The 144,179-nt window shown below is 32.6% G+C and overlaps 2 protein-coding genes across 6 annotated transcripts; one reads left to right on the forward strand and one right to left on the reverse strand.

Annotated features, from left to right (window-relative positions):
* Positions 1-4,453: 4,453 nt before the first annotated feature.
* Positions 4,454-63,399, reverse strand: LOC143064410 (uncharacterized). Of its 5 annotated transcripts, XM_076237219.1 has the most exons (13): positions 63,320-63,399; positions 60,469-60,559; positions 40,975-41,037; positions 40,172-40,247; positions 34,596-34,772; positions 28,565-28,613; positions 22,675-22,837; positions 17,576-17,596; positions 14,424-14,593; positions 12,159-12,282; positions 11,154-11,317; positions 10,292-10,787; positions 4,454-8,951 (listed from the first exon to the last, which is right to left on the reverse strand). In XM_076237219.1, the coding sequence occupies exons 7-13, from the start codon at positions 22,751-22,753 to the stop codon at positions 8,566-8,568; spliced, it is 1,440 nt and encodes a 479-aa protein (XP_076093334.1). In that variant the 5' UTR covers positions 22,754-22,837; positions 28,565-28,613; positions 34,596-34,772; positions 40,172-40,247; positions 40,975-41,037; positions 60,469-60,559; positions 63,320-63,399; the 3' UTR covers positions 4,454-8,565. The 5 variants fall into 5 exon arrangements, with proteins under 5 accessions (XP_076093334.1, XP_076093338.1, XP_076093335.1 ...); XM_076237223.1 differs by lacking the exon at positions 17,576-17,596; XM_076237220.1 differs by lacking the exons at positions 40,172-40,247; positions 40,975-41,037; positions 60,469-60,559; positions 63,320-63,399 and adding an exon at positions 38,654-38,672 and having other exon boundaries at positions 34,596-34,670.
* Positions 63,400-96,694: 33,295 nt separating this feature from the next.
* On the forward strand, positions 96,695-125,552 carry LOC143064413 (electrogenic sodium bicarbonate cotransporter 1-like). The gene is made up of 21 exons (XM_076237227.1): positions 96,695-96,789; positions 100,191-100,250; positions 102,515-102,604; positions 112,878-113,043; positions 113,615-113,775; positions 114,210-114,368; positions 114,685-114,818; positions 115,110-115,355; positions 116,181-116,327; positions 116,820-116,926; positions 117,139-117,313; positions 117,963-118,096; positions 118,215-118,752; positions 119,263-119,376; positions 119,802-119,966; positions 120,243-120,421; positions 120,872-120,944; positions 121,358-121,426; positions 123,394-123,570; positions 123,949-124,059; positions 124,273-125,552. Exons 2-21 carry the CDS (start codon positions 100,223-100,225, stop codon positions 124,432-124,434), a joined length of 3,135 nt encoding a protein of 1,044 aa, XP_076093342.1. The 5' UTR covers positions 96,695-96,789; positions 100,191-100,222; the 3' UTR covers positions 124,435-125,552.
* The last annotated feature ends 18,627 nt before the right edge of the window (positions 125,553-144,179 follow it).

A 144,179-nucleotide genomic window follows, 5' to 3' on the forward strand; every position in this document is an offset into this window, starting at 1 on the left:
TACACATTTTACACACACAAAATGTACACAAAATGACACGTTGGTTGAATTTACTTGCATGCAATATTTTGAACATCGTAAAAAGACAGGCATTATGTTTGTTAAAGATATTGATATCATTGTGTGAAAAATCTACACGAAAATCTGTATTTTGGTGACATAAATCAATCTTTATTTAAAACCTGGTCTGTTAATGGGTCGGATGTTTAAATCCCGGTCTGTTAATTGGTCTATTAAGAGCTATGAATGGCAATAAAAGTATAATTTTATTGCTATATGGGGTGTTATCGGATCAAATGGGTAGGCTCTATACGGAAACAACACATGAGCAATGAAACATAAAATATACGGAAACAACACATGAACAATGGACAATTTAGACAATGGAAATTGAAAATTGATAAAAATGGTTTCAAAAAGTGTAATATTAAGACATTATTAAAGTAATATTAATTTCATCCAAGAATGGGAAATATATTGGGATGCTAAAATATAAAGAATCTGGACCCTCATGGTATACACAAGAGTCAGGATGGAGAAACAGAATATAGAATAATAGATAAGGGCAGTAGAGAGTGATGCATTGCTAAAAAAGAGAGAAAAAATAATAATTGTTTAAGGATACAGACATGAAACACCCATGGGTGTTGAAACAGTAATGAATCGCAATGTACTCATATTGGTGACAAATGCTAGAAGTTTACATGCGAACAACTGCAGTTCTCCTCTGCACTTATGTAGAAAGGAACTAAACGGAATAAAATGAATAAAAACTTAAGATAACCAAATGTAGTTGCATTCGCTCGTTTCCATTACTTCTTTAGAATGAGTTGTAAACAATTATATATGATTAAGTAATAGTAATAGAAGAAAACAACCAATTGGATGATGCTGACGAATTAGGGTTTAACGTCAAGTGACAAATATCATTTGCATATGAGAACGACAACACGTTATATGTACCCTGTATTGTATTAGAAAGGCACTTTTAGTCGGATTCGAGAACGTGCTACTTTGAACAGACACAAAAAATTAAGGCTGATTGAAAACGTTAATAATAAATGAATTCATGCATATCTCAGCGGCCAATCCATATCACGCTTGTATATTGAACTGACACACCCTTCAAAAAAATGCAAAGAAAGTCAAAATAGAAATGCTCTTACTAGGAGGATACTGTTTCACCGTATTGTCATTTTTTTTACTCAAGAACATCTCATCCTTAACTTTTTCAATGGGAACATATAAAAGTAGCAAAACTCAAGTATTGTCGTGGCTAAATAACTCTTAACTGACACAATTTCAATTGTCCAAACCATTAACAGACTTTATTCCCATAATTTTCACTAAAACGTGGTATTATTCACGTTATATTACAATTATGAAATATTTACTACTGTCAATTTATTTTTTAGAACCAAAGTACTATTTCGTGTCCATTAAATTATATCTAAAATTGTTCGTTTCGCCTTTTATTAAACTGAATTGCTATGCGTATAAGCTTAAATTCTACGTACATGCACGACGCCTTTTAGTTTTACTGAAAACTGCGCAGACTATGAAATGTTTTTACAGGTGGAAAATGTTCTATGATAGATATCATTTTGTCAGACACTTTTCTTTCTTTAATTTGGTTCTTATAATATGCCAAAAATCTGTATATTTAATAGAGTTTAACATAACATTTTGCGTTTTGCTCTTAACAGACGTATAACCAACCCGATTAACAGACCAATCGCCCATATAGCCACATACTCAATATAGATTAACCGACCAATCTCTCGGTTAGCCGAATGTCGGTCGTGATGTAGCAAAATCCGAGTTTGATACACTTGAGCATGCTGAACAAGCGAAGGTCCTTATATCAACATTGGAATATGAAACAATTTATAGTATTTAAATAACAGAAGTTTTCAAATGATGTGTGGCATCAAAACTTTCAGATCGATGTCAGTTTGACAAAAACAATGCACTCTTCTATTAAAGCCGGTAATAATGTTCAAACCATTATCACTTGTCAGCTATCCGACAACTTGATCAATTATCAACTTGTTCTCGCATACCGGACTCTTTCGATGCACTCGGGCTTTTACTTATTCAATAATAAACAGTTGTAAATGTCGTACATAGTAAATAATAGTGCGGGAAAATGTTCATTCATGAAATATTTATGAATGAAACTCTGTCTCGCGTAGATTTCTTTTGATTTTCTCTTCAGCCAATGGCCGATCCGCAAAGTATTGTTTGTGATACTTATTTTCAACATGAAGTTGAATTCATCTGAATTAATTGTCGGTGAACATTCATTCATTTTTTTTATTCAAGCTGTAATCTTTTCAAAAGAGTAGCAACTTAAAATATTCAAGAATCAGAATTCGAACACTAGTACTACATTATCTTGGAGCAGAACATTGCGATAATCTGTCTCACTGGAAGTTGAGGCCGACGCCTATGGAAAGAAGCTATAGCAAGCTATAGCAAACTTTCCAAAAACTTCATCAGCAACATTTTATATTGGCAAATTTCCAATGAAGTTATTTACATAAAGTTATTGGCAAATAAAAATAGAAAATGACATCATAGTCATGTCTGGCAAATGTCCAACATACATTATCTAAAAACATTTTAGATAAGATAAGGAAAAACAGCTTCATCAGCAACATTTTATATTGTCAAATTTCCAATGAAGTTATTTACATAAAGTTATTGGCAAATAAAAATAGAAAATGACATCATAGTCATGTCTGGCAAATTTCCAACATATATTATCAACTACTATTCTATACAAAGAAAGATAACTCCAATTGAAAATTAATTGCTATTGCACAATATTGTGCAATTTAATAGATATTTCTTGCTATTGTGCAATACTGTGCAATTGAAAATTTCTTGCTATTGCACAATACTTGATATGGAATCCTGATTTGGACCAACTTGAAAACTGGGCCCATAATCAAAAATCAAAGTACATATTTAGATAAAGCATATCAAATAAGCCCAAGAATTTAATTTTTGTTAAAATCAAACTTAGTTTAATTTTGGACCCTTTGGACCTTAATGTAGACCAATTTGAAAACTGGACCAAAAATTAAGAATCTACATACACAGTTAGATTTGGCATATCAAAGAACCCATTTATTCAATTTTTGATGAAATCAAACAAAGTTTAATTTTGGACCCCCATTTGGACCAACTTGAAAACTAGGCCAATAATTAAAAATCTAAGTACATTTTTAAATTCAGCATATCAAAGAACCCCAAGGATTCAATTTTTGTTAAAATCAAACTAAGTTTAATTTTGGACCCTTTGGATCTTAATGTAGACCAATTTGAAAACGGGACCAAAATTTAAGAATCTACATACATAGTTAGATTCGGCATATCAAAGAACCCCAATTATTCAATTTTTGATGAAATCACACAAAGTTCAATTTTGGACCCTTTGGGCCCCTTATTCCTAAACTGTAAGGACCAAAACTTCCAAAATCAAACCCAACCTTCCTTTTATGGTCATAAACCTTGTGTTTAAATTTCATAGATTTCTATTTACTTATACTAAAGTTATGGTGCAAAAACCAAAAATAATGCTTATTTGGGCCCCTTTTTGGCCCCTAGTTCATAAACTGTTGTGACCTCAACTCCAAAAATCAATCCCAACCTTCCTTTTGTGGTCATAAACCTTGTGTTAAAATTTCATTGATTTCTATTTACTTAAACTAAAGTTATTGTGCGAAAACCAAGAATAATGCTTATTTGGGCCCTTTTTTGGCCCCTAATTCCTAAACTGTTGGAACCAAAACTCCCAAAATCAATCCCAACCTTTCTTTTGTGGTCATAAACCTTATGTCAAAATTTCATAGATTTCTATTTACTTAAACTAAAGTTATAGTGCGAAAACCAAGAAAATGCTTATTTGGGCCCTTTTTGGCCCCCAATTCCTAAAATGTTGGGACTAAAACTCCCAAAATCAATCCCAACCTTCCTTTAGTGGTCATAAACCTTGTCTTAAAATTTCATAGATTTCTATTCACTTTTACTAAAGTTAGAGTGCGAAAACTAAAAGTATTCGGACGACGACGACGACGCCGCCGACGCCGATGACGACGCAGACGACGACGCCAACGTGATAGCAATATACGACGAAAAATTTTTCAAATTTTGCGGTCGTATAAAAACTTATCACTGACCAAGTAACCATGAAATTGAGATCACGGTCTGACAGATGAAACCTACCAGACTGATATGTTATTCTTACAACCATTCCATTCACCACATATAGTTTAACTAATGCTTATAGTGTCTAAGAAACAAACCTAATCATGTAAATCTAACCCTGATCATAGATATAATAGTCATTGGAATTAACCTCTCTTTCCAGGGTCATATCTTCAAAGGACAAGCCAACAAATATTGAGAACTTGCACACATACACAATAGGTATAAAAGTAAATAAAACATTTTCTAAGAAATTTATTTATCATAATCTATTCTCCATTATGATGGACTGTGAACTAAACATAAATAAATGATATATCAATTATTGAAACACTGAAAAAATGCACCATTAATACTATATAGTTATTAAAACCATGTTTCTTTACATTTTTGTGAAATTAACAATGTTTTCATAATGTAAAAAATATCCTATATGTCCATTTTCAAGTTCTAAGATCCTTTATCCATTTTTTTAAAGATTTTGCCAAGCAATCCCAATATTATTTACCTCCCTTACATTTTCATTATTTACCTCCCTTACATTTTCATTATTTGAAAAAAAAAATTATAATCCTTGCTGATGAATTGTTTCATCATTTTAATGCTGACTTGTCTCAACACATTTTCTCTTAAAAATAGATTCACTTATTTTCCAACCATATTAAAATAGTTAAATAAGGTTCCTAAAAGATTGAAGATGTAAAAAAAAAGGTGTATTATGCTTTCTTCATTTTTCGATTATTTTAATGAAATCTATATACATGTACTTTCTTGCAAGAAATGTTAAAATTAAGAAAACACTTGTTATTTTTTATATCTATGGTAAACATCCTATATTTTCTGATTCTAGGAGGTTGTTTTTTTCGTCTACATTGCACAGGTTTTACAGACAAATTATATGTATGTATCCAAACACAATATCTTTTTTAAAAGATTTTTCATGTAATAATGATTAATATATCCAACAGAAAAATGGACTTTGATATATTGAAACAGCAACTTCAATGTACAAAAATGTAGTTTCTGAACATTCTCTTAAATGAAGTAAGAAAAATTTTGAGCAATGATTAAATTTCAAGAATGTGTATACCATACTTTATGATTCAACATTATGTCTTCGAAAATAATTTCATTTATTTACAGCAGAAAAAAAACAGTTTGATGTCTTTATACAGTATTTTGTAAATTACAGCTGTTTAAAATCAAGGTTAATTAGAAGTGATCAATTTCTTGACTGACTGTCTGAAATTATCTGTGCAACTGTAAACATCATTAAAATGAGTTTCAAAATGTATGATTTAAAAAAAAAATAACCCTGTAAGTTGCATTGGAACTGAAACACCGGCATTGTATCTTAAGATTTGCAGACCTCAATTTCTTTTTGATGGTTGCAAATATACCTTTACTGGATCCAATTACATGTCTCCAATAAACTAAATTTGTAACAATCAAATTGCAAATTGATGCCCCCGAAATCTTTACATACAATACTGTTATCTCATTATAGTACAATGTTTTAATTAGACTATGAATATAAAGACATTCTTAGTCAGTTGTAAATGATAAAATTATATATGCCACATTTTCTGAGGCGAATATATACAAAGTTAATTATTATTTCTTAGTTGAAGGAGTGCAGAACAAATACATTTAGCCAAGACATAATTTATACATAACAAATCATGCATATACTTATAAACACTATAAAACAACTGTTTCAATCTTTACAATATTAAATAAAACTTAAATAAGAAAGATGAAAATAAAATATTAAAGCCATTCAAAACAAGTTACCCGTTGACTTGTGAACAATTCTTTGGTATAACACTACCAGCCTTAAGGTTTGCTTAGCTCTGTACAAATTGTCTAAAAATTGCAGAACAGTAATATTTGTAAGGTAAAATAAGTTAAAAAAAACTACTGACTAGGTATTTATTGAAAAGTATGTGGACAGGAAGGGTTTCTTAAAATTTAATGTAGTGATATGTAAATAACACATATCTAAGAGGGCGATAGAGTTGATTGTTACCCCTAGAAAACATTGTCAACTTAGGCTTAGCTATGGGATAAAGTAAACTATATCCCTTATATTAGCCAATCAAAATCCGGTATTTTAACTTGAAGTATAATAAAAGACAATGTACAATGTATGATCTAACAATTGATTGTCAAAATATAAACACAATGTTATCAATATGTAACAATGTTATTTTATATGTAACAATGTTATTAATATGTAACAATGTTATTAATCTGTAACAATGTTTTTAATCTGTAACAATGTTATCAATATATAACAATATTATTAACTATCCCATGTAGAATATTTCTGTTAACCTCTGGTGTTTGGTATTATTGTAAGTGGATACAAATATCTTTCCAGTTTCATGTTTTTAACATCAAAGCAAGTGTATGCAAGTGTAAACTATAAGACATATTTTTTTTCTCTCAAAACAACTCATAGATATAAACTGAAGAAAAACAGAAGTTATAACATATATATATACTTAATATTGTTGGAGCATATATGACCATATATAAAACACAAAACACTTGAACACTCATAAATAATTAAACAAAATTACAACAAACAGACAATAAACTGTTGAGTATTATTATTCTTTAAAAAATCCCTGATTTGAATGATAACAGTGAAAATAATGTCATGTTAGGTGTTAAAATTACTTCTGAGAGTAAAAGTTCTGTAACATTTCACCTTAAACAAATACTCAGACTAAAACATGTATGTAATTATGATTTTTTTTTTATTTCCAATGATTCATATAATTGACCTAAACGTCTTTTAAAACAGCATTATCTCCCTTTAATAAACACTGTAATACAGTTTAATTATCTCCCTTTAACACACATTGTAAACTGTGAATACTGTATTATTTGAATATTATAGGGTTATTGCACGAATATTGAGAATATTGTCCGGAGTAGAATTTTATATTGCACGAGCTTGCGAGTGCAATATATGTTCTACGAGGGACAATATTCCCCAATATTCATGCAATAACCCTTTTATTGTAATTGTAAAGCAATATAATATTTGAAAGTAAAAATTGGTTTAAGCTAAGATTTTTTCGTTGATGACGTCATGAATTTTGAAGATTTATTGCACTGTTGCAATATAAGAATTTATTGCACGCTAACTTTTGGTTACTTTTTGTGGGAAACATTATATTGCTATGCCATAAAATGAATTATTAAATTATGTTATGTTTTCCAGATATTTCAGTGCATCTTCACTGAATATAAATAAAGCACTATTCCTTTAGTTTGAAATAAAACTTATATCCTAATATAGAACAAATAGCATGAATAGGCAAGATTGATTTAGATAACAATGAACAATTACTGAAAGTTTGATGAAAATCTTACAAGGATCTACCCCCTTCCCTATAATTTTGGGATTATGTCCATATTTTTCCATTCATTCATTTGCTTTCTATTAATTCAGTTTCTATGATACAAATTTACTGAAACATAGTTGGTGCTAGTGGTGTTTTTAATATCATATTTTTTTTGGGATCAATTTTGATGGTCTATAAAAAAAAATCTACATGTAAATGTGAAATTGACAATAAATCAGTAGTTATTATTTACATTACAAATGTATTCTACTCTTGTTGTAATCATCTTGTTTTTAAATAAGAATGTTATTATCATTTTTCTGAATGCCAAGACAAATATGACATTTATGTTTATGAAGCCAATCAAATAAACAGATATAAAACACTGTATTCCTTGCAGTGTTAAGAATATACAGGCATATAAATATACCAGCAGTCCAGGATGCTATCAACCTGTTTCATTGCAATACATTGGATCATACAATGTAATTAGGAGCAACAAATACAAATAACTATAATATGTTCTCATCCTCTTTGTATTGCCTATTAACATTCCAGTTACTATTCCACTTTGTAACAACACACTATATTTATCATGTGTGTATTGTCGAATTGGTCTGCACCGTTTGTTAGGAAGTCTTATGAAGTTTACACATTCATATAAATAAATATACTTATAGAGTTGTATACTTCTTGCACATATAGTGTCTTCACAGTTTATACAAACATATAAAAAAGTATTCTTCTTGCACATCAAGTGTCTTTAAGTATACTTTAGAAATATTTATTGCACTTTGGTCATTGTTTAATATCTAAGTCCATCTTGATATTTGTGTTATATCTTTGAACTATCAATAACAACAATGCTATAAATGTATTTTAAAGTCTACATGATTATGTTTATTAATCCTTAGGTCTTCAATTTCCATGGCAAAATTTCTTCAAAGTATTCCTCATTAAATGTTTGTTACCATGGAAATCTCTCCTATAGTCAAACATTTGTGTGTTTATAACCATCATCCTCATATCGATTACAACATAATGCCACAACAATAGCCACAACTCCAATTAACAGCACCCCTCCTGCCACTGAGCCTACAATTATATATATAGTCCATACATCTATATCTTTGTCGGCAGACTTTCTCTGATCTGCATTTTCACGGTCCTGTGTTTTGCCGGTAAAATCCACATCACTGTAATCGATTGTTTCATCCATTTTGTTTTCTCCGTAGGGAACCATCTGATCGTTTTCTGATGTTGGATTAAAGGGTTCTGGTACAATTCCATGATCATATGGATCATTAGGATCGATACGGCCTGTCCTATCAAACCAACTGTCTGGGCTTGGTGTATTGGTGTCCACATAGTTTTTATCTGAAATAATAAGAAATATATATCTTTACATTTGATGTCTAAACAAGTGACATCCTTACAATGGTGTTGTCTCAATATCTCAATAGCACAGATTACAATCCTGGCAAAGAAAAAATAGATAAATTAGGAAGCAAATTTGCAGATTTAGCATTGTTACACTGATATTTTTTGTAATTGTGTATATTTACATTTGTATACAATTCTGAGGCCAAATAAAAATATATGTGTGGTTCCAGTAACCCGACCGACCCTAGTTAAAACCCCCCGACCCTAGAACTTTTTTTTCATTTCTTAAAAATAAATTTTCAAACGATCAAATTTTGAGGATTGTGAATTAAAATAATTAAATTCATAGATTTCTGTCATCTGAATTTCCATCACAAGTATCTGTTATGGCTAAAATGCAAGAATTCATAACAGAATGCAACAAAATTAACTAAAAACGTATCATGGCTGTTTATTTTACAACCACACACATGTAAAAATGTCTGACTTCCGGTTGGGGCGTGTATAATAAGGGAAACAATTTCGGTAAACACACGATTCTTTTCCAGATTTTGACATTAAAAAAAAAATTTAAAAAAAAAAAAAAAAAATTGCCGACCTACCGACCCTATTTTGTAAAAATCTGTAACTGGAACCACACATATATTTTTATTTGGCCTGATAGTATGTTCTCAAATTCATTTATTACAATTGTTTATTGCACATTATTGCTTCTATTGAAAAATACAAAATTGTGGTGATTTATGTTTGTTTTGAGGTTTTTCTTTCTAACAACTTTTAATCCAAATATGTTAATAAATAAATAATACAATTTGTTTTTAATAGTATAGCTAAAGAGATAAAAGGGAAACAACTCTAATTCAGTTTTCCCCCAAACACAATATCTTTCAGGCATTAATTTCTTAAAAGAATGTGAACAGGGATGCATTTTCGACCCTTTTACACCCATAATTCCAATATTTCATCAAAAGTTACTATTCTTTCAACATTTAATTTGGTGACTTAAAGCCCATCCTAAAGATGCTGTCCATTCCTTCTTGCAGTAATAATATCTATAACTGCAATTAAGTATTTTAAAGAGCTTGAGAAAATGTACAGAAACTTGTCTATTATTAAAGAACCAAAAGTTGACCTCTAGATGTGGACTGGTATTTATTGATATTTGGTTACAATGTATACACCATCTCTTTTTATTCAAACATATACTTATATTATTGTATTCTTTTTTCTTTTATTAGAGATGGTTACTGGTATAAACACAAATTTTAAATTAGGTTTTTATTCCAGAGATGGAAGAAGAATTGACTGGTTTTATTTTTACATCATTCAATTACCATAAATCTCAGGTTGCATATATGATGTATCTTCTCTATTTTTCTTCTTATTCTTTTTCTTCTTCTTTCTATCTTTCTTATTTTTCTTCTTTTTATCTTTCTTTTTCTTTTTCTTCTTATCTTTTTTGCGTTGTTTATCTTCTTGATTATCAAAGTCATCGACAGCATCCCAGTCTGGTGTTGATTCTGGCCAGAACAGTGCTTTCATTGTTGTCGTTGTTGCTGTTGTAGTGGTCGTAGTCGGAGTTGTCGTAGTAGTCGGTGTGGTTGTCGTAGTCGTAGGAGTTGTTGTTGTGGTAGTCGGTGTAGTAGTAGTAGTTGGTGGAGGAGTCGTTGTAGTAGAAGTAGTCGTAGTAGTAGTTGTAGGTGTAGGTATGACTGTCAACCATACATCCACTTGTTTCAAACCAAAATAATTACCAACAAAACAAACATAATGTCCAGCATCTTTCATGGTAACAGTGCGTATAACTAACATCTCTTTATTTTCTAAAATCTGCAATTGAAGGTGTCAGTTTTATTTTATAAATCTTCCATATGTAACCATTAGTGTATTTAAGTGGTAATATATTTGAGTAATTAACTTAAACATTTATTTTTTTTACATAGTCCCTTTAATTTTCTAAATGAATTGACAGGCCTTTTGTGAAAATAAGCCTTTATTAAACAAATTTATTGATAACTTTCCATCAAACAAAATATAATATTTACATAATGATACACAACAATCATTATGAATTATGTAATAATGTTATCAGTATCTCACATATGTGGTAGAAATTGACAAAACTTCTGTACACCTATATGTAACATTTAGGCATTATAATTAAATCTACAACTGTAACATTGTAAGATAACTTACATCTGACGTTTTACCAATACTTGTCTGTAATCCAGTTTGATTCCTTTTCACCCATTTAATTGTGGCCTCAGGATCATTCAAAGGTCGGCAAGTAAATATAGCATCATCACCTTCATTAACAGTCTGATTTTGAGGTTCTTCTACTTCTAAAGGCCATGTCAGTTCTTAAAATAGAAACAATTTAACTTTAGCTTATGATAAGACTATATAGTTAGTTAGAAGGCTAAAGAAGGACTTGTCACCTTGTTAAATATTTTCTTTCATACCAATATTGCTGATGAAGATTGGTAGATTGCAGTAGCACTTAATGCCTTCAGGTTTTCAGAATCTGGTAAAGACAGGTGTTAATGAAATTCAAAACCTCTGAACAATATGATTTTACATCTTTTTAAGATTTTTTATTTGCAAGTACAATTCAATATTTTTTTTTCAGTTTTTGAAATCTTTACATGTATCTCTTTTCCCTGGGATTTACAAATGAAAATACTCCACATTGTTCTTTCTATATAATGTATTCAATCATACTTTCACAATTTTCTAGTATTTTAATTTCCTGTTTAGTTCTTGATGTGTTTTTTCTTGTTTTTTTTTCATGTTTTGGTAAATTATTTTTTTAATGCAATCAAGTATACTTATATTTTAATTTCTCACCTACTTCTGGGTCCATGAAACATTGATAGCATGTATGTTATGTTAAAGGTTTACATTAAAAGGAACAAGAATGTGTTCATAGTGCACCGATGCCCACTCGCACTATCGTTTTCTATGTTCACTGAACTGTGAAATTGGGGTCAACACTCTAATTTGGCATTAAAATTAGAAAGATCATATTATAGGGAACATGTGTACTAAAGTTAAGTTTTTCTGTTTTCTAAAAATGGTAAAAAAAGAAAAAAAACGTTGGTATGTGACTACATTTGATAAATACTTTTCAACATAATAATTCTAATCGGTAGTTGATAAATTGACAAAGAATACAGAACCATTTACTGTACAAGTACTTACTTATGACTGTTACATAAAATGTAAAATTGAGACTGCCGTGGACATTCCTCACTATACATTGGTAATCTCCCTTATCATCAACCTGGGCGTCTCTGATTATCAGTGAGTAACGGTGCAGCTTTGTCTAAAAGAAAGAATTGTGTCCTGTGAAGAAACCTATAACACTACAAAGCAGATGTCGTTTATATAGAACCTGTTGGAAAAATAACATTTGGAAAAATAACATTATGTACAAATAAATGGGGAATGTGTCCAGCTTGCAAATTATATAAAGTTATAAAGGGGCATAACTGAAGAAATGTAAGAATGAAGCTACCTAAAATTGTACATGGTTTTAGATTTGTGGTGATAAGTATTGCATATAAAATTCAAAATATTTGGTTGAGGCCAACTTCAGTAACAGAACAGACACAAAATTCAGCAATTTTACCATTTTTAAACATACATTTAGAACTGTAAAAGTGACACCTCCAAAATTCAAACTTGATCTGTATCTTGTGATAATAAGCATTTTGTACAAGTTTCACAACATTTGGTGGAAGCAAACTAAATAAAAACTAAAAATTCAGCAATTTTTCCATTTGAAAAGGGTCATAACTCCCAGTGATATTGTTTGCCTTAAATTAGTGGAGAATAAAGGCTTTTTCCCCTGGAGAAAAATCCCAATTTGAAAAAAAAATGGCTTAAAATAATTCCCAAAAAGACAACTTTTTCCCGAACAGTGCAGTCTCAGTAGTAATTGTGCAAGAATACTAACTGAAAAACGTTCATTTAAACATTTTTTATACCTAAAATGACTATATGTACAGATTTGAGGGTCTATTTATGTATAATCACTGACAAAAAGGGGTCTTATTTCAAAGTAGGGGTTGACAGTGACTCTTGAAAAGTTTCAGTCAAATTTGTGGATTATTTTAAATTTCCCAATTTGATGAAAATGACGCATAATTTCCCAATAAAAAAGGGTAGAGGTAGTTTTGAAAAAAGCCAACAATATCACTGACTCCAAAAAGGTTATAATGACGCCACCAAAATTCAAACTTGATCTGTGTTTTTTGGTAATAAGCATTGTGTATAAGTTTCATAACATTTGGCTGGAGCACACTAAAGTAAGAGAACAGAAACAACTTTGGGGTGCACAGACATATGGAGGGATGGACAAATGTACTGATGTACAGTAACAAACGGACATGGGTAAAGCTTAATGCTTGCTCCGCCATACATGAGTCAAAGTGTATTTTTGCTATATTTCAATGTATAATTTCTTATTTGAAATGAATATTCTATACCAGTACTTAGTTTGTATAGCTGACGAGTACTCAGTAAGGTACGTCATGCAGTAGTATAGTTTTTTTTAATCTGAATAAAAAGACCGAGATCTTTAACATGCGTTACCAAAGTAAGTGTGGTCTGTACATTACATTGATATTCAGAGTTGACATATTTGCCTCATATAGCACATTTAGTTCCTGTATTTTATCTTTATCTGTTTTGCTACTAGATACCTTCTTATGAGCTTTTTTCCTAATATAATAATATTACTTAAATTGAATCAATATAATTTTATATAAAAGCTTTTATATATAACCTAATCTGTAGATACCGCCTCATGTTGATGGTATATGATGACACTAATTGAATGAATTATTCCTGACAGTTCATGATAGCAATTCTCTCAGAACAGCAGAGTACCACACCAAAAACACGATTACATACTAAAACCAAATAAACACACCTACATCTTCTGCACTTAAAATTCCAAAATATTGTAATCAAATGTTAAATGCACTGCAAGTGAGAAGGTTAGAGTTATTGTATTAAAACACTTCACTGTTTTACAAACTTAGAACCATAACCCATTATTCACACTGAGATAGGAATATGGAAGTGATCTAGAAATCTTCCTCATTATTCAGTTTAAGAATTCAATTAACCTTCAAATTATGGTATCTGATATATTCTATCAACTTACAAAAAGTTCTTAAAAGCTACAACAAACCAATATCTTAACAACTTATTTTGCATTGACCCAAAAAGAAGCCAACAATATGTAAAATATGACACCCATTCCAAAACCCATTCAAATTGGGGCCAGAAGGATTTATGCCAATTATTCATTTTCATCTGTAGCTATGCATGCTTATTTGTTATTTGGCTTTAGATTAGCACAATAGCTTCTTTGTTTTGAGTTGTGAATGTCTGTCTGGACTTGTAATACAAGTACATGTATTCTTCAGAAACATTTTTTTATCCTTTAAATAATACCTTTGGTCTTTTTGTACCATCAAAAACTCTTCCATCTTTATACCATGTAATGTCTGGTTTAGGACTGCCATTCACACCACAAGTTAATTTAACATCATTTCCTTCGTTCTTGGTTACTATGGAATCACGCTGTGCTGGTCTGGATTTTGGTTTCCAACTTGGTGATGAATCTGAAAAATAAAATCATTATTTCTTCACAGAGTTTAAATTTTCAGTTTGTGTTTTTAAAGAAAAAATGTGCCAACAGCCAATAGCAGATTTCTCCTAATTAAATAAGTGGAGACAAATAAGGGCATTGTAAGATTTTGTTAAGATAGTCCTAGTACTAATATAAACAAGGGATGCAAGGTTGACACAACAGGTTGTATGTTGTTTGTGTATCCAGGTCTGAGCAAGTGTTGTTTATCTATAGTGTCCTGTGAAAGGTTGACATGTAGTTTGTGTATAATGTTTTAGTTTGAGCAAGTATTGTTTGTGTGTCGTACACTTTGTTTTTGTCCCTTATCTGGTTTGAGGAAGTGTTGTTTGTTTTATTGTTTTATTATTTTGTATGGAGTGCTAATTCAGAGTTGTTGTTCTATTCTGTTCTGAGTAAGTATTGTTTGTTTACTGTTTTGTTTGTATTTGTTCTTTTTGTGTATTCTGTTCTTGTCAGAGAAAGTGTTGTCTGCTTACTACTGTTTTTTTATTTTTTTTATCATTCTTTTTCTGAGCAATTAATGGGCAAGGATGATTGTTTGATATTTTTGTTTTCTTTTTATGGTATCATACAAGACAGTGGTGTGTGAATGCTTTTTTATTATAAGTTTTTGTTTTATTCTGGTCTGCTCAAGTGTTTTGGATAATAGTTTTTTTTTTCTTGATCTGTTCTGATCTGAGCAAGTGTCGTTTGTTAAATGTATAGTTTTTTTTAATGTTTTTGTTGTTCTGTTCTGTTCTGAGCAAGTGTTGTTTGTTTACTGTTGGTTTATTTAAATTGTGTTGCTTTGACCTGTTCTGAGCAGGCTTTGGTTGTTAACTGTTTTTTTTTTTAATTGTGATGCTCTGTTCTGTTCTAAGAAAGTGTTGTTTGTTTACACTGTCGTTTTTTATGAGTTTGTGTGTTCTGTTCTCAGCAAGTGTTGTTTTGCTGTTTTCTGTGGTGGTTTATATATCTATAGTTGTATGTGGTAAGTTGTGTCAGCGAGGTATTGTTATCTATCATAAAGTGTATAAACATCTAAATACATGTACAATTAACTTATAAAACATGTAATTATATATCTTAAAGGAAAAAGCTGCATTCAAAATCGATGCTTCCTCTTTTTTCCTTTAATTCAAAGAGTAAATGTTTTACTAAGATATTGTGTAATTAAATATTTCTTTTACTTCCAACAAAGATCTCCAGCAAAATTCAATAGAATAATCTGTATTTCTCCACAGTTATCTGTGCGTTCCGTATTTAAACATTTCTATTTCCAGGATATGCAAAGGGTAAAAACATCAAAAGGAAACAAAGGTAAAAGAAATCTTAAATCAATATACTGATGAAAATGAAAGATGTAAGAAGCGGATTGAGGCAAAATTATTAACTGAAGTGCTTAAGCGATATAATGACACTCTTTTGCAGCTGTAAATATAGAACTTTTAGCAGAATCAACATGAAGCACACAATAGCAATATTTCAAACTGCAGCCCCCATGTACAAATCTTGCATATATAATTGCCAAACATATTCAACATTTAGATAAATCATAACAATTACCTCAGAGTTATTCCAATTTAAGAGAAATAATACAAACAGCATCATCACTCACGGTGATTTTCATTTGAACTGTATGTATACCCATATAAGTACATAATTATTCTTTTATACAAAGGTTCAAGAACATTAAAATGCTTATTTGTTCAGTGCAAAAAGACTAACTTACATTTCAATTTAAGCAGCATTTAAAGGCAAATTATCTGTTTCCATGGATACACAAAAATATTATCGTTAAGTATTGGAAATCATATCTTTAGAATATCTTAATTGACATGATTATAAACATATGTAATTGTATATGGCACTAATAGTTATATTCAATTATGTAAGAATAGAAGTCTCGTCTTTGCTGCCTTATCCAAAAGCATATTGGCAACAAAAATGAAGTGTTTGTTTCCCATTCAATTACAATTATTTAATTTTGTATTGACAAACATCCCTGATGTGAAAAAATGGTAAACATTCCCCATCTTTAGAAATGGCAAACTTCTTAATGTAAAAAATGGCAACCTCTAAATGTAAAAGAAATGGCAAATGTCATGTGTAGAATTATATGCCTAGAAATGGCAAACATCCACATGTGCAGAAATGGCAAACATCCACCTGTATAGAAATGGCAAACATACACATGTGTAGAAATCATTGTATTGTAGTTCCTGAGAAAAATGTGACGAAAATTTTCAACTTGGCTATCATGTGTAAAATCATACAAGTGTTCGGTAAACAGGAAGTTGTCGAGTGATGAATCTGAAAACGCATCACACGGTATAGCTGACTTATATAAATCCTGAAACCAAATTTCAGAAATCCTTGTATTGTAGTTCCTGAGAAAAATGTGACGAAAATTTTCAACTTGGCTATCATGTGTAAAATCAGACAAGTGTTCGGTAAACAGGAAGTTGTCGAGTGATGAATCTGAAAACGCATCACACGGTATAGCTGACTTATATAAATCCTGAAACCAAATTTCAGAAATCCTTGTATTGTAGTTCCTGAGAAAAATGTGACGAAAATTTTCAACTTGGCTATCATGTGTAAAATCAGACAAGTGTTCGGTAAACAGGAAGTTGTCAAGTGATGAATCTGAAAACGCATCACACGGTATGGCTGACATATATAAATGTTGATACCAAATTACAGAAAGGGTGGATGTGTAGTTCCTGAGAAAAATGTGACGAAAGTTTCATGGGACGGACTGACTGACGGACGGACTGACGGACTGATGGACGGACTGACGGACGGACGGACAGACAGAGGTAAAACAGTATACCCCCCTTTTTTAAAGCGGGGGTATAATTAAATGAAAACAAAGGCAAAAAAAATATGGCAACAGCTTTTGGCTCAGTAAGCAACAAAAAAAAATAAAACAGCTGCACTTCAATCATGAGCAGACAGAACACACAATTACCTTCTTTTCCATGCTTATCATCTGTAAATGTTTAAATAAACTGAATCATTTCTATGAAAATTTATACAAAAACACACAATAAGTCAACTTGGTAAACTATACATGTTGTACCTCAAAAAGTGAGTCTACCCTAAAAATTACAAAACTAGTATTTGTAAGTTTTGTACTTAAGAAAACAAACAAATGTAAAATAATGAAGATTGCTTAGTAATAGAAACTGTATAGTGTTCTCTTACATGCAATATCCAACCTATGTTTTCCAATAAATACTATCAATTTTGACTTATCTTTTTAGAACAGGCTTATATAAATCAATTTTGTGTTTACCAATTTTCTAAAACATTGATAGTCTATAAACTGCAGAAAAAAGCTGGCACTTTAACGATCATTATCACCTTATATCAAACTGTTTGAAGCATTTAATAACAGGTATTATATAGTCTAATTATATTCTAAGCCAAACATAAGGAGGAATTACACTGTTCCGCATTTAGAAAATAAAATGTCATAAATTTTGGTTTCCATGGGAATTCAATTTGCTTCCAAATTAGGATGGATATTTGGAGTTATATTTTTTAATTTAAAAGATTTTTCATACAAAATTTAATTAAGTTGTATAATCAGATTTTATAAATGAGTTTTCCAGGTTCAGTCGTTTAGAAAATTAAGTTATATGAAGAATGTTCATTGAATATCTATCTCCAATCCCACACAGACCCAATCTACCTACTAAAACAATCTAATACAGGATTGACTAACTAAGGATTTTGTCTTAAAAAAAATGTTTTCAAAATTTAAAATGTGTTTAAGGCGACCTCAAGGTGACACTCTCATGATTGATCATTTAACTGGGGTCTGAAGAACTTGAAGGATTCTGGATTATTTTATGTTGTCTGAAGTACCAATCGGATTAATAAGATCTTTAGAGGTCAAAATCAATAAGCCTTATAAGACAGCAACCCAAAAACTCAAACTCATGTTTCCGTGAAAATAACATTTCTCTTTTTTGACATAAGTTATTTCTATGTCACACAAAATAAACAACTGTATGCTGACACCTCTAGCAATATATAAACAAATAGAAACAAAACAAACAAATAAACCAACAACATCTTATTATGTAAACATTATATAGACACATCAGGAGGTACCAAGAAAGGATTCTTTAGGTAAAAATTCTAACTTCAATGTGCATATTTCATTAAAATTCTACAATAAAATTGTTTTCATAACATAGTATGCATGTGCATGCAACTGTTGCATAAAATCAAAAGCATATGTTAAACTAGTGAAGAAATGTGCTGTTAAGAAATGCAATGTCTGATAGTAGCTTTTCTTATCATGAAACAGATAAGTTGTAAAATCCAACTGTGACTAATTTAACAGAAGACATTTATCAAGGTTTTTACATGTACATCTGGCAACATTTAATGTAAGATTTATCAGTAATGCAGTGTTGATCTACTCAGCAGGGCACTTTATACAACAGACTTTTTAAAGCTTTTAATGAATATTGCACAATGAAATTTTAATTTAAAAAACATGGTGTGTTGTCCTATTTAATGCTTATATCTTGAGAGTAAAACCATGTGTATTGTAAGTTCTTTACATGTTTTAGCTACAAAGAAAAACTGAATTTAGCTGTTATCCTTGACCCTTCTCCATACTTGAAATGATGTTTTTACCACTCATATTGAAGATTATAACTTTTCAAACATTGGGTGAGGAATGCATGTATGACATACAAGAGGGCAACACAAAGGAAAATAACTATTAAATCAAATAAGGCAAAAAGGGGGAAAGATATCTACACAAAGAACAGAGTGGTTATATTCAAGGAGGCAATTAAGGCAAACTATCTATAAACTCCCCAAAAAAGAACAATTAGACTCAAAGAAGGCATGAATACATAAACCCAAACAAGAAAACCACAGTTGATGTCACAGGTTATAATCCAAAAGTACAGAACTGTGAGATTTAATGAAGGCATGCTATCTTTGGTCCCAAAGGACAGAACTATTGAGCCCAAAGAAAGCAAAATATTTATAGACTCAAAGGACAGAACTATCTGACTCATGGAAGGTGAGGTTTAAGAACAGAACTAATCTATTCATATAAAGAACAAGCTATCAGATGCAAACATTGGTACATTGATTGTGCCTTTGATTATATAATGGCAGCCAATTGTTATTGGTGGAGAAGGCTGGGGTTGCTTGAGAGAACAATAAATCTTCAGCATTTTATTGGTGGAGAAAGCTGGAGTTGCCTAAGAGAACAATAATCGTTCAGCATGAAAACTTTCGATAGAACTCACTTGCTAGGTGTTGGTTCTAACTCAAAACCTCCTTGTTTACAAGTTATAATGATATGATAGATGAAATACTAAGACTATTCCCTCACTTAGGTCCATAGATTCATAGAGGGCAAGCTAAGATCATTCCCCCACCTAGGTCCATACCATAGATTCATAGAGGGCAAGCTAACCTATAAACCTAAAGAACAGAACTACCAGCATCAAACTAAAAACAGATGGAAATCCAAATACACTTCTGGACTTTCCTAGATCAACACTAAAAAGATCACCTCTTTTTAAAATAATCAGAATGAATGCAGTGCACTCAATGCAGACAAACTACTACTATTCAATTTATATATGAAAAAAGTTATTGTTTCTATTTAACATTTTTGGTACTACATATCCTTGTGTTTGGTATTTACATTAAGAAAATTTTATTACTAATAATTTATAACAATTCAACCCTTGATATGTGTGATGGTGGACATTTTATAAGAACAAAATCTTGACACATTTTCTTTCAGACTGATTCTATCTACTATATATAATTTATTGTTAATCAACAGAGTCTGGCAACAGCTCTACTTAAAACATTACATCAAAATGAACTGTCAGTGCTTTTAAAACTAATAAAAGAGGATTTCCAGAGGGTAAATACATTAATGGTCAGGAAATACAAAACGAAAGAACACAGGAAAACTAATTTTGAATTTAGAAAGTCTGTTTCTATGAGTAATAATCAAATTTCCCAATTGATAAAATGTGTTTTACCAATTAGAATGAAAGGAATCTAATTCATTGAAGTTTTTTTCAAACAAAAGTATAAGTTCATAAACCAGATCTCAACAATAAGCTGTTCAAATGATAGAAACTCATGTTATTCTTACATTCATAAGTGTCATGATAAACTTATTTAGTCATTAGAAACATATAAAATTCAAAAGGACTGGATCTAGCATTCTCAAATTATCGCATAAAATTGACATACAAGGTCATTTTCAAATCAATCAAGGGCCATAACCTCGTATTGGCAGAGAAAAAATCATTAATATCCAACCTGACCTTTATTTTGAAATGAAAATCAACATATTGAAATTAGAAACCATTGCATCCAAATCTTATACAGTGCCATTTCCCAATCAATCAGAGATGACTAATAAAGATAAAAACATAAATTGGCAATATTGAACTTGACCCACATTTTAACATAAGGAATATCATATTACAATTGTAAAGCCTTGGTTGAAGTCATTTCTAAAGTAAATGCATGGAAATAACAAAGACTTGTAAGTGTGCCTTTTTCCAATCAACCAAGGTCCATTTCAACAGCCAACAATAAATTTTTGTTAGAAAACCTACTAAAATTTGTAGACCTTCTTTACATATCTTACAAATAGATTAATCTCCTGATGTTTATGAGTACTATGCATGTACAATCTTTAAACTTCTTTACACTTCAATCAGCAAACTGAAAAGAATTCCCCTTGCCCCTTCATCTGTCCTCTTTAATATCGTATCTACCTTTGAGTTACCTCAGTACAGATGGTGAGTTTCTTGTCTTTAGGATGATAGATATTTCTACAACATTAACACTTGATCCATACTCAGTCATAATTTACATAAGTAATAAACAAACAACAGGGCTTGTATATTTCAATCATAAACAAGGAGGCAGACCTTGCAGATGTAGAACTTTAATGGGTATTACATTCTGGAGGGCAGAGACCCTCTCAATGATAACTCAGCAGATGTAGAACATTAATGGGTATATATGTAACATTCCTGAGGGCAGGGATCCTCTCAATTAAAAATTCAATTGTCAGCTGCACCAAAAATCAAGCAGTTTTTGTCCCAAACGTTTTCTCTCCTTACAACTGTTTCAATTTGTTTTTAATAATTGTTGAACTAGAGAACAAATCATACCTCTCTCTACCAGGCCGTTGCGACCCTAGTAAAACTATTCAACCTATTCGACATAGGCAGATTCAGGGGGGCCCTGGGTCAGTCAGCGGGCCCCCCTTAGGAAAAGTTCTGAATCCCCCACTGATAACACATTTATTCACAAAAAACTGAGTTGTCTTTTTTTAATTCAAGTATTATTTTTTTCTTTTATTACATTGATGTACAATGTTAATAAGAATACAAAGCTAGCAAGTAGAAACTATATCTTTTTGTTTATACCTTTACACTTTTTTTGTAGGCAATGTGGACATAATTGTTTGAAAGCGCAATTGCCTAGTTAACAATTAATACTAGGTAAACTACAAAATATTTCTTTAAAACACCTTATTTTTATTTTTGAACAATATTATTGGCTACAAAAAGGGGCCATACTTAATTTGAAAGCACTTTTTATTATTATAAATTTATATATATATTGGTTTATTTAAAAGTTAACCCTAAGAACCATGTCCCTTGCAATAATAACTTAACAAACATAACAAAGTTCTATTAGTTTCTGTAAATCATTTGTTTTTTCTATAGTTTATTAAAAGACTAATAGATGGTGCTTAATTTTTCACTTATACTTCAGCTTTTTATTTCTGTAACACTAAAACGAAATAAAAGTAATAACCTTTTTCCAACATTTATATGATGAAGCACCTGAAAATAATATCATTGAAATGCCAAATCTTAATTTAAAACCAAGATAGTCATATGTTACAACACAAATCATATTCTGGCACAGAACCAATCATTAGATTTTTTTTTACTTTTTCTGTTGGCATTAAAATTGGATATATATCTCACCTCATAAAAATAAAAAAAATTATAACATTCACAGAAAGTATGTCTCACTTACGTTTTTGTGATAAAATTCCTGTCCAGCTAATTATAATCATCAAAGAAAACAAGTATAGATCAGATAATTTCAGATCCATGTTGGAATGCCTGTATACTGGTATCCTGTTGATGTAAGAGCTGCCTATAGGACAACCATTTGTGATCTTATGGAATTATTGTACCTGCAAACAGATTAAAGTGAAAACATGATATTTACAAATAGTTTGTTCCTTCTGAAAATAGTGCTGTATAAAAAATAATTAAGAAATATGTGTTCAAGGGAACAATTTGTTTTGGTACTGAATACCTTTTTCTTTCATTATTATTTAGTTCTGAATTCTGTACACTCTATTCCTATCTAAACCTATTAAAGAGTACAGTCAACTTTTTATATGCTAAATATATCTTGTCTTTTTTCTTGCTTTTTATGATAACTTTCAACACTATTGCGCTATTTTGTGGCAGTCATTTTTTATTGGTGGAGGTAGTTGATCTGCCCAAAGTGAACCACTGACATTTGGTAGGAAAATTTTTCAATCCTAGTCAATAAAGATTGTAGTCAAGTGCCCCTGCCCCGTCTGGGTCTTGAACTCAACCTTAGTGTTGACTGGCTAGTGATACAGTAGTTGGACTACTTAGACCCCTCTGCCACTGAGGCCCCCCTGCTTTTTGTGTTAATTTTTCTATGCATGTACTGATTTTGTGTCATGGATGTGTAGCGGGGTTGTCTCCCCTCAGAACAGGTAGAACATATAAAGCCAGTCTTAATCAATTGAGCTAGGGAATCGATTCTTTGGCTCAGTTTGTTAATGCCCTGACTGTCACGCAGGCAACCAGGGTTCGAATCCCGGTGGTGACGATATAAATTTGTAGAGTAGATACATGCTCTCCGGTTACAGATGGATACCACATAGCCTTTGTATTTCTGTAACTTCTAGACCATCACAAAGCTTGTTTTGATTCTGAATGGAGGTTACATTTGGATATGAACTGCATATATTAAAATAATTTTTTCAACAGCTGGTACTGTGGATTCATTATAATTTGTTGGAAACTGGTATAGGTGAACCAAGAAATTAAATGTTCAACAAATGAGAATTTTTTTATAGGCTTGTATAAAGACTTCGGCAAAACCACGAAATTAAATGTCCACAAACATGCAACAGTAATGTACAATATTTACATATTATTAAACATTGGACAAATAGACAATCCTACAATATTAATAAAATTGAGAAAGGAAATGGGGAATGTGTCAAAGCGACAACAACCCCACCATAGAGCAGACAACATTTATTAGGTTCAATACCTGGCTAAGATCCAGGTTACACAGTTATCTTTTATGTACAGCCAAGCACAGATTTTATGGTATTTCGATATTTTCCCCAAGTCAGTAGTAATCAGATTGGCACTTCGAACTAGGAAGATAGCAATTAGAACACCGTTTTAGATTTCTAGGAAATTTGCCAGTAGTATTTATGATATACATTTTCAGTGAAAAAAAATTCTCCATAGCACAGCTTCCAAATCCCAACTAAAAGTAGTTATTACTGTATATGGTGTCTGAGTTGTTCTAAATTATTGATCATAAGACAATGTATCCCTTAATAATGATAACAAACATTTTTCTGATCAAATTTCCATCAATAGTTATAATAATTTTAAAAAAAGTATTGAATTACTAGGGAAAAAGACAGCTAAAATTTATATAATCCTCATATAACACTAAAAAACTTTGTTATTATACAAGCGTATTTCAAATTAAAAGTTCTGAAATCATACACTTAATGAATTGATGTAACCTTAAATATTGTGTTAATCGTTTGAACATTTCATGAAACATTTATCCAACCCACACATATTTAGTTTCTGCACATACAATTTATTGATAATTGCTTATCTTCCAGAAGAAAATATCAAATGGCCAATCCAATTTGCAAGTTAGCAGCCAAGCAGATAAGGCAAATAGCCTCCTCAACAAATAAATAAACATGATAAAATACCATTCAATTTTATAGAATACCAGATTCCAATTTAAAGGACTAATCACATTCAAAATTGTTTCATTTGTTTATATTCAAAGCACCTCTTATTACATGACTTTTTTATATTTCTAAATGATCAAATGCTTAGATAATATCTGACATTGCATATATTATACTATTCCATGATAATTCACAGTAAAACTCAATCGTTTATAACTTTTAAAAAAAAAAGTATCTGGATGAAGGCCTAGGATGGATAGGGTTTTAGCTTTAATAATAATTGTGACATTCAATGCAATGTCAAGCCTGGAGTACAGTGGCACATCCAGGGGGAGGGTTCCAGGTGTTGGACCCCCCTTTTTTGGACAATCAATGCATTAGAATGAGGACATAAGGTTGGAACCCCTTTTTTAAAAATGTCTGAATCTGCCTCTGGAGTTTTTGCACAAATGCAAATCATTTTTAACAAAGCTTGTAATTGTAAACTTCCAACTTTTTAATGTTTATTTCCTAAAAAATTGTATAGTGGTTAGGGCTCATTTACACTTAACATGCTAAATGTGTCTGAGGTTAAATAAAGAATTTGAATCTTGAATCTGAAATTTTAATGGATTAAACCCAATAATTAAGCAAGTTAGAAATCCCTTAAGCTTTCAAAATTACATAAATTACACAATAAAAGTATCCATGATTTGATTTTCATATTGAAGACAAAGACTGGCAGATGTACATTACAGCTGCCAGGGGGTAATCTGTTCATGTCATCTTCTTATCATATACATGATCCACTGGACATAGGCCAAATAATATGGTGTTGATGTATCTTTAATTAATTGTAACAAAAAGGTAAAACCATCAAAGAAAAAAGTAACTTGTCTTTTTTTCAATTATATTCTACTTCAACTCTTGTCATATTTCTAAACATCAGAATCTTGATAGTGATTCTATTGAACTGAATGTTTTAATACATATACATTTTTTGCATATCATATTGTTTCTTGAGCCATGAAGCACCAAGTTTATGTTATCTAAAATTCAAAATACTAAAAATCTAAAGGAAAAACTACAATGTTCTTGAGTTTGTCTATGAGTATACTGGACCTATTCACTCCCCGACCTTAAATTTGTGGGAAATGTGGTTATAAGTCAATAAACACTGATAAAAAATTATTTTTGGAATTTGTATCTTAAACAACTATCCTCTGAAATGAAGTTTACATGTAATAAAGGTCTAATATGAGTTGCCACAGTGTTTATATACATGATATAGGTTTTGAAAGTTGTCCAGGAAAAATATGTCTATCTATAAAAAAGAAACTGCCCAATGCCCAAATATCTGATCAACAGGAAGTGCTTGTAGCCAATCATAGTAAAATATTCCTAACTATGTTTATCAAATAATAATCATACAAAAGTGCATTCACATGGTTAATGGTAGCCTTGAAAAACATAAAGAATTCAATCACACACACATGAATGAGGAGAGGTCTCAAATTACATCTCAATCCAAAATATAACCAGATGCTCCGCAGGGCGCAGCTTTATACGACCACAGAGGTTGAACCCTGAACGGTTGGGGCAAGTATGGACACAACATTCAAGCTGGATTCAGCTCTAAATTTGGATTGTGATTAAATAGTTGACACAGCATAGGTTTCTAACACAGAATGAATGTGGTCTAATGAACTTAAAATACTTTTTTTTCCTTTGAGCAATTCACTATGCTGTTGAATATTAATCCTCTCAAAAAAATGTTTGAAGAAATTTTCTTTTTATTTATGAAATCTGAAATGAGAAAAATTTAACCCCCCCCCCCCCCCCCCCCCCCCCCCATTTTTTTTTTCACATCCCCCTTTCCCTTTTTCCAAAACTGATCGCAATTCAAATTTCTAATGGAGTTTGCAACAATAACTACTCATTTAAATACATCATAAAATATTAAAATGTAACAAAAGGTGCTTGTTATCACTGAATGGTAAAGATTGTTTTAATTTATCAGTTGGTAGTAAAAGTGAATATACATTGTATATTGTATAAAACAATGATTTAAGTTGATTCAACTACTATTCTGGACAAAGAAAGATAACTCCAATCAATTGAAAATTTCTTGATATTGCACAATATTGTGCAATTAGATATTTCTTGCTATTGCGCAATACTGTGCAATTGAAAATATTTGCTATTGCACAATACTGTGCAATTGAAGATTTCTTGCTATTGCGCAATACTGTGCAATTGAAAATTTCTTGCTATTGCACATTACTGTGCAATTGAAGATTTCTTGCTATTGCTGAATACTGTGCAATTGAAAATTTCTTGTTATTGCACAATACTTAATATAATAATTTTGGATCCTGATTTGAACCAACTTGAAAACTGGGCCTATAATCAAAAATCTAAGTACATGTTTAGATTCAGCATATCAAAAAAGCTCAAGAATTCAATTTTTGTTAAAATCAAACTTAGTTTAATTTTGGACCCTTTGGACTTTAATGTAGACCAATTTGAAAACGGGACTAAAAATTAAGAATCTACATACACAGTAAGATTTGGCATATCAAAGAACCCCAATTATTCAAAATTTGATGAAATCAAACAAAGTTTAATTTGGACCCGATTTGGACCAACTTGAAAACTGGGCCAATAATCAAAAATCTAAGTACATTTTTAGATTCAGCATATCAAAGAACCCCAAGGATTCAATTTTTGTCAAAATCAAACTAAGTTTAATTTTGGACCCTTTGGACCTTAATGTAGACCAATTTGAAAACGGGACCAAAAATTAAGAATCTACATACACAGTTAGATTCGGCATATCAAAGAACCCCAATTATTCAATTTTTGATGAAATCAAACTAAGTTCAATTTTGGACCCTTTGGGCCCTTATTCCTAACCTGTTGGGACCAAAATTAAAACTCCCAAAATCAAACCCAACCTTCCTTTAGTGGTCATAAACCTTGTGTTTAAATTACATAGATTTCTATTTACTTATACTAAAGTTATGGTGCGAAAACCAAGAATAATGCTTACTTTGGCCCCTTTTTGGCCCCTAATTCCTAAACTGTTCAGACCTCAACTCCCAAAATCAATACCAACCTTCCTTTTGTGGTCATAAACTTTGTGTTTAAATTTCATTGATTTCTATTTACTTAAACTAAAGTTATTGTGCGAAAACCAAGAATAATGCTTATTTGGACCCTTTTTTGGCCCCTAATTCCTAAACTGTTAAAACCAAAACTCCCAAAATCAATCCCAACCTTCCTTTTGTGGTCATAAACCTTGTGTCAAAATTTCATAGATTTCTATTTACTTAAACTTAAGTTATTGTGCGAAAACCAAGAAAATGCTTATTTGGGCCCTTTTTGGCCCCTTATTCCTAAAATGTTGGGATCAAAACTCCCAAAATCAATCCCAACCTTCCTTTAGTGGTCATAAACCTTGTGTTAAAATTTCATAGATTTCTATTCACTTTTACTAAAGTTAGAGTGCGAAAACTAAAAGTATTCGGACGACGACGACGACGCCAACGTGATAGCAATATACGACGAAAAATTTTTATATTGTTTTATGTTTAATGTTATTAGACTTAATAAGCCCTATAGGTTGATTACTTTCTCTTCTGACAATTTTTTTCACATTCATAGTATTCCGTCTTTTATGAGTTTTGCTCATTGTTGAATGTTGTATTAACCTGTAGTTACCTGTATGTTGTATTAACCTGTAGTTACCTGTATATTTGCTTACATCATTCTCTTTAAATATTTAGTGCTGTTGTATTGTCATTCATACCACATCTCTTTCCTCTTATGATAATCTTAAATGGATAATTGACATTTATGCCACATTTCCTAATTTTTGTAAGAATGGGAGATAACTCTAGAATCAAAAGTACAAACATCTGACAAATTATCATAGATACTCACACAATTAAGATGAAATATTATCTTCCTGTGTAGCCATCTTCAAAGAATTCTGTAAAGATAAATTTACAAATAAATAACAGATTAAGTGTCCGAAGTAAGGAAGTGTAATAAACTTTAATTTACAGACACACTTAAAGTCATTCTAAATTAGTCCCACTAGACATCAAAAGTAATCCTAACATTCATTCACAAATCTACTGCTCAGCTTACACACTTTCTTGATATCTTTCTCAAAAGCAGAGATAATATCAAAGCAAGTGTAGTACTATATATTATAACTACTTCATACACACCATATATCATAATACATTCAACAGATAAGATGGAATATATATATATATATATATATATCTATAATACAAAATAAATAAGAATCAAAATGATACATATAATGCATTGGCAATCATACCACATCTTCTTTTATATATTTACATTTAAAGACATTTTCATTTTTCATTAACTAAATCAGATTAATCCATTCTAACTATCCACAAAATTATTGTTACCTTATGCTCCCTGGATGAGGAGAAACAGATGACCAAAACAAGGATAGCATTAAACAAGATAAACAGTTTACTTCAAAAAATTGTGGAAGAAAATAAATTTAAGTCACAAACATAATTTGATATTCTATGTGTATCATGCTTTATTCTAAATTAAGTTAAATTCCTGACCTTTCCTCTCAAAGGCTCCTTCTTAATTATTGAAAACTTTCATATTGCCTAAGTAAAGCATAATTCCTAGGTCCCCATTTTACTAGCCATTTCACCTGTAGCGAGGGGGTGAGGGTTCAGAAAACAATCCACAGGGTTGTCTTAAGGGCCCTGGAGGCCGGGGATTTCCACCAGCAACTTCTGCTTGTGGACCCGGCTACTCTAGCAGCAAGTATGACCTGACTTTTTGAAAAAAACATACAGAGATCAATATTTCTCCGTATCAAGTAAATGAATCCCCTGAAATATTAAATACTGTTATTGAAGTCTCGATTTAGATTGAAGTTAAAGATATGGGTATCTATCCATGACACAAAACAGTTCATGCACAACAGAAAAAAAAGTACACAAAAAGCTGTTCTTCATCTCAAAGTCACACTTAGTCTACATGGCCCCTAAATAATTCATAGGACCTGGCTACAGGCCTGAGCTGTGTTACCCTCAGATGACATATTTTCCAACCTTACTACAGACCTTATCTATAAACCTCAGGCCATATCTATTCAACCCTTGCATCAAACTTATTATTTCATATCATACTGAATCATATGCACTCCATGGAATGCCTTTATCATTCTAAACCTACAAGCAATGATAAATAAAAACTTAGTCATGTAAACATTATTATGGGTAAAGGTGCTTCCATCAAAAACATGATGGTTTCTGTTATTTACTTCAATGTTAACATAAGAGATCAAACAGATAAGTTTCTATGGTAACGTATTGATGGTTAGGTTAAAGGTGTTGATTGAGTAACTAAAATAATATATATATCTTCCCTCCAGACAGGGCAATCACAAAAAAAAAAAAAAAAGCTTTAAATCAATGTTTATTTCTGTTACACTGAAATATATTAAAACATTTTCACAGTGAACTACCTAAACGAGAAAAAAATCTGAAACATAATTTAGTGTTTTGCCTTTCTTTTGTATTGTTTTGAACTTTGATAATAAGCAGTTGGTTGAGCAATTAAATTTCATATATCGATCAAGAATTTCTCAGAAAGGTATTAAAAAATGTTCATCAAACTAAAAGAACTTATGAACATATATATGGAGATGAGTAGTTCCAAGGAAATCCCTCAAAGATGTGGGATAGGACCTTTATCAGGACTCCTGGATAGGGTGTTTTTAAGCTCTGGATTTAGGGATTGACCCCTTTCGGGATACCGGAATTCTTTTTTCAATGTCAGGATTTAAATTTATTCAAATTTGGGATCTCAGGATTTCGGGATCAGGACACTTCCTAACCCCCACCCCCCACCCCCTTCAAACCAATATGCATGCAAATATTAAGTCAAAAGTCAGGACTAATAATTCAAGCTTCACAACTAGATTGGCAATTGAATATTCATGATACCTTTATTTCAGCAAGAGTGGCAATATTAATGGTAAATCAAAAGGATGAAGCTAAGGCAGCCAGAACTTCACAACATTTATGCAATGGCAGTTACATTTACTACAAATGGATAACCCAAAAGACCAAAACATTCATAGAAACTGTTGCAAAGTTTTCTGCTAGCCAATGAACAAAATTGGAAACCTGCCTGTTAGTCAAAGGAATTAACCAAGATCTTCCTATCAACTATTAAATATTAGAACACAGTTCCAATGTCCCCCACATTGTACATATTTAATATTTCTAAGGTATAACTCTTTTTTATAAAAAGTCGATCATCCACCATTATAGAACTTGTCAAGAGATATTGCTGATATCAACATATAGTATAAGTTTTATAAAAATCTGTCAAGAATTTTACCTGTGAGAGGGCTAACAAGATGGACTGATGGACAGGCTGATCAAAACACAATAGCCATTATGGCAAACATTGCAAATTTACCTGTATGGCAAAGGAATGAACCAAGATAAACAAACCTTTATAGCAAGCATTGCGAATTTACCTGTATGGCAAAGGAATGAACAAATACAGTGAATACACTCAAAACTTCATAGCAAACATGAGGAGCAAAATTACTTGTTAGGAAAAGGACAGAACAACAGAATGGAAAATTTACCTGTATGTCATAGGACAGATAGGGGTCACTCAAACCTTCACATGTGTGGCAAAAATAACCTGTATGGCAGAGGAATGAATCAAAGGAATCCAAACTTTTATGGCAAACACTGCAAAACTGTGACCTGTGTGGCAAAAGAGTGAAACAAACCTGCATAGCTAGCAACCTTTGCAAGGTTATCTGTTTGGAAAAGTAGTGAACCACACTGGTTCACATCCAACTCATGACATATGTAATAGCAATACAATCATGTACTAGATGTCCACAGAATAAAGGCCAATGCTTATTTATATTTTTGCAGCCAACTTCAGTCAATATATTGTATATCAATTCTCAACTTATTTTTATTTTTTCAATTATCCCTTTTTTTTATCAGTACTATCATACCAAGTAACTGCCATCTTCAAATATGTAAGATAAATCTGGAATTGACATGTATATTTTGCAGTACGCAAGTGTAGCTGTCAGGTTATATAATTCTATGTAAGAATTCATTATCTACATATATAATCTATGTAATTTTTGTATCTTACTGACTAAAGCATTTACTAACTGTTTTGTATTTTACTTAAACATGTTAAACAGTGAATATTTACTTCCAAAATATTTAACAACTGTCCTGCTACAAATTAAGTTTTATTCCCCCTAAATAATTTAGATGTCTTGCTTATCTTAAACATGTGATCCCCTTAGCTCTTATTATTTATTTCAAGGTGTTTATCAATCCTCTTCTGACAAAATAATGATTTATCAAGCATCCTCTTCATGGCTGATTTAACTTTAGTATTTGGTTACACTTTGAGTTAATGAGATTTACATTTAAATTACAATACTTTTACTATTGACTAAACCTGCTAAAAAGGTAATTTTGGTAACAAAAATATTGGTTTAACAAATGTTTAACATGTTTAACAGAGATTTCCTTTACTGGAAAAGAATACCTTCACTTACTGACTTAAAATGGGTACTCATTAAACCATTCTCTTTAAAATGTTATAGAATCCATACAACGATAAGTTAGTACTATTACTGACCTGATACATCTATCACATGCCATAATTTTCAATCCAGTGGTGTCCAACTTGTTATAGATTTCGGACATAGACCTATGACAATGTATGAAAGATCAAAGCAGCTCCAGAAAAAAACTCAGACAGTTACCATTATACGATCTTTTAAAATGAATATCCTTCACAACAGTTTCAAAGTGGCTAACTACACTTACCATTAAATTTTCAAAAGTCAGTACTTCTGTCAAATGTAAAATGAACACATTATCTTCAACTTAATATCAGACACAGGCAGCTTCAATATTTTCAGCCATTGCAAAAAAGTGTTGACAACTGAAGTTTTTCAGAAAAAAATGTATATACTACCTGTGCTTGTCTTGTCAGAAAAAATCACTCAACCAGATGGTATATCTCTAGAATCCTTAGTCAATATGGCACCACATATCATAAATATACAAACAAAATCTCAAAATTATTGCAGTCAGGTTTTTATTCCACATTGAGGAGGAAGATAAGTTTGAACACCTTACATCATGTACTTAATTTGACTAAAATGAAAGATAAAGGTACCCTGGGTGAAGCATTATAAACACCTGGCATGTAACTCTGCCACATCAGTACAATGCTGAATATAGCCTGTAATTCAGTGATTGTTCTTTTTGCCATGTATCATAATTGTTTTTCGTTCCTTATTTTGTACATGAAATAGTTTTCACGTTTGCATTGTTTTACTTTACATTTGTACATTTGTCAGTTGAAGCCTTTTATAGCTGACTATTCAGTTTAGCTTTTGTAAAAGGGCATACAGTGACCTATGGGGCTGTAAAATTCTGTATCATTTGGACTCTTGTTGAGTGTTGTCTCATTGGCAATCATATTACATTATATCTTCTTTTTCTATATGTTAAACATACTTATATGTTAGTTCCTTATCTTTGAGGAGTAACAGTAAATCTGTTGAAATATATATTGCAGGATTTTTTTGTTTTGTTGAATTACATGCAGAAATAAATAAGAAAATAAATAAATGAAAAGTCAACAAGGGCTCCACATAAAAATATAAGGCTTAATTTGATGTATCTTTAGCATGTTTAGAAGCAACCCAAATGAACCTTTTTAAGACAAAGGAGGCATACAAATAGACAGACAAACAGATTGATAGACTAAATGACAAGGTTACTGTTAGGTTACTGGAAATTCCATACAGGGCCCTAAGACATTGATGCCAAAGAAAAGGGGACCTCTGCCCTCCCCCTTTATGGAGCAACATATTTGGTTAATGCAGACTTTTAATTTGTCCCACTCCTAATGGTGACTAGTTTGGTGGCACCCCTTTTTCTAAATCATGGATCCACATCTGTTACTACAATAAATGTTATTACAGAGCATTTTAACAGATAATGATCCCCCAAAATTTGTGATAGTGTGTAATCATATATATACTTTATAAAGCTACATATGTCATGTATTCACCATAAACAGAAATGACCAGGAAACAAACAATAGTGAGATTTCAAACAGTCAGCTGCCAGAGATGGCTACAATGTATAAACAGTGTCATTATTTGACACACTAAATCATTCTTAAACTGATAATTCTAACACTTATCAAATTTTATGTGACAAAATTCTACCTATTGTCAAGCAAAAAAAAGACTGTTTTTAAGCCATTCACTTCTATCTGAATGACCAGTTCTATAATAGGAGGTTTAAATGCCTTTTACCAGACCTGAGATAAATTTGTACAGTCATTATTATAGATTACCCTGACATGTGTTGATTATAAACAGACTTTAAGAAAGGACACTACAATCTAATTATCTAAAACATCATTAAAATCAACTAGCTAACGTTAACCAATAAGTCTTGTGTTAGCATTTATAAACACATGCATTTATTTAGATTATCTAATTGTTATGTCATGACACTGATAGATTACAACTTTGTCCATGTTTTAAAAACTTTATCCTATCCTGCAAATACTTTTTGCCTAAATATCTGTTGACCAGAAATAAAAGTACAAAGTTACAATCTGTATCTGTGTTAGTTATCTCAATAATGCAACTTAGAAACAGGCCTAAAATGGACATGCTTACATTAATCCTGTGAATGTTTACATAAGTTTTGATATACAAATGTATTTATAAAATTACAAACTTGTGTTTTTAAACAGAAATAAAATAAGCATTCCTTTATCTTTCTCCTATTTATTTTTCTTTAAAGTTAAGCTAAAACAATTCTTGTATAATCAGATAAAATTCTATAATTCTAAATGAATAATATTTAATACTTACTTAAGATCATGTAATTAGAATTCTTTTCTTCTTCTGTACCAAGAAAATCTTAATCCATTAACTGTTTATATCATCCTGGAAATGAAGATTAATCCAGATGTTAAAATTCACACTTGAACCAATCAATCTCTTTCTCTTCTTTGTTAGAACATTGGCAGAATTAACTAATAATATTTCCTGTAGTGAAAAAAAAATCTATTTTTCTTCTCTTTGACAAAATAATGTGTAGTAACAGTTTTCCTTTACTATAAAGGGTGTATAAATATTTGTGTGAAAAAATCAGAAAACAAATATTGACACTGGAAGAAACCAAACTAACTTGATTAATGAACTGTTTACCTAACTGTGGAAAAATACCCACAAATCTTTGTGTGTGTGCATCATTCCAAAATCTTTAGAGTGCAGTTGCCATAGAAACTGATTATCAAGGTACTCCACACACAATGATTGATGCTAACCTGCTGTGATTTTTGAAGTTTTATCAATTTGTGATAATTTGCCTAATCCACTTGACCTGGCTTGACCTCTATTGATTATAAATGGCAGATTTTTTTATCTCTAAATTTCTTAAAAATAATGAATTCATAAAACAAGAAAACCAATATCAATATGATTTTCATTCATTTCATTGACAACAGATTCTTTAAAATTCACCCTTTTTTAATTTACATTATAGCTGCTTTTATTCATACCAAATGAAATGTATTTTCTTGCATGTATATGCCTTATTAATTAAATAAAACATTTATAAATAATGATGTCACACATAAATGGGTATGACCTGATTTATCATTAAAAAAGAAATTCAACAAAACACAGGGTGGCCTTTTTCTTTTAGTTCTCAGAAAAGATATAGTGAATTCATTTAGTGAAGTTAAATACTTTTTTTCTTGAATAATTACTGACATTGTACTGTACAACAAATTACTGATTTCTAAAATTTAGGCATAAAATCAAAATATTATTTTATTTCTTGTAAAAAGGTTTTTGTTTTTGATGTAAGCAAGTTAGTGCGTGTGTAATAATGGGTTCAACTCTTCCCTTTTTCTTTTTAATTTGACCAGCGTTCTTTTATCTGACACATTACAATCCAGTTGTAACCATTGTCTCTGTAGAAAGTTTAGATTTTTTGGGGAAATGTATTGTTTTATATTTACTATAACTTTGCATGTATGACCACAAATGGTAATTATTGTCGTCCCCTTTTTAAATATCAACATCTTTTAAGAGTTAAAACAAGAATGTGTCCATAGTACATGGATGCCCCAATCCCACTATCATTTTCTATGTTGATGTGTAGTAACAGTTTTCCTTTATTATAAAGGGTGTATAAATATTTGTGTGAAAAATCAGCAAACAAATATTGACCCTGGAAGAAACCAAAACTCTAATTAGAAAGATCATATCATAAGGAACACATGTACTAAGTTTCAAGTTGGTAGGACTTCAACTTCATAAAAAACTACCTGACCAAAAACTTTAACTTGGAGAGGGACAGACGGACGGATGCACAGACCAGAAAACATAATACCCAAGGGGCATAAAAAAATAGGAATTGGTCAGTGATTACAGCCAATTATCAAAATATGGTCATAAATTTATATATATGCACATATATGTATAAAAAGATAGATTGTCAAAGATATGACCATGAAAAAAGAAGAAATTAATATTTCAGCAAGTTAGTTGACCAAGACACCCAGTCTACCAACAAAGACATTATTTGACACTGCAAATTATTTCTAAATTAATAATGATCCTTTTCAATTTGTTTGAAAAAGTTTAACATGAATGTCTCTCTGATATCTTTCGCCCTTCTTTTTCAACTTTTGATTTCTTGACATTTGCCTGACAGCTTATAAGTACATTTTGTTATGAGTAATAACATTCAGTGATATGCCCTTAAAAGTAGTAGAAACCTAATAATAAAGTCTAGGAAACAAGCAATTACAGAACATATATATGTCAGTAAAACATAGAAACCAAAGTATTTGCTATGTAAACCTAGAATTATTACTTCTTACAGACAGTATCCGGTTAATTTTTGTAGACTAGACATTAAATTACAAATTACAACACAACAAATTTTCGTTTACAGCAATTTTTGGGGTAAAAATTGGTTATTTTTGTTACTTGTCCTGTAACGTAATTGCCACAATTTTTTCTTGTAGCATCTTCCAAGAAATAAATTGGATATTTTCCTTACTTGTCTAACATAATCACTGAATGAAATGTAAAGAAACAGACTAGAAATGTTATTTCCAGTTTTATAACTCAATCAGTGATCCAGTGAAGCCAACAAAATGTCTTTCACCAGAATGGATCAAGTATTACTATTTCACAGCCAAATAACAAGTATTTTCAGAAACTCATTGAAAATAAATCAAACTTGATGAAGCAAAAAAATGCTGACTGCCTTTATCCTCTTATCAACGCAAAATGTCATTTTATTTAAGTAAAATATATACATATACAGCTTTTAAAAAGCCTTAAAATTTAAAAAACGTTAATGTAGAAGCTATGATAATGCATTTGTGAGGAGATTTAAAATATCATTCACATTTTCACAATATGAAGATACTGGTTAATACAAGTATGGGTATCTTTTGGTTAATACCTCCTTGTATTATGCTTGAAAGTTTCTAGATGGGTATATACTAAATACTCATCCCATGTGTAATACAGAATACAAATGTACAAATTCAAATAAACTAGGCACTATTTTGCCTATCATTTGTTTTAGAAATTGTTGACTGCGTCAAAGATATAATATTTAATCAAGATTTAGCTTAAATTCCTGATGATTTGCATTATTAGTCTTCTTGTTTCTAAAGGAATTGGCCACAAACTGTTGAAAACTGCCACCAAAAATAAATTTGTGATATACAGATATATACAACGATGGTTGAGTTATACATCCTACCTGTAACCAGAAAATAGTCAAAATTATTATTTTCGAGATAAAAGTGCACAATTAATAACATCATCATGACATCCTAACTATTGGAGCTTGGGTGTAAAATGAGAGTTAATAATAACACTTCCATGGTCAGAGCTTGTTCATTTTGTTATTTTCTTCACTCATCAGAAAATCTTTGATCGAAATATTTTCCATTTAAATACTAATGTTACATTTCATGCAATTTTAGGTCCAATATAATCACATAGAATAGTTCTGATTTCTAAGTTCTGGAACTGATATTTAGTAACTTTCTTCCTGGTCACTGTGGTGTCTTAAATCTTAGATATGGTGCTTAAGTAAAACATTTTATACTTAAAAGGAAGAGAACATGGACCATACAGTATATTATAACATGCTTTCATAAAGCTTGATTTCATATATCAGGAAGTTCTGATTTGAAATGTAGAAAAATTCATACAGGCCATTTATATGTGTACAAATATAATGGTATTTGTATTTGATGAGTGATGAAAATCAAAAGCAATCCTATGGTATAGCACAGTCATGTAAAGCTTGTTACCATCTCTGACTTGTAGGTCCTGAAAACAGGGCGACACATTTTGATGAACTGGAATGCAGTATGACATACAAAGGAATACCAGTATACCCCTCCTTTTGTGTGGGGAATAATTTCAATCCCTCGTTTAAAGAGATTAAATCTAGTTTATGGAATCATTTGCATGGAAACTATATGGGATAAATAAATTTATAATTTGCATGTTAAAATATTCTTTCACTATTCATAAGAAGATGAACATGTGGTATGAGTCAACTCTCGATCTTGTGGGTAGGACTTCACTGTGTAAATAGATCACTGCAACACATATTTGGTGGAGGCATCACTGTATATAGGAAAGATCACAAGTTCTACATACTAGCGTATGGTTCCTCTACAAAGGGGGTTAAAGATACAGAGGTAAGGTAAGGATCCAAATGTCTGAAAATAATCTTGAAAATTTGTACCCACTTGTCGACAGAGCTAGGTGAATTCACATGTAGATGTTAAAAATATTTTCTCCTCAATGAAATAATCATGCATGTTTCAAGGTTTTACATTGTACTGGTACTATGGCTCATCAATTATGCATTTAATTACCTCTACTTTGCTCATGCTTTGACAGAATTCTGTAATGTATAAGGTAAACATTATCTCCTATACTGACCAAAGGAAAGATGACAATCCTATCCTGTCTATAAATGACATAGCTCTATATATAATAAGATAAATCAGTATAAGAGATTAAAGATTTCCTTAATCATTATTTGTCCCAATTTCCCACTTATTTTGACACTTTTAAAGCTTGTTAACCCTCCCAGCTGGATACATTACCTGACAGGGGTCCTAGGTCAATTATATTACACAGGTGAATAGAAATGAACAGGTAAAAAGTCAAATTAGAGTAAAGTGATTGGCAGTGTATTACAAAAATCACACTCAATATGTCAAAAGATTTCACCTGTTTTGACAAACACTATACATTATAACTAATAACAATTGCCAAGTTAAAGTGTAAGGTTATCTTGAATTTCTGATTTCAGCTGTCAAATTTTATACAACTTTAACTTTTATAGCAAAATATTTTTCTTTTTAATTTATTGGTTATTTAAGTTCATAATATTGAAACAATTAAGTTTCCTCTATTTTGCAATTTGTATGATCTTTCACTAACTGCAATAAAATCATTTAATCAAAATTGTTTTTAAGAAGATCATTACTATAATTCACAACTTTTGTAATAATAAGACATATATGTAATAGTAGAAACAGTAGTGAACATTGGACAAAATAAATATTTTAATTATCCAGGAATAATGGTCATGTAATGTTTTCAAAGAAAGTCATTATTCTACATTAAAACAACAGAATCACTTTGTATTTCTGTTAATCTATTGGTTAAAGTTTGTCTTTAGCTTTTCCACTGACCTTAGTATCTTCCCTCATTATCAGGCAACTTACATTAAAACCCATGAAAGGAAAAGGATATATTCAATTAGCACACACTCCAAGATACAAATCACCACTATGGGATCTTTTACCCTCTGTATAATTCTTAGTGTTATTATTTTAGTTAGGTACGATAATATATCACCATCATTAGATTAATTAGAACAATATGTCTTGCCATTGTCACTGACACCCTGACCATAAGGCTTGTTTAATATATCATGTGTAAAGAGTACATGTACTTTTCTATAAAACATGATAAACCTTGTCTTCCCCTGACCAGATATTCCCTTCCTATAGAAAGATAATTATAATAAAATAAAGCTAACAAAAGTAATAAACAGATGTGCCATGAGCCCATGATATGCCAGTTGCTTTTAAGTTTCATGATAACTGCTCAAAGCATTGGCAAAAAACTGAAAAATACCCCTTTTTTTATGAATACAATCACATAACTCAGAAACGTAAAATCAATCTCAAATTTAAAAAAATAGTTACTACAAAAATCCTTGGGTATAATTTCTTTATCATTTCATATAGTTTTCAATGCATCTCTTTATCATATGCATGTTTATATAAAACCTCAGAATAAAACAACTAATTTTTATAAAGATAAAATATTTATGATTTGAATATAAAAACTTGCATACAGAAAAATAACCTAATTACCTTTTCAAAGTACTGGTGCTGTTGACTGAACTTTTAACACATGCTATCATTCCAATGTGACTTCAGATTCCAAATCCTAAAAATAAATACATGAATTTCCTGAGTCCATAATTTAGCATGTTCCCTAGGGGCAGATTAACCTCACAAACATAATTAGCTATTAATTCATAACTCTTGGGTTAACAGTGTGATAACAATCCTTTGATATATCTTGTTAAACAACTTTATAACATATTAATTACCATTTTTATCTTACAATTAATTGTTTATTTGAAACTGATAAGACCTGACCTAAGAGATAACTAAATAAGGTTTATTTTGAAAAAACAAAATAATTTATTAAAAATTATATTTGATCCAGCCCATTTGATATAGTTTATGATAATATACTTAAAGGAAATTATTTAACCAATTTATACTATCAAAGCATATAATTCATTACTGAAAACATTTCCAAGACTATAATGAATTCAAAGTATCATTTAAATTTGTTAAAATCATAAATTTACTACGATCAAAAGTATCTTAAAATAGAAAGTTTAATTAAAAAATCACTTCCCAAAAATAGAAATGACCCTCAACTTTTCCACTGTTAAAGCAAATAAAGAATGAGCAATGTTTCCTAATTTACAGCAGACACTCTTCAAAGGGTAAAGAGAGATTTTATTGCACCTAACTTTCAATTTAAAGTTTAAGTACAATGTATCCATAAATATGTAATCTATAAAATACTCAACTACTTTTGCCACACATTGTAAGAATAACACTATAAAAATTCTTAAACTTTTCAATATACACTATACCTCTCTAACTGTTTTCTATTTCCAAAATTGCAACAGAAGTTGACCAGTAAAGTATCCTTTGTTCTGAAATTTCCAGAAAGTTTTAGTTAATAAATAAATTTTATAAGTTCAAATATTTTCAGGTTCATGTTTGTGAAACCTATTTTGGTCATTTTTAAAATCAAACATGCATCAATACTTCAAATTCTCTAAATTGTATTTTAAATCATAAATTCTTTTTACCTTAAAAGTAATCTACATCTAAAATCACCTTATACAATGCACGATGTGTGGTCCTATTAATCCAATACCCACATAAGTTTCTTATCACAACACCACCCCTTTATTTCATATCGATTATTAATCAGGGAAAAGCTTAATGTTAGAGTTTCCTATGTCTTAACATAGATCAATAGCCAACAGTTTCTACAAACCCATCTCGGCTGTCAGTCTTAATTCTACAGGATCAAAAATCTATCTGACAGTGAAATTGACGTCCATTATTGGACAGTAAATTTCCGTTGATGTTAGTTATCAAAAGTTATAATTATCCTGTCTAATTATCTTTTACTGTCGTAGTTTATTGGGAGAAAAACAAACCCTGGTGGAACAAAAACTGTTAGCGAGCAATGTCAATATAAAGATTGGCAATTCATGCAAGATTGTCTTAATATGGCTAATGTAATTTCTTAATAAAAAAACAGATAATAATATTAAATATGTCGTCTCCCCATCAAAACCAATTTTTCAAAAAAATAAGACACTTAAAAATACAAGTACTACATAGTGTTGTTTAATGTGAATTTTACTCTAAAATTGTGTAAATATAAGAATTTTTGTATTATTTTAAAATATGTGTTTTTAACAAGTTCTTTTGTTTCTTTTGTCACATTTAAGACTTGTCCTTTGTCTTAATTGTTTTTTAATTTTGTTCCTCTTGTTTCCCATTGAAAATTAAAAGTTTGAAAAAGGAATTTAAACCATGCCCTATGTATATTTTTGTTTCTGTCCATGTATAGGAACTTTTACTGTGATTGCCTTAAGTTGTATCATGATTCTTGTATACAAAGAATTGGTCTTGAAGGCAGATCTTTGATAATCTCTATTTAATTTTATGCAACTTGCTTTGACACATTGTATTAAGACAACTCACTATTGCTGATTACAGTTCACATTAGACTTGACACATTGTAGATACCTGTGTACTGTTGATGACAATTGACATTAGACTTGACACATTATAGACACCTGTGTATTGTTGATGACAGTTGACATTAGACTTGACACATTGTATAGACACCTGTATATTCTTGATGACGGTCAATCATAGACTTGACACATTATAGACACCTGTCTATTGTTGATGACGGTTAACACAAGACTTGACACATTTCATAGACACCTGACTATTATTGATAACGGTTGACATAAGACTTGACACAATTCATAGACACCTGTCTATTGTTGATGACGGTTGACATAAGACTTGACACAATTCATAGACACCTGTCTATTGTTGATGACGGTTGACATAAGACTTGACACAATTCATAGACACCTGTCTATTGTTGATGACGGTTAACATAAGACTTGACACAATTCATAGACACCTGTCTATTGTTGATGACGGTTGACATAAGACTTGACACATTTCATAGACACCCAATTATGTTGATGACTATGTTCACCTCTAGATGTCTTTTTGTTTTTTTAAGCTGGGTTTCTGTCTAATTGATTTATACCCCTACATCTCCTGAAATTCTTTTTTTTTTTGCCCGAAAATGTTTAGTTTTTGTCCTATGATGAAGCTTAAGTGAATAATTTCAAACCAAAAAAGGTCTTTACATTTGTTTTACTACATTGTATTGATAGGAAAATAAAGTACATTTCCATTAAAAAAAAATATCCTCACAAAATTATCCAGAAATAGCTTTAACATATTTCTTTGTATCCCAAGGGTGAAAATAGAAATTTGAGGGAAGGTAATAAACCATGTAATATATTAGTTTGAGAAGCTTTAAGAGAAAATTGAATGTAATCATATAAGGTAACAGTTGTTAACAAAATTGCTGATGTTATTTTGTTAAGTTGTTGGGAAATATTGATTGTAGGCCTACTGTAATGAAGGCAAATTACAATATTAATTGTGTGTCCCTGCAGATGACAATACATTCCCATTTACTGTAAGTCGTCTCATAGAATCGCTGTTAGGTGAACTCAGAAAACACTATATCTTTACCATTACAAGATGTAGGAAATAACGTGGGATAAAACTGGCAATCACCTGCTACTTACTCTAAGTTTAGAATTAGGAATCAATATTCTTAATAAATTTTATAGTGCTAACCTAAGAGTACCAATTAAGCTTTTCACTTTCACACTGTTATATTTATCTGTCTTGCCACTGATGGAAGTCTAGGATGGAAATAGTTAGATACCTTTTTAATTCCATTGTCTTCTTGAAATAAAACAAATTGCTAATTTTCAACTTCATCAAATGGGTATAACTCTGTTAGGGTAAAAATATACATCAGTAAAATACAGTGTTAAAAGACTTGTTACAACATTTACAAATTTCTTATCATTTGGTGTGGGCTTAAACCAATCTAGGGATGTAAAATGGAAAAGAAATATGCCCCTGTTTCTTCTTAGCAGAGGCTTATAAAATCATAATACCACTTTAGTAAAAACAGAGTGGGAAGACTTTTCATCTCACTTATTCATGAAACCAAATCTATTATATATATATCTTTATTCTGTCAAACCTTTGCAATTACAATGGTATACAGACACTACATGACATCAATAATACAGACATAAATACATGAATACACAGAGCAAAATATGTACACTATTTACAATTATACTGATAGTATTTAGCCAGGAGGGCACACATGGGAATTTATAAATCTAATGAAAGTACACAGCTTTCTCAATTTAGATTTTATATTTAAATTCATAATTTTCTTAAACATAATTATATTTGGACGATTTACATATTTTTTATCAATACATTCGTTTCTTTTTTCTGACATCTCTGTGCACATCATAATATAATGATACTCATCTCCAAGATCTTTAGAGTTACAGAATTTACAAATTCGTCTATCTCTCTGAATATTCGTCCATCTCCCTTTCTCGATGGGTAATTTATGGTTGATGGTTCTAAATTTGCATAACATATAAATATCAAGAAATTCTAAAATATCAAAATAGTTCTCAAACCCAAAAGTATCCTTAAAAATTCGATAATTTAATGTCTTCGAACATGCTTGCACATTTGATAACCATGTTTGTTGAAACTGATCTTGGAGTGATGTTCTGATTGTATTCTTTAGCCAAATGTCACTAATACATGTTTGAGACAACCACACAAAAGATAATCCCGTTTCATTAAAAATAGATTCAACATGGTTTAACCATCTAAATTTTACATCATTTTCATTTGACAGCTTATACAGTAGTTTATAAATGGTCGCTGATAATTTAGTCGGTTTACCACATACTAATTTCAACCAAAATGATACCATACGGACTTTAATATCTAAATTGATGGGATATCGTCCAAGTTCACCATATATTACGCAATTTGGGGTAGAAGACTTTAGGTGCAGAAGAAGCTTACAGAATTTTAATTGAACTTTCTCCAAAATGTCGTTATTCCCAAACCCCCAAATTTCACAACCGTACAATAAGACCGGTTTCACTAACTTGTCAAATAAATCTAATTGACAACTAATAGATAACCCATGTTTTCTCCCCTTTTTGATTACCTCATACATTGCCTTTGTAGCTTTTTCTGCTAAGTGTTTTCTACAGTGTTTAAATGTCCCATTTCGTGAAAAATAGATCCCAAGATAGTTGAATTCTTGAACGATATCTATAACAGAGTTATCATATGTAAAACTGAGATTTTTGGGTTGTCTTCCATTACTAAAAATTACAATTTTTGTTTTTTCTACATTAACTTTCATTTTCCAGACATCACAATATGAGTGGAATTTATCTAGCAATAGTTGAAGATTTTTGGCCGATTCCGCCATTAGCACAGTATCATCTGCATAGAGGATTGCGAACAATTTAACATAAATATCTAATTTTTCCTCGAGTGCATCTTCAATAGTGTTCAAACCAATCAAGTTCTCAATGATAAAAAAGTTTTCCAAATCATTTAAGAAAAGTGAGAACAGAAAAGGAGATAAGTTTTCCCCTTGTCGTAGGCCAATATTGCATGAAAAATAATCTGATATATTGCCATTATAAGATAAACATGACTTAATATTATCATACATCTTATGAATTATCAGGGCTTTCCATTGAAATTGAAGTAGAAGGCTCAATTAAAATTATAGGCGGCTGTAACATGCGTTCGGCGAAGCCGGACGCCCACCAAGCTGTAAGCTTTGTGCCTTACGGCAGGGGGTCTGGGGGCTCTGGCATAAATAGAGCAAAATCCTGCATTCTCGCAATCTCCTGGCACCTAATTTCATCTTTCAAATGACCATTATTTATGTATGAAATTAAAGAAAGAAAAAAAAACTTAAAGAAATTTCATTTTTTTTTATGTTAGTTTTTTATTTTCATTAACTTATGCTTAAAATTCATTTACTTTTAAAGGAGTTTTATTTAAATAATCATCCGGTTTGTTAGAAATCTTGATCGATTTATTTTGCATAACTACGTGCATTTGTAAACAAATGACCCCCCCCCCCCCCTTTTCTCTGTTAAGACAGTTACGCGTATTTAAATCATAATTATTTCTCAAGCATTGACAGAAAATTGATATATCCTCTGATTTTCTCTTTTTTTTTTTTGTAAACTGTTCAATAAGTAGGATACATAAATCATTAGGAAATGTTATTCATTTGAGGTCGAGTCGACAATATTCTACTTTCGTTTTTGACCTTGATTCTCTGAACACCACATGGGCTTTGAAAAATGAACTTCAAAAGATACTGTTTTCCAGATTGTGAACAATATGATCTACTACACTTTCTTTAATTTGACTAATAATATTCCATAACATAAGATTGTCATTCTATCTGATTGTCTTCACGTTTCAAAATCCAAAAAAAATGACTATCGGAACGTCTCTATTGTTTTCGTTCAATGACCACCGGAACGTCTCTCTTGTTATCTTTGAAAAGAAACGATGCATTCTGACTTTAAATAAACAACCAATCAGTGACCTGAATTCATGTGAACTATATTTAGCCCAATGTAAACACTGACTTTTCATCCTTGTTTATCGTGACCGCGACTTTGCGACAATACGTCTCTCGGCTGCCTGTAAACATTTGAAAAAGATATTTTTTTCTTTTTGAATTTATATTTTTGTCAGTGAAGTAGCCGGCACTTGAAGCCACCGTAAGCGGCGGATTTCCGCCGGCTACCGGCTTCAATGGAAAGCCCTGAATTATGTTATACATATGACCATTTATGTTATTCAATAACATCTTATACCATAATGCGTCTCTTCTGACTGTGTCAAACGCTTTTTCAAAATCTACAAATGCACAAAACATTTTTTTCTTTTTTAATTTCAAAATTTCAAAGAAAGAGTGCAGTATAAATATGCAATCGACTGTTGAATAGCCACTTCTAAATCCAAACTGATTTTCATTTATTAATAAAAATTCATCGGAAAAATTTGATAATCTATTACATAAAATCGAAGTGAATAATTTCCCAACACAACTGACAATTGTGATTGGTCTATAGTTTTCCTGATCCTGATCCTAAGGTCAATAATTGACACTACTGTTCTCTGTGTGCTATCTTCCTCCTCTTATGGTACACCGTTGCTCGAGGTAATATCTCGCGGTACTTTGGTATACTTGTTTAGGCGCAGGATCGGGAATCAGGGATTGCAAGTTCTTGGAATCTCCCTGATTTTGTAATATATTCCCCTACAATTTGCGATGTTGCTTCGTAGGTTTCTCTTTTTGGTGGTGCTAGTATTGACTGTATATTTGTTGGATCGATGTTAAGTAGTTCCATTTGTCTTCGCATGTCCTCTCTTTCTTGTTGGTATCTTGGGCAGTATAGCAGGTAGTGTTCTGATGTTTCTTCTTCTCCGCATTCACAATATGGCGTGAGGGATTGACCGATTTGGTTTCTGTATTTGTTAAGTCTGCTGTAGCCCGTTCTTATTTCTGACAATATTCTTCCTATTTGGTTGTTAGGCTTGTCTAGTTGTGCGTCCTTACCAACGATAGGAATTAGGTTGAAAAGCTGTCTTCCAGTTTCACTAATTGTCCATCTGCTTTGCCATTTGAGTTTTGTAGACATCTTGACTGCACATCTTACATCTGACATGGTTATGACATTATACTGATCATTTAGTGATGAGGCCTCTTTTGCAGCGTCTTTTGCCAACTGGTCCGCTATCTCGTTCCCGGCTATATTAGCATGGCCTGGGATCCAAGATAGGGTTGTTAGTATGCCGTGTCTTAAGAGCGTTCCCATGCATTCTTTGATATCAGTAATTGTGTCGATGTAGTTAGAAGATTTCCAGTTCAGAGTCAAGATGCCTACAGCAGTCTGGCTATCTGACAGTATTTTAAGCTCAGAAAACTGGTCCTTTATAGTCGTTATACAGTGCTCCAGGACCATTAGTATGGCTACTAGTTCAGCAAGAAGTATCGATCCTCTATTAGCTACTGGCCTCTTTAGACTTATGCCTTGGCTATTTCCAGAATATACTACTGCTCCTGCCCCACATGGTCCCGGGTTACCTTGACATGAACCATCAGTGAATGCCACTACTGTTGAGTCTGTGCTGTCTCCTAATAGGTCCTTTACAACCTGTTTACTTTCAACAGTTTGTTCGGCTGTTCTGTTCTTTGAGCTACCTAGACGACTCCAATAACTTGGTGATCTCCTTAGCATGACATCTACACCAGCTTTGTATGTGAATTCTGGTTCTATAAGTTTGATGTCAACTTTCGTGGCTTTGAACATGTCTATGGATTGGTTTATAGCTTTACCAAATGGAGAATCCTGTTGTTCATAGGTTGCGTTGTTTGTTAAATACTGTTCTAGTTGTTGTTTAATTGGTTCTGCTATGTTCTTTGATTGTATTTTTGCCAGTTCACGTACTGATATTTCCTCTATTCTGAGGTCTATGGGTTGTATATTGGCTTCAACTTCCATTGCCTCTCTACCTGATGTTCCTGGTAGTCCTAGGCATATTGACAAGCCTTTTCTTTGTACAGCTTCTAATTTCTTCATATTCTCTGCAGATGTTATTTGCCAGACTGGGCATGCATACTCCATGATAGATCTAACCATGCTGTTGTATATTTGGAGTAGTTTTGATCTTGATATTCCTCCCATGCCCTTAATATCTCTAATTACATATATTGCATTATTTGCCCTCTTCTGCATCAGATTGATGTGGGTGTCAAATTTAAGCTTCTCGTCTAGAGTTACTCCAAGTAGCTTCGGTGTTGGACTATATCTATAGGAGAAGGAGTTGACTTTTAATGTTTTCTGCTCTGCATCTGTGTTGCCTTTTGAGAATAGGCATACTTCACACTTTTCCAGGTTTACATTAATTCTCCATTTTTCTGTCCATTTTAAAATAGTTTTGACATCCTCTGAAGTTCTTTCTTTCATTTCCTTTATGTCTTTCCCCTTATGCCATAGAGTGCCATCATCTGCAAACTTGCAATTTTCTCCTTTTGTGTTATCCATTATATCAGCTATGAATATGTTAAACAAGGTGGGTGATAGTACTGACCCTTGTGGCAAGCCGATTTTGGTATCAAATTGTTCTCCAAAGAAGTTATTCAGCATACATCTGGCTGTTCGATTTGTGAGAAAGCTGTTTATCCATAACCAGGTTTTTCCCTTTATCCCAAGTTTATGCAGCTTGATCATTAACCCCTCACGCCATATTGAGTCATATGCCTTTTCAAGGTCCACTAGCCATGCAAGAGTTGATTCATCATCATTAAAACCATCAGCTATTGTTTGGACTAACCGAAGTAGAGCATTGGTGGTTGAGTGATTCTTTCTGAACCCTTCTTGAGTTAAATCAATCAATCTGTGACCCTCAATATATGCCACAATGCGTTCTAGGATGACTCTCTCCATTAGTTTGCATATAATGCAAGTTAGGCTGATTGGTCTGTAAGAAGAGGATGAGTAATAGCTGGTTTTTCCTGGTTTTCTTAGAAATTTTACATCTGCCATTTTCCATTCTGTTGGTAATTCCCCTTTTTGCCATATGATGTTCATCATTGTTACTAAGGCTTCTGTAAATTTGTCACCTGCATGCTTATAGAATTCAGCAAACTGCTGATCTGGTCCTGGGGCAGTCCCCGTGCGAAGGCGGTATATAGCTGCTTCTACCTCGTCTTTGTCTATTTCTCTATCAAAGCCTTCTCTATGTTGATCTGTTTCATTTGCTGCCTGATACATGTTATTTAGTTCTTTGTATTCTTTGTTGATACTATCATAAAATTCTTTATCAAATGACTCATCCTTTAGGTGGCTACCTCCAAAGAAAATTTTTTGTAGAAGTTCAACTTTACTTTTGTTGTCAAATATTGGATCTTTATTTTCAACAATTAATGGGAGTACTGAGTTATCTTCTGTTTTCCTGGACATCTTTTTGTACGTGTTCCAGAAGTCTTTTGAGTTTTTAGCCTGATTTAGTTGGTTTACGAGGTTATTACTCCATTCTTCTTGTGCATCTTCCTTTGCCTTGTCAAAGTTGTCTTCTGCAATGATGAGTCTTTGTTTGTTTTGTGGAATGTTCCTCATTCTGTATTGTTTCTGGCAGTGATTTAGGTGTTTTTTGGCAGATGTTACTGAGCTACTCCACCAGCATGGCTTTTGGTGTTTTCTTGGTTTAATTTCTTTATATGGGATCATTTCTTTTTGTGTTGCATTTATGATGTCAGCAAATGACTGGTAAATATGGTCAACTGAGTTGTTATTTGCTGGCCTGTTTTCCAACCATTCACCAAACCTTTCTTCTGTGACACGTTTCCACTCTTCCCAATCTACCTTGTTAAGTTGCCATATTTTCTTTGGTGTTCCCCAATTATCTTCAGAGCAAACACGTAGATTAGTAAGGATACTGATATGGTCAGATCTGATGGTCTCGTGTGAAAGAGTGTCGCAACTTATCATATTATGTTGGAAATTGGAGTTCATCAGCATAAGATCTATAACAGAGTCTGAATTCCTTCGTGTTGGCTGGCCATCGTTTATGCAGATCATGTCTTGTTTGGTTAGCATGTTCTCTATTAGTTCACCAGCTTTGTTAGTTTTGATGTTTCTCCATTCTTGACTTTTGGCGTTTAAGTCTCCTGCAATAATCAAGGGAATATTGCTTTTTACGTCTTCGAGTTTAGAACACAGTTTTTCTATTTGGTCAGATCTTTCTGGTGGTATGTATGGGCACAGCAGTGCAAACTTTATGCCTTTGTCAGTTGTAATATTTACTGCTACTGATTCATATTCCAAGCTGTTATAGATGTCTGTTTCAATAGCAACAAATTTTCCATTGTTTTCCCTCACACATATTGCTACTCCTCCACCTTTTCTGCCTATCCTGGGTTTATCAAAGACTTTCCAGTTTAAAAATTTCAGTTTACTATTTACATCTTGAAAAGTTTCATTTATACATACAACATCAACATCAAAAGTATTTACAGTATTTACAATGTCCTTGTATGCCGTATTAATAGCTTGGGCATTAATAAGAAGGATTTTCATCCTGACGGGTTTCAGCACTTAGTATCCGTTGTATTTCTAGTCTCTTTAGCACTTGCTTATACTTTGGGCACCTTGCTGACGTTGACGGATGGTCTTCACCACAGTTCACACACTTGGGAGCTGACGTGCACTGTTTGAGGATGCACTCCTCCTTAGCACAGTTGCTGCAAGCGTGCTTGTAGGAGCAGATTCTTGCTATGTGGCCTAGTTTATTGCAGTTGAAGCACCTCGTCACTTTAGATTTTCTGTCTGGCTCAAATTTTTCTCTTTTGTCAGTCTCTGGGACATATATACCCTCTGATTTCAATGCTTTTTCTGCTGAGTCGCAATCTTTAAATGTTACTTTGACTACTGGAAGGTGTTTGCCTGTGTCTCTGTATTTTAGTCTGTGTACCCTGCTCACGTTGTAATCTTTACTTAGTTCTTTTTGTATGTAACTTTCCTCTATCTTTGTTGGTATATTGTGTAGGTATGTTACTGTACTCGTTTGTTGACTCCGACGTGGTGTATGAATTATGGAGTTACCACCTAGATTTGTTGTTGCCCAGGAGTCCACTATTTTCTTGCTATCTTTCTTATCTTTGAGATGTAGTGCTATTCCACCATGTGGTAGACTATAAGCTGATTCGACTTTATTGGTTAATACTGGAATTTTGTTTAACTCCTTTCTGATGTTCCTACTGTCTCTAAGCGCTGTCTTATCTTCCACTATAATGTTGTCAATTATAAGTATAGATTGTGAGTCTGTTTGCTTACTCTCTGTAGGTTTTATGTATATTTTATTCTTTGTATCTGGTATGTTTTCATTTAGTAGTATTGTTTTAGTTATTTCTACTAATTTGTCAATCTTGTCATTTATGCTGTGTTCTATGCTGTTCTCATCTTTGTTCTTTACTTCCTTGAATTTGGCGCTAATTATTTCTTGTGCCTGTATGTATATAGGTGCCTTGGATATAACGCAGAATGCGCATACGAATTTGATTTTATCTTCGACAATCCTTTGTGCTTCTTTATTGGTATAGCTTGCACATGCACTATGCCACCATTTGTTACATATATCACAGGACAGCCAGATTACCTTCTTGATTTTTGATAATCCTTTTGGGGGGTCTTCCTGATTACAACCGTAACAGTTGTCCGTTTTTTCTACTGTCTGTTTTATTTCACTTTTGCTACTTTCTGAGCTATTAGTGCTTACTTTCCCTTCAAATGGATCTTCTTCTGTCTCATTAACAAGGACCAACAATTTGTTTGACAGCGACCTTGTGCTTTTTCTTTTAGGAGGCATCAGGAGATCACTTGATTATCTATACTTATATATGTATTTCCAATTTACAGGAATAAATTTAGTTTGTATGAGACTGTTTTTAGGTAAGTATTAATAAGAAAGTAAACACTCACCGCCCTGTATCCAGATTCTGTATCTTGTAAACACTTGCCTTGTCTTCTGTATTTCCAGTTTCAGCCTGCTAGATAATGGACTTAAGCTCTTCTTCTTCAACTAAAATTTGAAGGATTGTGTTATCAGGGATGGTAATAAAGCACTCTTTATACGAGTCTAACAAAAGTTTTTTAGTTATTGCCAAGCTTAATAGTTTCCCTGGATGGACACCGTCTTTATTATTCAATGAGATTTTAATAGATTTTCTTGATCGATGTGATCTTTCTTTTCTACTCCTAAAATAGAACTGGCTTGTTCTCACCGAGTTTGTACCCAACTTTTTATTTATACACCAGATTTTCTTGTTTAGAAATGTTATTTGTTTAGTCAGATTACTGTCCTCACTTTTAAAGATGGACGGATTATAATGCCCTTTATTTTTATTCCACTGTTGTATTGATGAAATAGGACAGTCCACTATTTTCAATTTTGCCTGTGTGTGAAACTTCTCTACTATTTTTATTGCTCTATTATATTCAGATATAATTTCCTCCACTGCTTTATTACTACTACTTCGCAGTCTTATATATTTGCCAGCCTTTTGCGTAATGTCACATGTACCGGCCCCTTTGATGTAAATTTGATTTTGCAAGTGAATTGAAAAAAAAAAAAAATTTCACAGTCCCGCCAAATGTCAAACAAAGGTAGATGCCGGTAATTTTGCAAAGTTATTTTATCCGTAATTTTGACTGGAACTCCATTCAAAAAGAGAAACCTTACTGAGCACAATGAATATTAGTCCCTTTCTAAATGTAATCTTCCCATTGTAATATGTAATTCACAGATTATATCGAAAACTTGATGAAATTCTCGGAGAAAATTTTTTCCTTCCCGATCCTCACGCATGCGGATCAAATTTGTTTCCCTTATTCTTATAAAATGGTTTGATCGTGCCAATTACCCACGATTCTGGTATAATACCAGTTCTAAAAACTAATTTAACAATTCAACATATACATCAATTAATCAAAGCGCTGTAAGCGCTGAAGGCAGTTAACCAAAAACCAAGGCAACCGTAATTATGAAAACTGTGACAATGTTGCCTCAACATTAAACATTCATATATATTATTCATTCATGTTTATCTAATGATTTATTTATTAAGGCAAATAATTTAGAAGTTATCCAGTCCCACCCTTTTTGGGAAAAAAATTGGTTGCTTATATAGGGAATAACTGAAGCGTGACTGGAGCGGGCCCCCTCTTAGGTCAGTCAGCGGCCCCACTTATGAAAAATTCTGGATCCGCCACTGGGGGTAGGGTGACCCTAGGGACTTCCCCTATATTTCATTTTATTTGTTATATTGTCCCAAACATGAATATATATGGTTTAGGGGTGGGGATCTCATTGGTTTCCAAGTTCTCAAACAGGAGGGGTAGGGTGACCCCAGGGACTCCACATATATTTCATTTAATTAGTTATAATTTGCCTCATACATGAATATATATTGTTTTGGTGTGGGGATCTCAACCATTTCCAAGTTCTCAAACAGGAGGGTTGGGGTGACCACAGGGACTTCCCCTTTATTTGATTTGATTTGTTATATTGTCACATACATGAGTATATATGGTTTAGGGGTAAGGATCTTGACCATTTCCAAGTTCTCAAAAAGGAGGGTGTACAGTGACCTCAGGGACTCTTCCTATCTTTCATTTGAATTGTTATATTGTCCCGTACATGAATATATGGTTAAGGGGTGGCGATCTCAACGGGTTTCAAATTCTCAAACAGGAGGGGGTGGGGTGACCCAAGAGACTCCCCCTATATTTCATCTGATTTGTTATATTGTCCCATACATGAATATATATGGTTTAGGGGTGGGGATCTGGACCATTTTTAAATTCTAAAACAGGAAGGGTGGGGTGACCCCCAGCGACTCTTCCTATATTTCATTTGATTTTTCATATTGTCACAAATATGAATATATATGGTTGCACCCCCCTTAAATTTGCAAAGCATGGGTTGTTCTCAGCTTAATAAAGAATATTCCGATAATTTTACCTCAAATTTTTTTAGCCTCGCTCTGCTCGGCGAAAATTTATGTTTGCGCCCCTCCTGACCTAAAATCCTGGATCTACCCCTCGTATGGTTTAGGGGGGGGAGCTCGACCGTTTCCAAGTTATCAAACAGGAGGGGTAGAGTGACCCAAAGAATGCCACCTATATATCATATGATTTACTTACAATTAGGTATATATAATATAGTGCATTATTTGTGAAAATAAAGAAACTTTTAGCTACTTTAATTGACCCTTCAAAATTGAGAAAAACAAATAACCCTTCGAAATTGCAGTAATATGTTTACACTTTAAAAGCATCTTACATGCATTATCATCATTTATCACTGATAAAGAAAATTTAGACTGTGACCATGAACATGTATATTGTTAGATATACTGTTCCCTGCTGTCACTTTGTATTGGATTTTTAAATTAAAATTTGTCAAAAAGTAATTTTGAGTTTCTGTATAAAATATTTTTCTGCTTTTTCTTTCTTTTACATACATCTTTTGGTTTACAATTCTATTGTTTATATTCATTTACCATGCATAGATTTATTTTTTCACCTGCTTTTATTTATTTAGTAATTGATCGCCAAACCCGGAATTATACTTATCCGTCTCCGGAATCGGATCCGATATTGTAAAATTTTGTCTTCACGGCCGCCATTGACGATGTTGTTTTTGTCAATCAGATACGATTTTACTCGAATTATACAATATTTGTCGGCGATTTTCTGTATAAAGCTACCGGTTGAACAAAATGAACATCGCTGTCATAAATAATAATGATAAAAATAAGTTTTTAGCTCGTTTAATTGGAGACTTTGGTGAACATGGTGAAAAGGTTTGCAAAGTAATTTCTTATTTTCTTTCCAAGTGGAAGGTGACTACGTCGGGCGTAGCTAGAAACCAACTATCCTAGTCGAAATTCCGCTTGCAAAAGTGGAAGGTCGCGGACCTTGGACCACCGATAATTTGCACACCTGTCTCCAAATTGAAAAGCTACGAAAATTTCTTTTTCTAATTTGAAATTGCCGCCAACAGCATAAACAGTTGAACTTATTATATAATAGACTACTGACGTAGTTGTACTACGTATTGATGACAAACAATATCCCTACGACTTTTGCTATTTGGGAAATCTTAACTACTTGTCTTAAGAGATTTTCGGCGATTAAATATTTCATACAATTGTTCTTTGACATCTTAGCTAAAAGCACAAGTCATAATGAACTACACAAGGATTCTTAATAAGCACTACTTCCTATGTGTAACTTCAAAACTTTTGGATAAATCGACGATCATTTAAGGTTTTTCTGGTAATTTTTTTTGTAATCCAGAATAAAAAGTATAAAAAAAATGTTCAATTAGTTATATATAACATAGTAGCGAACTAGATAATAACAATGGCAAGTATTTCAGCATTTATTGGGTAGAACACAAATCTAGGGTGCTCGCATAATGCAGCTTAACTGCATAAAAAATCACTAGAAGATTTAATATATTCATTTATAATCATATCGTCGCCACAGGCTTTGTTACTTTTTAGTTTCTTAATACAATTCATAATCTCGTCCTTTGTAATTGGACCATTAATTGTACCATTTAAATCATCTAAAGCATCTTGGTCTACATTTGGTAACTCAATAGGATCGGGGGTGCCTGAATTTAGATCTCTGAAAAAATTTAGTAAATTATCAAAATTAATGTCCGGTTGTTTCGTGTGTTCCCGCTTATTCAAAATATCCCAATACTCTTTTGAATTTTGAGATCTGAGATTTTTTAATTTTTTAGCCATATCACGTCTATGAGTTTTTATGGCTTTGTCCATCACTTTTTTATATTTCCTCTCAGAATCTTTAACTTCGTTGTACAATAAAAGCGAAGGTGAAAATTTGAGCCTGCGCTTAAGCTTTCTAAAGTTTTGCCTCGCAAATTTGCAATCATAATTAAACCATGGCTTGTCTCCCTTCTTTTTAGGGGCTCGCTTTTTTGGTTTATCAGTTCGTGTTCCAAACGTCGTCTTAGCAGACTCTAAAACAACTAATCCAATCTCATTTACAAATGCGTTGACATTGTTATCATCAACTTTTTCTAAATTCACACTTTTCAAATTACGTAACAACCTGTCTAATCTATCAACATTTATATTAGCTCTAAATTCAGGTAACATTTTATGATCCCATTTATTAATCTTTTGTCTTGGCTGAACATTAAGACTGTCCTGTTCATTACAATCTGTGACCAATGAGTTGCTTTCTAAGCGTAAATACAATGGACAATGAACATCTGAATACAAGTGTGAAAATTCTAATACATCAAAATCAATAAGTTTTTCTAAAACGTTAACATTACTCAAACAATAGTCTACAACACTAGCATTTCTGCAAGTAAATTTCCCAGTTTTATCATTTCCCAGTCTACCATTCATAATGAATAAGTTGTTACATTTACATAAGTCAAGCAGATTATTACCGTAACGTGTTTTCCCTTTATCCATACTAATACGATCTCTGGGTATATTATACAATTCTAAGTTACATACATCATTTATAGATACACACTCCAAATCAATACTAATATCTTTTTCATCAATAAATACATAATCTTTCTCATTTGAGGTACGTGCGTTAAAATCACCAATAATAAAAATATGTTCAAATGTTGTAGAAAATTCTAAGTATTCATTTTCAATTTCATTGAATGCATCAGGGGAGGAGTATGATGTATATTCTGGCGGGATATAGACCACTCCGAAAAGTATATCCTCGTTATTTAAAAATTTTGAAATTTTACACCATAGAACAAATTTACTATTTGTTTCAATCACTTCTATAGAGTTATTAAGATTTTCTCTATACCCGATTACAATGCCACCTGATTTAACTCTTGATATTTTACGTCTATTTTTGAATTTTAATGTGTAACCAGATAAATGAATATCATCCATATCGTCAGTTTTTGATTCAACAAAGCAAACAACATCATGTTTTCGGATTAAACTTTCAAATTCTGGATATTGTAGTCTATGTTTTAGGCCACAACAGTTAACATATAAAAGATCAATAGCTTTTTTGTCTGTAATACTATTTTTTGACAAATAGGCAGATTCACCTGATAAACACGCACTTATGTTTTCATTATTTCTAGTAATATGTTCATCAACATCAATATTTACATGAACGTTTAAATTTTCAAAAATACAATTAATCTGTTCAAATGTTTCATCATTACACAAAGTTTCATTACAAACACTGTTTATATTATTTTCAGCAATGTTTACATATTTATTATCTGGTTTATCAATTAGTGTCGAACTGTCAATATGTTGCGCTCCTCGGCAATCCTAGTAATGAGCCTTCGGAGTTGAACCTGTGCGGGATCGTTTCTTGGGGTTGCTATCAGATGAGGGGGTTGATTTTGGTCGTTCAATACGCGGTGATGTGGCGTCAGTTTGGTGCTGTGGTGTGGCATCACTTAGGCGTAGCGGCGAAGATCCACCTTGGCGTGTCGGTAGACTGCCATCTTGGTATGGGATATCTGCTATCTCTACATCGTCGGGGATTTGGTAAAGCTCATTGTCTATAAAGAGGCGGTCTCGTACGAGTGTTGCAATTTTCCTGTTTCGCTTTGCCTCTTTCATTATAGGATACAGCTTTCGTCTCCTGTCCTCTATTTCTTTGGGGAATTGTTGCTTTATGCCGTATCTTGTGTTCCGTAACCTGTATGCATTATCTAAAAACAAGATTGTTCTTCATAGAGCGGCACTGAAGGTCGAGCACTTTTTCCTTCATGTTTTCAAGCTCTGTTTGGCAGTTGCATTCTTGCCGCTGGTCACTTAATTCTGATAAATTTTTGAATAGTTTATTTATACAGGCTTTTGTTTGTTCGAGTTCCTTTGAGTTTTTCTCGGTGACGATTTTTGTTTCTGTCGCACCGAGCTTTAACATCATCAAATAGGTTCCCTATCCCTTGGACATTGGTTTCAAGTTCCGTAACTGTTGTTTGACATGTTTTAAGTCCCTGCTCGTTAGTTATAACCCTGCTGGTCAAGGATGTTATTATATTTTTAAATTCACCGAAATTTTCAATCCCCTTTTCAACAACTTGCAATCTTTTATCAATACTCGATACCAAGCTAATAAAAGTGTTCAATAGTAAAGGTACGCTTAGATCGTCTCCATTGCCTTCAATAATTGTTCTACTATCCTCCATTAGTTTACGAGTCTCGCTTAAAGCCATTATGTGTATTGCGGATGTGTGTAAACACTAAAGGGCATAGTTGAATATTAAAGTCCAAAGTCCAACTTTGATGAACTGGCCAGTAGCGCTTTCCAATACGTTATATTGTTCAATCTTAGTGAGTTGTATTCGTTACATGTAGGTGTTATGTACTATTTTGGTGATGTCTATGAAGAATAAACAATTGCTGTGAAAATAAATAAAGTGTTACTTTTCTTTGGCTTTCTTCATCCGAAAATAAAGTCCGTTCGATATCGATTCCAATCATATATCACATATCTCCATAACGCTTTCGATTTTGCTACATTTTCAATATTTTGTACTCTGAAAATTTTACACGTCCATCATTCTTAAGGGCACATAACTCTGTCTTGGAATTGGAATAATTTGATGAAATAAACAATAACTACAGCTCATTGAAAAATATATCACCTGTGTATTTTTCTTTTTTTTAAAAGCACTTGTACATTGTCAGCTTGTTATTTAATTTGAAGTATCTTTTTCTTTGTATTCTGTTAAATGAAAGGAGAATGTGTCCATAGATCACAGATGATGCCCCAGCTGGCATATAACGTTAAAGGGGCATAACTTGAGAACGGGATGGAACAGCTGGCATTTAACATTTAAGGGGCATAACTTGAGAACAGGATTGAACACAGATTATTCCCCAGCTGGCATTTAACATTTACGGGGCATAACTTGAGAACAGAATGGAACACAGATTATTCCCCAGCTGGCATTTAATGTTAAAGGGGCATAACTTGAAAAAAGACTTTTAAAGTTATGCCGTCCAAATTCCAACTTTTTAGGTATTTTGTGGTAATAATCATTGTGTATATTAGTTTTATAATATTTGGTAGAGGCAAACTAAAGTTAGAGAACTAAAACCAATTTTGCAAAATTCATTCTGACGGACAAAATTGACAGTGGGTACAAAAAAATCTGAGTCTTGTTAAAAGATTTTACCTTAACTTTAAGGTTGCAGAGATACTAGATATTTCTTTAGGGTCAAACTATTGAATTATACATTGTCCCATTTAATGTCCCAGTTTGATCATTTTATTTGTATGAATTCTTTCAGAGAATAAGTTGAATCATGATGTATTATTTGTAGCTCTTATTGCTGGCAAAACTAACCAATAGATCCACTTTTACCTGATAAGAAAAATCTCCTAGTTTGAACTTGGATATTTTTAAGCCACTTAAAATATTGAGATAGTGAAGGATAATCTTCCCAGTTTTTGTTTGGGTTCATGTTGCTATACTCTTTAGTTAACTATGTTGTGTCTGGTGTACTTTTTGTCTGTTTGTCTGTTTCTTTTTTAGCCAGAGCATTGTCAGTTTATTTTCAATCTATGAATTTGAATATCTCCCTGGTATCTTTCGCCCCTCTTCTAAAAAAAATTGTTGATGAGATTCCGATATCTCGACTCTTATTTCAGGCATGTCAAGATTTTACTAAAATATCTTAGATTGAGCTATATTCCTTATAATATGGTTCATGTATCACTACTTATCTATTTGCAGATTCAGATTATAAATAGATAGGCTCAGGTATATATTAAACCTGTAAGGTTAGAATAGCTAGTTCATTTAATACTTTAATTAACCAATTAACTTAGATCTTTTTTCATCAATCTTAAGTTAATGGATGTAGATGCTGTATATTTTATTGCATATTTACACTTTGTTATCAAATACTCTATATTTGCTTATGAAAAAAGAGTAATGGTATTTTGATATACATTTTAAGTAAGTTGAATTACGTAAAACTTTACTTTGATCCATCATATTGATGAAAAACTACAATCATTTAACCACGATAGTTACATATATATACAATATCTACATATTTACATACGACTACTGTAAATTCAGAAATTATTGTGTAGTTTTCATTACCGGTATTGCGAAAAATGCAACAGAGTTGTAAACACAATAATTTAAACTCACATTTTGAAATATTTTATATGAATTAAACAGGATTTTTCTCAAAATTGTAAAAACTAAAATCGCATTTAAGTTAAAATGACAAAATCATAATAACAAATGCACACAATAATATCTAAATTTACAGTATATGAATGTATAATACTTACTTTACAATGGTTTTCATCTAGATCCAGCAGTGTGTCAAAACACCCCATTTGACAATAACCTTTGTTATATACACCTCACAGACCTTTACACCTAAAATTCATTCACGATATCAATTACTATTATTATAACAGTAGCTACATTCTTTGTGTGTAAGTCACAGAAACTTCATTCAGTTTGACAGGGTCACGGTAAATTTCATTTTAATGTTCAATTTTATACAACTGTGTTTTTTAAAGTTACCATTGTACTTGTGTATTTCTGTTATTTCTGTTAGGTCCTCGTGTGCCCTTGTTGTTTATGTGTTAGACTTGTATCATCAATATTTCTTATAGGTCAAAACACAATATATAACTTCAAAGGCATATGGTCAGTGATGGACAATTGTCTTATTGGCAAAAATCATACCACATCTTATTTTATATATACTGAACAATGTAGAGGCAGACAATAGACAGAAGATAAGCACTCAGTTTGGGTTACCAACACTTAAGAAATAATTGATGCAAGCTATACTTTATTGTAGTTTTAACATGGGTAGGTATTATATTCGTGATTATTTTTGCCCGAGCGATAGTGAGGGCTAAAATAACACAAATATAATGCCTACCTATGTTAAAACTACAATAAAGTATAGCTTGCATCAATTATTTCGATTCTGATTAGGACAATTAAGGTAATTTCTATGTCAGATAAGTTTAAGTGTAAAGCTTGTGTGAACCTCCCTTTTATGTTTGTAAAGAAGCAAACGGCTGGCACTGTGATTTTTCAGGGGGAGGAGTTTTGAACAGCCAGCATGAACGGTTGTCATCTAGGTCAAATATGTCAATTTCAGAATGAAACACATAACAGTCATAATAAATGAATTAGTAACAACATGTGCATCATTTAAGAGTTTGGAAGTGCTTAAAGTTAATGGAATATTTCAAATGCATGACAATTTGATAAAATTCATTATTCTGCAGTAGTCAATATAAGCATGTGCCAACTAATTTTATTGGATTTAGAGCATGGGTTTGTTCTTAAAGCGAAAGAAGCATGTCATATTAGAATAAACTTTAACTAATATTGATGCATAGAAAATACATGCGTGACGTAACCAGGAAGAAAATAAATGACAGATCTTAATACTTGTTGTAAGTTAAAGTAAAAGCCTTTGTGCCAAATATCAAAAGCTATAATTTGAAGTCAATAAGGAAAATAGACAATTCTTTTTTATACAGGCATCATGATTTCCAATATGTTTGAGTGTTACACATTACAGAAGGCCATACATTAGCATATAGTTGTTGACTTCAATGTCATTTGGTCTCTGGTAGAGAATTGTCTCATTGGCAATCATACCACATCTTCTTATTTTTATACATGTATGCTGCAAAAAAAAAAGACAAGTGGCAGGTATGGAAATGTGTCCCATGTGATATGGCTAACCAAAATGAATTATGGTACAAATATCAAGAAGCTCTTATTTACAGTCGATGAGGAAATGGAGTAGAACTGTGTTAAAGATTGAAGGATGGACAGAGTATGGAGGCTCCCAACATTATTGTTTTTTTTCAACCCCAAAATGATTTTTGATTATACATAGCTTAAATGAATAACATATTTTTTTTCTAAAAAATAATTTTGAAAAAGGATAGTGTTTTCTGAAAAATTGTTGAAATGGGAGATAACTCCAAAATATTTCATAAAATATTTGCATGCTTTTAAATTACTCTGTCTTTATAAGAATTATAAATAAAAAAGAGTCAATGATCTGAATAACAAGATAATGTGGAATGTTCAGTGTAGATCAGTGGTAGATTAACCTGCCACTTTTATTAAGAAAGTATTAATAGTTATTTTACAATCAATTGCATATCAAAAAACACTCTTTTTATATATCATTTTCAATCAACTCCAATTAGTCTGGTATAACTTAAAAACATTAATCAAATTCTAGAAGCTAATTTATCTGTATCCTGCATGCAGTTTGGCAGAATATTAATATGTGATCAATAGCAACCTGTTGGACTTCAAATAATGATTTTTTTTAGGATATTTTCGACAGAAGCTACATTCTTTGTAGTTCCACCTGAAGTAAGTTCCCAATTTGTTTAAACATTGGCAATAATATAGAGACAGAGCATAAAACTAACAGAAAGGGAGATAATTCAACAGTAAACTAAGTATAAACAGACTGCAGGTAAACTTTAGATACATATATAATCAGGAACAATATATTTATAGTGCTGGACAATATTATATTCTTAGCATACATATGAACAATACAATCATAGCGCCGGACACCATTAAAAGACAAATTGGATGTTTATTTGAAAAGGAGAACTTTTGATTTAATTCTTTCAAGAAACCATGTAATGCTCTTTGTTCATGTTAAATATGTATAGACTTTATATTTTGTCAATATCTTTGCACTGATCACAAGCACATTGTAAACTCACCGGTTTTCCAAAAAAATGTTTGTCTGTATCTTTGAGGGGGACTGATCAATTTTGACTTCTCATTTATAGTACATTTTGTAACTGTAAAATTCATATTTACCCACGGGGGGGTCTCAACATGGGATTTTGGGTACAGGTGTGCAGCTGGGATTTTAAAAACACCCCCCCATTCATATATTGAATAATTGTGAAATCCCTACCTATACATATATTTCACAGCGAAATCATAACCCATTCATATATTTATCACCCATTGATATATCACAATCGGTCAATTACTACCTATTGATATATTTCCTCGGTAAAATTGCACCCCATTGATATATTTGACGGATCAAAAAAGGGACCCATTCCAGCGGCACATATGTATATACCTTTATATAGGAAGAGACCCCCCCCGTGTATTTACCCAAGAAAGTCCATGCAAGACTTGTGGTCATTGGACAGAAATCACAGGAAAGAGTCTTCTTCTTTCAGTTGCTAGATATCCTTCAATTATAAAATATTCTATAATTAACAAGGTTATCAGAAAAAAAATAACATAATCACAAATTAAATAATAAATGTACATTTGAACAATATAACAGTGATAGTTAGGGATAGAAAATAGAGATTAAGAGCAGATTCTTTAGATCATACTCATGAATCCCTGAACTGCATTTGTTGTGGCAGATGATTCCAATCTATAACTGTATGTTGATAAAATTAATATTGATAATTGACTTTAGATGTTTGTTTTTGTCAAAATGAGTGTGGATTGCTATGTCTGGTTTTATTGTCCAGTGGATTCAATTTTGTTTATAGTTGTGTAATAGAAAACAAGTCTGTATCTTAAACTCCTATTTCAATTTTAATATGTCCGTCATCATTTCAGTAAACTGAGCTGGTATTATGGATGCGGTTGCATGTCAAGCAGACTCCTCTTCTCTGAACTATTCAATTTGTGAAATTTGCTATTTTTGATGTAGATCCCAAATGGTTGAGCAGTAATCTAATTTTTATCAAACAAGAGAATTACATGTAAATGCATGAACTTTTAAACTTTAGGTGAAGCTATTTTAAGGTTACTACAAATAAAGCCAGGATTGGCAATTCAAGAGAATGATTTGCTTTTGATGTAATGTTATCAATATGTTTATCCCATTTTAAGTTTGATTGAAAAGTTAGGCAGCCTATTGTAGAGTCATCTTTTTTTAGAGAGTGATTGTGTAATTTGTAAGTGAAGGCAAAAGATTTCGGAATTGTGTTACACTGAAAATGTTGCATTTATCAGAGGGAAAATGCACAAGTTAGTCCTGTTCCCATCTGCCAGACTATAATTGATATGTGTCATCTGTAGTTCATCATCATTTTTAGTTTCGGTAACAGGGGCGGATCCAGCCATTTTAAAAAATCATTTATAAATATCAAGAATTATAATGGACCAAGACAAAGTCACAAATAATTTGTTTCTAATTGTTTGAATACATAGGTAAAAGTTCTTGGAATAGTTTCTTTTTATTGCATGTATATTGTTCATAACCCTTACAAATGAAGGTTTGTCACAAGTCATCTAAAAAAATGTTGATTTTTGTCCAACTTTTTGTCCCATGACTTTTGTCTAACTTTTTGTTCTGTGTCAGACTTCTGTCCTCAGACTTTCTGTCCTACATCCGAGTATTATGCAGAGGCTGAGCATAGTAATAACTGTTATATAACATGCTGTTTTGCAATCACAGTAAACTTTTCGACTATTTATGATTATGCAAACGGGCTTTTGAAATCGTGTTTACTGAAACATCACGATATGTGCTTTCTAAATGAATGAAAACAACTGTTTCTGATGTTAGAATTGAGAAAATATTGTCAAAAATATTTAATAATCTTTCTTGTTCACCCAGAGACCTTACCATATAAACCTTAAAGCATCATGTCACGATGTGCATGTGGATCTTCGTTCTTCTACACTATGGTGTCACCCTAAAACAATTACCCGCCTTTTCCGGCGTAATTGTTAAATATTTAACACGAGTTACTGCACTTACAGTGCTTTTCTGATTTTGGAAGTTGATAAGAGATTTTGGCTACGTTAACCTTTCCGATCCTGGATTCACCAATTTCCAATTATTATTTTCACACAACTATCTTAATAATTATTTCTTAAGTTAAGTAAAATGGCCATATTAAAGTTTTTGAAGTCTAGTTAAACAGATCTTATTAATGCTATTTGTTTGAAATGTCCTAATTTTACCCAATTACAAAATCCTGAAAAATTTATTTGGATGATGAGTAATGAAGATCATGAAATTTTATGTAAAATTTGTTGTCTTATAGCCAAACATGAACATACTGATTAAAGAGTAGTGGGACCTTGTCACTTCACTTGCACCTGCTAATGCTATGCTAGAGTGTTGAATATGTATATATATGCATTTGTAATTCTAACATGACGTCCTTCAAACGCTTTGAGTACACACCCGTGGTAAAATATGAATATATTGGTTGGGCTGTTCTGATTGTACTCCCACGTTATATGATTGTTTATGGATGGAGTACACGACGTCATAGAATGATAACGTAATAGTTTAAGCATTTTTCGGGAAAATACACGCTTCTGATACCGAAAATCATCACCAGAATGAAACGTAAACAAACAATACTAAAACGTGGTATAAGCCCTTTTTTATATACATAGAAGATATATAAGTAAATTATCATTAAAATTCATCCAAATCTATCTAAATATATTATTGTAAATAGTTTGAGCATGTCACTAAATCTGTTTGCTCCGTTCTTTACCGCCAATCTTAAAGTGGGTTAATTTATGGGAACGGCAAATATTTGCCTCCATCTAGTGCGCTTTGAACCAAAACAATTGCTATATTTGTCTTATCAGAATCGAAATAATTCATGGGGGCTTGAATATATCTAAATTTTACCACGGGTTGTCCCTTTATGCCGATATTTTACCCCTCGCTATCGCTCAGGGTAAAATATTTGTCATAAAGAGCCAACCCGTGGTAAAATAACGATATATTCAAGCCCCCATGAATTATTTCTTAAATATAATTAAATAAGATTTTGGATGCCAAAACCTTTTAGTATCATCCCTTGGTGAATTCTGCATTAAAGTGAACAATATTTTTTTACTTTTGTGCACTAGTCACGAGGAGGTTAAGACGGTATCTAAAATTCCACTTCCTAACATGTCCAAGTGCATTTGCCCTTGGTCTCTTTTCCATTTTAGTGACTTGTATTATTTATTCCTTCAACTTATTTTTATGGATAAGAGACGAGGTGGACCTCTGTTAGCAAACTATTTCCATTCTCCATTTAATATGGTGAATTAATAAATTATTAAACTATTTTTGCTGGCACTCTAGCATGGCAGAAATAAAAAAAAAATCAAAGATATGAAACTTTGAAAGAACAAATAACAATAACAATTGTTTTATGTTGTGACATTTTATGGCAAGCCGTTCTAGTCAAAACTATGTTTAAACCATTTTTCGAAAATTTACACACTGAGAATTACAACAAAGCACACTGAGATTTAAAAACTTCAAAACCACTTGTTCAAAACGCACACTGAGAATTGAAAATTACACACTGAGAATTGAAAATTACACACTGAGAATTAAAAATTACACACTGAGATTTCATAAAGACGCACTGAGATTACAAAAATGAAAAATGCACACTGAGAATTGAAAATTACACACTGAGATTTCAAAAAGACACACTGAGAATAAATAAACTGAAAACACACACTGAGAATTTGAAATTACACACTGAGAATTTAAAATTACACACTGAGAATTTAAAATTACACACTGAGATTTGTGCGCACTTTTTATGCGCACATATCTAATTAGCATACTTAATCTGAATCTATTACAAGCTTAATACAACAAGGGGACAGAACTCGTTAGTTCTTCGATTTGGTTCCAAATTATTGAAAAAAAAACCTTTAGAAATACAAGAACAAGAAAAATACCCACTTACTCTTTATATTACAAAATAACAATCTGCAAAAGAATGCAGTGAAATTTTTACTCAAGTGTCTATTATAGCATATAAACGTAACAAAAATATAAAAGATTAACTAGCGAAATCAGGGAAACAGTTGGAAGACTTTTGAAAAGGGACCCACGGTTTTAAGTTAAAAAAAATCCCGATACACTGGTAGTTATGATCTGAATTATAATAGACAACAAACTTATGAATATGAGCGATGTTAAGTCTTGAAATTTATTACGAATGTTGGTTGAAGGAATCGCATTTCATTATAATGACAAGAGTTCTTGAGATCAAGATATTAATCTGTTGAATTATTCATCTCATGAATATTCATTAGTAATTTGCATATTAATCTCAGTGTGTATTTTTGAAATCTCAGTGTGTAATTAACAATTCTCAGTGTGTGTTTTTCAATTTATTTTATCTCAGTGTGTCTTTTTAAAATCTCAGTGTGTAATTTTGAATTCTCAGTGTGTGTTTTTTTATTTTTTTAAATCTCAGTGTGTAATTTCGATTTCTCAGTGTGTTATTTTAGGTTTTTAAATCTCAGTGTGTATTTTTTTCGAAAAAAGGGTTTAAACATAGTTTTGACGAGGACGGCTTGCCATAACATTTTATATGATATATATATATTCTATGATATTCTCTTCATGTGAAGTGAAATTTTAATTTTATCTTCATTATATGTTTATGTGTTAAGAATCAGAATGTATTGTTTATTGTTGTCATTATGTCCCGTCAGGGGCCCTTAATTGGAAAATAAAGAACTTTGAACTTTGAACTTTATACTTATCATGTCTTACTAGGCCATATTAAAGTTTTTGAAGTCTAGTTAAACCAGAGACATATACTCCATATTGTATTATATGTCTCTGGTTAAACATATACTTATCATGTCTTACTATTTAAACGAGACGTGAATTCTCATAGTTATAGTGGTTATAGTAGTCTCAGGTTGGATGTTTTTAAACGGGTTTAAATAGTGGCATGTGGGTTACGTCCACTGTTTCTTTGTCTGTATTATGGGGGACGTCTTATGCCCGTCTCTGTTATTTTACATACATGTAGTTATCCACTCAGTTAACTAAAAAATATATATATATAACGAATACCAGCTAATTTGAAAAATGATAAACAAACACATACACACATTCTGTACAACTGGGAAACAAACAGATTTTTTTTAGTTTTGATCGTGGACGGTATTTGGAAATTTTATCATTTTCAGTTCAAGTCATATAATGCAAGTATTACATGTCTCTGATAACGGTCATAACAAAATGTAAAACAATTTAAATTAGAAAACAACGGTCAGGTCATATTTAGCATACTGAAATGGTCATACAACATTTTACATAGCATGATATACCGTTCTCATATGAAAAGAGGTCTTGAAAGCTAAATACTTCAGGAGCAAAACTATTGAATTGAACGATTCAGTCAGAACAGCTAAATACTTCAGGGGCAAAACTATTGAATTGAACGATTCAGTCAGAACAGCCAAATCCTCAGGAGGTCAACCCTAAAAGTAGATTGTACTTGAGTCATATCGAAGGTTAATATAAGGTTTTTTATCTTGTGAAAAAATCTTACATTAAGGGGATTTCTGAATTTTAAGGTATGTCTCAATCATAAAATGTTGATACATTAACGTTTTAGTACAATGACATTTCACCTGTTGTTACCGTCCATATCCCCCGAGGAAAGGTAGTCCGAAACACCTTATGGAATGATAAAATCAAACACTTAACGAAATTTCATTGCTGATAATCATTGATAAATAGATAAAAGATATATTTAGCTACATTGGCTGTAATTTCAATATAATTTCCCTTTTACGTATGAACAAAAGACCCGACATATAGGGTATGCGCCAACGAAACTGTAGCAAAGTTTGACAATATTTGTATATAATTCCGAAGCCATCTACTGTATATTTAAGACAAAACCTAACCTGAAGAGGCTGCTACCCTACAATTAAGATAACAACATCGAAAGGACGATAGAAGTTTTTTACGATATACATGGTTAGTGCGGACAAATGTCCAACTAAATCACCACGAGCCATGAACGGTTGTGAATAAATTTACCACAGACTATCAAAGCTGACATTAACAACTTATTCCCTCAAACGACAAAATAAAATAAACCACATTAAGATATGACAATATACAACCAATGACGAAATTCCTGACTTGGTGCAAACATAAGAACATGTGGCGAGTTAATTATAAACTAATTTTTTTAAGATCCAAAACCTTCACCATTTTAAACTATATCATTGGAATCATTGGAATAGCAAACGGTACACAGAAGAACGTACAGCAAAATCCAAAACTGGAGTAAAACAAAACACATATATATCGACGATGTCCAATCGCATAACAATCCTGGTTTCATGCAGTGAATGCTTATGTCAAATATCATGAAGATTAAAGATACTTCTAATAGTTGAGAGACATTTTAAAATCAAGCAATTTCAGTTTAAATGCACTTCTAACATATAGCAAAATTATAAACATTCGAAAGCATTTATATGTAATATATTTTTGTCTGGTCATCAAATATTCGCATGATGCAATTTTTACCACACGGTATAAGTTTTCTTATGATGAGCTGTTTCACCGGTCACCATGCCGGTGTATGTGGTTGTGGGTTGAACACTCTTAATAATGTTTAAACTCATCCGTTTATATATGACAGACTTTCCGGTGTCCTAGCACTCCCTTTGTGTTGGGTGGGGATTGATTGTCCTTGTAAAAATAATTGTCGTATAAATATACGTTAGTGACACATCTCCATTAATCCCGTTAGGGAGTGTACATGGATGCCACTGTACCCTCGCAGTTTTCGAGGGGTTCTTCGGATATCGGAGGCATTTACCAGTACATACATACATACATATGTGCCTTTCCCAAATCCGGACCCTGTAATTCTGAGGTTGGCATTGGTTGATGTAAATCGTATTTGTTACTCGTAATTTGTTATCTGCACCTGAGATCACCCCCGATTTATTTGCGCGGTTCGTGTTGCTCATGAAGTCGATAGTCCTTTCGTGTTTTATCCATTCCTGCGTCACACTGTCTTGAAATTGACAGCAAATTGGATCTGACCTTTTAAAAAATCGGGCCGTTTGTAAAAGCACCGTAAGGCATACTGCCTGTTATACTTCTCTGTCATTAGCGGCAGTTAAATCTTTGGTATACCAAAAACAATCCCGTAAGACCATGCGAAAGTTTATTTTCGCGTTGAATTCGGCTGTTCATTTTACCCTTCGTGTTTGTGGTTCGGTGTCATCGTGTGACCTTCTGTATGCATCATATTCGAATCGGTTGTTGTTAATGCCCGCGTCACACTGTCCCGATTTTTATATACGATGGACACCCGAATGCGAAAATTGTAAGTTCGTACGAAGTTGGTTCCGATCTCGTTAAAATACCAAAAAGTGACCGAAGCAAGTACGATGAATAGCGAAGTCTATACGATGGTGCCGAAATTATATACGATAGCAAAAGATAGACATACGAAGGTTAACCGAAGACGGGTATTTAAGCTTCATATCTCAGCCGAAGCCTACACGATGGATCACGAAGGCTACACGATGGATTACGAAGGCTACACGATGGATTACGATGATGGCGCGATGGCCATACGATGCCTAAAAGATACGAACAGAATTTCGACAACATATTGTTTCTGTACAAGTCTGCCATGCATGGCGGGAAATCGATCTTTTTGTCTAATTCTTATAAAACTTAGTTTATTATCCCCTCGCCTACTACATGTATGTTGCGTGTAGATAAAATTGTTATGGACAATCTTGAACCAAAATGCTCAAAACTTGGTATGGTGTTACTCGTAAGAATATCTTAAGCGCTATTGACTTTAAAGCTCAAAGGTCAAGGTCACAGTGGCAGTTGTAATACAAGGCAATATCACCCTTGTGGACACTCTAAAACCAATATGCTTCAAAAGATTTTAACCACATTTGGTATATTGTTCCTCCTTGTAATGATCTGACATTTTTTACGTTCAAGGTCAAAGGTAAAGGTCATGCAGATGGACTTGTTTTTCTCCTTGAAATAGCATAATACACAGGAAATTGGTTGCTCATTTTTTTACCTGCTGGTTCTAAAGACAGTATTAAAGGTAAAAAAGGTTACTGAATGTTTTGGTTGATTTCTAAAAAAATAGTTTATGTATCAAATATGCATATTCAATTAACCATTTTCTGCATGTGTCATATAGAAATATAGTGTCCATATTTGTCCCAAATATGTTACATACGAGGGGATGCCACGCTCGGCATTGCCTTGTTTGAACTGTAAAATGTGTGCACTAGTCTGAATAATCACCCATGATTATGCCCATGTTTACTGATCTATCTTAAAGGTAAGGTAATGGGTTCGTTGATCCCTTTTATTCAACAAGAGCTCTTTCCAGGAGAATATCATAACAATATAGACAAAAGGAAGGATGTGGGGAAAGCAACAAATGCGGCAAAATATGACATATAGAAAACAAAATGGTTATAGAGTAAACATTCGTGTGACAACAACTCAGACGATACATAAAAAATCAGAATAATGAAGAAAAAGTTGGTTTCCCTATAAACGTGTACCTGCAGTGTTGGTGTACGAGGCGCGTTTATGATTTTCATTATGTTACTTGATATGAAAAATTGACAAAAAAATAATATTTTACTTGTAAAAGTAAATCCTGATCCTGTAATAGCTGCTCTTCTTGTTCCATTTGAATTAATAGAAACAACGCTGTCGCCTTTCTTGTTCTCATAGAATCATATGATATATGAGCTCCATGTTTTGTGAACGTCTTTTCTTAACTGTCGTATTAGACTGACCAGTGCATATCGCGCATGGCACTTTAAATGTATTTTAGCTCGAAAATTAACTTACATTTAGGTAGCACTCCACAGTTAGGTGTGTAGTTTCGCATTTTGGCCCCTTGGATTTTTCAAATATGAGAGCTAGTGTGCAATAAAATTCATTTTTGGATAGCTGAGTATTAAAATAGCCTTTGTATTGGGTTTATATGAACATCAAGATTATGTAATGTATGTAATATAGGCTGTTTTCTGTATGACAGTCCGTATTTGCATGTCCCTACCATACCTTGGTCCGGCAATTATTGCAATGTTTTTTTCCAACTTTTTATCGCACGAACTTTGTGATTGGATTTTACGAAAAAATGAGGCGAAAGACACCCATTTTTTATTTGATCATTAGGAAGATTTATGAAAACAGTTTCTAAAAAGGTATCACTCAAAGGCATTGAAATTCTAGTTTGATCAAAATTTTGGGGGGATATGTGACATGTCCACCCCCCCTTTTTGCAATATTTTATGGTAAATAAATGCAGAATGTTGCCATGGATACACATAAAAGAAATTAATTTTCACTCTTTTAACTTTTGAAAATCAAATCTATGGAATATACTGATTACATACATATGCACATGTACAACACAAACAGTTAGGTTAATGTATTAGAAATCCAGGAATAGGAGATGATAAAACATTTTGTGGCTCATTTTTAATTTTATTTTCTAACTGTGGAGTGCTACCTTAGCTGGATTTATTGCCGTCGTAGTTCCATCTTGTCGCCTTCGTACTTTTATTCGATGGCAACACGACGGGATTACGAGGTCTGCACGAAGTCGTGTTGCCATCGTAAGACCTTCGGGTATCTTCGTGATTCATTCGTGTAGACATCGTAATGTCAAAACTGCCCGATGGAAACGATGGAAACACGAATGCAATACGATGTGCAAAGATGCATTCCCGGTGACATTACGATGGTGAGGATGGTGATACGAACTCAATACGAACCCTCAACATCGGACGCACCTTCGGGGATTTTTTAACATGTTAAAAAATTCAGAACCCTTCCCGAAGTTGTCCCCGAAGGCTAGAAAAAGTGGCCGATGGTTCTACGATGGATAAAGATGGCACTACGAATAGCCCGATCTGGATACGATCAGGCCCGATTTTAAAAATTTCCATTATCGTGTTGCCATCGGCGTAAAAATCGGGACAGTGTGACGCGGGCATAAATGGCTGTTGACCAAATTCAGGGCCATCTTCGCGCAAAATTCAATATTTCATATACGTGTGACCATTTGGTGTCATTTTCGGGACAGTGTGACGACTGCATAACTGTTGTTTGTCTGTTGGACGCTTTTCATGTTTCACCATGTCATGGTTAGTTTGTTTTCGACTTGTGAATTTGAATTTCCTTTGCTACTCTCACCTCTCTATTTTTTTTTCAGTACAGATAGCAGGTCGTTAGTTTTCCGGTAAGATTTTTTTACTTTTTCTGGTGTTTTATGACTCATACATATATATATATATATATATGCATTTTGAGTGCCAATGGGACAACTACAACCAAATCTACATGCCATCGTGTGACTTTCAACAATAAGCAAAGCCATACCGTATAGTCACCAATATTAAAAAGCTCCCGACATATAAAAATATAAAAGAAATCAAACATAAAAACAACGGTCTGATTTATGACATGATAATAATGAAATAACAAGCGCAACCAACGACAGCCATTGATGGTAGGAAAATAAGTGTACTAGCGTCTCTATATATGATGTTCTGGTAAAACTGTTTTATTGTATAGATTTCAAGATTGGTATAGTTTTATAATCAGAATAGATTGATATGATTCATTTTACATCGTGATCATTCTCATGAAGGATATATGTTATCCGAAATTATTCAATATTTGTTTATTTTATTATCATTTTTTTTATGTCGTACCCTTTTATACTTGTACTGATTGATTGATTGATTATCTTTATTTCCTCCATATATATGCAGACTTTACAATTTATATTATATGAACAGAATCAAAAACATTACACTAACATATTTACATATTTTAAACAACATCTAAGTATAACACCAATAAAAAACGGGACATAGATATTTACATAATTATATGAAATACAGTCGAAAAAAAGTCTATTTACATTGTCATTTCGGGGCCTTTTATAGCTGACTATGCGATATGGGCTTTGCTCATTGTTGAAGGCCATAGTACGGTGACCTATGGTTGTTAATATTTGTGTCATTTTGGTCTCTTGTCGAGAGTTGTCTCATTGGCAATAATACCACATTTTTTTATACATTATTCACCAATTTTCATACAAGAACATGAAATATGTGACTATAAAGATCATAATTGAAGACCTGATATAGTTTATACATATAATGTATAGATTGATTGATTTTTGCTTGCGTGAAGCTAATGGACAAACTTTGCATATATACACGAAAACAATATGACATTTTTTTTAAATATGCAGGTTCTACAACGTGTAGTTGACCAAGGTGAAAGGAGTGAAATAAGCACTGCCTCTATGAACAGTGATCAATATTGTTTTTGATAAATGGTCCTCAATTTTACATTGCAACCGTCCACCTACGAAACACCAAAATCAGCTGTTGCAAAGGTTCTTATTTTTTTAGAAAACGTGGCACTCTGTCTTTTAGAGACATATGATGTAACGTACCCATTTGGCCGGACGTTGTAGCTTAAACCACATTTTATACATCGGTCTACTTTAAAAGGTTCCGTAGAAATGCGCACAATGTTTGTCGCAAAACTGTTCAACTGATAATCTTTACTGATGTGATGTGGAAATCAGATAGATTAACAAGAAATTTATTTTTGAAGAGGCAGTATGCACTTTGATCCACTTTAGACCAATGTTAAAATATTTTGTTCGGTTGATGAACTTTCTTTGTTTTATCATATGATACTTTTTTTTGTTTTCCCTAAACGTTAAAAATAAGCTTGGAACAAGATTTTTATATTAATTTCGATTTAAAGGTTCCCTGGGGCCAGTATTTCAAAATCATACTTAAGTCGTGTGAGGTAAGAAAATGACAGTCCATCGACTTGATATAGTTTATAAATCAAAACCTCGACATAGTAAATACAAGTACATGTACTATGATAATCCAACATCTTTGCTTCAACGTTTTTTAGGCTTAACAATTTGAAATCTTGGATAATTTTATTTCATTTTGGTTGATTGGAGACATATTGGACTTGACATCGATACCTATTGAATTCGACTCATCCTCGGATTTATACTCACATGAGCAACACGAAGGGTGCCACATGTGGAGAAGAATTTGCTTACCATTCCACAACACTTGATATCACTCTCGAATTTAGTGGGGGTCGTGCTGACCATTCTTTAGTTTTCTATGTTATGTTTTGTATACCAATGCAGGGACCTGTAATACAGTATTGTGTCTCTGACCAATGTTTATCTTTTCTAATATTGTTTTTCCTATTTTTGCCATGGCATTATCGGTTGGGTTTAGACTAACATATGCCTTTGGTGTCTTTCGCCTTTGGACTTCTTCAAACCCGATTGTAAATTAGCATATAAGTCTGCATGGTTTGATTCCATTTTACCTCATCTGTTCTTTAAAAAATAATTCAAATTATCCTTTATACATTTATTTGTAACTATGATACACATATGAAAATTTAAATAATACTAACATACAAAAAGAAATTCAAATATACAATGACAAATAGAAATAATAATAAAAAAATCTTTCGAATAACAAATTAGTCATCAGTATCAACAGCTAGTGGACAAATGGAGATTAATCTTTAGAAATCTTGAACGTCATACAAACTGAATATCTATCATTTCAACGTCATACAAACTGAATATCTATCATTTCAACGTCATACAAACTGAATATCTATCATTTCAAAGACATTGATTTGTTTTAAATAATTACGGATGAAATGAGTAAAGAATCTGAACCTTCTAAGAGAATAAAATAATTATAATATAACCAATGGACCACATGTATAGTGTTTGCTGCTGACACATCCTGTTCTTGTATATTTCAGCAATAACATTCACACAATAGACGATGTCTTAAACAGCTATTTAGAACAAATCTCGACATGGTCTAAAGTTTTAATATTAGAAGGACAAAGGCTATCATATTCTCTTCTGATACACCCCATATAATATTTCCATTGAATTTCAAAATCAAGCAGTATAATACTTTGTCTCTTCTCATAAACACTTCGGTGCATCTGGTGTAGACAAAAATGGTACCGTACGTTAATGCTATTATAAATTACTGTTGTTATTGAATGATAAACACAACACACATTAAGAAAACATAATATATTGTGCCAAAAATGTTACTGTTGAAGGCCGTACGGTGACCTATAGGTCTCTTGTGGAAAGTTGTCTCATTGGCAATTATACCACTTTTTTTTTTTTTTTTTTATATAGATATAATGAAATGTGTATTGAATAAAACACGAATTTCTTGCTCGTATACTGGATATGCATGTGAGTTATGGATAGTCCATTTAAAACATGTTCAAATGGAAGATAGGAAACTACTTACAGGGTTTCCCCTGTATATGTTTTGTTGAAAACAGAAGAAATTCAAGAAAGCAAAATATGTATTTTTCCTTACATAGTGGAACTACTACTGATTACCTCTGCGATTTAACACCCCCCCCCCCCCCCCCCCCCCCCGCTAGTTGGTCAAATATCTGATAATGGTTTGTTCTTATTATTAATAGTAACAAGTTTGAGTATCCTGTATAGACACCAGACAATCTTTTTTAATGGTCAAAAGACAATTTTAATACATTAATATTTGCATAGCACACAACATTCTTCTTAATTCTAGTATAACATTTCAAAGTTAGATATCAAATCTCAAATTTAAAATTTTAGTATAAAACCAAACAACTTTTCTACTTTTGCAAACGTTGAATTTCTGATCTCGGATGATTCTTTTAGACTCTAGTGCAGATATATTGGAAATCATTTCAGTTATAGTTAAATTGTACGTTACATTAGGCTGAAATCTATAAAGACGAGCTCTTTTAAATAGCAGTCACTGTACATGCCAATTAAACTAAATAGGATACACCAAGATATGTTTGGTATATGATCATTACGCTTAGTAAGGCATTTCAAATGAGTGATTAATCCCGAACTTTGAATATATCTGGTTCACTCTATTTCCTGTAAGAGAGGCTAGCGATACCCAACGGACAATCAAAAACATAAATCGAAAAAAATGAATAATAACAAAGTAAAAGACAAACAAACATTAATACACACAACACAACATAGAAAACTAAATACCGAGCAACACGAACCCCACCAAAACTGTGGTGATCTCAGGTGCTCCGGAAGGGTTAGCAGATCCTACTCATCATGTGGCACACATCGAATTGCTCATGTTACTAGTATACACCAGGTAATAAGTCTAAATTAGTAGGTTACATTCGGGAAAAAAGGGGACGGGATTATAGTAACACACTTGGGACATATCTGCTATTATCTGTGAAACGGATATTCCAAAACGGTCAACCAACTCGTGATAGCGTCCATAAATCGAAAGGATGATTCCAACTTCACCATTTGGAACTCTTGGTTTAACAGCTTCCTTGTGAGCAGCAACCATCTATCAAGGAAATCATGATAGGAAACCAATCATAAGAATATCGTTTCAACTTGGAGATATATACTGCATATGCAGGTGCTGATGGAATGTTGCAGTTATATGGTTCATTTTAATTACATATAGATTAAGAGCGGCAACGTCATATATGCTTTTATAAAGCATATAAAGCATAAAAGCATATAAAAGCATAAAAGCATATAAAGCATAAGTACAGGTGTATATTAATCGTAAAGATTGAAAATTTCAGAAATAAATAAATGACAACTTTTGTTTGGGAAGAAAAGAAGTAAGAGAAATCTAATATAAAAGCGTGATTTTTTTTTTATATCACCAATAACTTTAATTTTTCCGATCACGCGAAGGAAACATGTACAAGACATAAGTTTTCTTTGTTACAAAGCATCTATCTACCCTCTGAACTGATGGTTTGAGGTCATTTCAATGTCATCAACTTTAAACGTTGTTTATTTTACAGTTATAACAAACATGTTAACTATTGATGTATCTAATATTTTCAATAACCTGAAGGACAACGTTTTAAAGTCAAATTACCATCACAAATAACAGATATAATCTTTAGTTTATTAAGTAATAAAACACTAAAAACTCATCTATTAAGCCGAACACAACATAGATTGTAACATTTAATCATTGCGTATAACATTTATTCAATGCGTTAACAACACCTAATCAGAATCGACAATTAAATGCCACTTTGATTCGTTGACGAATCAAGAATAATAGAAAAGTAACTGTTCAAGCGATTAAGTCTGAAAACTTTTCTTGTAACATTTTACAAAAGGATTGGTCTAAAATTAATAGTTTGTTAACTTCGGTAACCACAATAATGAGTTATTTCGAAATCACAATGTTACACGTTTCTTTTTTTCAAATTTAAAAAGTGTGGACACAAATCAGTGTTGCTGGTATGTCTGACCGTGTTCTCTGGATAAAAGAATGTTTTTGCTAAAAAAAAATCCCACACATTTGTTTCAGGAAATAGCAGAAACTAAACATAAGTAGAGGAACACATTAGGTTCATTTCTGCATTATGTGGTTTCAATATTCGACTGAGATGGGTGGAATCTGAAAACCTGTTTGTTGTGACTTCTCATATTGTTTTATTTATGTTCCATTGTCGTGGTCATTTCTTACTTGGGTTTGTCTTAACAAAAAAACTATACTTTAAGTTAGGATCATCCCAGTATCATATACATTTTTTTGTTTAAATGTTCTCAAAAGATGTCTGATAGTTCTAAGTGATGGTGAAATGTGAGCTTCTTGGTTCTTGATTGAAAGTGACCTGTTCCCAACTATGACTGTTTTTTCGTGTGTGTAATGGCATTGCTATACGGCGTGTCTCGGATGTAACATTCATGTATTTAGTTATGATGTTTCTTTTGTAAGTCTGGTTTGATATTGTGTTATGTTATATCGTGTGTGGTATATTTCTACTTTTTATATGTATAAAAGATAAGATAATTAATCAGCTATTTCATTTATTTGTTATTTTTAGTTTAAAGAAATTATATGCACAGGACTTTTTTTTATTTATACACAGTTTTGATTTAGAAGAAAAACCGACATGGTTAAAAAAAAATACAAATATTTACACCATTACCAATGCAATTCCATTTTCATATTATTGTCATGGTTGGAAAATACAAAATAACACTATTATAAACTCAAACTCAATCCCAATGTTATATTCTATTTTATAGAAACTTACCTGTGATAAAATAAACTTCATAAAAAATACGTCACGTTTTGTGGCGTTGAAACATTCGTGTGAAACACTTTATAATTCTATTGTGGTGTCTTGGTGTCCTGTCGTAAATTCATGGGAAGTGTCCGTTATGATTCTGTGGTTTACATGTTATTATATTGTTTATTTATTTGTCATTTCTCTGTCCTGAGTGTTCTTCCGATTATTTGTACTGTATTCCAGTCACGTGATATTGTCATTATAACGGTATTTTTAACATTGCCATATAAGCGGGAGGTTGGCTAGCAATAAAACCATGTTCAACCCACCATTTTTCAAATGTCCTATACCAAGTCAGAAATAAAATATTTGTTATCAGATAGTCTGTTGCTGTGTATGCTATAGTGTCGGTTTTTGTTGCAGTTAAGTGTTTCTGTTGTTCCGTTGTCTTCCTCTTATAGTTGATTTGATTCCATCGGTTTTTGTTTGTGACCTGGATTTGTTTTTGCTAAATCCATTGATGACTACTGAACAGCAGTATACTACTGTTAACTTTATTTGGACAGCTAAAGAAAGAATGTTATAGTTATAACAAAGAAATGGCAGTGTCAATTGGTAAAAAAAAGAACTATTACTAATGTCTGTCAAATGAATTTATTAAACTAAACACATTAATTTAAAAACCAGCTGTTGGCATGACACGGGTTATGTTCTTCTCATATATGTTATGATTGTATTACACTAAACCCCTAACGGGAAGGATTGTGCCTGATATTCATATGATGAAGACATAATCTTTCAGTCAGTTTAATTGAAGTCTGGAGCTGGCATGTCAGTTAACTGCTAGTAGTCTGTAGTTATTTATGTATTATTGTCATTTTGTTTATTTTCTTTGGTTACATCTTCTGACATCAGACTGGGACTTCTCTTGAACTGAATTTTAATGTGCGTATTGTTATGTGTTTACTTTTCTACATTGGCTAGAGGTAAAAGGGGAGGGTTGAGATCTAATATACCTGTTTAACCCCGCCGCATTTTTGCGCCTGTCCCAAGTCAGGAGCCTCTGGCTTTTGTTAGTCTTGTATTATTTTTAATTTTAGTTTCTTGTGTACAATTTGGAGTTTAGTATGGCGTTCACTATCACTGAACTAGTATATATTTGTTTAGGGGCCAGCTGAAGGACATCTTCGGGTGTGGGAATTTCTCGCTGCATTTAAGACCTGTTGGTGACCTTCTGCTTTTGTCTGTTATATGGTCGGGTTGTTGTCTCTTTGACACATTCACCATTTCCATACTCAATTTTATTATTATGATAAAGAAATAATAATGTCTGTTATAAATGAATATAATTTTGATGGTTAATGGCTTTCATATGAATTTATTATCTTGATTTTTGATTTTTTTGTGTTTTAACGACACTTTTAAGCACCGCTTTTGGACTATTTCGTGGCGGCCAGTTTGTGTTGGTGGAGGAACCGGAGTGCCCGGAAAAAAACCAACGACCTTCGATAGAAAAACTGATAATCCTAGTCAATTAAGATTGGAGCCGAGTACACCTGCATGAATTTGTTATAAAAAAGAAATGTTAAAGAATGGTTATTTGTTTATGATAAATGAACCAGTATATGCACATAACTTTGTCCGCTAGAAACTATTAAGTGAAACAATGGTATCGGTACTCATTGTTTATCACCGTTATAACGCTTTATATATATATATATATAAAGATGTTAATACCTTAAATGGTACCAATTTAACTACACCACTACCATATTGCTCGTGGTCAAAATATTCAAAAAAATTAAACCTTATATTTCGATGAACTGATGTAACCTCAATGGTCCAAACACGGGCAATAAATCAGAGCTTTGATTGGTTGATTGTTGGTTGATCAACTACCAGTGGCAAATGTTTCATGCATATTCAAGACGATCAGAGCTATATATGCACGGGGATGCATTCTTTAATTTTATATGATTTCTCAGTCGTATAACGACAGGTTTTGATATATTCTAATCAATTCAATATTTCAATAAAGTCTCGTTTCTCAGTAATATATGTAATACAACATCTAATTAAGTGCAAACTATAGATATGAAAGAGAGAGCCATTCTTTACAGAACTATAACCTTAGCACATAATAGAAAAATTTGTCTATTATACAACAAAGATTTATAAGTACCTTATCAAAGAAGAGGAACGAAAGATACCAGAGGGACAGTCAAACTCATAAATCGAAAATAAACTGACAACGCCATGGCTAAAAACTGGAAGGGAAGCAGATCCTGCTCCACATGTGACACCCGTCGTGTTGCTCATGTTATTATAACTTGAACTAGTATATGTATTTAAAATAATACAAAAGACTTTGATTTAAAATTAACAATGATTCGTATGTTCTTTCTACTACGACGAAATTCGGAGCTACTTGTATGTATATATCACCGGGAACTAACTGACCACCTGGTGTTCGTAATAAGATTTAATAATTCCAATTTTACTGCACCAGATTTCGACACTTTTTAAAACTTTTTTTTTCAAGTATCCAAATAAAATCGAGAATGGAAATGGAGAATATATCAACGAGACAACAACCCGACCAAATAGCAGAAAATAGCCAATGGGTCTTAAACGAAGCGTGAAAACCCGCACCCAGAGCCGGGCCTCCGCTGGCCTCTTAATAACACTGTGTACTAGTTCAGTGAAAATGGACGTCATACTAAACTCCAAATCATATAAATGAACTAAAATTTAAAAAAAACAAAACATACAAGACTAGCAAAGGCCAGAGACTTGGGACAGGCGAAACAATCCGGCGGGGTTAAACAGGTATAGTGAAACACCTAATCTAAACTACAATGACCAATATTTAAAGCACGTTTCAGGACACGAAGTGGACTGAGGAAGACGTCATTTTGGTATACATCCTTAGCCCAAAGAACTACTAAAAATAGTTTAATCATTCAAAATCAACAGCTAAATATAAATTTATCAAGAAAATCTTGTTTTTCCTTCTAAATATACATCAAGGACTTTTCTCCTACGGGTACTTTTGAAAATGAACAAGTGACATTTGTGGTTTGTAACTAACGGACTACAATGCCTTATTTCCCCTTACATCGACATTTGTTAAAATTTCATTACCACACATGTTGTTGTGATATGAAATATGAAAAGTCTATAGAAAGAGTGTGGACTTTCTGCTGCGTCTCTGAGCTATATAGGTTTATAACAGTTGTCGAAATCGAAGACTTATTTTCGCGTGTGGTGGTGCAGGAAGCATACATACGGTGTCGCATAAAGATTTGGTGTATCAGGCTTCACACATTTGAGGGGAAATGTGCGCATTTTGCGTTATCACAATCCTTCTTGACGCGTCGTGTGTGTTCTGTTGAAGGAGTTTCTATAAATGTGTTAATTTTAGTTGTTGTCGCCATCGCCACAACACGAGAAAAAAACTACATTTTTTAATGAACAGAAAACAATATATGATATGATTTTTGAATCTTGATGAAATCAGTGCAGGTTAAATTCAGAAGAATGAACTCTTTATTTTGCTCAAAGACAATTGGAAAATTACATTTTATAAATTAGATATATGTTTACATATATTAATTTATCAGATGTACTATTTTGCCTCACATTTGTACTTTATTTTGCTGTGAGCAAAATCAAAGGTTCATACTTTAGAATTTAAATCTATATATAGATCAAGCTGGGTAATAATGATTTAAAGGGAGATATCCCTAAAGCAATATAAAGTAGGTCAAGTTAAGTTTACTAGGATATCCAGTAACCACTTCTACCCTTTGCCAATTAAATACACACAAGAAAAATATATTAATATTACCGTAAAATTCTGGTTGTGAAATAGCGTTTTTAATTAGTTTTTTACATGTACAGCTAATTGTGCTTATATATTTTTTTTTCATTTAAGAAAGAATTGAGTGAACATTTGAAGTAAGTTTGTATTACAGCAATATTGTCCAAAAATTGCAAATACTAAAAATTAAGGAAGCTCGCGGTATAAGATTTTCAGAAAAAAATTAAACATTTATTTTTTATTACAAATTTTATTTATTACCTTTAGTAGTTGTTACTTTATCATGTGGTACAAAAATCATTCCAAAAAATCAATTCGTGTTGGCCCCAGGTGACTTTTAAAATGTAGATATCATTGAAAATGCTCCAAATTATCTCCCTTTGGTGCAAAAATGCCATTTTTTGGCATTAAAATTGATATATCTTTTTTAACTCATCGGTGACCTATATTTTTTGTTGTTGTTTTCGAAGAAGCTGTACATAAACTAAATAATTGTAAAATTTAAGCGATTTCTGTAATTTAGTAATTTTTTTATTTCGATATTACCGCTATTTCTGCTATTAGTTCAACAGAAAAAAGGACATAAACAAAAATGTATGCTTCTTTCGAAGGCAGATTGTGAGCGTAAATGAACGGTGACCCCATTATTATATTTTATTTTTCTATTAGGTATAAGATAAAGTTCATTTATAGAAAAATATAGAGAAATTCTATATTAAATAAAAAAAAATGGTTTAGACCCGCGAGCCCCCTTAAATCAATTATTTCATCCACTGATATAATTGTATTAGAAAAACTCAAATTTTATTAAACATATATTATCAATCGTCGTCCCTCTTGGTTAGTTTAGTTGTGCTGAACATACATACTTAAATTTGCGGTATAGCTTCATTTTAATTTATTTACACATGCACCATTATTGTGTTATAATTGCATACTAATTTCTCTGTAATTTTATGTTTATGAGAATAAAAAAAATCGTATTCATATATTCGTACACGTTTGAAGATATGATTAAATATTTTAATCTTCTCCTATACAATATATATGTACGTTGCGGCGATATAATGTATCGACAGCTAGTAAGTATTCACATGGGCCGTACCCCTATGGTAGCAGATGTATTCCTGTATTGACATGAATCTCAGTTTATGACCAAAATCAGTATAAACACGTCATTGGTACATTTGGTTGAAACACTAAACACTACTTATCGTTATCTTGATAGTTTGTTCGTTAAATAACACAGAGTTCTCTAAAAAACATGTATATTACCGTAAGTAACCAAAAGTAAGTAACTTTATATAAATATCACTAGAACACACCCGCGAAATCGCGGGCATATACAGCTTGTGAACTGTTGAAGGATGATTTTTTGTAAAAGATATTATGTATGGAGATCAAAAGCCCTCTCCCTTTTTCCAAAATCTGATATTTAATTCCTTTCTGTTAAATTCAATTATTTTCGTGTTTCTGGCCTCAGACCACTATTATTCTTCTCTTTTACTTCTATGCTTCTTTTGGTAAATAAACTCATCATAGATACCAGGAATAAAATTTTACACTTACGTCAGACGCGCGTTTCGTCTACAAAAGACTCATCAGTGTCGCTCGAATAAAAAAGGCAAATCAAATTAGGAATTTGCTCTGTTTCAAACATCAAATAAATGTAACTGCTTATATATATAGACCATTATAAGTCTAATAAAATATGCTTCAAAGACAATCCATCAGTGCTTTTTCTTTTGAGAGCATTAACATGCCAATGGTAGGATATGAATCTTGTATAAATGACTAAGACTGACTAAGGCTAATTTGAGGGGTGGTCGGAGGGGTCCTGATCCCGAAATCCCGAGGTGCAGAATTTAAAGAAATTAATATCCCGAAATCCTGAAATCGAAAATATATTCCAGGATCCCATAAGGACCAATCCCCAAATCCCGAGCTTAAAACACCCGATCCCGACGCCCCTAAAAAGGTCTTGTCTCCCTTCAATCCATACCTTACTTTCATTTTTGCCAAATCACTATTTTCCCTTTCAACAATAAATTTGTATGTCCCATTTTTGAGCAATATGTTTTCTAGTCTGTGCATCCGTGCGTTCGTTCGTTCGGTCGTCCGTCCGTCCGTCCCGCTTCAGGTTAAAGTTTTTGTCGAGGTAGTTTTAGATGAAGTTGAGCATGTTTTACTTATTTTATTACATATGCAAGTGGTAACATAGTTTTTTATTTTATGTTATCATGTTTGCATGTTTCAACCCGGAAGTCTTATCTATGACTCAAAGTCAGTGTGATGACGGAATCATAGCCGGACTCCTTTTTTGTCGTTTTTCTCCCAAAATAACTCAATCTGAATAATCATAAGAATGGATGACAAATGCGACTATGTATGTTACCTATAGGACACAGCGGCATGATGATTCATTTATTGTGGAAGGAAGAGAAGCGACACACAAAATGAGGTCTTCTCGTTTAATAGTATAGATTTGTTTTTTTCAGGGTGATAACTCGACGTCTGATTTACGTAACGTAATTGGGTTTTCCGTCTGTGTTCACCGAATAAGGTGTCTGTCCCTTTGTAGATCTTTGTAGAGGTGTCAGTCTTTTGTCCAAATTTAATACACCAATCACAATGTTGTAATGTGTTGTTTTATTGCTGAAAACACTATTATTGATTAAAATCAACACATAAGAACTGTCTCAAAGGTGTAATATTACATGTTAATTAAATAGATATGTTTTTACTTACATATACCCTTTAAACTATTACGTCAGTGTTTGTCGCTTCATTTGATGATAGTTATTTTTATGAAGCAAACACAAATTGACCTCTTTTAATGAACATACGCATGTGATTGTTTTGTTTGTCCGTGTGTTTGGGGTTTTTTTACTATTGTTTTTAAGGGTTTTACGTTGGTTTTATTTTGTTATTTACTAGATCTTGCTCAGAACGAGAACATCACATTTGGTAGTGTTATTTTCATTTAAGTTGAAATCTCGCTCCTCTCATTTAATTTCATTGCTGAATGATAAAGATTTGGGGAACACTCAATTGTTGTTTCTCATTTATAGTTATACACATGTAATATTTCAAAAGCATAAATTAAATATCGTTATTTCCTCCATATATATGAAGATTTTAAAATTTACATTGTATGAACAGCAACAAAAAAATTACACAAACATATTTACAAATTCTAAACAACATCTAAGTATACCCAAGGATAAGTATAGTAATACTATATACTTCCTAACACAAATCCTTGGCATAAAAACAATAAAAATATGATAATAGGAAATACAATAGAAAAACATCTATTCTTTACAAATTTTTTTTATACAAGGACAACATAAGTTTAGATTTGACATGCGACTACAAAGATCATTTTTGAAGACCTGATATAGTCTGTTATGTGGCACACCAAGATGTTCCATACATTAGCATTTTTTCGAGTTTGCTTAATATGGTTCATACCTCCAAGTAATTTTTCGTATAATTTTATATATTTGATTGAACAATCGTCTCACCAATAGCTAAACTTTGATTTTATTTGAACTCTGCACTTTGCTTTTCCTTTAACCATTATTTATCTACATAGCACCTTGAATTTTGAAACCTCAAAAGTACATGAAATTACATTAAATTAATGAATATGATAAAAGACAAAACAGAAAGAAAAGATTAACCCATTCTGACTGTGAAACCGATCTTCGCAATGTTTCGTGGAATAGGTAAAATGGTATCGTTCAGGTTTGAAATGTATTTTTCATTCAGAATGAAATTACTTTTTTTTCTTTCAGCATGGCACTACTCTTATTTAATCATGTTTTTATTGTGTGTACAATTTGTTTTTTTTCACTTTTACAACCTTCATAAAAGGTTCGTGCTTTATTGCCTTACTTTTGACTCTTTAATTGAATTATCAAACAGGCATGATTTTCACTCTTCGTATAATTTCATTTAGGTAACAGATCGTAAACGCTATTGCTGGGTTATTTTAATGACAATATTTTGTCTACTAAACACAATTGTATATTCAACCACTAAGTGTTCTAGTAACACCAATACAATCCCTGCATGTATAATTAACTTATATTTAACAATGTTTTTGTGAAATCCACGAAATTTCCCTGATTTAGAAGTTGTTTAACGGCTTCTCTGGTTCAGGGAATTTAGAAGTTGTTTAACAGACTCTCTGGTTCAGGGAATTTAGAAGTTGTTTAACAGACTCTCTGGTTCAAGGAATTTAGAAGTTGTTGAACAGCTTCTCTGGTTCAAGGAATTTAGAAGTTGTTTAACAGACTCTCTGATTCAGGGAATTTAGAAGTTGTTGAACAGCTTCTCTGGTTCAAGGAATTTAGAAGTTGTTTAACAGACTCTCTGGTTCTAGGAATTTAGAAGTTGTTTAACGAACTCTCTGGCTCAGGGAATCTAGAAGTTGTTTAACGAACTCTCTGGTTCAGGGAATTTAGAAGTTGTTTAACAGACTCTCTGATTCAGGGAATTTAGAAGTTGTTGAACAGCTTCTCTGGTTCAAGGAATTTAGAAGTTGTTTAACAGACTCTCTGGTTCTAGGAATTTAGAAGTTGTTTAACGAACTCTCTGGCTCAGGGAATCTAGAAGTTGTTTAACGAACTCTCTGGTTCAGGGAATTTAGAAGTTGTTTAACAAACTCTCTGATTCAGGGAATTTAGAAGTTGTTTAACGGCTTCTCTGATTCAGGGAATTTAGAAGTTGTTGAACAGCTTCTCTGGTTCAAGGAATTTAGAAGTTGTTTAACAGACTCTCTGGTTCAGGGAATTTAGAAGTTGTTTAACAGACTCTCTGGTTCAAGGAATTTAGAAGTTGTTGAACAGCTTCTCTGGTTCAAGGAATTTAGAAGTTGTTTAACAGACTCTCTGATTCAGGGAATTTAGAAGTTGTTGAACAGCTTCTCTGGTTCAAGGAATTTAGAAGTTGTTTAACAGACTCTCTGGTTCTAGGAATTTAGAAGTTGTTTAACGAACTCTCTGGCTCAGGGAATCTAGAAGTTGTTTAACGAACTCTCTGGTTCAGGGAATTTAGAAGTTGTTTAACAAACTCTCTGATTCAGGGAATTTAGAAGTTGTTTAACGGCTTCTCTGATTCAGGGAATTTAGAAGTTGTTGAACAGCTTCTCTGGTTCAAGGAATTTAGAAGTTGTTTAACAGACTCTCTGGTTCTAGGAATTTAGAAAAAAAACTTGTCTTTACTGATTTCTAGTTATCTAAACTTGCCTTTTCAACGTTTTATTCATCCTCAATCTCTCTTTATGTCAGCCAGTATTTTGCATAGAAGGTTACCTCTACACATATTAAGGTAGATCATAAGTATAGACTTTTTGAGTTAGAATTTTCTTATAATTTGCCAAAATGAAGATTTTACTATGCTTAATAAAAAGTATGGGTCACCGTGCTATTTTTTCAAGCCATGAATCTACCTTAAATATAACAATAATCATGATATAGGCGTAACTGCAATGTATAACATAATGTTTATTACCCTGCCATCAGCCAGCTATTGTACAAATAACAGTCCTTTTTATTAGACATGTGACAGGTCGTAAGCAATTTTTCATCTATGAGACCATTTTCCTTGTCTTCATTTATTTGATTGAAGTCATATATTGGATATATATGTGAATAAATTGCTCAGTCTCTAATTTTATATTTTATGTTTTGTCTACTGTTGTTTGTTTGTTTGTCGTTTTTCGTTTTTCTGCCGGTTTGTTTTTGACTTATGAGTTTAGATGTCTCTTTGGTATCTGTTGCCTCTAATATTTATATATGAATACATGCAAGTTTTGATGGAAGCAAAAAAGATCATAAGGAACTGATAACTTTTCAAATAATTTTTAACTTTCATTTCGAACAAAAATCCTTTAATTCATTGTGGATTGCAAGGCGGATGGGCGGGCGGTCGACTTCAGCAGTTTCCTTGTCTTAATTTTTAACAACAAATGGAAGTTTTTATCGACCTTGATTGGCTATACCAATGCTTTTTTAAGTTATAATATGTCAATGCCGATGACAATTAAGACCAAGTTCAATATTAATGCTTTTGACTTATGTTGTAAAGGAGTTATGGTCCTTATGTTAGTTGATTGATCTTTAAGTTATTTTCGTCGGATAAGTTAAGAACCTTACAACCAACCATAATATCTAAATTTATTGTGTTATAACTGGTGACGAAATGGAGGTCATATTTGATGTTGACAAATTTCACAAAAATGCCGTTCAGGAGTTATGACTCTTGTTTGCTTTAACAATAAAATCCAAAAAAATGTAAAACAACCCAGTTTGCTGTCGTTTGACGGTTATATTGTCTAAACTTTGAATGCAAAACATCTACATCATAGTACATATCTCAAAAGTGTAGTGTAAGGTTTTGACTGTAAGCGAATAGAAAGCATGTTTAAGGTTATGTTTAATCATAAGCTTTGTGCTCTCATATTAAAAAAATGCCGTAAATGTGTGCATTTAATTTTGAAACAATCTATGTTGTGTATGATAATTCACTTTCTATCTTTATGTCATTTTGTTTATCAAGATTATTATGCAAGCTCACCTATTTGCCATAATATATTTATACAGTATTTCCTGTCAAGTTATTTACCAAGTATCTAATGTGCCCCGTGGTTGTCTTCATGTTTTTATTGTTTCCCGATTATGCAGAGAGATTGTTGGTCACATTGTGACAGATCTATGATGGTTATAGTTGAATGATGCTACCCTATAGAGTTGAACATTTCATTCACGATCTATATCTAGTGGTGTTAGATACCATTTCGACTTGAAATAAGATGATTGCTTTTGTTCTATATTGAAGGCCTGATTGTGACTTTGATAGGAAGAACAACACACAAATCTGTGCGTGAAAGGATTTTGTATCATACATTGATACATAATATCTCTTCTTTTCTATTTAATCTTTTGCATGCAGGTGACGCGGTGCCGGGCTGAGTGGTCTAAGTATAGTCGAACTATTGTAGCAGGTGACGCGGCGCGGGACTGAGTGGTCTAAGTATAGTCGAACTGTTGTATCACTAGCCTGTCGATAAACAGGTTGTCAGTTCGAATCCCGCACTTTCAGATGCGCTTGGCGCAATATTCATTTACTTGGACAATCAGTTTTCGCAAGACTGTGGTTCTCTCCGATAAAAAAAACCTGACCGCCATGAATAGTACCGAAAGTGGTGTTAAAAAACAATCAATCAATCAATTAACTTTTTTATTAGAATTTCACTACACAAAATAGGTTGATGTTAAAAAAACGACACTGAAATTATTAGGGATTTTACAAATGTTCAGGGATTTTACATATTAACTGTAACACATTTATAAAGCATAACAATTATCTTATGATTATACATGTACCATATGACTGCCAATAATGCTACTCACCATTGTACAACACACACACACAGTAAAACGCAAAAACTCAGATAATAAAAAAATAGATTAAAGAAATTCTAAATTCTGCATAGTAGAATGAAGGTTAGACCGTCTTCGTTGGGATATCAAGTGCATGGTCGTATTGGATCAGATTGATTTATGCACGAAAACGTGTGTTAGTGTTTATGTTGTAAAGGAGAATCAATATGGATTGCATTGTAAGTTATATAATTCTTCTTCCAACTTATTTCATTTACGTATTTTGTCGTATAAATACCATGCAAGTTCCTGTGATTGTCATTTCTAATTGCTAAAATCTTGTTGCGTTGTCGTGGACCATATTTAACAGTTTTGTGGAACCTCACCGCCAGAATGTATTATTTGGGATGTATTCTTCTGATGTTTCAGTCTAGTTGAAATCAGGGGAATTATTTCCAAAACATGTGATACAAGAATTAGAGGAAAACATCAATGAATTTACAAAAACATTATAATCAAACTAAACTGCAAAAAATGGCGTTAAGACAATAAAATTGAGAATGGAAATGGGGAAGGTGTCAAAGAGACAACAACCCGACCAAATAGCAAATGAAACAGAAGGCCATCAATGGGTTATCAACACAGCGAGAAAATCCACCACCTGATGACGTGCTTCAGATGGCTACTAAACAAAAATGTGTTCTAGTTCAGAGTTCCGACAATGGAGGCCATTCTAAACTTTAAAACATATAAATGATTGAACTAACATTTAAAATCATACTAGACTAACAAAGGCCAGAGGCTCCTGACTTGGGACAGGCGCAAAAAGCGGGTGGGGTTTCGGCTCCTCAGAGGGGTACATCCATAAATGACAGTTTCCAAAAATGTTGGCCTTCTTTGGGTATACAGGGTTCATAATGAATGTTTCTTTGGAAAACGCGTGTTATTCGAATAGAAATAGAAAGATCATACTTTTTTGAATGATCTGTTGTTCTAGACGGAAGATTACAATGTAGAAGATAAGCTGCATTCATTGAGGAAACTTTTTATTCGTCACAAAACCCATTTCCGAACCTAAGAGCATCCTCGTACAATGAATATTTTCGTTAATTGCAACTTAATTAATTGTTCATAACAACAGTAGAATAAGAATAAACGAGGATCCAGTTTATTACATATTATGTTGTTGGGATTAATTGGTAGCAAATTTCTTTTGGATCCAAGCTATGCTAATATCTGTGTCTAATTCGGTAGCAAGTTGCTCCTGGTTCCCTGCTTCGTTAAAATCTATTCCTAGATGGACAGAAAATTGCTCCTGGATCCCTATTACGGTATACGTGATTAGATGGGTAGCCAGTTGCACCTGGGTCCCTATTATGGTTTACGTGACTAGATTGGTAGCAATTTGCTGCATAGTCCCTTTTATGGTGTGCGTGACTAGATGGGTAGCAAGTTGCTGCTGGGTCCCTATTATGATGTGGGTGACTAGATGGGTCGCAAGTTGCTCCTGGGTCCCTATTATGGTTTACGAGACTAGTTTGGCAGCAAGTTGATGCTGGGTCCCTATAATGGTATACGTGACTAGATGGGTAGCAAGTTGCTGCTGGGTCCCTATTATGGTATACGTGACTAGATGGGTAGCAAGTTGCTGCTGTGTCCCTATTATGGTGTGCGTGACTAGATGAGTAGCAAGTCGCTCCTGGATCCCTATTATGGTATACGTGACTAGATGGGTAGCAAGTTGCTGCTGTGTCCCTATTATGGTGTGCGTGGCTAGATGGGTAGCAAGTTGCTGCTGTGTCCCTATTATGGTGTGCGTGGCTAGATGGGTAGCAAGTTGCTGTTGGATCCCTATTATGGTTTACGTGACTAGATTGGTAGCAAGTTGCTGCTGGGTCCCTATTGTGGTGTGCGTGACTAGATGGGTAGCAACTTGCTCCTGATTGGGTCCATATTATGGTGAATGTGACTAAATGAGTAGCAAGTTGCTCCTGATCGGGTCCCTATTATGGTATACGTGACTAGATTGGTAGCAAGTTGCTCCTGGGTCCCTATTATGGTTTACGTGACTAGATTGGTAGCAATTTGCTGCCGGTCCCTTTTATGGTGTGCGTGACTAGATGGGTATCAAGTTGCTCCTGATTGGGTTCATATTATGGTGTGCGTGACTAGATGGGTATCAAATGGCTCCTGATTTGGTCCATATTATGGTGTACGTGACTAGATGGGTAGCAAGTTGCTCCTGGGTCCCTATTATGGTGTTGGTGACTAGATTGGTAGAAAGTTGCTGCTGTGTCCCTATTTTGGTGTGCGTGACTAGATGGGTAGCAAGTTGCTTCTGGATCCCAAATATGGTGTGCGTGACTAGATGGGTATCAAGTTGCTCCTGATTGGGTCCATATTATGGTATACGTGACTAGATGAGTAGCAAGTTGCTCCTGGTCCCTATTATGGTGTGGGTGACTAGATGGGTAGCAAGTTACTGATGTGTCCCTATGATGGTGTGCAGTACTAGATGGGTAGCAAGTTGCTTCTGGATCCCAAATATGGTGTGCGTCACTAGATGGGTATCAAGTTGCTCCTGATTGGGTCCATATTATGGTATACGTGACTAGATGAGTAGCAAGTTGCTCCTGGTCCCTATTATGGTGTGGGCGGTTAGATGGGTAGCAAGTTGCAGCTGTGTCCCTATGATGGTGTGCAGTACTAGATGGGTAGCAAGTTGCTTCTGGATCCCAAATATGGTGTGCGTGACTAGATGGGTATCAAGTTGCTCCTGATTGGGTCCATATTATGGTATACGTGACTAGATGAGTAGCAAGTTGCACCTGGGTCCTTATTATGGTGTGGGTGACTAGATGGGTAGCAAGTTGTTGCTGTGTCCCTATTATGGTGTGCGTGACTAGATGGGTATCAAGTTGCTCCTGATTGGGTCCATATTATGGTTTACGTGACTAGATGAGTAGCAAGTTGCTCCTGGGTCCCTATTATGGTGTGGGTGACTAGATGGGTAGCAAGTTGCTGCTGTGTCCCTATTATGGTGTGGGCGACTAGATGGGTAGCAAGTTGCTGCTGTGTCATTATTATGGTGTGCAGTACTAGATGGGTAGCAAGTTGCTTCTGGATCCAAAATATGGTGTGCGTGACTAGATGGGTATCAAGTTGATCCTGATTGGGTCCATATAATGGTATACGTGACTAGATGAGTAGCAAGTTGCACCTGGGTCCCTATTATGGTGTGGGTGACTAGATGGGTAGCAAGTTGCTGCTGTGTCCCTATTATGGTGTGCGTGACTAGATGGGTAACAAGTTGCTTCTGGATACCAAATATGGCGTGCGTGACTAGATGGGTATCAAGTTGCTCCTGATTGGGTCCATATTATGATATACGTGACTAGATGAGTAGCAAGTTGCTCCTGGGTCCCTGTTATGGTGTGGGCGACTAGATGGGTAGCAAGTTGCTGCTGTGTCCCTATTATGGTGTGCGTGACTAGATGGGTAGCAAGTTGTTTCTGGATCCCAAATATGGTGTGCGTGACTAGATGGGTATCAAGTTGCTCCTGATTGGGTCCATATAATGGTATACGTGACTAGATGAGTAGCAAGTTGCCCCTCTGTCCCTATTATGGTGTGGGCGACTAGATGGGTAGCAAGTTGCTGCTGTGTCCCTATTATGGTGTGCGTGACTAGATGGATAGCAAGTTGCTTCTGGATCCCAAATATGGTGTGCGTGACTAGATGGGTATCAAGTTGCTCCTGATTGGGTCCATATTATGGTATACGTGACTAGATGAGTAGCAAGTTGCCCTTGGGTCCCTATTATGGTGTGGGCGACTAGATGGGTAGCAAGTTGCTGCTGTGTCCCTATTATGGTGTGCAGTACTAGATGGGTAGCAAGTTGCTCCTGATTGGGTCCATTTTATGATATACGTGACTAGATAAGTAGCAAGTTGCTCCTGGGTCCCTGTTATGGTGTGGGCGACTAGATGGGTAGCAAGTTGCTGCTGTGTCCCTATTATGGTGTGCGTGACTAGATGGATAGCAAGTTGCTTCTGGATCCCAAATATGGTGTGCATGACTAGATGGGTATCAAGTTGCTCCTGATTGGGTCCATATTATGGTATACGTGACTAGATGAGTAGCAAGTTGCTCCTGGTCCCTATTATGGTGTGGGTGACTAGATGGGTAGCAAGTTGCAGCTGTGTCCCTATGATGGTGTGCAGTACTAGATGGGTAGCAAGTTGCTTCTGGATCCCAAATATGGTGTGCGTGACTAGATGGGTATCAAGTTGCTCCTGATTGGGTCCATATAATGGTATACGTGACTAGATGAGTAGCAAGTTGCCCCTCGGTCCCTATTATGGTGTGGGCGACTAGATGGGTAGCAAGTTGCTGCTGTGTCCCTATTATGGTGTGCGTGACTAGATGGATAGCAAGTTGCTTCTGGATCCCAAATATGGTGTGCGTGACTAGATGGGTATCAAGTTGCTCCTGATTGGGTCCATATTATGGTATACGTGACTAGATGAGTAGCAAGTTGCCCCTGGGTCCCTATTATGGTGTGGGCGACTAGATGGGTAGCAAGTTGCTGCTGTGTCCCTATTATGGTGTGCAGTACTAGATAGGTAGCAAGTTGCTCCTGATTGGGTCCATTTTATGATATACGTGACTAGATGAGTAGCAAGTTGCTCCTGGGTCCCTGTTATGGTGTGGGCGACTAGATGGGTAGCAAGTTGCTGCTGTGTCCCTATTATGGTGTGCGTGACTAGATGGATAGCAAGTTGCTTCTGGATCCCAAATATGGTGTGCGTGACTAGATGGGTATCAAGTTGCTCCTGATTGGGTCCATATTATGGTATACGTGACTAGATGAGTAGCAAGTTGCTCCTGGTCCCTATTATAGTGTGGGTGACTAGATGGGTAGCAAGTTGCTGCTGTGTCATTATGATGGTGTGCAGTACTAGATGGGTAGCAAGTTGCTTCTGGATCCCAAATATGGTGTGCGTGACTAGATGGGTATCAAGTTGCTCCTGATTGGGTCCATATTATGGTATACGTGACTAGATGAGTAGCAAGTTGCACCTGGGTCCCTATTATGGTGTGGGTGACTAGATGGGTAGCAAGTTGTTTCTGTGTCCCTATTATGGTGTGCGTGACTAGATGGGTATCAAGTTGCTCCTGATTGGGTCCATATTATGGTTTACGTGACTAGATGAGTAGCAAGTTGCTCCTGGGTCCCTATTATGGTGTGGGTGACTAGATGGGTAGCAAGTTGCTGCTGTGTCCCTATTATGGTGTGGGCGACTAGATGGGTAGCAAGTTGCTGCTGTGTCATTATTATGGTGTGCAGTACTAGATGGGTAGCAAGTTGATTCTGGGTCCAAAATATGGTGTGCGTGACTAGATGGGTATCAAGTTGATCCTGATTGGGTCCATATAATGGTATACGTGACTAGATGAGTAGCAAGTTGCACCTGGGTCCCTATTTTGGTGTGGGTGACTAGATGGGTAGCAAGTTGCTGCTGTGTCCCTATTATGGTGTGCATGACTAAATGGGTCGCAAGTTGCTTCTGGATACCAAATATTGCGTGCGTGACTAGATGGGTATCAAGTTGCTCCTGATTGGGTCCATATTATGATATACGTGACTAGATGAGTAGCAAGTTGCTCCTGGGTCCCTGTTATGGTGTGGGCGCCTAGATGGGTAGCAAGTTGCTGCTGTGTCCCTATTATGGTGTGCGTGACTAGATGGGTAGCAAGTTGTTTCTGGATCCCAAATATGGTGTGCGTGACTAGATGGGTATCAAGTTGCTCCTGGGTCCATATTATGGTGTGCGTGACTAGATTGGTAGCAAGTTGCTGCTGGGTCCCTTTTATGGTGAATGTGACTAGATGGGTATCAAGTTGCTCCTGATTGGGTCCATATTATGGTGTGCGTGACTAGATGGGTAGCAAGTTGCTGCTGGGTCCCTTTTATGGTGAATGTGACTAGATGGGTATCAAGTTGCTCCTGATTGGGTCCATATTATGGTGTGCGTGACTAGATGGGTAGAAAATTGTCTTAAAGAAGGTTAAGAGGTTATGATGTAACGATTATCTAACAATATATTAACTATCAACAAATACCTTTAATTTCACAAACAACAAATTTTCAGACAAAGGTTACGTGAATCTGTGAATCTTTAGTCAACCGGTCGTATCGAACATTTCATTTAACACTTTTCTGATCGATATCTATTTCTGATCCCTAGCAGCACAATTTGGAGGACGTTTCGGTCATTTGCTTGACTAGTCAGCTGTGAATGGAGGGAATGGAATAAAGGGGAGGAGATATGTATTCATCTAAGGGGGTATATAAAGTACATTTGTTTCAAATAAAATCTTACATTTTTTTTGTTGGTGGTTCTCATCAGTTTCAGCTTTCAAATGAATTAGGATTACAAAAGCAAATTTTGTAAGTATTGTTTTTATATAGTTGCATATTTATTATAATTTACGTCTATAGATAATACAGATTAATAGCTTCGCCTGGGACAAAAAGATGTATTAGTTCACGATTTTACAAAAATGAATAATATTGGTTACACTCTATCTTGTACTAAAATTTATATGACATGAAAAAAACTAAATTTAAATCTTGCATTTTTTTAAAATTTCTTTTCAAAATTAATTTCCCTTTCTCCCAATATATAATAATAGTAAAAAGAAAAAAACTAAAAATAGATATACTGGGATCGAATCTACAGTAGAACTAAGCATATGCATTCGGAACAATTGCTGCAGTTTATTATTATATATTGCATTTTATATATACTATATGTACAGTAAGGTTACAGTCATCCTTTTAAAAGTTATCTTTTTCATATTCTTCATTTTTTGTGTGTGTTTAAATCAGTTATTTTTCTTGCTAACATTGTATTGATTTTATAGATTTTCGGAAGAAAAAAAAGGTGATTAGATGTTAAAAGCCCAGTGTGAGATCTTCGTATTGGTCAAAATATTATTTTAAGCGTACTCGCATGTCTGTCTGAGTCTTAGCCGTCACGGAAAAATAATTGGTTATATTTAAACTCTTTTTACTACTTTTATAAAAAGCGTGTTGGACCGGTGTATTCGTGTATAAGTCATGTGACAAATATTACATGCATATCGGAACTAGATCTTATTGGAAATTAATATGAACCCTGATTTGAACAAGACCGACATGTTCTGAGTCTGATTTTAACTAGCTAGTTCACAAGGTACCAAACAGTTTGCATTTCAGTACTTGCTGGACATATAAATCAGACTCCGAGCCGATTAGGCGTTGACTGTACTCCTAAATACCGCGTACTTCGCGGATAAGCAAATACAAATTTCCAAGTCTAATTTCATCCTCCCGGTAGAGAACCTACGCTCTCGCATTCGAGACGAGCTACTACAAGTCTTTTGTCAAATAACGCAATGACGGTATTTTTAGGCGTATTTCAATATTTGAAACAATGTTATTGAACATGTCTAATTAATCATATATATATATATATATATATTCAATATGCTTTTTAAAAAAGGAACACACAAGATATATTTCTCTCGTTTTGCCAGTCAACAATTGGTTCGCCAGATCTGGAAAAGATTTCGGTCCTGTCCGTTTTAACTTCTTTCATAATAGGACTATCATATCAACATTTCATAAGAACATAAAAGTTGACCAAAAAGATAGATGCAACACTGTTTAAATATTTTGTGGAGCAGATTGTGATTACTGTAATACCATAATTAACATAAGGAACTTTTAATTTAAGAATATAACCTGTTGTATTGAAACGTCGAAAAGATCTAATGTATATTTTTTTTAATTTCAACCAGTTCTATGTACTATTCTAGTATTTAATCTGGTCATAAAGAATTCACACTTAGTGGCCAGTTAACAGATTACGCTATATTACAATTGTGTTGTCCGTTATATTTAAAAGACCATCTACTCATGATCTAGACAGTTATACAATAGTTATCTAATATCTAAACAATTATTTAAATGAAGAACTACTAACACAATATTTATTGAAGGTGTTATAATTGACTTTTTAAATAGTTAAGTACATGAGGTAGCATAATCAGATAGGCAAAGTTCAATTTCTTACTTCTGTAGATAGATACAGTGCAGAAATTTTAAAATAAATAGTCTCTTCCCAGGCCTTCTTAAGATTCATATGGAGCTATATATGTTGTGATAATGGGACAGTCCCACAGACAAATGTTTAAACTACTCTACATATAAATCTGGACTCGCGTGTATACAGCAGACCCATTTTGAATGTGTTTATTTTATAACTACCTTTTTGTGTGATTTTTTTAGGTAATGAAATGCCAGAGTTGGTACGGGTTACCAATATTAGAAACATTTTGACATTGAAGATTTCTAGAGATGCACATTTTTGTTTTTTGGCCCAGCTGAAGCCCCCCTTTTGGGAGAGGGATTTTTTCGCCATGTTGAAGACCCATTGGTGGCCATGGCCTGTTTTCTGCTCTTTAATTGAGTTGTTGTCTCTTTGGCACATTCCCCATTTCCATTCTCAATTTTGTGGTTTTTTTTTGTACCTGGTGAATGGTGGTACAGTTATTTCTCAAATGAATGTGGAATCGCTCTTTGATTAGTGTACTATTTTTTACAAATGTAGGTACATTGATATAGGAAGATGTGGTGTGAGTGCCAATGAGACAACTCTCCATCCAAATAACAATTTTAAAAAAAGGTAAACCATTAAAGGTCAATGTACGGCCTTCAACACGGAGCCTTGGCTCACACCGAACAACAAGCTATACAAGGCCCCAAAATTACTAGTGTATAACCATTCAAAACCATTGTTCATGTCCTTGATATGTATGCTGTTTAGGATTCTGATATCTAAACATTTGGCTGGAAATAATGGTTTACGTGACTAATTTACCAACATGTCAATCTGATGCCAGGGGCTCAATATCTTCTAAATCTACTTTCCACACCTGAAAAACAGATAATTTAGATAAAAGATCATTTGATAATGTTTCCCCTATACACGAGATCGTACAATATTTATTGGTGTGGAAAATCCGCGAATATACCTGGAGCCCTCTTGATAAGTCATCGATACAACATCGGTGAATACTTTAAAAGTCACTACTTGGTGTAAGGTCTGTTTAGGAGTGGCTCTATGTCTTGTGGTTGTCATATATAGACATACATTTGTATTTGTAATTACACGCTCAACATTACTTTGTTTCTGCTTAGTCCTGACTAATTAAAGTATAGATCTACATAGGTAATTACAAGACAAACTACTTGCCCTCTTGTTTTCTATCCTATATGCATATAATTACCCTAAGACACCATATCTTAAGACTATGCAGATGTACATCTAGCGAGTTGTTTAACATTTCAATTAGTATGTGTTCCTATATTGCAAACGTATAATGCATCAATCTTATATGCACACAAATAGTACATTTCACAAGACGTTGGTTGTTTATAATAGTTTTTTATGATGTAAACTACCAAGAAATATCAACACGGACATACTAAGGCCGATTATATAACTAGTTAACCATAGCGTTATTGTCCCGTAAGCTTGATTTAAGGAGCAATAAGGATACCTTTATATACCTGTATACAAGTACGATCTAATTAAAGGCACATAATTCCAACAAATATGCATTGCTAACATTCATTACGTAACACTCAATTCAGCTACCAAAGATAACATAAAATCCTATCAAAAATGTATTTACAAGTATTAGTTTTTCGTGTCTTAAGGGGACTTTTTATGGTTTGCATGCAGGGTTAATTAAACTTATTCAAATCTGATTTTGTTAGTTGAAAGATTTTTTTATATTTAGTTTAGAAAAGAAGAATAAAAAGGGACCTAAAAATGGACGGTGGAGGAAGCGATAATGGATGTAAGTAGACAATACCTTAATATACAATCGCTTCCCAATTATGATAACATTCTATTTTTTTTTTTATAGTTTTTAAGCTGCCATTTTTAACTATGACGAAACTGTGCCAAAACGAGTTTTTTCTTGTTAGTTAAAAGAAAGATTTGATTTAATACCGATTCATGAACGATCTTGGGAACATTACGAAAATTCATAGTAATAAGATATCTATATACATTTTGACATTTCAAATCTTAAAACTTCGACTTTGACTGGAACTTTCGACGTTTCAAATCTCGAAATTTAGACTATTTCTTGAACTTTTGAATTTCTAAAATCTTAAAATTTTTATTTTTGAAGTCGGATGACTATTTAATATGTCAAGACATGTGTGTCAAGACATGTGTGTCAAGCTCATAACTGCCCCCGAGTTTACTCTGCGAGTTTACTAAAGTTGTAAATATATTTAACAAAAAATTATCAAATATTTTCCATCAGAGACATATCAATCATAATCTATTATAAACCACAACAAATAAAAATATATAAAAACAAGCATTTTTGATTATTTAATAGTGTTTTCTGAACTTACCTATATTTCCATGTCAAGCAGTGGACAAAAAAAATCTACTCAAAATAACATGCACTGATAATAAGTACAGGAAAAGTACTGGCTCTTAAATAACGAAAAAATAGATAACAAAAACACAAGTACAGACAAAAAATGATAAACAATACTAAACCTTATGAAGAAATGTTTGCGTTACTGAAAACTTTTTCTTTCATTATCTATACTGCGTTGTTGAGTCAGGAACGCAGTAAGTGGTACATGTGTATACATACCCAGTGATATACTGGCTTGCAGCTGATACAAGGCGTAAGATTTTCAAAGAGGAAATTTGTTTTATGAGTAGCCAAAACTTGGCCATGTACCTTTCCCTTCAAGCGAGGTCAGATTCTTCAAAGGCGATGTCGAATTGATAATCACAAAATTAAAAGATATTGAAGTGCAAATTCAATATTTTGTTTTATATCAATTTATCAAAAATTTACAGTTTTACAATCTGAATAACGTGATTTAAAAAGAAATGATGCTTTGCCCCAAATGATTTATGAAATTATTTAGCTGTTAGGAATTGACATAATCTTAATTTTGATCTGATATATATACTGCAAAGTTTTGAATAATTTTAATCGGTGCAATGCACAACCTGTAGATATGTCAACTACTGCACTTCGTAAAAGTAACCTGCCTGATTTTGGTGAGAAAACATTTGTTAATTTTGACATTTTATTATAACAACGAAATGAATAGAAATACTGTAAGAAAAAATATCTGTACGCTATTTATTGGACATTTCAGACTATTTTATAGGTTAGTTGAGAGTTGAAAGGTTAACACTATTTTTTTTTTAATGTTTTTGATGCTTTTCTTGTCCACACTTGTGTTGTATTGGCAAAGAAAAAGAAAAGGACGTACTTTGTGAAATATTTTTATGTTTTTAGTTTCATCTATCAGCGGCTCGGATGTATAAAGTTGGTGAAACAATGAGTAAAACAAAATTCATAATTATGGATTGTTTTATTTGTATAATAGTGCGTAATGGATTTGATATTACAATTTTCTAGATTTGTTACCCGAACTGAATAATTTAATTTTCAATTAAGTCTGTGACTGCTTTATTAGGAGCCTCAGATTGACTCAATATCACGAATTTAAACTGAAAAATAAACCGTAATTTAAGGATCGGTAATTTATTAATTATTAATGTATACTGGAATGATTTGATATTAAATATTTTTGTAGTTTGTTATTGCAGAATCAAAAAAAAATTCAATTCTCTGATACTCTGTGCTGAATAGAAGAATGCTTTATATAAAAGAATGCGACCCGTTTGGATCTCTTCAATTCTTTTTTGTCAATTGGTGAAAATTCTGTATAACAAATTCTGACACTGAATAAGTGTTATAAATTCAAACTGATTTATTTCGTTATAACAAGTTTGAAATCTGGAATTGCGAATTAACAAAAATAGATATATTTTAACGAATTGGAATTTTCTATTACAAAGTAGTCCTTTGGGTTTCAGTTCAAAGATGATATTCCAGAACTCTTTGTTTATACCAAATGAATCTTCTTCAAACCGATTTAATATATATCCTACATTTATATGATCTAGTATCCACTGATATTCGATTTATTTTGAACACTTTTTGAATTTGTATTTTATTGCGATTGTCACTAGTACAATTAAAATACCCTTGTTTTTACTTCTTTTTTTCAGTGTATACCGGTAGGCGAGGTAGTGTTTATATGCAGATTCACATGCCTAATCGTCCTGACAGACCAGTTTTGAATAACGTTAACGGCAATGGTAAGGAATAATACATAGACTATACTTACGTGATCTATATTATTGTTTAAAGATTAACAAGTGTATAATGAATGTGATGTTGAAACCTTATAATTCTTACATGATTGATATTATTGGTTACGGTTCGGAGGTGGATTTAGAGGGTTTTTCACCCCAACCCTTTTTGTGGGAAAAAATTTTGTTGATTATATAGGGAATCACTGAAGCATGCCTGGAGCGGGACCTGTCTTAGGCAGTCAGTGGGCCACCACTTAATATGAAATTTTTTGGATCCGCCACTGAAATTAACAAGTTTTTAATGAATGTGATGTTGAAACCTTATAAATACATTTTTGTGTTGGTGTATTGTATTTTTGTGTTGGTGTATTGTATTTTTGTGTTGGTGTATTGTATTTTTGTGTCGCTCAATCTTTGGTTTTCAGTGTAGTATTTTGCGATCAGTGGTTGATCTGTATGATGTCTCCCTTAGTTCCGTTCCCCTTTCCGATTAGTAGGATACTATTCTTTTTAATTTGTGTTGTGTTGTAGTACAGTGTTACTTGTTCAAATTTGGGATATATATATATCTATTTGTGGTATCAGAAGTCTATTACGGAATTCCTCACTTCGTTTAGGTTATTTTTGCTGATCCAATTATAAATGTCTAATGCTCCACAAAAAGTAAAGTAATTTTTTTATCAATGCACGTACGATTGAAAGTTGTAATCAAATGCCATCTTCAATAGCACATAATATTCAGTAAAAAGGTCTTTAAACGCTCCAGTGGTGTGGACAACACGAAATCTTAAAGCTTTGATGTATACTGGGAATTTAAGGTTCTATCACCGTCCAATGTTGGAAGACAAGTTGTGGGGAAATGGCCTTACTGGTTAAATGAAGTTCCTTTGATAGTTACTACTGCGTCGCGGTGTGAAGTTATAATGTTATTGACTAAAGCACTTACTAAAAGTATACTTATCACGAGAAGTCAGATAGCTGCGTGTTATTCGCCAGTTTTGCCATTGAAGAAAGGCAGGATTTTTATGTTAATGGTCTGTTGGTTCCGACTTTTTGTTTACCAGTATCATTGCCAAGTAAACTTATTAAGACCTTTTGCGGGCGCATTACGCTTTACTTGTTTGGACTGTTAGACTATTAACATAATATTGGACATTTAAACATTGTGTCCCTCTGAATATGACCGTCATATTTGTTTACACTATAAATCAGCAAATAAAAAAGCATTAACGCATCAATATAAAAACGTTCAGTATAGTGTCAATGTTCAAAGTGCCGATAATAGTCAAAAATCAATATTCATAGGGCGCAAATATCTTAATTTTTAATTTCGAAAGACAAACAAAAAGACACTCAGATTTGTAAGGTCTTGTTTCCGACGCATTCTCAGGCTTTTATTGGACATTCATTACCTGTTATTTCATTGACGTTTTCCAACACATCCCTCTAAAATTAAGTTTCAAACTTTGTCAGAAATATATCATTACGCCTCCTCAACTTTCTTAAACTTTGATTACAGTAAATGGTTATTTCGTTATATACCATTTACATTGAATAGTACGAAAACCATTTAGGACCTCCCAAAATTATATTATTATGATCACAGATTAAATTCAGTACCAGGGATGGTTTCAGTTTAACCAATAACCAATTACCAATCGTGATCGTGAATTAAAATGGTAATAAATCTCTCAAATAAGTTATCACATTTTTTTTTTGGTAATTTATGACCACGGAATAAATCTATTATCACGGACTTTGATATTCAGTACGTGGTAGCAAATTTCATAATTTATGATCACGATCTATAAAAATTATAATAAAGAAATAATCGACTATAACAAATTATAAAAATATGGGTTTACATCTTAAATTTAAATCGATTATCACGAATTACAAAAATTGTTATACTAGTAACTAGTTTAGATAGATTCGTCATCACGAAGTTAATTCGTGATAACGAACCACAATTGGTTATAATAAATTTTATGATTTACGATAACGATTGTAATCCGTGATCACGATTTTTTAAATTTGTCATATCGAAATTAAATCTTGTTTTGGAGAGGTCTTATTGGGCTTTCATATAGTTCCTCCAAAGGCTACATCTTTATATCGCTGTTTAATCGACAATATCATTAAAGGTTCTCAGATAAGCTTTGGTTTGTTTATCGAAGCTCTCTTATGATTAGGACGTGTCCTAAGACCAACTTACCAACTTCGGACACATCTTAGTCCTAAGTGGGTTTATCAAACATGTCTCAACTTAGGAAAATCCTATGAATTGTCCTTACTTTTCATAAATTCAATTTCGTCCTTGTTCATTTTCACGCGTGTTATTGTTTTTACCAGTAGTAAAATAGTTGAAACTCTCCGTATTTATATGAAAATTGCACGAGATTTGCCTTTGAACTGTTATATATTGAAACCTTGACACTTCGAATTGAACTCACTCAAAAACATGTATTGATGTTTACCGATTATATATCTAGTTTACAATTAGTTTGTTAAATTTTTATACGTAGTTATTATTTTTGTCTTATGTTTTGTTTTATACAGTTAAAATGTACAAATATTATACAATAATCATTTATTATCTTTAATGTAACACTAATAATTAGTTTCTAATTAACTATATTTAAAAAAAAAAAAAAAAAAATATTGATAAAATATGATATCGTATTTTATTTTTTCATATCTAATTTGTATTTTCTTTTCCGCCAATACTTAGGACATCGATTAGGACGTCCTAGCTAAGATATTCATAAGATAGCTTCGATTCGATGCTGAGACGTGTCGTAAGTCGGTCCTAACTTTATTCTAAATTCTGTCCTAAGAAATATACCTAACATCTCTTTCTATTCATTAGCATTTGTACAAAACTTATTGAAGTCTTCGATATTATTTTTTTCCCAAAGAACACAAAAACTTATGAGTTAATCGTTCAATTTTAAGATGCATGCTTTAGAAACAGACTAGGATTTTTGTTATTAAAGTTGCTATTCCCTGTAGCAGGATTATGAGTTCCAAACAAGAGATTTCGAATCGATCAATGCATTATTGCGCCTGTCCCAAGTCAGGAGCCTCTGGCCTTTGTTAGTCTTGTATTATTTTAATTTTAGTTTCTTGTGTACAATTTGGAAATTAGTATGGCGTTCATTATCACTGAACTAGTTTATATTTGTTTAGGTGCCAGTTGAAGGACGCCTCCGGGTGCGGGAATTTCTCGCTACATTGAAGACCTGTTGGTGACCTTCTGCTGTTGTTTTCTTTTCTATGGTCGGGTTGTTGTCTCTTTGGCACATTCCCCATTTCCATTCTCAATTTTATTATCATATACAGAATAGTTCAGTTCTTTTATCTAAACTTTCTGCCGTGTGGTGTCTGGTTTTATTTCAAAAACATGTGAATTTTATTGATATCTTAATTTTGATTTCTTAACCGTGAATATTGATAAAAAAGATGGAAAATGCATAATAACAAACAAGAAAAGAATTGATTCATACCATATTGATCATAGTCTTGCAACGAAAGATAAGTCTCTATCATCATTTAAGTCATATTTTTATAAATAATATTATCTTTTCCGCATTTAAAGCAACGTTAAGTATCGTTAAAACGTTAAGTATTCGCTTATCCACATCAAACCATGCTAAAAAGTTGCGCAACTCCGTACAAATCGATTCGACGGATACATTTAAAAGATCTTAAGTCCAATATGTATAACAGTTCTTGTCAATACATATAATCGAATCTATGTGGGCAATCGGCCTGCACATTATACAATATATATTTATGTGTGAGGATTTGTCGTATTAAATTGCATCATTAGGAAATAAATCGTTATCACCTTCACTTACAACTATTACCTTCAGAATCAGTAGTTGGAACTTATTTTAACAGTACAAATACGTATGTATTTTATACAGCATTTGTATAAAATGTGATATTTTTGGAAAATGAGCGAAGAACAGGCAACATGTGGGCGTGCAGATAGTATATCTGAAAAAGGGGATGATAAACCAAAAGGGAAGTTTAGACCTAGTGCTAGATTTGATATCTCAGAAAACGAGGAATTCCATGATATGCCGAGAGAGCGTGGCAAACGAGAAAGTAAAATAAGCGTTTCTGATATCACAGTTGCAAGGCAACGAAGACAAAGTATAGCAGAAAATATAAAATTTCGCATCGTTAATCCAGTAAGGAGATTATCTAAAAGCGTACAAGAAACTTTACATACGTATGCTTCGAAACGCAGAGGTAAGAGATCCGCTTTAAAAAAAACTTATATTTCAATTATTTTTTTGTTAATGGAATATTTAAATAGAAATTTAGATGCAACATTTCGTATCTGCCTGACAAATATTGTATTCCGTCTTTCAAAACTATCCCTTCTATTTTATTCTTAAGCTTATCACAGTTTAAAGCAAGAAACTATTTCCTTTAGTTAAAACAGTTTATTTAATTGTCGAAACTCGTAACATGCCAAAATATAAAACACAAATAAATACTTTAAACTCCAGAACACCAACTGGTTTTTTTAAACACAGACATATAAACTAAAGTGGCTAAAAAAACTACTTAGCGTTGCCTTGAAAAAAAATGCAAATTTTTCAAACTTAAGTTACTTAATCTAAAACAACAGTTTTCCTTTAAGGAAAAATTGATCTTGATAAAACCTTAATATATCACTATAATCCTTCCTTTATTTGTCATTATCACATGTTACTCAAATCAGTAATTCATTTGAGAAAGAAGCATGACGAAAAACAGCTGTAAGACCTTAAAACGGTAATTTCGATTTGCAGTATACACAGCTAATGAATATCGAATGATCCGGCATCGGTTATTTCAGGAACCCTCTCATCTTACAAGTGTTTTGTCGATTTTGACTCGTTTTAGATGTTCAATGTTAGAGTCGTACAGTCTTATAGGGTTTCCTTTATTACCTGTAATGTTTAAAACATTTTTTATTTTTTTTAGAATTTCATAGCTAATTTCCCCCACATTTTTGCCGGTGTGCACAGATGTTTAGTAAGTGTGCGTTATTTTCGCACTTCTGGAACTGTTGGATCCAATAAAACATACAAAAATAAAGAGATTTGGTATGATTTTCAATGACAAAGATATATGATTATGTATTATTCCGCTTTCAACTTTGCTTCAAAAGAAGACGCAAACCCCTGTATACTACGGTATTATCACGCCCCTCTGTGCTTTAAAGATCCGCGAGGTGTCCGTTTTCCTGTAAAAGATGTAGCAATATACAGTCATTTTTGGTGTGATCTGCAAGCCACATTTTACAAGGATGTCAACCTTTTCACACGTGATAATTATAAAATCATATCGGAAAAATTAAGTGGCACTTTAATAGGTACCAGACAACTTTAATCTGTTTCTGGGTTCCTCTTGTTTCTGTCTAAGTCTTTTAAAGCTGCAATGAAATTTTCCCTGACGATTTTTTAGTGCGCTTATGATTATTTTCTTCAAATTTTCCCTCTCAATATCCCTCACTCCCTCCCGGTCGTTCACCCATAATTGCTTTCCGCTGCCAATGAATAAAGTTCAAAATATCTAATATTATGTATAATAATATTTAAACAAAAGGGTGTAACAGAGGTATATAACTCAAGAACAGCAAACGAATAAAAAAAAAAAAAAAAAAAAAAAAAACAGCCGTCCAAGATGCGTGCAGTGGTGTTTTCCCGATGTTGATCTCTATTACTGTTGCAGACAACAAATAATTACATGAACAAGTAGGGGAAAGCACGAGACATTTTTTCAATAGATATTTACGGGCTTTTCTATGAAAGGTTTTTATAACATATAAACGGTTATAAGCGTTCAATGCAGCTGTTTGTTATGACGGAAAGATTATTGGGGTTATTTGGTATGTTGAAAGTCTGCTGGATTAGCACTTAGTAATGCATTTTATTTTTGTAAACAAATATAACTACTGAGACATTGTGAAGCTTATGAGTTTGTTTTGAAATGTAAGATTAATAAAAGGAACCAAAATTGAACTTTTATGTCTAGTTATGCTTCGAAAAGGGTACTAAAATATGTAAATGATATATATGAAAGGCAGTGAAAAGAAACGAAACGAGAGTAGAATTTTTAATGAATTCAAGTTCGACGGAAGCGGGCTTCACTGAAGCAACAACCACGCAAGTACAAAATGTGCAATTCTGATTTGATTCAGGTGCATTAGAGAATTAAATGCGAGTTCAGGATTGAAGCACAAGAAGAAAACAAGGGAAAAACAAAAAAACTGTTCTGGTGTTTCATTAAACAAGTCAGTTTAGCTGAGCACAAACTGAAGTTGTGAAGTACAATTATTTAGGAATTACTTAAGCTGGAAACCACCTCCGGGTGCGGGATTTATCTCGCTGTGTTGAAGACTTATTGGTGACCTTTGGCCTTTTCTGCTCTTAAACGCATGCCCCATTTCCATTCTCAATTTTATATATACATGATGTTTTCATTAGCCGCAAATGACAATATTTCGTATCAAAAAGGAGAATTTTCATCAACACTTTTCAGCGTTTAATATAAATTAAGTTGTATTATAGATATGTATGTATATACAGCAATAGATAATGGTTCTGAATCCTTATATCGTTATTACGCCAAGTCAATACACTATTACTGTATTAAACACTGAGACTGATTATAAGACGTTTGTTGTCAATTTCTAAATAGTCTGTGACTAGAACAAATGTTAAATTTTGGGGAGAAACAGATTTTTGTGTCGGTGACCACCTCATGAAAATTGGTACAATTTTAAGGGGTTGGCGTAGCGGTCAGTGACTGTATATCACATGAAAATAAAATTATTCATGTCTGCTCAAATAGAACGAGTGCGTTATAAATGTTCGTAAACCACTACGTCTCGACATAATCATGTGTCTCAGCTTCTCCATATTGTAAAAGTTAAATAATTCCAGTTCCATAAATAAAATAATATTTGTAAATTTTGATACGACATTAACTCTACGTCATTGGACTTCTTATCTATTTACTGTACGTCGTCCCGTTTACATACAAATAAACTTTGTTTTTAAGTATGTGGTAAAATATAGGAAACCAAATTGAGTTTGAAATTGTTAAAATTTTACTTATATACTAGTCAACAAAAGAAACGATACACAAGTTTGCATTAAAATCTATCATAAAATATAATAAATAGGAAAAACTGTTAAATTATCCAATGAAAAACATTCCTTTACAAAGACAAGGATACGATTAAAAGAATTTGACCAATTTGGAAGTTACAAAATGCCGAGTTATTGAACACAGGGTAAAATTTATTGCGGAAAATGAAAAATCGGCACTTAATTTCGAAGATGCGAAGTAAGTATTCAAATATCTGCAAAGGCATTCAAAATTTAAGAAGACCATGTTTAAGTTTAAAAGTTTTAAGTTCGAACATCGATTCAAGAATTTTTGGGTGAAAACACGATTTTTGAATTAACAAAAATTTTAAAAAATAAATTTCTCGCGTGTTTGCCTTTAATAAATCAATGGGTTTTTTATGAGAAAATAGCATATTTAGAAATTAGATCAATAGGGCAAATGTTTACCTCGGTACCGTGTATCAAATTACAGTATATATGGCAAATACATTACTTGTATCGTTTCTTTTGTTGACTAGCATATTAGCGTTTGATGTTACAAAATAAAAATTGAAATATGAACACAAATGGAATGAAACTTACAATTGTATTTATTTGTTTATCTAATTCATGTATCCTGTTATTTTTAACTGTAGCAATTATAACGCTATTAAACTAGAATAAAGGTTGTTTTATTGGAAATATTTGTACACCTCTTTCCTGCATCACTGGAAACCTGTTATTTACACAGACGATTATAGAATACAAATTGCTTAGTTTTTTTTTGCGAAATGTATATTTCATTACATTATGCGTGTACGATGGTTTCTGATTTAATGCATTTATACTGACATTCGCCTAGTAAAAGTTTACCTTGCATATATAATCAGCCCATTTATAGATAAAATCACCAAAGAAAAAGATGCATAATATTTTTATTCTTTACGATTATAAACCACCCAATGATTACCTTGAAACAGTTATTTTTTTTATCTTTCAAACATCACGACTATCCCGGAGTTAGCAATTATAATTGTATTGCCAAAGGTTTATTATGAATAAGTTTATAGTTTATTTCAAACCAAAAGCAATACAGCTTATAGGTATATCATAAATATGTACATGTATATCATAACAGAACATTTTAAATACAATAGGAGGCAAGACTACATAGTATAAATCATTCAGAAGATTGTCATGAAAATTTTATATCTGTGGCGTATTTCAGATATTTTCCTAAATTAGATAATTCCGAAACATTCTTTGTTGACAATAATTGAACTAATTTAAAAACAGATGCATTTGTATAATAATACCTTTTTATATACATTTTTCTAATATTTTCATATTTTGGACATTTTAAAATAAAATGAAACTCATCCTCGATGTCACCCTGGTTACATAAGATACATAATCTTTCATTTTTTGCTTTTTTAATGAATCTACCATATTCAATATTCAATTTGTGAGAACACAGTCTATACTTAGTTAAAAATCTAATACATTGTGGACTTAAATTTTTTGTCAAATAAAACTGCAATTGAACATTATCCACAAGGTGTTTATAGATAGTACATTTTGATGATGAATCGAAAAACATATTTCTTTCTTGAAGAAAATGGTCAATAAGCCTTTGTTTGAATAAAATAATCAATGCTTCTTCGCATACAACATTCTGTGCATACCACACATGTCCAAAACCTAGGCTAAGTAACATACATTTAACATTATTAACCCATGATGACTTATTTCCTGATTCACACTCATCATACATATCATTATATATAGCATTAAGAATACAATTTCTCGTCCGTAATAGACGAATCCAATATTTTAATATTTTTACTTTCCGAGATATCAATAAAGGAAATCTTCCCAACTCAGAATAAACCATTGCGGTAGCAGTGGATTTTTTAACAGTCAAAATATTTTTACAAAATTCTATATGAAGTTTTTCTATATCAGATGCATTATGAAAACCCCATATTTCACTTCCATATAATAAAACAGGTGATACATAGACATCAAATAAATACAATTTTGTTTGTACATTTAAACACATATGTTTTATTTTACCATACAACATTGATAAACATTTTCTGCCTTTGGCAGCAATATTTAACTGAGTTTGATTAAACTTTGCATTGTAATATAACATAACACCCAGATACAAATAATGATCAGCAACTTCAATAATTTCGCCATTATAAAACCATTTTTCATCGCTTCGTAATTTACCACCGTTTCTGAAAACAACCACCTTAGTTTTGCTTGTGTTTACAATAAGTTTCCACTTTTTACAATAATTATGTAGTGAATTCAACATATTTTGCAACCCATCAATAGTTTCGGAAAATATAACAGTGTCATCTGCATACATCAATAAAAACAATGAAAGTTCTTTTATGTCTACTGGTAGACATAAGCTATTAATAAACTCATTTTCAAAATCATTTAAAAACATTGAAAATAGTATAGGTGATAATGGTTCCCCTTGCAATACTCCTTTTTCTACAGAAAATATGTCAGAAAATTCACCTTTAAATTTTACACAGCTCATAGAATTATCATATAAAGATTTAATAATTGAAAAAAGTTTACCACTTATACCACATTTTGCGAGCTTATAATATAAAAAATTTCTATTCAAGTTACATGTGTGTTTTATAAAATATAATTAAAAAATCACGAAAAATTTAACCTATTATGTGTTGCTCTCCTAGCTATAAAATGTATCCAAAATCAAAGATGTGGAACATATTCTATCATAATCATTTGGTAGCTAATGCAATTAGTGTCTTTTCCATGCCCGTCTTGAACATAAAAACTAAACTAAATATAAAATAAAATAAACAACATTCCTAATGCTCAGGTTGGTTGTCATCGTGCAACACAGTTAATAACACATGTAGGAAAATCATAGAACTACATTTATCATAAAACACTGTCAAACATCCAAACATACTATCCACACTCATCTGTGTCCACACTTGTAATATATAAAAATAAGTTTTTATTCGTTGAATTGGTGTGGTTTCAAAGTAACTGTATGTGCGACAATCGCATATGATATACCATATTAAAATGAGGAGATTTGGTATGGTTGCCAAACAGATAAACTATTGTTTTTCAGTTATTTTTTAAATTGATTTATTTTTTAGGAAGCACCTTACATGATCAACCTTTTGAATACAACCCTACGGACTGGGTCCAGAGAATAATCAATAACAATAGAAGAGGGGTTTCCCATAAAGCTCATAGCATCTTCTGTGAATTAGACGTCCTTCGGAAACATAATGATAACTATGAATGGAAAGAATCAGCAAGGTAAAAATAAAACTTTAAGACCAAATTGAATTGAAGGAGTTTGTCAAAGGTCAAACTGATATGTTAGATATGCAAATTCGCCCTTTTTCATGAAGTCACAATAAGAAATTTTGAAGAAAGCAATAACATTTGATGTCATATTTGAGTTTTAACCAATGAAGAACTGAAATCAAATGAACTACTTTATTGATTGATGCATTTCACTTAAACGTGTTATTTAAAGCATCATATGTCATGCTTTGTTTAACATTTTATCAATTAATCCATTGTTATTATATTCTAAATTGAAGATTGATTGATTGTTGATTTGATTAGAATAGTGAATGAACTATCTACATACATATTAATAGATAAGGATTGCTAATTCTTAATTTCAAATAAGCTATCTGCACTGAAACAAATTGTTACATATAACTATTACCATAACTATTCAATTGAAGCAGCTGAGAGTTAAAAGTTTTTGCATGTATTTACCGGTTTTACAATCAACCATTCCGTAAAGAGGAATATGTTTACCACATATTTTTTCATTTTATTACCAAGATTAACGTCAGTTTTTATTTTGAAACAGATGGGTTAAATATGAAGAAAATTTGGAAGAAGGAGGAAAACGCTGGTCCAAGCCTCATGTTGCCTCTTTGTCTATGCACTCGCTGTTTGAACTGCGATGTGCTTTCGTGGAAGGTGTTGTTTCACTAGACCATGATGCCCATTCATTATCTAATGTCATAGGTAATTTACTACTACCATTTATAATAAAAAATAAAAGGGTTTTTCTATATACCCTATTTTGAAACCCCTTTCGATGCCTGCCGAAATTGTTTTGTACGATTAAATTGGCACTTTTGGTAGAGGATCGAGACCAAATGAAGGTATTCTTAAGACATAAAAAAATGTAACAACAAACAATTCCTACCTGTCTAGCATATTTTTCTTAAGGAGAAAGGAACCTTAAACTCGATTCCAGTAATGACTGTAATGGTTAAACTATTCTTTTTAGTTAAGTTCGATCTCAAATAATAGACAGTGATATCTTTGTCCTATCCATTAAAGAAACGTAATAAAAATGTGTTTTTAGTCTGAACGAAAAGATTAAGTCATTTTGTACGTGTTTATAACAAAACTCATCTATATTAACTTTTGTTTTCTTTTTATTTGAACTATAGACAAGCTCCTTGAAGAATGGCAGGACCAGAACGATATGGACACAAGGTTACGCCCACATCTTAGGGATATAATGATGGCAGGACATAAACACAGCCATATCAAGCGTTCGAAGGCGTCTAAAGGAAGCAGAACTCTGTCTGATATTTCTGATGAGAGATGTACGATTTTTTTCATTAATCTTTCAGTTTAATAATAATTTTGTTAAACTTATTATTAATTAATGTAAATTCTGCCATTTATGACACGATTTCCTTAACTTTCATGAAATTCATTTTTCACTATGCTTTCGTATGCTGTCTATTATCATGGTAACTAACCGTTAATAGCCCAATACACATACAAAATGTAATTAATAGATCAGCCGAAATGCAAATTTGAGCTTGAATGGAATAGTAATAATTAGGAAATGAACGCTTACTGGTATTCCATAGTGTTCTGATATTTTTTATGTAAATCTTTTAATAATATTTGTAGCGGAAGCAGAAAGGGGAGGAAATGGTTTCAACCTTTCATCAAGTGCCAGTCTTGCAAGTATGGATAGCTCTGGCCTTCAGAGTGTTCCAAGTACACAAGATCTTTCAAATGACCCAACCAGTCCCAGTTATAAGGTGAGATATATCTTCTATTAGTTCATTTATCATGTTCGCTAGCCAAGGGTTACGATCCACTCCCCTCCTCCTCGCCCTTGGCTAGCGAAGATGTAAATATATGTATATAACTATGAATATAACTGATAAATCTTGATCATGGAACATACAACTAATTATTTTCCTTTTCCTTGCAATCCTTACGATTGCACATGTATTCCCTTCATAACTCAAAGTACCCAATACATCTTCATTGTTTTAAAGACTTGACAATATGTTGAATAAAGTTTAATATTACAAAATGTTTTTTAGCCCAATCTGAACTTTATGAGGAAGATTCCAAAAGATGCCGAAGCTGCCAATGTCATGATTGGAGAAGTTGAAGACCTTGAGCAGAGATTGGTTGGTTTCATGAGGCTTAAAGAGCCACGTCTTCTTGGTGATGTAACAGAGGTAGCATTGCCGTCACGCTTCATTTGTTTCATGTTAGGACCGAAAGGAAGCATGACCCAGCTGATGGAACTCGGAAGATGTATATCAACTATGATGGTTGACGAGGTGAGCTATGTCTTTGAATATGTATGACTGATTTCAGAATTAAGTTCATGGTTTTATCTTTCATAATTGTGCCGGGTTTAAATGATTTAACTGGTGTAGAAGCCAGTAAAGTGAAACAGTTAAAGAATTTGAAAACGGTGGTTGCTTTACATTTTGAAATTTCTTTTTGGGTAAATTGTTTTTTTTTCTTCAAAATTCCGAGAAAATTAGATCTGGGTAAATTGTATTTTAAACATTCCGTGAAAATTCCATCTGTAGATAATATATTGTATTTTAGACATTCCGTGAGAATTCCATCTGTAGATAATATATTGTATTATAGACATTCATTGAGAATTCCATCTGTAGATAATATATTGTATTTTAGACATTCCGTGGAAATTCCGTCCGTAGATAATATATTGTATTTTAGACATTCAGTGAGAATTCCATCTGTAGATAATATATTGTATTTTAGACATTCCGTGAAAATTCCGTCCGTAGATAATATATTGTATTTTAGACATTCCGTGAGAATTCCATCTGTAGATAATATATTGTATTTTAGACATTCCGTGAAAATTCCGTCCGTAGATAATATATTGTATTTTAGACATTCCGTGAGAATTCCATCTGTAGATAATATATTGTATTTTAGACATTCCGTGGAAATTCCATCTGTAGATAATATATTGTATTTTAGACATTCAGTGAAAGTTCTATCTGTGTGTATTGTAATTTGACATTCCATGAAAATTCCATCTTTATAAATTGTCTTTAGATATTCAACCTGTGTACATGAAATTTTGGATATTCCGTAAAAAAATCCATCTCTGTATATTGTAGATATTCCGGGAATTAGCTTACAAATGTCACGAAAAAGAAGAGTTCTTGGCTGGTGTTGACGAGTTCATGGAACAAGTAACAGTTTTACCACCTGGGGAATGGGATCCAAAAATTCGTCTGGAACCTCCTTCAAAAGTTCCATCTCAGGTATAGCATTTCACTTTTTCATCTAGTTCATCATGTCTATTGGTAGATGATTTCAGTTGTATCATATGAATAAGCAGAATGTGAGACATCCACAGTATGAAACGGCAACACACATAAAAAAAAAGTACGAAGACATGATTATGTATAATACTTATAAGTCCATTGGGATATTGAAAATCCCATGTTTTTCTAAATCAAATTTCAAAATATATTTAATACTAACAGCAGAAAAGCAATGAATTTATTGAATCCCATGTAATTCTGCACATTTTGGTTATATACATGACACTGTAGCTCTAAGGAGAGGCAGCGGCGGATTTGCAAATAAGTGTTTTGCAAATTAAAAGTGTCTAGTGTTAGTAGTTAAGATGTATTTTCCGAGTATTTTTTTATTGTTTTGAAGATTGATTCATATTAATTATGAAACGCATCAACTGAAAATATTATTTTGGATGAAACATGAATTACTATGATATTTTGTTTCTGTTAAAGAATTTTAGAAAGAATTCAATAAATCCGTATCTTGGGAAACTTTTACCAGCAGAGGAAGAGGGAGGAGGACACAGTATAGATGACCCAGCACTCACGTGGTCAAAAATGTAAGCTTGCACTTATTTTAAGAACATTTTAAAAGATTGTGTATATTGAAGTTGAATATCTTATACGACTGTCTCTAACAGTTATTCTTCAATAAATGTAAATCAAAGTTAAAGCTGGTCTATGTTCTAAAAATACATTGACAGCACCATATCGCTGTGTTAATTATGTCAATGATGAAATATGTCAGTGACGGGTTTTGTTTTATTTGCAGACCATTCAAGGGTTTGGTAGATGATATTAAACGAAAGGTTCCACACTATCTCACTGACTACAAGGATGCCTTACATATCCAATGTTTTGCTTCATTTGTTTATGTGTTTCTTGGAACATTGACACCAAACGTTACATTTGGTGGATTGCTCGGTCAAGCTACTGATCAGTATATGGTGAGTTTTTAATTCATATTCCAAGAAATAGTTTGTATTGTATTACTTTTTGTTGACACTATATTAATACTTGTACACGATATTACACCCTAACAATACCATATGATCTGTTTTTAATAAACTCGATATACATGTAGATAAACATTGTCTACGTCAGACGTCTACAGAAGATTCGCCAGTGACGCTCGAATAAAAAATGCGAAAAAGACTAAATAAGTCTCTTGTGATGAGTTGTCTATTGGCAACCATACTGCGTCTTCTCTTCATATACAAAATACGAAGTTGAATAGTATTGAGGACCTCTAATTCCGAAAGGTTTTATACTCGATTACCATTGAAGATATGTCTCTAACGCAATTTTTACAGTATTTCTTTCATTCAGAACTCTCTTAATGAACATCTGCTCTGTGTGTAAAGGGAACGATGTATCTATCTACGTTATAATGCAGACTTGGTGACTTCTATTTTAAATGCTTTTTTTGAAATTCCAAGAAAAGGACATATCGTAAATAAGTCAACTTTTATACTATGATTAATTCGACATTAAATTACTTTGTTTCTTGACTAATATAGACCAATGACAACACAATAATCATTATGCAGATGGGACCAGTACTAAACGAACATATATATATATTTTTATTGTTAGGGAGTGATGGAGTGTATATTTGCAGCAGCTGTTACTGGTGTATTGTTTGCCTTATTTGGTGGTCAACCACTGAATATTCTAGGAAGCACAGGTCCCATGTTAGTGCTCGAAACAATCATCTATAATTTGTGCAAGTAAGTATAGGATTTATCTATTGAAAATTAAGATTTTTATAAAGCATTAACAATGACTTTTCTTGCAGATATAACGGTTTGGATTTTAGCATGCTTTAACATATTTGTTTACTTGCAGAGATAATGGTTGGGATTTTATGCCGGCGAGATTCTGGGTAGGAATGTGGACTGTACTATTCATTCTAATTATAGTCATATTCAACCTGAGCTCAGTCGTCAAGTACATCACTCGATTTACAGAAGACAGTTTTGCTACACTGATTGCAGTGATATTTATTGTGGAGGCCTTCAATAAGTTATTTGAGATACAAACGAACTATCCTGTTAACTTTAATCCTGATGATCCCATCCCTTTCAACTGTTCATGTAGCAGTACATGTAATGACAACGTCACAACAGCACTCGGGGGTCTCAGCTTTGGAGCGTTAACCAACTATACTTGTACAGGAACAGAAAATTTTACCACCAGCAATATGAGTATCAACTGGAAAGGATTGACACCAGCCGCATGTAGTGAATTCGGTGGAAGCTGGGTGTGCGATCCTAAACAATATTATGGCGATGTATTTTTCCTGTCAGTTATTCTTTTTGCCGGAACTTTTGGAATAACAGTTTTATTGATTTCATTTAAAACTAGTTCACTGTTTCCAAATGTGGTAAGTATACCCAATTGTTGCGTTTTATTTGTAAAGGAGTCTGTTGGTACATACAATTCTCTCTCTCTTTTCTATTAAATCTTTTCAACTGTGATTTCCTGACATTTCATCCAACTCTGCTTAGTATGCTTGAATTGATATGAATGGAGGAAATGTGTAATACACGGAAAATTAAATATAACTCATATATAGAGATCTGTTGTTCAATCACTTGATATATCTTTCTTAGTTTTAATTATTGTAGTGGTTTCAGACCTAGCTTCAGATGTTTTGATCATTTGTGATTTCCTTCAATCTGTATATCATACATTCATCTGAATGTGATTGTCAATAGATAGCTGAATATTTTAAAAATTATAATGTTATGAGCATTAGTTGAATACAAACGAACGAACCCTTAATAACTTCAATTACCCTGTTCTTTGCAGAAGAGAAGAAACAAATTTACCAGAATTGAATTATGATCCACATGAATATTTTGTTAAATTGATAAATGTTTTACATTTGTAGATTCGTCAAAGAGTAAGTGACTTCAGTGTGTTGATTGCCATTGTTTCCATGGTATTGCTTGATTATTTCCTGGGTCTCCCGACACCAAAACTTACTGTACCAAGTGAATTCAAGGTAATTCTTTCATGATGCAAACACAATCGTCACAAATAAATAAACAATATTTATCTGTAATTCACACTGATGAGTAAATGGCCGTCTTTACACTGATAGAATCAGTAAAATGTTGCATTGATTGACAAATCAAGGACGTAAATAGTTAATCTCATGGCCAGTACTGTAATGAAAACAATAAAAAGATCCAAAAAGAATATTTTCTACATCACTAAGACTTGACTCATTTAATAATATGATTACAAATGGGAAACATCTAGAAAAAATAATGATCTTCGTTTAACAATATAAAAATGTAAAATGGGCAAACTGTCAATGTAAAAACAAGTAATAATAATGAATGACAAATGCTCGCAAATCACCCTCAATAAGTAAACTTAGGATTACAAATAGTAATTGTCCTTTTACATATTTTTTTTGTATAGCCAACAAGACCTGGTCGTGGATGGCTGATTAGTCCCTTTAGTGACAAGAACCCATGGTGGTTGTATTTGGCTGCTAGTGTTCCTGCCGCCCTCTCAACAATCTTAGTGTTTTTAGATCAACAAATTACTGCTGTGATTGTCAATAGAAAAGAGCATAAACTACAGGTGAGTTCCTGTGTTCGAGATGAATAAAACGACATTGCAAATAACAAGACTAGTTCAAATATTAATGATATATGCTCACATTAGGTAACAAATAAATTTAACTTTGGATTTGTTGATTTGCTGAATAGGTTCTAAAAGATACAAAAATTCTTAAAAGCAATATTTATCATTTTAAATTCAAGCTTGTTTTTTTCCAGTTAGATCGGATTAGGTTATGTTCATGACAATATGCACATTCTATGGTGGTTTAAGGTTTTTTGTCTTCTTTTTTTTCAGAAAGGGGTTGGTTACCATTTAGATATGTTTGTAGTTGCAATTACTATTGGTATTCATTCATTACTTGGTCTTCCATGGTACGTGGCTGCCACTGTGTCTGCACTTGCTCATGTCAGAAGTTTACAGAAAGAATCTGAATGTACAGCTCCTGGCGAAAAACCAGTGTTTTTGGGAGTCAGGTAAGAAATTATAATTAGATTTTCATACTTTACCTAATTCAACAAGTTTAGTGCACTCGTTGTTAAATTAAGCACATACTTACAACCTCTCGTCAAATCAAATTGCCAGGCCCCTGGCTCCCAATTTCAAAGTATTAACCTTTTTATAGACTTACCTACCAGGTATTCTTATTTTTACGTTTTAAATCATTAACACTATCGTGTACTGTTTAATTTTGTATTGTCTAAGCTGTTCAATATAAAGGTAACGTTATTTGTCTCAGTTAAGTGATAGAGTATTGTTAAATATCATTAGGTTCTACCTCTTTTCTCGACAACTTTTCATTTCATGTTTTATTTTATAAAAATTAAAAAAATCATCATACACTATGTTTACTCTACTTTTTTGGTGAATTTACCTGTCAGTATTTTTTATCTTATAAATAAATTTGTTTACATTTTTTTTTAAAGAGAACAGAGAGTAACAGCTTTATTTATTGGTATACTAAGTGGTTTGGCTGTACTCATTACCAGTGTTCTTAGGGTAGGTTTTAGAAAACCTTTATTTTATTCTTTTGATTTTCTACAAATATTGATTGTCATCCTATGAAACCAGTTTGTTAGGTACGTATAAAGAAGTATGTAAATCAGTACAACCTTGTACTAATATTACAAAGAGTGAAAACAAGTTATTGATCTAGTTTGATTCTTGAGTTTTACAGTCAACTGAATGAAACATTATATGCAATGATTTTAAGTACTGTTTTACATCAAATTATGAAAATGATTATCGGTAACATTTTGCAATATGGGACTCTAGGTTTGTATGTGTATGAATATTATTATATTATTATGTAAGATAAAATACTTTTAAAACTTTTTATTAAATAAAGTCTTGGAGAATTCAAGAAAACAACTTTTAAGAATGTTTTTCATTTTGATAATTTTTTATTGTAGATTATACCAATGCCTGTGTTATACGGGGTCTTCTTCTTCATGGGATTCTCAGCATTGCGAGGACAACAAGTAAGTCCTAGTTATACCAAGGAGGTTATATTAGAAGGAGAGTGAACACTCTGCTTGATACAAAATTAGCATCCCCAGGATGGCAGTTCGATCAGAGAAAAACGATAAAATTATAAAGAAACCGACATGTTTATCACCCACTTTACATGGCCCTCTGATGTACCTGGCTGTTACCGCGAGCAGTTCGGGCTATTAGATAAATCGCATATGTCACGTGATTTTTATCAGTGACTGGGTCATTAAAGTTCAGGGGTGGTGTTCTCGAAGCTATCTCAGGATAAGGACGTGTCCTAAGACCATCTTATGACAAGTCTTCGTCCTAAGTTGTGTTCTCGAAGCTCTCTTAACTTAGGATATATCACATTTTCGTCCTAACTTTAGGACACCTAATTAGGTGTCTTAAAATCATCATATCTTCATCCTAACTTTGTGCATGCTTTTTTCTCATTTGTTTACGCGAAGAGACGCACCATCGGTTATTAACTCGTATAAAGAAATTGTGCATGATTTTAAATTTTCAACTTCGTGTTTTTACGATACGATGACACTACGAATTCAATATTCTCATTTCAAAACAAATTGTTTTACAGTTTATATCAAAATCCTATTTTGATATTAGTTTATAACTACATTTGAAATCATGCATTTCATTAAATACTTGTTATTACAAAATTTTATATATTTTTAAGTTAAAGGGTAAGTGTCAGGGAAATTTTTTAACAAAAGGTCGGTGTATTGCATCTTTTAGCATATAAGGTTAGGATTGTTAAGTTTATATGTGTAATAGTACTAAAAGTAAGGTAACACGTACCTCAGGTTAGGTTATTCTAAGACGGCGTTGGTCGTTCTGGTTTTACTCTTTTAAGTTTTGATGCTGTTACAAACGGTATCAACCTTCTATAATTACTACATGGAGCGGTGTGGATGCTGGTAAATTGTCCAGTACTTTTATATGTCTCCCAATAGAGACGTTGCCGAGGCTGGTAAATTGTTCAGTACTTTAATATGTTTACTAGTAGAGATGTTGCCGTGGCTGGTAAATTGTTCATTACTTTTATATTTTTACCGTTGAGACAGTGCCGCGGCTGGTAAATTATTTTTGTACTTTTATATTGCTAACACAGATGCGGTGCTACGGCTTGGTAAATTATTCATTGTTTTTATATCACTGTTACGTAATGACGAAAATTTATCTGCAGATTTACAGTTTAGAAACCTATTTCAGGTTCATACTTGATAGATTTATCCCAAGTGCGGAGTGTAATCTGTAGTGGTGGACACTTCGTTTTATGATATATTGTACTCATCATTTCATCATTACGTAGATAATAATAGATAACAAATAACATTTTCCGTCTGTTTAATTTTTAATGGGTAGTTGTCTTACTGGCATTGCCTTATTTTTGAACTGGGCATACCTGGCAGTTATAGTAGTATGACAGTTATACTGATTATGTCATCTTGGTTTTTTTTAGTTTTTAGTGATTCAACTTATTTGCACTGACTCAATCAAACCTGTATGCACCAATCGTATATTGAACAAAAAACCAGCATGCATAGTAATTTATATTTGGAACATCAAAAGTACAAAATTTGAAAAGAAACAATATTAAGAGCAGACAACTGCAGATGAAAGTATATAAACCAGATTTTTCCAGCATAGACTAAGTTGAAACTTAATGATCCATTAATCTCGTTACAGTTAGGTTATCAGTTCATTAATTCTAACTTAATATATGTAATTAGATCCAGTGTCATCTCTTTCACATCATGTGTTTATTGTCATCAATTTCACATTAAAATCCAATAACGAAATGTACAGTCAAAAGCAAAAAAAGAATGATGCAATTTAGAATTTTAATATTCAATTACAAACTTTTTTCTGTTGCTTTTTAGTTTGTGGTTCGTCTGATCGTTTTCATGCAACCACGTAAATACCATTACAAACGTTTTTTGTTCCTTTTTAGTTTGTGGATCGTCTGATCTTGTTCATGCAGCCACGTAAATATCAACCAGATGTGCCATACATACGTCACGTACAGTTATGGAGAATTCATATGTTCACTATCATCCAGATAATTTGTTTGGTGCTATTGTGGGTCGTGAAGAGTATAAAAGCTATTTCCATTGCCTTTCCACTGTTGGTGAGTTTGATTCTATAAAATGGTTGAAAATTAAAACTTTCTATAACTTAGCAAGAATAAGTGTTGAATATAATAAGTTATGAATTCTGTTGTTTTGAATGCTCTTCAAATCAATACTGTTTAATATATTAAAACAGCGATGACGGAAATTTATTTAAACATTGTTTACATGCAACCCCATTGTGTCCAGTTGCAGTATGAAAAATCTCTGTCGTTAATCTATTTAAATTGTATAAACATGCAATTCCATTATGTCCAATTGTAGTATATAATGGATAATTCTCTATCCATGCTTTTGAAACCTGCTGTAAAAATTACAAACATTAGATAATTAGTACTACAGTGAATATAATTTTTATATCTTATACTTTTTTTTAGGTGTTAGCTACTGGAATAGTACGTAAAATGCTGGAGTGTGTTTACACAAATCACGAGCTGAAATATATCGATGATGTACTTCCTGGAAGTGAAAAGAAGTCTCATAACGAGGTACGTATATAGAAACAAAAATTATGTCCATGTAAAACTATACACATGCTGTAAAAGAACTTACATTACTAAAACCTACCTGAACAATGTATTGAGTTGATGTTATTGATATCATACTTTTTATAAATATGCTGTTAACATTTAAACACTATTATTTCTTCTTGTAAGTCCGCTGTTAGCATTGCCTTCAAATATTGTTCATTTCTTTTTCAGGACAACGAGAAAATTGATGTTCCATACAAAACCTTTAGCAGCATCGATTCTGTCAGCACAATAGTAGAGGGTAAAGAAAATGGCATTAAACCAAGCTTCTATGTTGATGAGGAATGTGACCTGAAACAGAGAACAAAAGCTCAAGGAAACACAAAACTTTGAAATGTGACATTCTTACTTACAATATCAAAGAAATACCAAACTTTGAAATGTGACATTCTTACTTACAATATCAAAGACATAACAAACTTTGAAATGTGACATTCCATGTTGAATTATTAGAGAACTGTGATATTTAATTAAAGAATCTCTAAGAAAAATGAATCTTTTCTGTTCATAAACCTGAATTGTATTTTTTTATAAAAAAAAGTTCTCATAATTTAAGGTCTAATTTTGAAAAAATGTACTATGAAATTGAGAGTAACTTAAAACGTACAATAAGTCATGGAAGTTTTTTTGTCAATACATTATAGTTAAATGTCCTTTTTAAAATTAACGTTAAAAGCAATGTGATAAACAGATATGCAATTTATATATGATTAAACAAATAGTTTAGTATTTTCATTTCTATATTCGTATTTGTCTTCCTTAAAAACTAGTTAGTGCAATTTTTTAAAGTCTTTTTATTAAAAGAATAATTGTATATTGAAGTGGCTATAATTTTCTCATTGTAAATATTCCGTTTGGTCACACTGATCATATCAACTTTTTTTTAATATCATCTTAAGATTGTTAAATATTCATACCAGTAGTAGAGTAGTTTACTGAAATATGTTTATGTTTTATTAGTTAGTGTTGATAAACATTTCAGAAAATCCGGATAAGAGAAATCCATATATTTTTTTTATACATTTTAATATTACAAAATCGCTATTTTTCTTCATTTTGCTTCTTTGGTTATACTATCATGACTACTGATCAACTAATGCTTCTTTGATGTTTGTTGACATTTTGCCTATTTTATGGGTTAATTTAGATTGAATAAGATTTCAAAGTGGCATTATAAAAAAAAATGATAAAAAAAACTACGTTGATCCATTTATCCAATTGAGTATGTTTTTTCAATTAGATTATAGTCAAACTGTACTTAGCTATGCATTGAAATTGTTATGATAGATACATGTATGTATGTTAACATTAAGTAATTGTTCTTGTTCAATGATTGATGGTGCTACTTTAAGGAACGATCTTCGTCTGACAGCAAGTTATGATTTATACCATAGAAATTATAAATGCTATATTGAAATGTTTTAATATAATAATAAAAACATAATAATTGATATCTGTTGTAATATTTTTTATAGTGCACTGTTTTAAATAAAGTTGTGCCACTAATATAAAAGTCCATCAATTATGGGAAACAACAAAGAATGGTTGATCAAAGATGGCACCTATTGTCATGACCAAAGAGATACACTAGACACAATAAGAAACCATCAGTCATCAAAGGTTCAAAAGTGGTATGATTAAACAGTAAAAAACCAAAGATACAATAATATAATAAAAGGAAAAATTGAACATGCAAATTTTAAGATGGCCAATTAACGTTGTTTTTTTATGGTCATTGTTATATTATAGTTCGTTTCTGTGAGCGTTACGTTTTAGTATTGTGTTTCTGTTGTGTCGTACTTCTCCTCTTAAAATTGATGTGTTTCCTTCAGTTTAAGTTTGTAACCCGGATTTGTTTTCTCTCTCACTCGATTTATGAATTTCGAACAGCGGTATACTACTGTTGCCTTTGTTTTTCCTCTTATATTTGATGTGTTTCCCCAAGTTCTAGTTTGTAACCCGGATTTGTTTTCTCTCATTCGACTTATGACTTTCGAAAAACGGTATACTACTGTTCCCTTTATTTAACTTTATAATTTTGACTTGAGATGTATCAATTAGTCAATCAAAAAGATAAACACTGCAGTCAACAAAGAAAACATGACACTAATAAGCAACGAAAACAGACGAACACTTATGAAAGCATAGCGCAGAAACCTAAGTTGAATCATCACTGAACAAGTACACATTTTTGTTTATGGAAGCACGCATCCAGCTGCGGTTTTTTATCGCTGTGTTGAAGACACATTGGTGGCCTTCTGCTGTTTTCTGCTTTTGACCGGGTTGTTGTCTCTCTGACAACTTCCCCATTTCCATTCTCAATTTTGGAAAATCTGACTTATCCCGTAATACTCTCTGGATAATGGAAAGGATGTTATCCCTAAATAGCTCTATTTGACGCATTAATTTGATTATGATCCTCGTTTACAACTCTGGTAATATAAATTGAGATAGATAGACGGAATTGTGACTATATACACTGGTTATACTGTATTTCGTAGATACAGTTGTCTCTTAGTTTTCTAAAAAGTAAGCCGAATACCAAACTCCGAAGAAAATTCAAAATCGGAAAGTCCCTTATCAGATTGCAAACTAAAATTTCAAACACATCAAAACGAATGAATAATAACTCATATTCCTGACTTGGAACAGGCATTTTCTTATGATGTAGAAAATTGTGGATTAAACTAGTTTTATAGCTAGCTAAACTGCTCACTTGTATACAATTCCATTATATTGTCAATAATGTATGCAAGGTAAAAATGTCAAAAATAGGGATTTGGCAATTAACATTGAGTTATAATCTTTCGAACTATAAAACAAAAAAGGCATATATACAAAGCACATAAGTAAAAACGAAGGACATGAGTACGAAAATCTACCATAGCACAATGACGCGAGCCAATTCAAATGGATATTTAAATAGACCAAACAGTTAAAGTAAAAATTTACAAAGACAAATAAAGAACACTTTAACACATAATTTATATAATAAACAACGTAGGTACCTAGAATCTATACTCTAAAACCCATCGTGAATTATTTGTGAAGTTGATGCGGAATATGTATTAACAGGGTCTTGGTATCTTCCGATGAATATTTGTTAAGAATAAGCACGGGACATTAGCCAGGTTCACATCAACTTTCTACTTGGAAACTGGTGTCTGAGTAGCAGCGGCAAGCTTTCCAAAATTTGGGGAAATTGATCATTTCAAAATTAAAATCGTATGTCATAGATTCTGGTCTTGAGATGACCACTTATATCAAATTCGAGATATCAGTCTAAAAATAAGGCAGACGAAGCTGTGTCTGTTGATTTTTTAATTTCTAGTTCTGGGTGATATATTAAGGAAAAAAATCAGAAAAGTTTGGATTGTTAATATGAGAACATCATTAATATATCTGAATATGAAATTAAATCATCTGGTTTCTTTTGTCTTCTTGTTGTTTTGCAAGGCTTGAAGTAACTCATATGAAAAAAGCAGAGATTGATAAGGAGATATGCACAGTTCGTTCACATAGGAATGCTGACAACTTGTTGAAAAAATCTACCTCCATATTCAAAACATATTTTATCAATTAGAATCTCCAGCATACTGATCACTTGTTCCTCTGTGCACCATGGACATCTTCACATATAGAAAGTAAACAACACGTACCAGTACCATGGAACTCTACACATATTAAGATGTAAATAGCGTGTATCACAGATCTTTCATAATGATACGACGTAAACATACAATTCTGCCAAAAAATATTACACAATTAAAGAATGAAACAAGTAGGAGTAAACAAGAGGCCTAGATAAGCAGACAATGAACAAGGCGTATGCCAACAATATTCCACAAATATTTATCAAAGATAATGAATAAGGCTGCAAACCTAAACCAAAAGCAAGAAACTCTGCAAACAGATCAAATCTAGAAAGAAAGACTTAGTAGGCATAGTTTATGTATGTTGGTTATAAAGGATCATTGTTTGTTTTTTTTTTAAATGTGAAAGAGAGTTTCTTATAAGAAGAATTTATGTGAATGTATTTCTCATGGTTATATGTTAAACAAGAACGTTCGATAGTGCGAATGGGGCGTTCATCTTGAATTTGGCCATTTTAAACAAAAACTAAAAGTTAGTATTTTAAAGAATAAAAAGATACGATATGAACTAATGAGACAACTCTCCAACAGAAACCAAGTGACGTAGTTAGAAATAATTATAGGTCACTATACGGCCTTCAACAATAAGCAAAATCCATACCGCATAGTAAAAAATAAAAGGTCATAAAATGACAAATATAATACTATGAACATCGACTGCAATTAAATCGGTACAAAGCGGGTTTTTTTAACTAGTATTTACCATTTGTCCATGAACTACAGCTGGTTGCATTGCCAACTATAGTCGCTTAAAAGATTGTTGAATGAAAACTTATCACACAAAAATGTTTAGTCATTATTAAAAATCTTCAAATTGACATATTTAGTGTGAGTGATTATCATCAAATAATCTCAGAGAAGTTAAGCGTAAAACATGTGCAATATTGCTCCATGGAAATCACGTTGCTGATTATGTAATTCGTCTTAAATTTCTCAACCTTTCATAATCATATCCCGTTATGTACATCCGCATATACATGATAAACACACTTTGAATTGTCACTTAAATTTATCAACCGTTGTAAGAAGCTTACAAGAATTGTCAACAGAATGACAAGATGAAAGAGACCGATGAATAAAGACAGCTTCGTTTAAACACATGTTATTACATAATTAAACATGCGCAGTGTATATAAAGTGCGAATCCAGCTAGTTCATTTTTACTGTTATATGCAGGTATGTCTATTGTAGAATAAAGGATCATGGGAAAACTGTATTTGTTTACGTTTTGAAAATATCAAGTTAAAGGATTTTAAGTTAAGTTTTAACATATTTTCATTGTGATATGTCTTTATAATATACAAACATAGCATTAAACTTCAAATAAGTGTTATAAAAGCATCATAATATAGCATATCGATTATTGAAAGCGATCCATTTTAACTATAGATGCGATGAATTATCACTGTTAGTGCAGTCATTATTAATGTAGAATTTTCAAAGATGCGAGGAATTTTTATTGTAGAATTATGTGATAAATGCACTTGCAACAAATGAAAAAAAACTTAGTTGATGACTTTAGGATTTATGATACATGTATTTTCCAATTGAAATACAAACTCCTCATTCATTCTTCATCAAATATATAGCTTTTCAAACTTGTAACAAAAGCGATTCTCAAAATGTCATATTGTATTCTTCAGATTACGTTTCTCCTTGATTTTAACTTATATAGTGAATCACTGGAGCGTGACAGCAGCGGGCCCTCTTAAGCAGTCAGTGGGCCCCTACTTATGAAAAATTCTAGATCCGCGAATGGATACTACCACAGAGGTAAAACCATGCACATTTGGGTTATTGTATACGAAATGCATGCTACAATTCATTTTTGTTGATTTTAGACCCTTTGGAACTCTATGTGGGCTATTTCAGCAACTAGGCAAAAAATCCCCAAACTTGATACATGGTCAGATTCAGCATGTCAACGAATTCCAAATATCTATATTAAAGGACTTTTGTCTATAAATTTGGACCCCACAAAATTGAAAAAGGGACCAAAAATATGAAAAAATGCATGCATCGGATACTTTTGTTATTGAAGGCATGACTGTAACAATAGGATGAATATACAAAAATATCTTTTTCTGGGGTCTCATTGGGGGGTTCTGATCCCGGATCCCGCTTACTGTTTTGGCAGATTCCCGTATTCCGCTTATTGTTTTGTCAGATTCCCGTATCCCGCTTATACTATGCAGTTCTAATTTTTTGTAATTATCCGTGTCCCGCTAGACTTCATTTCCCGTTTTTCTCTACACAATCATTTGACTTTCACCTGTCACGCTTGCAAAAAATCGGCAATCCGGCGTGACGCTTATACCCAAATGCGACCCACTATTTTACTCTATTTTGACTCATATAAAGCCCATTATAAATATATTAAAAAAGTAGCGTAGATTTTTTCATCCCTTTTTATCCCGTCTCGTTTCGTTTTTGAGCCATATAGATGTCGTATGTGACAATGAGACAACTCTCCATCCGAGTCACAATTTATAAAAGTAGACCATTATACGTCAAAATACGGTCTTCAACATGGAGTCTTGGCTCACACCGAACAGCAAGTTATAAAGGGCTCCAGTGTAAAACCTTTTAAACGGGAAAACAAAGGTGCAATCTATATCAAGATGTACGTAATTAGTGGTGAAGTGTCATGGAAATGGATAAAAAAAATAAGGATAAAGATCTCTATACGCTTTATAAGAAACTAAATGGAATACATTTGAAATAAATGTTATTTCTATTGAATTTAGTAGAGTGTTTTAAAACCAAACTTTTATCCGTAAGTTAAATTTTATCAAATCTTTCTCTTACTTTATCTATTATTTGAGCAAGTCGGCTAAATTAAGGCTTTACAGCTAATTTCCTAATGCATGTAAAGCAAAACTTTGGTTGGCTTGCTTGCTTTGTTTGTATAATTGTTTATACAAACTTTGTAAATAAGATTGACATTTTTAAACAATATGAATAGGCATAGTTTAACCTGTATTTTTAATATTTGAATTAAATTGGGTGTTATCATAATGATTATCCAATAAAAAAAGCAAGCAAATCAACTAAAGTCTTGCTCTACATGCTTAAAGAAATGAGCTGTAATAGATAAAAAAAATAATAATTATACAGTGAAAATGCACCGCATATACAATACTAATGATTCGCTCCACAGTTAAAATGAAAGAATAGTATCATTATTCGACAGTAAACATGACTAGCATTACGAAATCATCATAGTGGAATTTAGTTAAATATGAAGAAACTGAATGACAAAACATATTCTACGTTATACAACTTTAATAATTGTATTAAAATGAATATTTTTTACTGCAACAACATCTCACCTGTTAGTTATAAAGCACCTGCACGATCTGTTCGTGAAATGTCCTAAAAATTCACCTATTTTGGTATATATTTCACAGTTGGATGGCTTTAGGCGCGATAAATCCCGCTCGCATCTCTTACTTTGTTTTATTAGTATTATGTATTTCTGAACATATACATTTTAACTATTTTTCTTCATTTTCTTCAAAAATTAAAAAAAGTTCGTCTGTTTATTTATCATTCTACATTAGACATTTATGGCATATACAGTAAAAATGATATTTTAGGATCCGCACTTTACATACACTGCATGCGTATAAAGAATAAACATGAAAGAAATTAACCTACATGGTTTGGCAACAAACTGTGAAGAATTAAAAGCCATCTCCTGATGATGTAAACATAAAGTTTCGTGAATGCGTTAGTAACGAAAGTAAAAATAAACTGTTTATACAGAGAAATATCTCACCAGTACCGGAATGTTATTATGACAGTATCATGCAAATATTGAAATCTAAATGACAATATTTGAACATGTTAACTATGCAAAATATTCAAAGTCCGTGAACCGTGATTGGAGTTGCAGGGTCAATTCATATCCGCAGAAATAAGAAATGCTAATTAAGAAAACGTTAAACTAAATGAATACCAGAAAAAATATACATACGGTTTGATATGTGTAAATGCTTATATAAGCACATGTTGAATATAATTGACCAATCACTAATGACCACTGGTGGCACCCTTCAAAAGACCTGATCACAAATTATACAGCACGACGCCACAAAAATAGCATTCCTAAGATTCATATAGCATTTCATAAAAAATAATACATTTAATAATTAATGTATACGGTAAAGAAATTGATTTATAAGACAGAAATATCCAAAATTTGTGGCAGTAAATACTGATATTCGATGAAGATTTAGATGCAAGCAAGGATTTGTATTGTCTTACTATAAAAATCCTTGATGCAGGTGAATGATGTTGTTTTTTTATGTTTTACTGATGGATATAAATTTCTGGAAGTAAACAAGTAACAGATAAAAGTGTTTGTGTCTAAAACAATAAGATATGTACTAATCATTAACAATCCTGTTGTTCAAAGAACAGTCTTTCCACCACCCATGTTGATGATTTAAGTTTTACTGAAGTTTAACAATATTATATAATTATACAAATATGCAAAATAAATACAACAGTAGTATACCGCAGTTCGAAATTCATAAATCGATTGTGAAAAAAAAACAATCCGGATTAGAAACTAAAACTGAGGGAAACACATCAAATATAAGAGGAGAACTACGGCACAACAGAAAGGCAACATTAAAATGTAACACACACAAAATCAAAGTTTGATGACTTTGTGGATTTATCTATTCGAAATAAACTTGAAATAAAAGATATCACAGATAACGACAAATTCTACTTAATATATCTACTTGCATCAATTATTGTTGGTATAGAATAACCTACATAAGAATTAATTTCAATTTTTCTCATTGATCACTTTCAATTTCTGTGTAGCTATATCCAGCACCGTTTGCATACGGAGTACATTTAGATATTCCAGTCGATACGATATAAATGGCATTATTTCTTTGACACAGGGTTGCTGCTTACAAGGAAGGTATTGAAGTAGCGTTTTAAAAGACAAAGTTGAAGTCAATCCTTTAAAAAATTAACGTTAGCCATTATGATTCAGTTGACTGTTATGGGATATTTTTGTCTCAAATTACTAAGAATATGATTCACTTCTCGTTATTTTATGTGTGTTATCCTCTGTCCTAAAGCGGCATGTTTCCATTGCATTCTTTTTATCGATCGTTGTCCATTAGATTAACCATTTTTTTAAATTTTTCCGGCCTGTGTGAATCGGGATTACAGAAATTCTTTGACACTGTTTACTTGCGTAGTGGCATCAATTATATGTGTATTTTTAACATCGCAAAAGAATTTTAGGAAATCAAAATCTCCGTCATTTTCTTAAACAATTTCTTCAAAAAACTTTCATTTTCCCACCCTTTACACCATCATACCACATACTATAATCCACCATGCTTCCCTCTTTAAAATGGCCCATACTCCACAAATGTAATGTTTGGGGATATAAGGCTATATATTTTGTAAATAATGAGCCCGAAAATGAAGTATGCTACACAAAGGAACAAGTGATCAGTATGCTGGAGTTACTATATACATTGTATAACATGTTTAGTTGAATTTGGAGGTAGAATTTTCCAAGAATTTTCCACTCCTATGGTAACAAACTGTGCACCTCTCCTGTCCGACATTTCTTATTTCCATATAAAAAGTTCATTGGAATTTACAAAGACATAATAGATAAATATTCAGTGTCTACAATTTTTTTTTTTGTTGACGCGTCATTGTCAAAGCTTGTGTCTGAATGAGATTAGTTTATATGTTTTATAGTTTGAATTTACTAGTCGATTGTGTTGTATATCTGTAGTGTTTATGAACTCACCGTAGATACCAGGATTGCAATTTTATATTTACGACAGACGAGCGTTTTGTCTACAAAAGACTAATCAGTGACGCTCGAATTTTGCCAAATACAGCTAAGGTAATCTATTCTTTAGGTAGAATAGCCTTAGTGCTGACTTCAGAGGCGGGAAATTAAACTCCAACAGCAGTGGCATCGACGCAGCGTTTGTAAATAAACTATCATAGATACCATGATTGAAATTTCATGTTTGAGCCAGACGCGCGTTTCGTCTACAAAAGACTCTTTAGTGACGCACGAATCAAAAAATGTTCAATAAGCCAAATTTAGTACGAAGTTGGAGAGCATTTAGTATGTTAAAACAGTTTTGGCTGCTGGATCCCAATTAGTGTCACTATTGTGTCTGTAAGGTTGTTTAACTATTTTTGTCAATATAACGGAACTATAAACTATTGCAATCCTATAAGTGTTAGGTTTAACTAGCTATAAAACCAGCTTATGTGAGTTTATCTTATCACCACCTTCTTACACAAACAAACGATGTCCTTCCTGTTTTTATTGTCATTTTGTAACCAATTATGTCCAGCCAAAATAGACCAATAAAATATGACAAAATCAAAATAAGGGGACCATATGTGTTTACTATTATAAACAACTACAACCCATAATATATTACCGATTGTACCATCATTGACAACATAATAACTGATACTAAGGCCGTGTTCACACCAAACTCCATGTACACTAAACTTGTTTACAATTAGTTTAATATACTGGACATTGGTTTCACATTAAATTTGTTCCCATCTATACACCTTGTTTAATTACCTGTACATAAAATTTGTTTAAGAATAAGTTAGAGCGAGGTTACAGTGAAAGTTTTAAGCTTGGAATAGTTTCCCGTAAGATTTAAAAGTTGTATTTTAAAAGAAAAATGTATCTTATAGCTATTAAGAATCACTTGCTGTATCTGTAAGATTTTTTCAACATAATTTTTTTGTCGGAACGGTTATCAGGTATTTTTTTTTCGAAAGTTCGATAGAACACTAAAAAAAATTCACTATTTTATGAAAGGGCAGACTAGAATATATCAATTTCAAAAATTTAAATATCTCGTAGCTTCATACTACCAATTGAGTATAAAACAAGTATATAAGTTTAAAAAAGAAATTCTTAGATTAAACACCTACATTTAACTTTAAAAGTCTCATAACAGTTTAAAACAATACAAATCTACACACACAAAAATCTGGCTTAATTTCAACTGGTTATCAACCCGAATCGCTATAAGATCATATATAAGCTCACCTGTGTCGAGGGGTCGTGTGAGGTTCATGTATTGTCTTGGCGTCCGCAATTACAAAAAGATCTTTTCTGAAATTACTTGACCAAATGTTACCAAATGATTTTTCAAGAGTGAATCTAGGAAAAACAATATTCATCAACAAACATGACCACTGTCTGTTGAAATGTATTTGAGTTTTTAGTTACAGCCGATTCCATTGAGTATGTAAGCAAAGGTAATATCTTTGGTTAGCTTGCTTGTTAGCTAAACCGTGAAGTCATTGTTAGGTAAGGTATACTACCCTCCTTTCGAAGTAGCCTGGTCCTACAGACAGAAAGATGTGTCATTTGTCGGACTAGTCTACTCTTAAAGTAGGGTAGTTTACATAACCTAACAATGACTTTTCTGTTCAGCAAGCAAGATAACCAAAGATATTCCCTTTGTCTACACACTCATTGAAATCGGCTTTAATATTGCAAAAGTTCAAGCAATTAGGGCAAAACTTACCGAGTAAAAAAAATCAAAAGGCCAACGTCTATCTACCTTGCACATTTCAGAAAATTCAGATCAGATAACGAAACTGGGTCCAGCAACATTTATAAGCAATTTAAGATTTTTACCCTCACAGTTTCCATTCACCGCAAATATTCTCGTTACAACGAATCATTTTAAATACAAAAATACCAGTTGCAGCCTTTTGTTTATCTATTAATATATGTATTCGGATAATGTTATGAAAGGCAGCAGGGTCACCAGGGTGAGGAGTCCATGTCATCTGAAATTAATGCTAAGCATAGATCTAAAAAGCGACAGATAATCATGACATTAAAAAGACTCTCTTCTTTTCGACTTTTTTCGAACAAATTGACACATAAAATGAATTATATAGTATTGTGGAATTTTTAACTTGTGTTCAATTCATTGGTTACACCTTTTACTAGGATAACAATCCTGTCAAGTATGAGCTGGGTAAAATATTTCAGAAAAGAAGATGGAAATGTGAAAGTTTCCGTGCGTCAGGTGCAACAGCATACGAACAGCTAACATGCCTCGTCAGGGTGGAAGCTAAAAAGTCCACGAAAATTTGATTTAAAACCTTTATTCGTTCCAACAAAGTTATTGAGATTTTGTTGAGGATTTAACCATCTACGACAACAAGAATTTTTTTTTAGAATTTACAGCTCTTCTATAAATATATGCAAAGCAAACCATTGATCAAATTGCTTGCTATGATTGTTTGGGTGTTTGTAAACGACAGGTAAGTAGTCTGTTTACTATATACTAGAATTTGTTTGGACAATAGACATTAACTTCAATTCCTGTCAGTTTGTATTTGTCCAATCAAATCCCAGTTTGTATTGAAACTCCGCCTACCTATTGTTTGAAAACATCCAAGCAAACATAGCAAGCAAGTCAATCAAAGTTTTGTTTTGCATGCTTTTATAGAAGAGCTGTACTATATAATGCAAAGAAGCGTTTAAGGTTTATGACCCCTTCTGTAGCCATTTTTGTACGAATTTTTCAAACTTCAATTGTATCAAAACTACAAATGTAATGAATAATAGGGATAGGCCATTTTTTACATATACCAAGGGGAAACTTGAGGCAAAGCATAATTATTTATTGTTTCATTGCATTTAATAGAAAAAGAGTACATTGTGGCAAATAAATCAAGATTTTTATAGAAAATCCACAGCCTTTAATACAGAGATTTTTGTTATAAAATTTCCATATGTTTAGCATTGAATTAAACACAAGGGTACATAATCCTTAAGTCTTTCGCCAAAAAATACTATCAATTTCTTTTTGTCCTATGTAAACTTCCGTACCATTTCCTTCCATTCATGATCATTAAATTGAACTGTAAAATATTTCTTGGTACCTTCTTAATTCCTTTATAAGTCTTATGTAAACATAATTGTGACAATAACTGTTGTGAGCACAAGATTCACTGCACACTTTTAAAGTTCTGCTTCATCAAACATTAAAATGTGATCTTAAGTTTTGAGACTTTTTTAATCGACACGATTGGGATTTTTGTATATGAGAACATGGTTTATCTATTAGTTGAAAATTCGGCTTTGAACTAGCTTTCAGTACCTGCGAGCATTCGTTGTTCAATATTAATGTGTGTCTTTGTGTTATTATTTTATGTGATAAATTGTTGTGTTGGTACACCACTGTAACAATGAAGGAGGAAATGAGGAGGGTTGGTTGGGTGGAAGTGGGGAGGGGTATGCGGAGCGCTAACAAACATGTCTATGCGGCATGGGCTTTGATCATTGTTGAAGCATCAATGTAAGGGCATTTAATATCTTAATAAAACTGTTCTTATTTTAGATACTTTATATTCAGTGTATGTAAAGTGCGGATCCTAAAATATCATTTTTACTGTATATGCCATAAATGTCTAATGTAGAATGATAAATAAACAGACGAACTTTTTTTAATTTTTGAAGAAAATGAAGAAAAATAGTTAAAATGTATATGTTCAGAAATACATAATACTAATAAAACAAAGTAAGAGATGCGAGCGGGATTTATCGCGCCTAAAGCCATCCAACTGTGAAATATATACCAAAATAGGTGAATTTTTAGGACATTTCACGAACAGATCGTGCAGGTGCTTTATAACTAACAGGTGAGATGTTGTTGCAGTAAAAAATATTCATTTTAATACAATTATTAAAGTTGTATAACGTAGAATATGTTTTGTCATTCAGTTTCTTCATATTTAACTAAATTCCACTATGATGATTTCGTAATGCTAGTCATGTTTACTGTCGAATAATGATACTGTTCTTTCATTTTAACTGTGGAGCGAATCATTAGTATTGTATATGCGGTGCATTTTCACTGTATAATTATTATTTTTTTTATCTATTACAGCTCATTTCTTTAAGCATGTAGAGCAAGACTTTAGTTGATTTGCTTGCTTTTTTTATTGGATAATCATTATGATAACACCCAATTTAATTCAAATATTAAAAATACAGGTTAAACTATGCCTATTCATATTGTTTAAAAATGTCAATCTTATTTACAAAGTTTGTATAAACAATTATACAAACAAAGCAAGCAAGCCAACCAAAGTTTTGCTTTACATGCATTAGGAAATTAGCTGTAAAGCCTTAATTTAGCCGACTTGCTCAAATAATAGATAAAGTAAGAGAAAGATTTGATAAAATTTAACTTACGGATAAAAGTTTGGTTTTAAAACACTCTACTAAATTCAATAGAAATAACATTTATTTCAAATGTATTCCATTTAGTTTCTTATAAAGCGTATAGAGATCTTTATCCTTATTTTTTTTATCCATTTCCATGACACTTCACCACTAATTACGTACATCTTGATATAGATTGCACCTTTGTTTTCCCGTTTAAAAGGTTTTACACTGGAGCCCTTTATAACTTGCTGTTCGGTGTGAGCCAAGACTCCATGTTGAAGACCGTATTTTGACGTATAATGGTCTACTTTTATAAATTGTGACTCGGATGGAGAGTTGTCTCATTGTCACATACGACATCTATATGGCTCAAAAACGAAACGAGACGGGATAAAAAGGGATGAAAAAATCTACGCTACTTTTTTAATATATTTATAATGGGCTTTATATGAGTCAAAATAGAGTAAAATAGTGGGTCGCATTTGGGTATAAGCGTCACGCCGGATTGCCGATTTTTTGCAAGCGTGACAGGTGAAAGTCAAATGATTGTGTAGAGAAAAACGGGAAATGAAGTCTAGCGGGACACGGATAATTACAAAAAATTAGAACTGCATAGTATAAGCGGGATACGGGAATCTGACAAAACAATAAGCGGAATACGGGAATCTGCCAAAACAGTAAGCGGGATCCGGGATCAGAACCCCCCAATGAGACCCCAGAAAAAGATATTTTTGTATATTCATCCTATTGTTACAGTCATGCCTTCAATAACAAAAGTATCCGATGCATGCATTTTTTCATCTTTTTGGTCCCTTTTTCAATTTTGTGGGGTCCAAATTTATAGACAAAAGTCCTTTAATATAGATATTTGGAATTCGTTGACATGCTGAATCTGACCATGTATCAAGTTTGGGGATTTTTTGCCTAGTTGCTGAAATAGCCCACATAGAGTTCCAAAGGGTCTAAAATCAACAAAAATGAATTGTAGCATGCATTTCGTATACAATAACCCAAATGTGCATGGTTTTACCTCTGTGGTAGTATCCATTCGCGGATCTAGAATTTTTCATAAGTAGGGGCCCACTGACTGCTTAAGAGGGCCCGCTGCTGTCACGCTCCAGTGATTCACTATATAAGTTAAAATCAAGGAGAAACGTAATCTGAAGAATACAATATGACATTTTGAGAATCGCTTTTGTTACAAGTTTGAAAAGCTATATATTTGATGAAGAATGAATGAGGAGTTTGTATTTCAATTGGAAAATACATGTATCATAAATCCTAAAGTCATCAACTAAGTTTTTTTTCATTTGTTGCAAGTGCATTTATCACATAATTCTACAATAAAAATTCCTCGCATCTTTGAAAATTCTACATTAATAATGACTGCACTAACAGTGATAATTCATCGCATCTATAGTTAAAATGGATCGCTTTCAATAATCGATATGCTATATTATGATGCTTTTATAACACTTATTTGAAGTTTAATGCTATGTTTGTATATTATAAAGACATATCACAATGAAAATATGTTAAAACTTAACTTAAAATCCTTTAACTTGATATTTTCAAAACGTAAACAAATACAGTTTTCCCATGATCCTTTATTCTACAATAGACATACCCGCATATAACAGTAAATATGAACTAGCTGGATTCGCACTTTATATACACTGATATTGTTATCTGATATTTGACGAAAGATGTTGCTCTTTTATGTAATTATGTAATACAAGTTACGATCATTTGAAAACACATATTAAACAGCCAAATGGATGCACAAGAGCTAAAATAGGAGTCATAGATCCTATTGACAACAATTATCTGCCCAATTTTATTGATTTTGTAACATTTGTTTCAAATATGACTAACTTCTTATCCAAAATCACCAGCACCGTATCAGGACCCACCAGCACAATGACAGGACCCACCAGCACAGTATCAGGACATGAATAAATTGAGAAAATGCTAAATTTTAATAAATTGCAATGTTTTTTTCACAAAATAGTTTTGTCGCGTGGATTGCGGTATAGAAAGCGGACTCAATGAGCATTTTTGTTTTATTTTTTCAGTTCTAGATTTTCTGAAAATGAGCATTTTTGTGTTACGCTTACTGAAACAGTTTAGAGGGTCAACTTTTTAATGGTTTACATATGAACCCATAAGAAACAAAATTGAAAAATCTCAACTGTTTTCTTCCATTTTTTATGAGTGAAAACGTCAAAAATCATCATTTTCGTCTTTGTTTACATTTTTTCATTGATCACCAGCACCCGTCAGGACCGAATCACCAGCACAGAACGTTCTCTCGCAGGACAACCATACCCACCGTGATATTTTTATCTTTTCTGTTTGTTTAAGTGGTATTTCTTCTCCAATGTGTATTTGGCAAAGGGAGGGGGTAATGTTTTTTTTTTTTACTTTTAAGTGTAATTTAACGGATTCGAGATAGAAGACAAATAATACATTTACCTCACACTTTTTAAGTAATGCATTTATGAGTGAATCGTTCTTTGAGTAAAGACCAGTGTAAGTCAAGTTGATTCGGGAAGATGTGAACGTGTAAAAAGTCGGACCAATTTATGTATTTCTTATTTCGGACATTTAGACTTGTTTCGTATACTATTCAAATACATGTATTTCTACAAAGAACTTTATTAATAATTGTTATAAATATCAATTTTATTCAAACATGTTTCTTCCTTAAATATACACGGTGAAACTAATGTTTTAAATGCCTAGTTTTGTGTACATTTAGTCTACACAAGGCCTACATCGAGTATCGACTGCATGTAGACAAAACATGATTTACACTACATGTAAACATTGAGTTTTATCAATGGGAACGTAATTTTGTTTAGTTTACGTGTAAGTTACACTTACACAACACCGAGTTTAGGTCAATGTGAACACGGCCTAATTCTTATATCAAACGAAGTTAATCTGAACCCTGGTCTTGAATAATCAAACACAAATTGAACGTGGCAATGCGACCAACCAGTTACATAGTAATAACGAGGTATGACAGTATGCAATACTTGCAACCAATGGTACCACATCAGCCGACAGTATATGCAAAGTAAGTCGAACCTAGAACATATAAATGACTCAGCCATTGCATGGGATTGCATCATGCGTTATTGTCCAAATTACTCCACATTCTGCTACCCTTCGGTACTCAGCACTTCAAACCAATTTAGCATACTATCAAATATACCAATCAGTAGTCCAACATTTGGCGTCATAACACCAGTACATAATTCAACACCAGAACGGAAAACACAACAGAAAAAGGAGCAAGACAATTCAAATCCTAAAACAATTTGAGTATATGATTTCAACTTCCAATCAATAAGTATAAACAAAGCGAATTAATTGATTTTATTGAAAACACAAAGCCATGTACATGTATATATAACTGAAATCTGGCTTGATTCATCAAAAAAAAGACTCATTTACAGAATTGACAGAATCTGATGAGTACTCAAAACCGTCAATGATATATATTTCACTTCATCAATACCAGAACTTCAAACTGATTATGAGATTGTTTGATGCAAGATGGAGATTGGTGTGCATTGGACCGTCTACTTAGAATTAAGAAACTGAATGGGTCTATCAATGTCCATGCTACGTCAATCTTTAAAGACAAATATGTTGTTGTCCCCGCAGATAAAGCCCCAAACAACATCGTTTTTGTATGTAAAACTCATTACATTAACTGCTTGATAAACGAATTAGGTATTGACAATTCACTTGGAAACTCAACATATACCTTCACGACACTTACCAAAGAGGAAATCCTGGATAATCATAGGTCTGTTCTGTGTTCCTTTGGAATTTCAACCAAAGATGAAGAACTGGATCTGCCATCACTGTATTGGATACCTAAACTACATAAGTGTCCTTACAAACAAGGTATATTGCTGGGTCTTCCAAGTGCTCCACGAAACCTCTTTCTAAATTATTAACATCTATTTTATCAGCAATCAAAGACGGGTTTCAAAGTTATTGTGAAACTGCCTATTCTAGAGGGGGCGTGAATCAGATGTGGATACTTAAAAATTCCAAAGATCTTTTAGAGTACATACAATCTAACTCTCTTTCATCTTGTAACAGTATAAAAACATTTGACTTTTCTACTCTGTACACTAGTAATCCACATTCCAAACTAAAAGACAAATTGAAAGAGTTGCTTTGCTTCGTAAAAAAGAATGGCCAACGTAGATACAAGTATCTTGTCTTAGGAAGGGATAAATCCTACTTTGTAAAGGATCACTCTTATTCGAACAAAAAATTCTCTGAAACTGATATTATCACGATGCTTGATTTCTTGATTTACAACATATTTGTTGCGTTCGGAGGACGTGTTTTTCAACAGACTGTCGGCATTCCAATGGGAACAAACTGTGCCCCTCTACTTGCCGACTTGTTTCTTTATTATTATGAGGCAGACTTCATGCAGGAACTTCTTAGGAAGAAAGATAAGAAGTTAGCAATATCCTTTAACTCTACTTTTCGCTATATAGATGATGTTCTTTCACTAAATAATTCAAAACTTGGTGACTATGTGGAACGCATCTATCCAATCGAGCTAGAGATAAAGGATTCTATAGATACAGTTAAGTCGTCCTCATATCTTGACTTACATCTAGAAATTGACAATGAGGGTCGGTTGAAAACAAAACTTTACGACAAAAGAGATGATTTCAGCTTTCCAATTGTGAACTTTCCATTTCTAAGTAGCAACATTCCAGCAGCACCTGCATACGGGGTATATATCTCCCAATTGATACGATATTCCCGTGCTTGCATTTCCTATCATGATTTTCTTGATAGAGGGTTGCTGCTCACAAGGAAGCTATTAAACCAAGAGTTCCAAATGGTGAAGTTGAAATCATCCCTTCGTAAATTTTACGGACGCCACCACGAGTTGGTTGACCGTTATGGAATAACCGTTTCACAAATGATATCGGATATGTTCCTTACGTCGTAACTGCAATCCCCTTCCCTTTCATGAATGTGACCTACCGAATTAGACTATTTACCGGATTTGTTATCACATAAGCAACACGACGGGTGCCGCATGTGGAGCAGGATCTGCTTACCCTTCCGGAGCACCTAAGATCACCCCTAGTTTTTTGGTGGGGTTCGTGTTGTTTATTCTTTAGTTTTCTATGTTGTGTCGTGTGTGCTGTTGTTTGTTTGTCTTTTTCATTTTTCGCCATGGCGTTGTCAGTTTGTATTGGATTTATGAGTTTGACTGTCCCTTTGGTATCTTTCGTCCCTCTTTTAGTATCTATACAGTTACTACAACCATAAAACATCAAACCAAAAGAAAAATAATAAATATGCATCGAAAGAGCCAGTTAAGTACGAAATGTCTTTATCATATCAGGTAGTAATGAATTGAACAACTGATAAACAAACCAACCAGATGACACAATACTCATGATATTATAGCAAGAAATCATCCAGATAGCTTGATGATAGTTGAAAAAGAGGGGAGAAAGATAGCAGAGGGACATTTAAACTCATAGATCGAAAATAAACTGACAACGTCATGGCTAAAAAGAAAAACAGACAAAATAATAGTACACAACACAACATAGAATACTAATTTAAAGACAAAGAAACACGAATCCCAACAAAAACTTGGGGTGATCTCAGCTGCTGCAGAGGGGTAAGCAGATCCTGCTCCATATGCGGAACCCGTTGAGACCTTACCTGAGCACTCAGACCATGAAATTGTTTTTACAGAAGTTAATCTAAACCCCTGATTTGTTTTTTTTTTTAAACCAAGCATTATAACGTTACATAGATAAACATATTGGGAAAATATGAAACTAGATCTGAATATTTTATACCAAATTATCACATTAATGAAGTAACAAAAAGCAGGAGTAAATACACTGGTGTCACACTTCTAAATCAAACATGAAGAGAAAATTACACACAAAAAATGTCCATAAAAAGGCAGATAGAAGGAAGATTGGTAGTCCCTGGAATCACAACTGACATCTAACGTCTCATACGAAAATGGGATAGATTGTTTAAGAGAACAACAAAAATCTTTAAATGAAGGAGATAAAGACAAATGTAAAGAACTTAGCGTCGTACACAGAGAGAAATCAGGAATGCTTACTTGAATACATCAACAGTATAGCTGCACCATCATACCTGAATAAACC

Source organism: Mytilus galloprovincialis, chromosome 2 (assembly GCF_965363235.1).
Source record: "Mytilus galloprovincialis chromosome 2, xbMytGall1.hap1.1, whole genome shotgun sequence".
Taxonomy (NCBI): Eukaryota; Metazoa; Mollusca; class Bivalvia; order Mytilida; family Mytilidae; genus Mytilus; species Mytilus galloprovincialis.

Bases quoted from the DNA above. Each gene is read 5' to 3' on its own strand.
- LOC143064413 (XM_076237227.1), top strand. From the start codon at position 100,223: ATGGACGGTGGAGGAAGCGATAATGGAT. The intron at 100,251-102,514 runs GTAAGTAGACAA...TCTTTTTTTCAG, and splicing joins TGGAGGAAGCGATAATGGAT to TGTATACCGGTAGGCGAGGT. The intron at 123,571-123,948 runs GTGAGTTTGATT...ACTTTTTTTTAG, and splicing joins CCATTGCCTTTCCACTGTTG to GTGTTAGCTACTGGAATAGT.
- LOC143064410 (XM_076237219.1), bottom strand. From the start codon at position 22,753: ATGGATCTGAAATTATCTGATCTATACTTGTTTTCTTTGATGATTATA. The intron at 17,597-22,674 runs GTAAGTGAGACA...AAACATTTACAG, and splicing joins AGGAATTTTATCACAAAAAC to ATGATAAGCATGGAAAAGAA. The intron at 10,788-11,153 runs GTAAGTTATCTT...CTTCAATTGCAG, and splicing joins GTATTGGTAAAACGTCAGAT to ATTTTAGAAAATAAAGAGAT.